General features: G+C 37.6%; 2 long non-coding RNA genes across 8 annotated transcripts; both read right to left on the bottom strand.

Moving 5' to 3' along the window:
- Positions 1-2,088: 2,088 nt before the first annotated feature.
- LOC111098003 lies at positions 2,089-4,301 on the bottom strand. Its single transcript, XR_005366349.1, has 3 exons — positions 4,133-4,301; positions 3,931-4,045; positions 2,089-2,601 (listed from the first exon to the last, which is right to left on the bottom strand). It is a non-coding gene; the product is annotated as an uncharacterized LOC111098003 (long non-coding RNA).
- A 27,043-nt stretch (positions 4,302-31,344) lies between these two features.
- LOC102153457 lies at positions 31,345-106,259 on the bottom strand. Of its 7 annotated transcripts, XR_005366605.1 has the most exons (11): positions 105,926-106,259; positions 104,260-104,417; positions 103,009-103,148; positions 92,827-92,880; positions 69,258-69,382; positions 56,835-56,904; positions 56,426-56,726; positions 54,715-54,894; positions 36,192-36,251; positions 35,869-35,997; positions 31,345-34,126 (listed from the first exon to the last, which is right to left on the bottom strand). It is a non-coding gene; the product is annotated as an uncharacterized LOC102153457 (long non-coding RNA). The 7 variants fall into 7 exon arrangements; XR_005366602.1 differs by lacking the exon at positions 104,260-104,417 and having other exon boundaries at positions 105,926-106,257; XR_005366604.1 differs by lacking the exons at positions 35,869-35,997; positions 104,260-104,417 and having other exon boundaries at positions 105,926-106,256.
- Positions 106,260-144,179: the final 37,920 nt, after the last annotated feature.

Here is a 144,179-nt window from a genome sequence, read left to right as displayed (position 1 = left end):
AAAATGAAGGAATGAATGCAATTGCTGTTTTTGTAGGTCAAAATTTCATATGGTTCTACTCCACAGGGGTATTAGAGGAATTAAATAATATATGAGTTGGAAATTAGATTGGCAACAGAAATTCAAGTGATGGTGGCCTGACAGTTAGGTATTCATTTCTCACAACATGATAAGCGTGGCATTTGGCAGCACAGGACTGGGGCTTCTACTAACATGTTTTTCATGTTTATTGTTGTGAAGTTGCTGTCACTCCTGCTAGTTGAACGAGAAGGAGGTAGCAACTCCTTTTTCAAAAATCTTTTGCGTACGTTCCTACTATGTCTCAGAGACTATTACTGCATCTCATGGCAACCACTTGCTGCAGTGGAAGCTAGAAAATTAGGGGATTTTTGGTTGGTCACATTTCCACTCCGAACAAAATTAGAGAATCCTTACTGAATGGGCACGAGAAATGTTTGCCAGCATGTGAAATGCTCAGTGTCTGCCACGGAATCATCCCTGAGTAAATTGTAGCTCTTATTGCTTATTTATCAACTAATACTATTTCTTTCTTGTGATTCTTTCAGTAACCAAAAAATGGAAGTCTACGGAGAGGTGAACTTTAACGGTTTTGTCTTCTATCCGTGAACTTCTGTGAAACAAATTCTATTTCTTCATTTAGCAAATCTTGATATCTTTCTTTTTTCATTTTAACATTCCAAAGTATTCAAGGTGTTCAATCTTGTCATCATTTCCTTTAAAAAAAAATGATCATACCCTTATTATGATCCAGACATCACATGAGGTACTAACATGCTTTCATTGTCAAACAAGATGCAGCCCATGTCATGTGACTATAGTAATCCTGTAATTTATTATCCAAACCAGGACCCTTTGACAGTGAAAGAGGGAATTAAAATAATTATCCACTGTTAACTGTTGTGACCTGGTGTGAAACCAATGCTCAGTCAAATCTGGAAGTAAAGTCACCCTCCTTAAGGAGTTCACCGTCTTGGGGAGAGACAGACTTATAAATAATTAATTATGATCCAGTGGGTTAAAATAACAGTATTGGCATATATCAGATGCTACAGAAACACAAGGGAGGAAGTAACTAATCCTCCCTGGGATGATAGGCTTTCTCAGTTTAGATTTCCTCTTTGTCTTGGGTCATTTTGTACACTTTTTGAGATGCCCACATTTGCTTGTCATGCTGGTGCAACCCTGGTGATAACTTGCACTATTTTTGAAGATGTGGATGCAGGTTTAGAAACCCCACACATGTGCATTGGCCAAACTAGAGCCCTGGGACCTCTAGCTCAGGCAATTGTTACCCAGAGCAGCCCAGAGACAGATAAATGTGAGAATATTAACATTCCAAAGGGCCATCTTGGATCAGAGAGATTCAGTGAATGAAAAGGAGCCATCAGATTCCTTCTTTGTCTTCCTTTCCCACAGACAGACAATCTTGAGACTCCCTAGTGTGTAAGTCTTCTCAGAGTACCTCTGTCTTGTTTGGGAAATCACCTACATCTGTTATAAGGGTAGACTAGTAATTCTTCCAACACTCCTATCCTTTCCCTCTGCTCCTGTCTCCTTCCCCAAGCCTCTTTGCTTTTGTTCCTTTCCTCTAGTATTGTACCAAAGCTAAAATAAGCTTCTCTATCTTATTCTTTCCATTCTGTCCCTCAGCAGGATAACCCATCTTCACTTTTAAGCCTGCCCAGTACCTGTTTCTCACAGAGGACCTTTGAGAAGTGGTACAAGTATTTCTAGTAAATGAACACATTCTCTTTGCATAATTGGGATAGAGAACTCACCATTCCCGCCCCCCCCCCCCCTTTCCATGGAAACACCAAGCCTGGATATAGGAGTCTCATAATGACATAGATGTACATGTAAAGGCTGCCCACCCAAATGGGTCTGCTCTTATCCTACAATTTTTGATTTTGCAAGCAGGAGAACCCCCAAAACTGGGAAGATATTCTTAAGTCAGTGCATGTTGTTCTGAAGTGTGGTTGATGAAGTTTTAGAATATAAGTAAGGTTTGGTGTGGTGAGGTCTGGAGCTGATGACCAAGAAAGAATTCTTGAGGCATCTTTGGTGCAAAATGGTAGTTTTATTAAAGTACCGGGACAGGACCCATGGGTAGGAAGAGCGGCTGCCCCAGGCCTGTGAGCGGTAGCTGATTATATACCTTGGGGTTGGGAGGGGTTTGGGGATAGTGTACTCTAAGGAATTTTGGAAGCAAGGTTTCTAGGACCTTGAGGAGGCTAGCTGTTGTTGGGAAAAGGTCACTTATTACCATCTAATAAAATCTTAGTCATGAGACTCATCAGATGTGTATCAGTGGCCCTTGTGCTTGGGGGATGATTGCCAACACCTATCTTGGGGGGTAAAGATAAAGGAAATTTCTAAAGGAATCTTTATATGTTAAAGTAGGCTCACAGGACCCTGAGGGTCAGGCTAAGATTGGCTTTTGCCCTTAGCAAAGTACGAACATCGAGGGAGATGAGTCTGTAGAAGAATGTCCTTCTGCCTGTTTCAAGGACTTGTCAATGTGCTGCTCCAGGTTTGTGCTTTGTCCTCAGCTAGTCCTCTGTTCCCTCATCATGGTCAGCTCTGGAAGAAGCAAATTCAGGAAGTACCCTTTGACTATTGAAATGTTAATAATGGAGATAGTTTAGTGTCCCCCCACCCCCAGCTCAGCCATAACATTCTTCTTGTTCATAACAAACAGTAGTACTGGCTGAAATGTATTTCAGGGATTGGTAATAATGTAGGACAGCAAGATTATGAAAAGCAGATGTCTAGTGGCTATGTCGATTCAGTGAACATTTCTAAAAATTGTTTTACTCTGTTGGCAAAGATGTCATTACTAGTAATAAATAGCAAACATTCAACATGGGCAGATGATACAAAGGTTATGCAATATTTCATTGCTTTATAGGACATGAAATATATGCTATTTATAGAACTTCAAATGATTTCCATTTTTTAAAAAACAGGATATGGCTTTGAATTATAAGGTTTGATTCCTTGTTTAATGTGTTGTTGAAAGAATCTGTTAAATTTCGAGTTGTAAATCTATTTCCTTTTCTATGAAATATGAATATAGTAGCCCCAAAGCATTTTAAAATTTTAATCGGGAACAATATCATTGGTATAATGTAATCCTCCAAAAACCAGTATGTTGTAGACTTAACACAGGCAAAATTTCTTATCAAATATTTGAGAAGCAGGGAGTTGGTTGATTTTTCTAATGGAGCTAAGCTTTTTTCAGTAGATTCTAAACTCGTGACAACCTGTCTGAAAAAGAGGGAGAAAAAAAATAAAGAGAAGAAATCTTAACGGAAAGAATCAGAAAATTACTTTGAAACTCTAGCTGAGTGAAGAGACAAAGAAATGTAGGAAAGGAAACTGGGTATTTGCTTTTAATTATGCCTGGATCTTCTTCTTTCTCATTTGGTGTACCTTTTAGATTAGTCACTTAGCTGAACTCTTTTCCTGGTCTTCAGATCTATTTCATTGCTCACCACAAATTTCAAGGTGATTTTAATATGATTTTATATATCTGACATTTCAGGGGTTAACGGTCTCCTCAATTAAATTCCTGAAAGAAGAAAAGAGTCCTTTCAGGGGGCACCTGGGTGGCTCAGTGGTTGAGCATCTGCCTTTGGCTCAGAGCATGATCCTGGGGTCTTGGAATCGAGTCCTGGATCAGGCTCCCCACAAGGAACGTGCTTCTCCCTCTGCCTATATCTCTGCCTCTCTCTCTATATATCTCTCCTAAATAAATAAAAATATTAAAAAGAAAAAATAGAGTCCTTTCAGGTAAAATTTGATTTCATTTAAGTGAAACAACTCAGTTTACCTTTTTTTTTTTTAAAGGGAAATCTTTGATTCTACAAGGTTCCAGGACTATAGAAACAAAGGTAATAGAAAAATTACCTTCTCTGTGGTTTCTTCCCAATATCCTCTGCCAGAAGTATTTCTATTTTCAGGTGTAATCTAGGATTTGCCCTAGGCTTAGAGTTTCTGTTTTTCATTTACAGTGGTTTACAAGCTAGAAAAAAAGTAGTTCGGGTTCTTTAATGTATAATTTTCATAATGGGAAGGTTTTTTTCCCCCACAAAATATTTGGGAAACTTACCCTAAGAAGGTAGGTGTGGCTTTCCTAAACAGAATTTAGAAGACTTTGGGTCATCAGTGGGTAGAGAAAAAGAATGTATTTGAAATTCTTTCTAGAATTTTCAGTTTCCTTCTCAAGGACATAGAAGCATCACTGATTCTAAGGCAGTACCTGGCACATAAGGGATTCTTCATAAATGCCATATGCCTAGCATAGATACTCAGGAAATATTTATTGAACATATGTCCAATGAATAATAGACGATGAGCAAACATTTAGTAAGTGAATGCCTACAGCTTATTTCTTGCCGCTGTCTCCTAGAGATCTAGTCTCTTGATCAGGGAAAAGAGGGAACTAGACATTCCTGTGGAGGACATTCTTTCTTACTGAAGTAAGGAGTCTCTGATGAACTTTAGTGGGTCCTTCTGTACATGCCCATGATGCTCTGTCTTTGTCTTTATCAAGGCATTTTAGCTTCTGTCTTTGCTGGAATATACAAGGAGGAATAACTTGGAATGAGATATAACCATAAAACCTGGATGGTATAGCGACTCCTCTCTCTTAAAGGCTATTTAATTTTTTTAAAGATTTTTTTATTCCTTAGGGAAAAAGAGAGAGAGGGAGAGAGAACACGTGCATAGGGTACAGTTAGCAGGAGAGGGAGAAACAGACCCCTTGCTGAGCAGGGAGCCCAGTGTAGGGCTCTGTCCCAGGACCCCGGGGATCATGATCAGAGCTTACCAAGTGTCATATAGTCATAAACTTTGAATCTATTTTTCTCCCTTGAAAAGTGTACATGCTTTTACACTTAGCTAAAGACCTCATGAGTGTATTTCATAATTTATGTAGCTTCCTATATTTTTCATGGAGGTATAACCATTTCACTGGTACAGTTTGGTAAGTGGATAGGGGATGAGGAGAGGCAAGGGATTGAATTCACTCTGAATCTCCATTTCCAGAACTTCTTGAGGGTGTTTTTATCCTCTGAGTATCTAAAAGCCTGTAACACATTAAGCACTGATAAAATATTTGTTGGATTAATATTAAAAAAAAACAAATTGAAAAGGATTAAAGAAAGAATTTTCTTAATTGAAGACAAGGCCATGTGGCAGCTTTGACCATATTTTTCTACATGCTTGTCTTTGTGAATGAAACCTGATTGATAATTTCCCAGCTTTCTCCATAATTTTACCTGTGAAGACAGAACCAGAATACCCAGGAATATTACAGTGATTATTAATATTTGCTTAAGTCTTTCCACGAAGTATGACATAGGCAATATAGTGGAAATACATGGACGTACTTTTGGTTGGGAAATAGAAAACTGATTCTGCTTTCATGATTTCCCGTGCTGCTGAACTAACCTGTTTTTCTTCTCTCACTGTGAAAATTTTGGGAGTTTGCTTATCAGGGTCAGGTTAAAAGGAAAAGGCATTGCCAGGTTTTTATGCAGGCTAAAAAAAAAAATCATGAAACACTGATGTATTTTTCCACTGCGAGTGGAAAAGTGAATGCAAAACAGAGAAATTCAGTAACTAACATGATAAAGTGGTGAAAACATGAAAAACACCAGATTGGAAAAAATAGCTGAGCTGATGTTTTCAGCTCCCTTAACAACCGAGTAGGCAAGTTGATTAATGGTGCAGATTGCAGGCAATTCAGTGGCCACCTGAATGGAGATAAGCAGATTATAATCACCTGACAAATTGTGGGCCAAACGCTCTGCTTGTGAAATGGGAACAAGAGACATTAGACACCCTGGCTGAACCAAAGCACCCATTAACCTCAAATTAGACACATAGAGAAAGCAGTTTTAAAAACCTCTGTGACACAATCTGGTTAAAATATAGTCCTGATCCACTGCATTATCAGAAGGTAAATTAAGAATATAAATTGACTTATAAATCTGAAACCCCAAGCTGGAAAACATGGATTCTCGTCAAATTGTTGCCTTCTTCCCCAGAAACAGGCAAAGGACTACACTCGTAATTATGAATCGCTAGTTGCATAGTCTGTGGTTGTTGTTGGGTTTGTTCCATTTTTATATTCCCACCCATTCATCAGAAGCTAAGGAGACCTATAAATCATTTTCTCTAACTACCAAATTACATCATGTATCAATTGTAGTCTTGAAATAAAAATAAGATAAATGATTTGACATGAATCGTGGCCCGATGAACCAAGAACAAAGATCGGATACATGGTAGATCTAAAAATGCCAGCCTTGTTTAAAAGGCACATTTACCAGACTCTTCCGATTTGCCATTTCCTTCATATTGGCGGTCTGAAAGAACTACAGATTACTGAATGGAGAAGTTAAATCCAAATTAAATTGCATATTTCTTGTAAAACAAGAATAAAAGTGCTGGGTAACAGTAATACTATTCTTTTTACAGTCTTTTAGTCTTTCATGAAGGAAGTACCCAATCTTGCCTGTACAGAGTACATTACAGTTATTATTGATCTTCTGTTTGAGGCAGGCTCCTCACAAGGTTGCTCAGCACCATGGGATGAATGACACATTTGACTGAGTGACCAAGGACTTTTAGTAAAAGCCTGTGTTTTGTCTGAGTAAGCCCAGAAAAGAACACGTTACTATAAATACCTTTTAGAAGAAAGGTTATTTACCCACTTAGGGTTTATTATAATTGAATGGGCAATAAAAAATGATTGGGAGAGCTTTAAAAATATGAAAGTAAAACATAATGATAAAGCTAATTTACAGCGTCAAACACAAGAACGACATCTTTAATCCCGGTTTGTGCAAAGGGCTCAATAGTTCTCCAATGAAAGTATGACTTTCTAGAAGACCAACCTGGGTCACTGAGGGCTAAACCAGAGTTGTCATTTTATCATTCCCTTAATATTTGAGTACATGACTGATAAATACATTTGCCACTACCTCCTGCTTCTGTACCCTCACACCGTTAATGATACTGCTAGGAGCTTATGACCTTGTTTCTCACTGAGCCTCAGAATTTTCCCCCAGACGCTTCTCCAGTTTAAGCAGAATCAGCGTACACTTGAGGGATCAACCCCTGGTCATTTATTGTGATCTAGAGCCACAATTTTTTATGCCTCCATTTTTTCATCTGGTACAAGATTTAGAGAGGTTGTCATAAAATAAAATATCACAGGCAAAGTGCATGTATTCGGGGGATGCTTGGGTGGCTCAGTGGCTGAGCTCTGCCTTCGGCTCAGGGCATGATCCCAGGGTCCTGGGATCGAGTCCTGCATTGGGCTCCCCGCATGGAGCCTGCTTCTTTCTGTACTTATGTCTCTGCCTCTCTCTCTCTCTCTCTCTGTGTGTGTGTGTGTGTGTGTGTGTCTCATAAATAAATAAATAAATAAATAAATAAATAAATAAATAAATAAGTAAAATATTTTTTAAAATGCATGTATTCAGGATTTGATCAGGAACTAAGCACCCACTCCATGTGCTCCGGGTATGAAGGGCTTTAATATAACAGTTGCAGGGTTATATTGGAAGAGCCAGGGAAGCAAAGATCAGAAGAGCCACCTCTGATCTCAGTTATAAAGTTTTTTTTAATGTAAAGTTATATATAGAGAGGTTTTTTTATAAAGTTATAAAGCAGTTGGTTCTCAACAGCTCCCTGGTAAGCTCCTGTGAGTCCCATCACTGTCTGTATGTCTGGTTGCGGGTGTCTCAGGAAAGGATGCCCATCCTTCCCTCTCCTGCTCTCTGATTTGAATTTGAATAGGAAGATCAGTGTGGTAGAAGAGGCACTGAATTTCAAGTCAAATAGGACTCTTTTACTATATTGATTTTACTACTCACTACCTCAATAGCTTTGAACAACTGGCATTATCTTTCTAAGTTTCATTTTTCCATTGATTATACTTTTCTGAGGACTAAATGAGATAGTAAATGGAATGCATCTTGATTTTGCTGTGTAAATATGGCCCATTGCTTTTCCATATAGTTGACAATATCATGGTACTTAACATTTACAAAGGCTATTCAAATACTCTATTAGTTTATGGTACTATTCAAATAAACATTTCAGAAAATACTTGGTCACAGAGGTCACTACTACCGTTATTTCTCTTTTGTTTATTCTTCCATTCACTCCACAAGAATCAGCTGAATTTCTTTATGAGGCTTAGGTCAAAGAGGCTATACTGTCATGTGGTGACAAATAAAAGAGGGGCTATTGCAAATCAACTTGCCACCTTTTCCCTGGCTTCTAACTTCTGAAAAGGCAATATTTGAACAGACTTGAATGAAACAAAAACCATGAGGAAATTTATGTGGATCCATTTCCAATCGAGGAGAACAAGTGCAAAGATCCTTAGTGAGTATGAATGTGGAGTGCTTACAGCATCATGACCAGAAATATGAAATATTTAGGATGTTTACTCTAGATATTTATATTCTCTTTGGATAATACATAAATAAATATATACTTTTGTAATTCTTATTATTGGATAAAGCTTACTTTTATATGCTAGAGCTTAGTTTTACCTTTTAAAAATAGTTCTCATTTTAAGTGTCGATAGTTCAATTAACTGATGGATTTTTATCAATTTCAGCTTAACATTTTCTTTTTCACCCAGTAATTTTTCACTTTACTTCTTCTTGCTAAAGTACATTCTTTACAGCCTCTTTAGTTAACTCTTGTTCTCCTTGCTGTTTTTGTTCTGTTTATTTTTTTCTTAAGTGATAGGTTAGCTAGGTATAAAATCTGAAGTTAGTAGTTATTTTCTCTCAGCATTTGGAAGATAGCATTGAATATTATTATATTGTTTTCTTGCTTCAGCTATCACTGCATAAAGATTTTCCCAGTTTAAGGATTATTCTTGGTAGATGCATAGTCTTTTCTCTTTGGCAGTTTAACACTTTTCTTTTTTCACTAATAATCTTCAATTTTGCAGTACATTTCTAGATTTGGAACTTACTGGTATGTATCTTTTTTGGTATTCAGAATACATCCTCCTTCCTTTTCATTTAGAAATCAATTTTGACTTCCAATAGAGCCTCTCAGATTATCCTCCACCTCTTAATGGACCTTCATTTTATTTATCTCTCTGTGATGCACTTGAAGTGAATTCATCAGTTCTTAAAATTCTCTAGTTCTGGGGAGCCTGGGTGGCTTAGTTGGTTAAACATCCGACTTCATTTCAGGTCATGATTTTAGGGTCCTGGGATCAGGCCCTGAATCAGGCTCTTCACTTAGCATGAAGATTCTTTCTCTCTTTCTCTGCCTCTAACCTTTTTTCTCTCTCTCTGTCTCTCTGAAATAAAATCTAAAAAAATTATTTATCTAGTTTTGGTTTTGTGATGATTCAGCATTTATACAATTTATTGAGACTTTTAAGATCATGTTTTTATTCTGAAGGCTTCTAAGAAGCTTTTTACATAGCCACTTTTTTTGTTCTTTATTTCTCCGCATTTTATTGTGTAATTTCTTTTCCATTTTGAAAAAGATGACCGGAGCATAATAAGTATCCTCATTTTAAAGACTGCCAATTGAAATCCCCCAAATTAATTTTACTTGTAATAAGTCAGTGTTCTAGTTGTTGATTTTCTTGGTTGTCAGCAGTGGTTTTCTTTGGCCTCTTTTTGTGATAGGTTTGGAGAGAGTCCTTCCTTCAGTTTCTGGCTTTAGATATTAAGATTGGCTTCTGCCTGCCATTTCACCTAAAGTATTTCCAGCCCTGTTAACCTTGAAGGAGCCACAGTTCTGTCTAACCTGTCCAAGAATACAGTAGGCACTGGGTTTCAGCTCTTCTATTCCTTTGTATTTCTGTACTTGTAGTACATGGAGATATTTATATTGTTCTTTGAGCTGTGTTATTTCTAATTGATTTTATCTGCCATTGCCTTACTTTTTGGAAAAGAGGTTATGTGCTTAAGTGTGAATTTTCAGAGCCATCTTAATGAGACATCTTATTAAAACTTATTTAAATGTCCTATGTTTCCATAATTCATCTTTTTCTTTAGAGATTTTAATAATTTATGTGCTTAGGCTTCCTGTTGAATATATAAGTGAGCTATGCATATTCTGGCACAAGCTTGACTTTAACTCCTTTAGTTCAATAAGAAATACACATGTAGGAATTAAAATTTGTTTATCATGCTTTGTTCCCCCAAAGATTTTAAGTATCATTCAAATATGACTTAAGCTCCATTTCTTTCTTAGAATTTTTCAAATTGCCTCAATTAGTTAAATGCCCAAGTCTTGATTTTTGTCTTAGGTTGTAATCTCAAGGTCTTGGGATCAAGCTCTGTGTCAGGTTCCATGCTCAACCCAGTCTGTTTCTCCTACTTCCTCTGCTCTTCCCCTAGCTCTCTTTCTCTCTCAAATTAACTAAGTAAATTAAAAATTTACTTAATTAAATTAAAAAAAATAATTCAGATATTAGCTATTCTTCTTGGCAGAAAATTAAAAAATATAATTCAGATATTAGCTATTCTTCTTGGCAGAAAATGTAGTATAGTTTTTGGGTTCTGTAAAAAATAACTTTATTTAAAATCCAAAGCCACACTCCAGAGCTCTCCTGCCCCAGACAATTATTTTCTCGTTCATCACTGAAGCTTCAGTCCTTTCCACACCAAAATAACCCATTAAATTGATAATTGGAGTGTCTGTACTTGTAACCTGACTACACTGAAGTCTGCCAATCTTCTCTTTCACCAGCACTGAAGGATTCACCACCATGAATCATGTAATCAGCCAAACATGGCTATAGTATCTGAGTTTGAAGACCTATTTAGGAAAAAATTATTTTCAAAGCAAACCAGGAATTTTTCATACTTAAATTGGGGCATGTAAAGAGGTACTACTTGGGACCTCTTAGTTATTCCCATGTCAGTGTCCTGAAAGAAGCAGATAACACAAACACCTTTAATTTGTGCTAACAAGATGTCTACCTCATTTGGAACAAATCCTCTGCTTTATTTTTTTTTCTATCCTAAATTATTTCAGCTGTTCACAATTTTAAAAAGATAAAAGGTTTTAAAGGCATTGGTATTATTTGGGAGTAAAAAATGGCTACATCAGCAGTTGATTGTGTAGCTGACTTTGACAAGCAAATGCATTGATCTAAAGAGAGGGATGAGTAGATCCTTGAAGTTAATGTGTAATTTAAATTTTTTTTTAAATTGCTGAAAGTCATGATAAATGGAAACATAAGATCTTAATGAGAGAGAGTCAGAGAATATTACCTTGAATTTCTTATAATAAACATTCATCTCAGAACTTTTGGCTTCATTCTTTGGTGTGTAAAATGATTGTGTTGAATATTTTGCCTTTTGAATATGTATTTACGATTCATGAGGGCTTAGGATTTATTATAGGAAACCTAGCTCAAGGCCCTGGATTATATAGAATTTTTTATTTTTTCAGGATGCCTGGGTGGCTCAGCGGTTAAGTATCTGCCTTTAGCTCAGAGTGATCCTGGAGTGCCAGGATCGAGTCCCACATTGGGCTCCCTGCATGGAGCCTGCTTCACTCTCTGCCTATGTCTCTGCCTCTCTCTCTGTGTCTCTCATGAAGAAATAAATAAAACCTTTTAAAAAAAGAATTTTTCATATCTAATTGGTTTGAGTATCTTCAATGTTGAATGAGAGTAGGATCTGCAGTAGAGCAAAACTCTAGGAATCTTGTAGTGTGCATCCATAGACCGTTTCTGACAGTCTGACAGTCCATCATTTATAGGACGAGGGATCCTCATCACTCGACTCAGCAGGCCATAGGAAGCTGCCTGGCTGATAGCATTTCTGTTATCTCTTTTAATAAAAACTTAATTTCCTTTCTTCCTTCTTACACTGTCAGATATCAGCCTGTTATTTATTTTCCTGACAGCTACCGGTCAGCTCGCAAGCACCCAAGACTTGCTGTCCTGAATCTCCCATTTCTTCTCTCCGCCTTCCCATCCTTCTGTCCTGGCCAAGCCATGGGAGGATGTGAGTCTAGGGCTGCTCCCTGGCAGGGCCAGCAGAGTTTCCATAAACATATCACAGCTTGGCACAAAGAAAATGCTGAAGGAGCAGCCACAGCATGTACAGCCAAAAGCACTTGTGGAAATCCTAGGAATGTTAACCAAAAGAATTGCCCCGAGTCCCCAAACACTTTTCTCCCAGAACACTTCACATACTGTGTGGCTGGACAAACAGCTCTTTCAGCTGCGTGGGGCTTTCAGCCTAGGGTTTGAAGCCTGACAGGATGTGGCAGCCCTGACTCTGGATAATGTAGTGCGATGCAACAAAATGCATCAAATTAGAAAATGGAAACTTTTCTTTCCCCGAACTGTAATTTAGCTGTCACTTGGCTTTAAAGCAGCTGAAAACAATTTTTTGGAAGTGAATGTTTATTTCCTGAAGTTTTGTGAATAATTATAGGCCATTCTCTACATGTTCGACATTCCACCCGCCTTTCCCATAACGCTGTTGGCAATGGAGGCTCCTAGCAATGCATATGGCGGTCCTTTGCATTGAGGGGCTGCCATTAAATGTGTGGCACCTTTGATCTGAGGCATGTGGCATGCTTTACCTACAACTCTCTCATCAAACCCAACACGCTCTGTCAACATGTCTATGTATGTAGGTGTGTGTGGGTGTGTGTCTGTGTGTGTGTGTCTGTGTGTGTTCCCAAGTTCATTTTCTCAGCACTGTGAGAAGGATCTACTGGGAAAATTCATGATTTTACATCTGTCTTACCACAGGAAGAGAAGGGCAATATAATGAATTTTTTATGAGCCATGTTTCCAAGTGTTCACTGTGAGAAACCTTTGCCTTTCTGGGGGAAGCTTTTGACCCCACGCGGTGAGGGAGTTTGTAACCCATTGCTATTGTTAGAATAATTATAGTCTAAGATGTTCCTGTCAGCACCCAAGTTAGCTCAAGAAGGTTATATATTTTGAAATTCTTGTACCTTGTCCTCTTAAAATCCATGCTTTGCAAAATCAGGTGCTTGAAGGCCAATGAGGTGGTCATAAAGCAGCTTTTATGTTCCCGAAAGGAAAGACTTAGAGGTATATGTTTGTATCAAGATTTGCAGAGACAAGGGATATATACATTTAATAGAATTATTGAAAGGACATTTATCAGGGTTTCCTGATACAGGAATTCAGTTGAATATTATTTCTGTTGAGTATTAAATTAATATTGGGAAATGAGATTATTATAATTAATAAAACTATTCTTACCTTGGCATTGCATGGCATTTCAGGGAAGGTACACTTTATCAGGATTTTTCATATAATTTCTCTTTTCGCTCATACTTTTCAGGGAAAATGATGTTGTTGTTTTTATTTTCCAGAGGAGGAAACTAGGATTCAGAGAAAATTCCTAGATCTTAAGCTGAACCTGAATATGAGATTTCTAGGATGCTCCTCTTAAAATGCTAAGTTGGCCTCACAGCAAACAACTTTTGCGTATCACCAAATGTTGCATTTGATTCCTGGTGTCGATTTTCTGAACCAGCTATGGTACTTTCCTATTTTCTATTTTGCCATCCCAGGACAGTAAAGATTTGTTGCTCTATGGTGTGTTATTTAGGAACATTTTCTACAGTTCCTAATGATCTCAAGATAAATTTGGTTCCAAACTTCCTGTGCCATAGATATAGAATCAGAACTATTGACAATGAAAATGTGTTGTTTTGTACAACAGTGTGAGACTGCAGATAGTGTGCAGAATTAGCACAGCTGTGCACTGGCTTAAATTTACCAGTACCACATTTAAGCTGGTGAAGTGAACACGTACATATAAGAAAATCACTCTTGGAAGAAAATGCATCCTTACTTTTATTTACTTAACTGTGAATGAGAACAGGGTTTTTAGTTTGTATCGGTCATTTTACTTTTGAATCTGTGGCATGTAAGTTATTGTCTCCAAGACATACATTTGTTCTCTATGTATAACACACACACATATGCACACACATATACATACATACAGCAAATTCTAGTATCTGTACATGAAAACAAACTTCTGACCATTGTTCAAACATATTTACAAAGGAGCAATGGACAGCTGTTTTTCATCCAAATTAGTCTCATAGGACCTACCCCTCAAGTTTTCGGGGAAGTATTTTTCTATGATGCTTCATTTTATGGAACTCATTGCTTTGGAGAAAAATGGAAATTGGGGAGTAGGGGTCAGTGTAAGAGGCAGATTTTTCTATTTAACAGATATTCAGAATATAAGTAGAAGGTGGTGAAAGCAGATCTATGAGCTGTCTCCCCTTATTATCGGCACCCGGATGATTTCACACAGATTAGTGTGGACACCCGAGCTGTCATACGCTAACTACTTCACAGTCACAGAGTGGGTTGCTGTTGGCCACTCTGGTTTGAAGCCATAACTGTGCTCCAGCTCACATCTCATATCCAAACTTCAGACTTGCATATCTAATTGCTTATTCAGTGTCTGTTTAGATACCTAATAGAAATTTTTAATTGAGATGTCCCAAATGGAACGATTAACCTTTCCCCTGCTATTGAGTCTACCTGCAGTGTTCTCGATCTTCATTAAATGGCCCCTGTAAACTTCCACCTGTTCAAGCCAAAACCCTTGAAATTATCCTCCTATCCTTCCATTTCTCCAACCCCAAGTCTCATCCGTCAGAACATTTTCTTGGTTCTACTCCCTAGGTGTACCTAGAATCTATTCTATAAATCTATGATCTCAATAGCCTTATACCATCTGGGCTTCAAGCCACTCCCATCTCTCACCTTTATTATTACAAAATCCTGCTCATTGGTCCCCCTGCTTTGATTTTTGTCTCACATAAAGCAGAGTGAATCTTTTATTTAATTATTTTAAAGATTTATTTATTTATTTTAGAGAGAAAGAGATCAATAGAATGCAAGCTGGGAAGGGCAGAGGAAGAGGCCCAAGCAGACTCCACGCTAAGTGCAGAGCCTGTGGCGGGGCTTTATCCCACCACCCTCAGATTGTGATTTGAGCTGAAATCAAGAGTTGGACGCTTAACCCATAGAACCACCCAGGCACCCCAGCAGAGTGAATTTTTAAGATGAAAGTCACATTATGTCATTCCTCTGCTAAGAACCCTGCATTAGCATTGGTTTTCCCTTTCACATGACTGAAACTTCATTTCTTTCCATAAAATTTCATTTCTTTAATTCCCTAAAAAACCTACATGATGATATTCCACCTAACTCTGCCCCCCACTCCTTATCAGTTCTCTGATCTCTTCCTCTGTTCTTTTCCCCTTTGCTCACTCTGCTCTAGCCACATTGGCCTTGACCTCGACATGTCAGGCATGAGTACATACCAGGGGCTTCGCACTGGTTTTCCTCTCTGCCTAGAACACACTCATAACAGCATGACTCACTCTCACCTATTTCAGGTCTTTCCAAACTTACCTTCACAATGAGGCTACCCTGACCTAAAATTTCCTGCCACCAACTCTCCAGGACCATTGATCCTGTTCTTTTGTCTTCTTGCCTCTATAATCTTCTGTTATATTTTCTAATGATTTATTACGTTTATCACGTATAGTCTTTCTCATTTTATTTCAAGACAAGCTCCCCAGGAGGAAGACTCTTGCTCTACTTTGTGCACTGATATATTCTACTCATCTAGGGCAGTGTTTGCATGTGGTAGGTGCTGAATAAATGTTAGTTGAATGAAAGAGGGAATAAAAACTAGTGTGGGTTGGACCTGTGTTACTTGCAGTTTGCAAATTCCTGACTAATATGTTCTCTCACTAGTTTGGTCACTACTTTCTACACCACTCCTCCCCACTGGCCAACATGAATTGTTCATAGCATAAGTGAATGCCAATTCACTGCTACATATTTTATAATTGTGCAATATGGTAGAGTTCTAAATTAAAAGATAGAGTCCTCAACCAAAAAGAGGACAGGTGGGGGATCCCTGGGTGGCGCAGTGGTTTAGCGCCTGCCTTTGGCCCAGGGTGCGGTCCTGGAGACCCGGGATCGAATCCCACGTCGGGCTCCCGGTGCATGGAGCCTGCTTCTCCCTCTGCCTATATCTCTGCCTCTCTCTCTCTCTGTGTGACTATCAATAAAAATAAAAAATAATTTAAAAAAAAAAAAAAAAAAAGAGGACAGGTGGTTGACAACAACAAACAAAGCAATAGCTCATGCGCTGTGCTGTTCCGTGCAATATTTTAATTTCTGTAAGGGTTCAGAGGCAAAAGACATCAGTAATGGACTAGTTATACAAGGTTTCCTAGAATAGAAAAGGATTTTAAAATTGAATAACCTAGTACATTATAGAACCGTTTTTATAAGGCTCTGTCTTGTGTTGTATTTATTTACTTTGTTATTATACGAAAGTTTGATATTCTGCAAAAGGAATTTGTGACATTAGCTTCCAAACTGGCTGATAAAGGCCTCTCACCAAAAAGGAAGACTTGTTCACAGATTTCACATTCTGCTAAACTTACTTACCTCTAGAATCAGCTGTTGGGAAGAAGTAGAAGAGTATATATGATTTTCATTCTGCACTAAATCAACCAAATTGAAACTCAGGGATATTATATGGCAAGGAATGCAGGAACTTGAGGCATGTCAAGTTTTCCTGGGAGGGAAGCAGTTTAGTCAGGCAAGCACAAAAGCCAGATAATCACCATATTCATGACTTTGAGTTCATCTCCACTGGTATCGATTGGCAAGCGCTTTCAAAGAGAAAGTAGTGAATGTCACTCCCACAGAAAAGCTTAGATCTATTAGCTAGTTAATTGAAAGGCTTCAACACATACCCGGCTTCAGATGACCGAAGGACAAAACTAGTTTAAATTTATTAAAGATGGAAATGGAAGAGAGTCAAGATCATCCCCCATTGCCTCTGTTTTATGACTTTTACCTTTTAAGTATTCCACCCTATTTTTTGCAACTCTTATCTGGTGTATATGCTGGTAACATTTTTGTAGTTCCCTGTGCTTTAGTGATAGAATGAAAATGGGCCTGAATAGTAGTTGCTATTAGTTTACACAAGGATGCAACCATGAACAACCACTCAACTCAACCCTGTATACCAGTAGTAATCACATACTGCAATTTAAGGTTTCATGGCTACTTAATGTAAAGTTTAGTATCTTGGCATATTTAATTATGTATCAAGTGACTCGACCTACCACAGCCAATGGCTATAATTTATTGACATAATAAAGATAGAATGTAACTATGGATTTGATAGAGCAACAAGAATACTTCTTGACCAAAGCATAGACTACACATCCATTCATTTATTTATTCACTCAACAAATTTTATGCCAGCCCTTCTAATGCTACAAGTAATGATACAGTACGTGGGGATGGAAAATATAGGGGGAACTCAAAAGTAAAGGTGAGGAATTAAACATTCTATGTCTTAATGCAGGGAATGTTAATGAAATGAACAGAGAGGTAGCACAAAGGAGCAGTAAAGAACCTAAAGAGAAGGAGGGAGTCTGGATTCAGGGCAGAAAATGGAAAAAGCCAGGCTGGTGGTGAAACAGGGAAGGAGAGGGAAGAGAAATCATGATAGGAGACAGCTCTGAAACATAAATAGGTCATAGTAATGATTGCATGAGAAGGGCGGGGAGGAATTCTTTTCTGCAAAGTGCAGAAAACAGAACCCTGGTTTCAGGGTATGTCAGGGGAAATGGAGGCAGTAGACATGGTCTGCTTATTTGAAAAGTTCAGCAGCAAAAGGGAAAAAAAATTACAGCAGTAGCTGTAGAGGGCACCTGGGTCAAGAGAACATTTTCTAGGGGAGGAGAGAACTATACATGTTTGAAGGCATAGGGGGACAGCTGTGGGGAGGGTTTGAAGGTGCCTGAGAGGGTGGGTGGACAGAAATGGAGAATTAGGATCTTGATGGGACTGGGAAGAGAGGAGCAGCATGGCACAAAGAGGGGCTCTGAGCTTGAGAGGATTTCTTTCTTGTGGAGACAGGGATAAGAAGTGACAAAGTCATGTCTCTGAGTCACTGTAACTAAATGTGCCACAGATGATGGCTTGATCTTACCAGTGATGTAAATGCAGTATCTGAGGGGGCTGATAACTCCCTTCTCTTTTACTACCACGTCTTAGGCCCACTCACAATTAAAATGTGTTTCTTCTTCCCTGGTTTGATTTCCACTGAATTTCTTTATTTTTTCTAAAGATTTTTAAAATTCGTTTGAGAGAGCATGTGCAAGACAGTGACATGAATAGGGCGAGGGGAAGAGGGAAAGGAGGGAGAGAAGCAGACTCCCCACTGAGCCAGGAGCCCAACATGGGACTCTATCCCAGGACCCTGAGATCATGACCTGAGCTATAGGCAGATGCTTAACTAACTGAGCCATGCAGGTGCCCCAGAATTTCTCTCATTTTTATCAAAATTTCTTCTCATCAGCTGTCTTTTCTTCCTCTTCATTTTTATATGCTTGCCCTGCCAGCCACATCAGTGTCCCCCATGCTGCCCATATATCCCTGGGGTCACCTCTCCCTATCCTGTGTTACTTTGTTTCCTTCTCTTCTGGGAAAGGAATCATCCATGCCTTTGGAAAAGTACCACTAGAAATTAATGTATTTTGATTCTTGCCTGTGTTGTCATCCTTTCTTGATTTTCAGTTTGGTTCTTCCTTGGAGCATGATGTGTTTGAGGATTAATAATAGCACTTTTCCTTCCTTTAACCGTGCTGTTTTTCCACTTTCAAATGTGAGTCATTTTTAAGCCAATGGTCTCCAGAGTGGAGGCACATGGCCCAGGGGGTGAGCACAATGAAATACAGAAAGGAAGTATCATAATGTCCCTCTTTTCTATTTAAAAAATATGAAGGAAATTGACTTTTACTTCTTACCTAGTTTGTATATTACACTATCTTATATCAGACATGCTATACACATGTTCAGTGTTGTGTAGCATATTGCAGTTTATGTGTGCCAGATTTAGTTAGTCTGTGCCTTTTACCACGCACTTCAATGAAAGACCATTCTTCATTAAAAAGTGCAAGTGACTTTAAAAGGTTATGGCAGAAAAACCATGGAGTAAAGGTTATACTCGTAATGCAAGCACAGGCAAACAACTAGACATTGGCAGAGTTGTCACTATTACTTTTCAAGCAAGCTCAACATCAGCCAATATTCATTTAAGAAAAAAACAAACAAACTGTAAAAAGATCTGACACGTACTTAGGCAACAAAATTGAAATTATTAAGAAGACTTTCAAATATCATTTTATGCATATCAGTGTTAGAAGTGGTTATAATCTCAAGTGTATATCCTGCTTTTTGGTACCACTTAATAATGATACTACATGCATATAATTTATAAATAAATAAATATGCATGTATTGGAGGATTTTTGTTCAACATCATTTTACTAATAGGAATGTACCATAAGTTTGGAGACCTCTGATCTAGTGCATTTTTTATTGGAGAATATGAATAGTTTTTTTTTTTCATGAAATGACAAAACATTAAGGTCTCTATAACATTAAAATGTAGCTTTGAGAACAGAAGATTTTCAGGGCTTTTACAAATATACTTGTTTCTCCTTAAGTCACTATACAGCAAAAGTCAAAAGTTTCTTTATTGACCAAGATTTGTAAAATGCCCTACGGATGTGGACACTCTACTGAACTGCCACATAGCACAGGCACTGATGTTTAGGTTGGGTTACTATTTGCTCTGCATATCATAGTATGTCCAAGTAGCCAGTGCAGAATGTGGGCCTTGAGTGAGGGAATGATGAACACTCTTTGGAAACTTAATTTCACTCCTGCCATGTTTTGAATGTCGTAATTCTAAAGTAGCATTTTTAGCTGCTTCAATAATAGATATGCTTATTTGGAACTTCAGTTTTCTCCTTGGAACACTATCAAAAGGAGTCTTCTCAATGGTCTTGCTATGCTGGGTGACAAGCACTCTAATAATCCTGTCCTCAAATCCTTACCAAGACCATCCGGCACACTTCATTTTCTGGGATTACATGATGTTTTCCCATGAGCTATCACTGAGACATAATCGCAAATGCAATTTGATGGACTACCATTGATTCAAATAGACTATTACATCTAATTGGAATCCTGCAAACTGTCTTTCCCTCCAAGATTTTAGAAACTCCATGAGGATTCCCATGTGTACATATCATTATAGTTTAAAATTAAAGTGAACCAGTTTGGTATTTTATTAGTGTTTTGTTTAGAAACTTAGAAGCTAGATCCCTGAATTATTAGCTCATTCACATCTACTTGGTGATGAATACTATACAACTGAAAAGACTAGTATAATTTTTAACTATAAAAATAACTTTTAAAATAGAAGATGTCTGTGGCAATGACTGCTTCAATTTATGTAGTTCTTTTTTAAAAGTTTTCAAGGTACTTTAGAGACTTATTAATTCTCACATTTCTCCCTGGAGTGGATAATGAACAGATTAAGAAAATTGAAGCAATGAAGTCACATGGTACTCCCAAGCTTCATTAGTAAGCGATGAAGAAACAAAGAATATAGTCAAGAATCACCTTGTGAAAGAGTTCCACTAGACCAAAAAGCTTTCTAAACAGTACAGTTAGAGTGTTTAAAATGATGATGTTTTAATAAATTATCTACCTAATAAAACTAATGTCAACTAGCCTATGTACTGTCAAACCATCTTTGTGTGGATTGCATGATTTTTAAAAACAGATGTCTGGTGAGGTAGTAATATGATATCTCTAAATGATGATTCTGAGACACATCCTCTTAGGATAAATATTTACTTAAACAGCTAAGATAAACCTCTTGAGACAATCTAGACTTTTACATTCAGAATATTGTTGGGCTTGTAGGAGAGCTCAGAGAACAAACAGTCTCTCTGCCCAGGAGCTCCAGGCTCTAGTTATCAAAAATTGATGTGGGCTGAAGAGCTAAGAGAAGTGCTCTAAGGCACAGAGTCTCTTCATAAGTGTAAGTCCATCTGCTTTGTAAAGAACAGAAAAGGTGGAAGAAAGATTGCAAAATATCTCTTGAGGTACCCAAAGAAGTTGGTGGTAAGACAAGAAAGGAAAGAGACTCTACAGAGCAATCCCAAAAATCTTGCAACTGGGTAGTAAAATATGGTGATATATAAAACAATTCAGAAAGCTGGTGGCTTGGATGTGAAACGTGGACATACCTCTGGAGTATTTTCAATGCTCAGATCTCAGTTCCTCCTGATGAAGGGACTGTAATCCCACCCTCAAAATATTTCAAGTGAATGGCGAACTGGGTTAAACTAAAGCAGCAACAAAGTCCAGACACAACACAGATACACACACACACACACACACACATACACACACACACCTCACCTCCAGTAGGTTGACAGAGAAAGGAGCCTGCACCTCTGAAAGTAAAAATTATTTTAGACTCTTCTGTCCTCTTATATGAAAAGTCTGCTGCATACTTCAAGGTTACAAGACACACAATTAGGCAAGAAAATGGCATCCATGGTCAAGAGAGGAAATAGTCAATAGAAAAAGGTTCAGAGATGGACCAAATGTTGGAGTCATCAGAAAGTGCTTTCAAATATACATGATAGAAAAGATAAAAGATATAGTGGAAATGGTGCACCACATTCATGAAGAAATAGGGAATGTTGGCAGATGTACAAAAAAAGTTTTTAAAATCAAACTAAATGGAAAAGCTAGAAATGAAAAATGTAACATCAGGGAAAATTCATTAGATACACCTGAGAAAAGATTGCACACAGTAGAGGAAGATTTCAATAAATTTGAAATAGTCAATATAAAATACCTAAGTTGAAAAAAAAAGAGTTAAAAGAAAAGCAAGGACCATCTAAGATCAGTGGGAAAATAACAAATAGTTCAAGAAGAGGAAAAGGACAATGGTGCAGAAGTAATATTTGATGAAATAATAGTTAAGAACTTTGTAAAATTGATGAAAGATCCAAGCCACTTGCAAATCTAAGGAGGATGAATAAAAAGAAAACCACACTGTAGTCAGTTACTAAAAAACAAACAGAAAAAGCAGCGCTTCAAAGTAGCTGGAGAAAAAAGACACATGTATATAAGTGAACAGCAATAGAGAGGATAGTTATGTTCTTTCTAGTTATAGTGGAAGCCATAAGACTAATGAAAGACGTCTTAAAAATGCCGAAAGAACAAAATAGAACTGTCAACCTAGCATTTTATATCTAGCAAAAATATCCTTTAAAAAAGGAAAACAACAGAATTACATTTTCAAATGGAAGAAAGCTGAAATTATTTATTTCCAGGGGACCTTTACCACTGAAATGCAGAAAGAAATTCTTCAGGGTGAACCAGATAATATCAAATGGAACTCAAGAAATTTTTTTAAAAATCCTTTTATGTTACAGTTATATATATTTGTTTTTTAAAAGACCACGTGTTTAATGCAAAAACAGTACCAATGTATCATGAGGTTTTTAACGTATATCAAAGTAAAGTAGAAGACAAATATAGAAAAAGTAAAATAGAAAAAGTAATGGTGGAGGGGTACATGGAATAATACTATACATTTTTTATACTATTTATGAATGAGTATACTATTATTTGAAAGAAATAAAAATGTACATTATATTCAGATCCTCTATTAAAATTTTGAATAAAATGTTTAACTTAATTAATATACAAAACAAAATAGAATTCTCAGTAATACCCACTTCTTCCCCAACAGGGCAGGAAAGAAGTTACAGAGATACAAAGTACAAATGGAGTAAATAAAAAATTAACACCCAGGGTGCCTGGGTATGTTGAGTGTCCACCTTTGGCTCAGGTCATGATTGAGCCCCACATCAGACTCCCTATTCAGCGGGGATCCTGCTTCTCCCTCCACACCTCTCCCACTTGTGTGCTTTATCTATCTCTCTCTCAAATAAATAAAATCTTTAAAAAGTAGAATAAAAACAAAAAAAGCCACACCAATTGGGGAAAATAAAGCACATTAATAATGCTATCAAATATAAATTGACCAAATGCTTCACTTAAAAGGCAAAGATTTGTAGACAAGATTAAAAAGTAAGACCCAACTAAAAACTATCTACAGAAAACACAGGTTAAAAGTAAAATGGAAAGAATATATATATATATATATATATATATATATATATATATATAATGTATCCATTAAATATAAAAAAATAATAGTTATATTAACATCAGAAAAAGAAAATTACTAGAGATAAAGATATTCCATATTAGCAGAAGATGAATTTGTCAAGACATAAGTTTTCAGGATAAAAATCAGTATATTTCTATATAATTGGTATAAATTGATATATATTGATTCTGTAAAATTGATAAGATGGCAGTAACAATTACATTTATAGTAACATCAAAAAACATCAAATATGTAAAATATACAAAATATGGAAAAGGTCTATTCATTGAAATTAGAAGACATGGATGAATGAAATTAAAGACTTAAGGGCACTTGGGTGGCTCAGTTGCATAAGCATCTGCCTTTGGCTCAGGTCATGATCCTGGCTTCCTGGGATGGAGGCCTGCATTGGGCTCCCGGCTCAGTGGAAAGTCTGTTCTAGCTCTCCCTCTGCCCCTCTCCTCTGTTCTGCTGTCTCTGTCTCTCACTCAGTCTCTCTCAAATAAATAAATAAAATCTTAAGAAAAAAAAAGAAGAAGACTTACTTAAATGGAAAGATACAAAATGTTCTTGGTTAGGTAGAAACAACATACTCATTTTCTATAAATTGATATATAGATTGAAAGCAGTATCATAATTCCAGCAGATGAATTTTGTTGGAAGAAATTAATAAATTGGTTCTAAAATTCACGTGAGATGCAAAGGATCTAAGATAGCCAAACAACACTGAGAAGATAATTCCAGAAACTTATCTAATTTTAAGATTTTATAAAGCTATGACAATCAAGACTGTGTGCTTTGGCACAATGTTAGACAATAGTTCAGTGGAGAAGACCTGGAATTCCAGAAACAGACAAGCACACATATGGCAAGTTGGGTTTTGATTGAGATACCAAGTCAATCCTAAAGGGATATCCAAGTCATGTTGAACAGATGTTGCTGGGATAATTAGAAATGAACAGCAATCCAATTCTCATTCTTTATATGAGCATTAATTTGAAATGGTCATGGGTACGAACATGAAGCTCAGAATCATAAGATTCTTTGAAGTAAGAGAATATCTTCATTGCCTTGAGATAGAGTATTAATCATAAAGACAAAATTAATAGATTGGGCCTCTTCACAATTAAGAATATTTGCTCATCAAAAGATACTATGGAAAATGCATAGGGAAGCCACAGACTGGGGAAAAAATTATTGCAGCAAAATTATCTGAATGGATACCTAGAATAGCTAACAGGCACCTGCAAATCAATGATAGAAAGACAAATATCCCCACCTCCCAAATAAGTGAGAGCAAAGCTTAGGGACTTGATGAAAGAATATGTGAATAGTCACAAAGCTCATGAACAAGGTGCTTACTGTCATCAGTCATCAAGCCTATGCCATTAAAACCATAATAAGTTACCACACAAAGGATCAACAAAGGCTTCTAGAAGGATAGGGCAGTGGGTGAGTGTGGCTCTAATATCTTAAATTTTGATCACATTTTTCAGTTAACTTCAGAATCTGATCCAAAGAGGTCAGTTGTTAAAAAGAAACCACAGGCCACTTAGGCTACAGTCCCAAGTCAGCAAAGGGGAGTTTAATACCTCATCCGATTGCCCTTTTAACATCCCCTTGAAATTTAGTCTTAATGATCAGAAAGCAATTTTATGGTGGGCGCCAATGAGTCTGCCACATGGGCCCTCCTCTACTCCCAAAGGAAGATGAGGTAATCTGCTTTCTAAGATCCTCTACCCCCGCACCCTACCCCAGGGAAATCGACCTTGCCTCAAACAATCCTTTCCTTTTGCTACTGACTTTCTTGTTCCACTCCACTTGTAAAAACCTTCCATCCTTCCACTTTGTATAATGCAATGGAGCTTTCCTCTTGGTAGATGGAATGCTTGCTGTCCAGGTCATGAATCATTTAATAAATCCAATTAGAGATCTTCAAAACATACACACACAATGGTATGCTATTCATAGTCACAAGAATGACCAGAATGAAAAAAGAGATGGACATCTCCAAATGTTGGTCATTAAAGCTAAATTATTTTTTTTTTGTTTTAATCTTTAGGTTCATTAGAAAATATATTGCTCATCTCTGGACTCAGTCAGATTTTTTAGAATTCCTCCTTCATCAACCTCAGAGTTTCTTATCACTGATAAACAGGCCCAGTAAAAAATTACTGGAATTGTTGAGATCATGCCTATACACAAAAGGAAACCACCTCAGCAACAGCAACAAAATATTCTCATTTTATCTGGAGGTTCAAATACGTATACTTTGTCAAATATGAAAACTGAAATTTAAAACCTCACAGAATACTAATTTTACTAGAAGTCATTTAAAATTCTGATCTATTTGTGGAAAAAAAATTATCCATGTACTTTAACTGATAATCAGCCCACAACATACAAGGAAAAGGAATGACTGAGTAAAATGGGAAAGAGAGGAAAAATAGTATTAATTTCCTATGGTTTCAAAGAAGAAAATCAGAAAAAATTAAAAATCATTACGAACATAGCGTTTTCATGATTAAGATAAAGATGGAATGAAAGGAGATAAGAAACAAAGGGAAGTCTTTGTTTTTCATTTATTCAGAATAATTGCATTTCTCGTAATGTGTCCCATTCTCATCATTTGAGGGCAGGACCTCTTAATCTGATCCCTAAATTCATATAGACAGTGAATCAAATCAGGATTGGGAAGTTCCTCTCATCTTGCTACTTACAAATAATCTACTACTTGACAAATAATCTGTGTGAGAAATATGAAGTATTTATTAACACAGAGCTATTCAGAGTTATTGATGAAAAGGAAAGATCCATCATATAATTCCCAGGGCACTGAAGGAGATTCTACTTTATTGATTCAGTAGTTAATAGAATCAGTCATTTATATGACCTGTTAAAAATGATTTATATTTGAATGATGAATTTTATTTGGCCACTTTGAATTTTTTGAAGTAGGGAAGGAAAACAATTTGCTAAAATGAATAGTTTGTTCATTTCTTTTTTTTTAAACTTGGAGTTCAATTCACATGACAAGAATGAATTGAGGAGTAGTTAGAACACAGTCATGGAAAAGAAACAAGTGAGTCTTTAGCAAACCATCTTCTTGGCTCGAAATAAAGTGGGGTAACCAGCTGTTGTATTTTGCTTTGATGGTAGCATTCCCTCTTCTTTCCATGCCTTTGTTGTTTTCCATTGTAATAAGTAAATACAAAAACTCAACAGGGTCCCAAGTCCCACAAATACAGTATCATAGTATTCCCTCACCTAAGTGGTTTTATCTGTTTGGTTTCTTGTATTTGAAAAAACAAGGTCATTTTTGGTAGATCTCTCTTACTTCTAAATAAGCATCTATATTTGGGTTCTCAGAACCTCCATAATGTGCTCGAGTGTTCTAAAACAAAATTTAAGAGCATTCCCATTGTGGCTAAGCAGACCTACATCTGCCTTTGACAGCTACGTGATCTTGGGCAAATCATTTAACTTCCTAGCTCTTTATTTCCTGTGTTTGTAGAGTATTGCACACAGTGGTCATTGTGGTTGGCCTCCAAACATCATTCCACTTCTGATGATTTGTCTAAGATATTTGTTGCCATGCAAGCTCCTTTCCAGTATTTGTTTCACACATGGACAAGCCCGTGCTACTTGGAGTTTTATTTAGAACAATCGTAATTATAAACAAGACACAGAAGAGTGGCTAGTTCTATTATTGTATGTGGACAAGGAATTACTCAATTGCTGGTGGCAGATATCTCCTGACCATGAGGGTGGTCAAGCTTTAGGATGAAGCCAACACATCCAGGGAGGATGAACACACTGAAAGCTCTTTGATGATGCTCTTGAGGATCTGATAAACCTGAAGCCTTCTATTTAGGCTTCTGCTCATTACATAGTCCGTTTGACTTGCAACAAAAAGTTCAGTAATAAGGGCAGAAACAATAGACCGACTTCATAGAGTTTTTTATAAAACTTGAAAGAAATAATGCATATAAAGCACTTAGCTTTATATAGTGCCTAGGTACATGGAAAGTTCTCAGTTAAATGTAGTTGTTGCTGCTGTTCTAGTGAAAAAACCTGGGAAGATGTGAACTTCTTTTTGTTTGCAGGGAGGGGGTCTCAGAAAAGGAACAAGGTTTGAGCAAGATCTAATCTCTCAGCAACTCTTCCCACTTGTAGTAAGACTTTCTCATGTACCCTCTAACCTCACATTTTAATTCCTAACCTTTTCTCCTCTGTTTGGGTATCTACTGATTTCTATGAGGTTTTCTTCTTCCTAGAGTTTTTATTCTGTTAAATGCCTTCATATGAAATGAAAAGAGTTAGTGATGAGGAAGTCAACTAATGGCTTTTCTTGTTTGCTCCATGTTTCCAAAGAATTACAAGACGATCCTCTCATCCAGGGAATGCAGACCAGGGGTGTGGCTCATAGCTTCTTTGCTTCCTTGTGACAGGAAGGAATGACATCTTTTTGCTTCAGCAGTACAGAAAGTCACATTCCTGGGTACTTATAGAGTATCTACAGGCAAAGTTTGTTTTTGAAAGTGATAGGAAGACTGGGAGCATCAAGGTGGCTTTTCTGAAGGTAAAAAGGCTAACCCCTGAGTCGTGAGAGGAAAGGGGTGCTGTGACTACAAAGATGGCATGAATTGCATTTCTGTGGTCTGAGGGGTAGAGACCATTGACTGGTCTCAGGAGTTGTGCAGTTCTGCTGTTATGTAAGTGGTGGGGATTCCTGCCCTCATTCACATCTCTCTGACCAACATATGTCATGGCCTGGGGAGCTGGGATCAAGTCCTTGTGCCTGAGCCTGTCATGACACCAGTGGAGTCCCTTGCTTTTATGAGAATCACCGAAGCCCAAACAATGAGCAACTCATTAGCAACCAACAAAAAGTGCCATCAGAGGCCTCTTCACAATTTTCCTGAACCACACAAGCCCTGGAAGTCCCGGTGTTTGACTAGGAAGGATATGGAAGCAATAAAATATTAACCTTTGTGTGAACCTTGGCCATTGAAGCTTGGAGGTAGATATGATTTATTTTAGAAATAGGAAGCGATGTTACATTTTATGTACCTAGAATAGCAGAGGCAAATTCCCTTGTGATTCAGACTCCTAAGATGCATGGTTTGCCAAGCTAACTCATGTTTTATGCTCTGATACCTCCAGGCTTAGGCCTTTGCATTTCTGGAAAACTCCAAATACCAATTTTTATCATTATTAACTTCCTTTGTTATAATGAGCCCCTGACTATTAAAATACTCAAAAGGAAAATATTTATTTTTCTGTCCTTTTTTCTGTTTTCATTTTTCTCTCAACTTATGAACTGGAGTTTAGGGTCAGATATTAGAAAGACAAACCAGTTTTCTGCATGTTATGTAGTAAAACAGTTATTACACCATTAGTAACAGATTCCATCCAGAGCATCTCTCTACCTGACAAAGTGTTTGAAAGAGGAAACACTTAGTGAAAGCTTTAAGAACAAAATGCATTTCAGCTAAGGCAACGTGGTATACAGCGCATCAAAATACAGAGATTAAAGCATCAATTTTTCTCTATCACAAAACTGTTCTACTTGTCATTTTAAGAAACTAGCCTATCAAGCATATTCTTTGATCACTTATAATAGATTCTTTCTGACTGGTTGTCAACCTGGAAATTAAAATGCCTAGTTGAGAAAGCACAACAAGAACTTTGGTTAAAAAAAAAAAAAGATTAATCATTTGTTCCAAATACTAAAGCCTTCTTTGCTAGGATAAAACAATCTAATATCATTAGGAACTCTTTTTTAGAAATCACATATCACATCTAACATTAAATTAAGGTAAACTAATTATGTTTAATACCTATGATGCGTTTTTTTATCTCTCAATTTGGTCCTTGACCATCCATGCAGTAGATTTTGTAAGGGTATTAAATGACTAGTAAGAGATCCATCCTTTAAGAGCTAAGTCATTTACATATTTGATTTTTATTGTTAAAAATTATTATATTTTCTATCTTTTGACATGTTAAAGGAAGGACACAAAATCAACAAACACAGCTGGGCATTTATTACATATAGTCCTTCATTGGCAGTAAGCCTTAAGTAATTTAAAAAAAAAATTGACTTTCTCCCTTCTAGTTCATGCAAGGAGTTTTTTTATTTTTTTAATTCAACAAATTTTTATTCAAACAAATTGTTTTTTATTAATTTATTGAATAAAAATTTGTGCCAGACATTAGGCACTTAGGACAATAGAACAAAGATTCCTGCCCACATGGAGCTTATTTGTTGTGTGTGTGCCAGATGGAATTTTTTTTTATTCCAGTAGAGTTAACATGTGCTCTATTAGCTTTGAGTATGCAATGTAGTGATTCAACACTTCTATCCATTATTCAGAGCTCATCCACATCGAAATTTGGATTTAAAGAAATGGCCTTATGGGGAAAGGAAAAAATCAGTAACATATTCCTAAGGGTTTACTTATAATAATTAAAAAGTAAAACACATGTTAGCTAGTTAATATAATCATCTCCTATATAAATCTGTTTGACATAACTGCATGCATGTTACCTATCACGTCTCTTTTCATTTCATGATTTTAACCTAGTTCAAATGATTCACATCACAGTCCTAACTTAGACACCTGATTCATCAGTGATAGAGACAAATTGAAATTCCTGATGTGAGTATGTGAACATAAAGCATCAAAGTGGTCATTAAAAATAAGGTAGCTATCTATTTGAACAAGAACACAAAAAGACAAGATCAGTCATTGCAGGACATAACCAGATCCATCACTTTCCTTGCCATGGACCAGATAGCGCATTTTCTATTTTATATCTCTACCATGTGTTTTGCTGTGTGTCTCCTTACTAATCAATAAAGAATTTATTTTAACTTATTTATATTGGATATTAAAACAAATGCAGCTAATACAACACCTGACATCTAGTCTTCCCAGACTGGGAAAGGTCAAAGAAGAGGTTTTTTTTTTTTTTTTAAATTTATGTAGTCATGTTTTCCAAACTCTGCTCTCCAAAGCACTAGTTCTCAAGATAAGTGTTGTGTGTTAAGAAATGACATGGTCAAAGATGTTTGAGGAACTATAATGTATGTAATCCTATGGAAATCATATTGTAGTATCAAGAAAAGTTCCAAGTAGAGAAATGAAAATTTTTACAAATAAAATGACACTGGATTGGATTAAGTCTGTGTGTGTATATGTGTGTGTAGCTGAGGGGGTGTATCTTAGACACTGCCTTAGATCTGTTAGCAATCTTAACCAAGTCTTATAGCCACATACTTGATCTATACCCCAGGCAGTGTTTCACTTTGAGAATCTTTTCAGAATAGGAATGAGAAATAGTTTTATTTTTCAAATCAGCAATTCCTCATCCCTCTCTGGTCCCTTGAAATTTTGCTCAATGATCTGCTATCTCATACACCTTTGCAATTAAAGAAGCCATCTGACCCTTTTCACATTCTACCTAAAAATTGTCTTACTGTGATCTCGAAGATAGTTAGCTTACTTTCTTTCTTCCACCTTCCCACCAGAATCAGTTTTCCACTTGTTTCACTACTAAGTCATCTGGGGCACCATTTTTCCAACTTTCAATAAACATTTTGTCAATGTTTTTCCAGCCTTTGCTAGCAGTTTCCTTGCCATTTTTATAACCATCACTGACAATTTAATTACTGTTATTTCTGCTCCTGCTAATGTTTGCTCTCTGACCATAGGGAGCCATCTTTGGGTGCCTGGAGTGTGGTGGTATTCTCAGCATAGTTCTAGCTTTGCATCTTGCCTGGCCATCTAATGGCTATTCCAGTTCCTTGTGCTTTCTTTCCTTGTCACGAATCCATAGAATGAATCCCATCTATCTATCTATCTATCTATCTATCTATCTACCCTTCCTTCCTTCCTGGTACATGGACTACATAATTTATTACCATAAGTTATTGACACCTTTGAAAATGAAAGTAGACACTATAAATATTCTTGGATAACTGGCAAAAAGTGAGACCCTCCTGAGCAGAATGAGATGCATGCCTACCACATTTTTAGGTAATCTGGGTTTCTGTCTCCTATGTAAACATTATAAATAGCTGGAAAGGACATTATGAAGATATATATGTAATAAAAACTATATATATATATATATATATACACATATATATATATATACATAAAATACATATATTACTTCAGTAAATAAGGCTTCCTGATACGTGGACATAGTTTAGAGCTAATCAAATTGTGAAAAACAGCCCTAGCTCTGAATCTTGAATATCTGGTTGTAGATCTGGTTAGGGTTCCCTATACATTTTAAGAAAGTCTTGTATAATATTGTGCCTTGGTATTTGTCAAAAGTTTTGTTTGTATGTCGTTAGGAAAATCAGGCTTTCACCCTTTTTAGATACTATGTTTAATTATGAAATCCAGAGTTGATAATACAGTATGAACAAATTAAGCTCAGTGATATTAGATAATAATGCATCATTTATATATTAATGAATGTACTCAAGGGGAACCTGGATCAGTTAACTGTTTGACTCTTGATTTTGTCTCAGGTCATGATCTCAGGGTTCTGGGGTCAAGCCCTGCATTGGGCCCCCTGCCAAGTGGGGAGTCTGCTTGTCTCACTCTCCTGCTGCCCCTACCCGCACACCATCTCTCTCTCTATCTCTCTCTCTCTCTCTCTCTCTCTCTCTCTTTCAAATAAATAAAAAATCTTTATAAACAAACAAACTCAAGAAAATTTTATCATTTGGTCAGTCTGGCTGACTTCCTACCAGAAATCTAAAAAGGCAAGAGTAGAAGATTGTTCCATGCAGAAAGAAAGGCATGATTCAATCCAAACCTCATTCTATCAGCATTCAGATGGCTCAGCAGAATATGAGAATTTCCTCTGTTTAGAGTAAAATAAGCCAGCAGAGAGTGAATTCTATCTTCCCAGGCCTTCCATGTGTGTGCTAGGTGCTCTGGAGCATATTAGTTTTTCAGAAACTCTAGAAACTCAGGTGGTTATTGAAGGACCTTAACTTACTGAAAATGTTCCTAAAATTGCTAAATCTCTGATGTATGGGGAATTAGTCTGCATTTCAGTGTTTTATTCTATGCCATTTGAGTATAGTAGCTTCTATCATTTGCCTGTGGCGCTAGGAAACCTGTTTCATGATTTCCTTCTATCAGCGTTTTTGGGTTTGGATCAGTAAATGTGCCAGTTGTCTTTATCTGCTGCAGGAAGCAATTTTGGTGGACAAAACAAACTATTCTTTTAAGAGACTAGTTTCTATCCTAGGAGGTGACCTTGGACCCTGGGGAAAAAATAAATATGAAAGACCCTAGATTTAGCTACAAGTTGCATTATCTAAAAACAGAGTTACTCCTGCAGGGTGGTTGAGAATCCAGGCCTTGATAGTCAAGTACAGTCTGTAAAATCAGACTTTACATATAGAACCCTTTGAATTTCATCCTTTGGTATTTCTTTAAGGTTCTTAGCCACACACAATGTGTGGTCAACGTGTAGAGTTTTGGAAATGGGTACCAACATGAGCACATACATCACCTAACTATTTGGGGAACATTTAGCTCAGTGACCAAGTTATATGTAAAATATTGTGTTGGATATAAGTCAGGGGACGTGGGGAACTTCAGAGAGGTGAAATACAGGCAAGTAATGTTAAAGTAGCTTTCCTCTCCAAAAATGACTGTTGGTGTTTGACTATGTGATCTCAAGGTGTCGGCTATATCTGAACTTCTAAACTTTGAATGCATAGGGTAGTATGCTTTCTGAAAATACAGAATTCAAGTCAAACCATTTCATATATATTTTATCTCTGCAAGATATAAATCAGTATTTTCTTTACATTTCCTCCCTAGAAATGTACTATGCATGCCAACACACTCTGCCATTAAGAAATGTAATTATTTGCTCTATTATTTTTTCCTCTAGAAACTCATTTTCTTTTTCCAGTTAACAATGCAGAATTGCTGTGGGAGAGGCCCTAGCTCTGGGGTAGATCTGTTGCATAATTTGAATAAAACGGATGTTGTAGACAGACAGGTGGATGTGTGCTCGTCTGACTTCCCTCCAGGGGTTGGGGGTTCCTTGTGAGCCCTTTCGCTGGACACATTTCATTTTCCTGAGTTTATTCAGGAGTCAATGTTGGCTTATATGGATTCCCTACTAAGGTGGAGCTGTATCCTTTGGGTTTACTCTGTATGAGTTACAGTATTTCAGGCTTTGCTTTTTGCTGTGAACAAGATTGCAGGGGCAGTCTCCAAGGACCCTGAAGTCCTGGAAGGATTTGATAGGGGTTTCAAGTTAAACTTGCATGTTAACATACAAATCAGAGGGGCTTTTTGCTGTATGATGAACATGAAGATGATTCTTTCCAGACAGATCATTGTCTATTAAACTGTGAAAATGATTTGGGTCTGCAAGCCCAGAGTCAAAGGGGAATCAGAGCAGTCTCCATAATCATCACTAACATTCCCCCACTTCCAGTTATATATCTGTGCTACATACACACACACACACACACACACACACACACACACACACACACAACTTGATATGCAGCCTCGTGCTTGACATAATCTCAAAAGCCAAGAGGGATTCAGAGAGCCAACCTGTCTAACATCATAGCACAGTGAGTTGTTGAGCTGGGATTCAAGTCCAGGTCTCGCTGATTGAAAAGTCCAGATTTTTCCATTACTCCACGCTCTCTCTCTCAGGACATCATGAAAAGGGAATTGTGAAGTCATCTAAGAAATCGTTTACCCCAAATCCTCACTTCACTTCGAAGTAATGGAAAATGGAAGCTTTGCCCAAGTGTCGCAGAGAGCAAAGTCTAAACTCAGAAATGCTAAGCCTCCGTGTAGTATCCTTTCACTTAGTGTGAGACGCATGCAGAATTTCCAGAGAAATCGACTTTTTCTTGCACAATAATTATTTTCCAAGTTGCTCTGTCATCCGCAGTTGCTTTAACACATCGCAGTTCTGTTCCAACATTAACAGGAAATACAACCACATGCAATTAAAATTATTATCACTCTTGGTGTATGCTGTTAGAAACCCACCCACTGTTATGCACGCACCATTGATGATTTTGCCCTTGGGATGATGGGGAGAACATTCACATTGGAGACTCTTGAGAGAGTCATAGGGAGGCCTCAAGCAAAATCCTCTTGGTGTTGGTGAGGGAGAGAGGCTGGGGGAAGCTCCCTGTGGGCTTCCCTCAAGGGAGGAGTTACTGCTTTGGTTTACCCTTTGATTTTCTGCACCTGTCTCGTGCCCTTGTCACCACATCACCTGTCTTACCTTTAAACTAACTTTGCTTGTTTTTATCTCTGCACAGCCACATCTAAGCCAAACAAAACACAAGTGCACACGTACATAAAGGGGGGAAAACACTGAATAAAAAAAGATAAAGATAAACCATAGGGAAATACAAACACAGTTGATGGCCTGGCTCGAAATCTCAGTGCCATATGATTGCTGATCCTGTTTCCTTGTAGTGGAGAATTTACCCACAGAAAAGCCTCATATTAGAGATGTTCCTTGGACTTGCTTCTAGCTTTCTGGCCTCTCTTTTCAGTAGCCCAGAAACAGCTAGCAGCCTTACTAATAGGATCTCAGGCTTTCATATTCATTCATTCTTTCACTCATTCACTCAATCATTTATTTCTACCAGCTATGGTTAAGACATGTTCCTTTCACATTAAAAAAAATAAATCCTCTAGTAAGGGGCACCTGGGTGGCTCAGTGGTTGGGCATCTGTCTTCTTCTCAGGTCATGATCCCAGGGTCCTGGAATTGAGTCCCATGCCAGGCTCCCCGTAGTAGCCTGCTTCTCCCTCTGCCTGTGTCCCTCTCTCTGTGTGTGTCTCTCACAAATAAATTTAAAAAAAAATCCTCTAGTGTTCTAAAGCAATCTAAAAACACTGTTTTAAGAAGGATGCCTAAGCCTCACCAACCCCTCATGGTTCTACTGCTCCATCTGTGGGTATCACACACGCTGAATCTTATCATGTCCTTTATTAGGTCCTGTCTTTCAGAGGACATTTCATCTTTTTTATATTGGCTTCTTTCTTAAAAAAAAAAAGGAATCCTCACACCTTTATATTACCTAAAGGAGAAGGTCTTCATAAACTTTATTAATAAATGGTATTTATTACCACAGATAATGGGCTACATGCTCCATTCATTTATGACTGAGTCCTTATTGCATTGACAGACTATCTCTTGCTCAGGAGGACTCTTAAAAAGAAAGATTAACCCCCATCCCTACCCCCACCCCTGCACCACCTTGCTGGTTGAGTAATTATTTTAAAAAAATAAAAATCCACACCTCTGCAAGCGGGCACACACTCGCCTCAAGTCCCCATGACACTCGTCCCGAAAGGGCTCCTAAGCCCCTGTCTGCCCTGGATCCTGCCAACTCCAGCCCTCGCCTCCACATTTCCCTTTCTCCTGCCTGTCATTTTCTCCAGACTCTTATTATCTACAATATGAAATGCTGTGCGCTGATAGATATTGGCAGAACCTGGTTAAAATTCATTTCACATAGCTTGCTCTTACTTCAAAGGAACAAAGGTTTTCTTTTCTTTTTTTGCTTTCTTTCTTTCCTTTTTTTTTTTTAATCCTAAGAACAGAAAACCAAGTTATCTTTGTGGTGTTAAGCATGAAACTGGGTCTTTGTTTGAAAAGCAACATCTGATGTTTCCTCTCTTTTCAACTCACACAACTGGGCCCTTCTGTATTACGCATCCTCAGTCCCCCGGCTTTGGGATTTTTGTCATGTCAGGAGCTGCTGACAGCTGGCAGACTGCTGTGTGAAGAGGGATACTTCTCCTCGCCAAATTCCTGAGCCTACGAGGCAAAGAAAAGGCCTCTGTCTAAAACAAGGGGAGTATGTTTGCCTCGATTCTCTACTGCTTTCATGCAGCTGGTATTTGTCGCAGGGGAGGGTGGCTCTGTGCATCTTAGAGCGGAGCATGATCTGGTCCCTACCTCAGACCCCTCCCAGCCCTCTGCTCCACCGGGCTGCCCTGGAAATCACTAACCTCTTGCGCTTCCCACGTCCCGACAAATTTCCAGTCAATTCTACCTCCCAGGAGTTCAGCCTATAAATAATAATCGAAAATGTGATCTTTGATTAAAACATAAAAGCCCCAACATTTAGCAGCTGAAACATTTAAGCCATGTGTTTTGTACTGATTGATAGGCGTGGGTTGGACAGAGAAACCGGAATGAAGATGATAAAACAAGTCATTGTTTTGGGCAGGATGCTGGGCAGAGTTTTCTGCCTTTTGTTAGCGCGGCGTGCTGCATTAATGTGGGTCAGTAGTTGGGACACCACTAATGTCTAGCACATCAGAAGTGTTGACTCGCTTATCACCATCTGTCATTTAAAGAGATCTTATATGAACTCCGCTGCTGTCAACCTCATAAAAGACTTAATTTTTATACTTAGATTCTGGATAGACCACAGAAGGAGACATTCCCAAAGCATTTTTGATTGAACCCTTTTTTTTTATTTTTTATTTTTTTTTGCCTTCCTACAGGAAAAAAGATGGCATTCCGCCCAGATACACTGGTGTTTTGAACATAATGTCCAAGCCACTCTGTAATAGAGCCAGGGCTGGACATTCTTCAAGACAGCACGATTCAGTGTTGATCACTTTCTTTACATTTTGATTCTATGCAAAGCCGCCTGTGAAATCCTTGAAGCCAAATAAACAAAATAAATAACAGGCTGCACTTAACGTGCTTACAGAATTATAGGGTTTTGAGAGATGGCATGGTATCCTGCTAGAAGCCATAAAAATACCCCAGCTGTTTCATAGTGTGGAAGAAATATATTGGTTTTACATTTTATAATTTCAAACTCTGTTGTCAACAGGCAACTTATGTTACTTTATATTCCACTCATCACAACCCACCGTAATTCCTCATGGCAGAGCAAAGTAAAATATATTCCTCTGTGCTGACACTACTTATTGTTTTTTGTCTCCTATAAATGATTTGTGGCCCTGCTTTGAATTTGGGTAAGGAAGTGCATTTCCAGAAGCTTTTATAAGAAACAGCACATTCTGTAGCATAGGACAGTCAGTCTCTAAGGAAACAGGAAAAGGCTATTTGGCTCTTTCTCACGGGGCATTTATGTTTTCTCCCCTTTCTTTCTGGCAGGGTCTGTTAGGCCTCTCTTGTCAGAGAAATTCATCAAGCCGCTGTTGAATCTATTAATCCCTTGGTTTAGAGCCCATCGGCCCACGTCTTCCCCAGGTAATCATTGTAAGCCCTCTACAGCAGCCTCGAAAGGTCCAGGTCAGAAAATCTCTTCCATTTTCATTTCATTGTTGATTCAGAGGCTATCAAGTGATAATCGTCAAGGGCTCAAGAAGAGGAGGTGACACCATTGTCCGGGCACCTCACAATGATGAGGAGCTCTGTCCGTTGGTTTTGAACACCTTACCCACACATTGGCTTACCCCCAAGTCATAAGAGAGGCCACAAGTTTTTCTTGAGAGGAGATTTGTACTTGCCACATCAAGATACAGTATCTTCACGGAATTTTTTCTTTTTGGAGTCATAACCTGTTTTGATAGGGTGGTCCACCCGGGTCTTCTAGGTTTGTGCTAAAGGTGGGACTCGAGAATGGTGTTGTGAGCTGTGCCTCCTGGGGGGGAGGCAGAGGCTCTGTCCGCCTCAGAGGGCTACTCTGACAGTGCCCAGGGATCTTCTGTGATGAGGACAACCCTGCTTTCTCGAAATGATTTGAAGTTGAGCCAGCTCAGCGTAGGCCTACTTTATTGTAATTTCAGGCACTCCTGTTTCTCTAACAAAATAAAACCTTATGGCAAAGAGATAATAACACCAACAACCGCCCACATTAGTAATAAAAGCATGAATTACCATTAAAGTTTCCATCGGAAAAACATTTTTAAATGTCCTTAAAACACTTCCATGGATGGAATTACGGTTAAGACGGTTGAAATAATTGAGAATTGTGAAGAGTAACATGGATGTTTTAAGCTTTTTTGCAGATTAGTTAAATCTCCATCAGTCCTAATGACGTGGGTACTATTGTATGCCCATAGTTTGCAGGTAAAGAGGTAAGACCCAGAGAGGTCAAGTAACTTGCTGGGGGTTATCCAGCTAGTAGTAGCAGAGTGAGTGAGAATTTAAACCCATGCCCAGGATCCAGTGACCACTCTAACCATCGTGCACGCTCCTCCCAAATGGTTATTGTGACAATTTCAATGTCTCCTTATTTTTTGTCATGTCTTTATTTTTTATAGTAAACTCCTGAGTGTAATACCAAACAAAGTATCTTCCTGAAGTTAAGGGGTGCTTGTCTTTGCAACAGAACAAAAGTGGCCATTCCCTCTCAATGTGTGGGAAGTCACCTGGTATTTATCTACCAGGGGAGGTGAGGCAGCAGAAACGTCAAAGAAACGACAGAGAGACCATGACATTTAGCAAGGGCTCCCATTCATCGTGACTTTATTAAACACTCCGTCAACATTGCTTTTAAAATCTGCCTACAAAGGTTTGGTCTGTATGTGTCTAACTAAGGAAAATGACTCTGATTTTTTTTACCCAGCAGTAGATTCTGGAATGTGGTTTCGAACCCAGATCCATATGCCTGAAGAGGCTTACAGGGCCCTCTGTCCCCGGAGCTCCACATTGCCAGCAGCGAGATGGGACCCCAGATACTCCCCCACCCAATAATCCCAGGTTCACTTTGCAGAAAGGTTGCAGGCTTGAGAATTTGGTTTAAAATGCAATGAAGAAGGGTTGTACTATATATGGCAGCCTTCAATCTCCAGGGTGGGGAGGTATGTAGTCATTTTCTCGAGGGAACATGTTCACATTTATTTCATTAATCTGAAATAAGCAACTCATATTTTCACACAACCTCATTTCCATTCATCCAGCTGCATGGAAGCCGGTTTCTGTGCTTGGCTTCTTCATTGTTCAAGGGAGATTTCATCAACTAATTGAAAAGAACACATCTCTGTCCTCCACAGAGCTAAATACATACAACAATTTCACCACCAATGCCAGACACATTATCAGTGTCCTGATCTTTGGCCTTTGATACTTTCAAGAGATGTCCCAGGGGAAATCTTTCCCTGGAATGTTAATCTGTTGCTTCTCTGACCTTCTACACATGTACCACATTATTATTACAACCCACATGCTTCTCTTTTCATGCTGTCATTTTGACAATAGAACCATCGGGCAATTCATCTTTAGACCAGAGAGCTGTAACAAAGTGCATACCAGTAAGTGAAATCAGATTGGCTAATGGTATTGTTTAAATGCAATAACATTTCTCTCCTGAAATCCACCCAGATTTCAAATGATATGTCATTCCTGAGGGGGATGCTCGGCAACAATTAGCTACTGGTGATTCATCACAGGGTCTCACTGTGGGGATCTCTCTTTCACTTTTTTCTGAACATGCTTAGGAAACATAAATTAGTCCCTGAATTGGAGCGGTGTGGATTTATCAGTCAGGTTTTCTGCCTTTACCTTCTTTCTTCTTTCATCTGGCAGATGTTTATTTCATCTCCAGATTTATTGAAAGCAGTGTGGGGATCTGAGAGCATTTAGCAATACTGAAAAGCCATTTCTTTTAAATTCTCCCCAAATGTCAAATGTCACCTCCTCAGAGAGGCCTTCTTTTGACCACCCCCCATACAATAAACCTCACTCCTATTAGTATCTATCCTCTTTGTCCGGCTGGCTGGCTGGCTTGCTTGCTTTTGCAACACCTAGCATCAGCTGTCATAGGATATACTTATTCATTGGTTGGCTATTGCCCATCGTCAGAATGTGAGTTCGGTGAGCACGAGAGTGTGGCTGTTCCACCCACTGCAGTCTTCATTAGCACTAGGATTGTGCCTGGCTCCTCGTAGGGGCTCCAAAGATTAGTATCTGTCAAGTGATAAAGAATCTTCCACCCTAGAGTAGACAGGAGGATGCTTTGGAGGCATATGAGCTGTGAATCTCACTGATACCCAGTAGGCATTTTTTTTCTGTTCCAATGTGATAATGAAGGCAGAGGAGAGACTACTGCACACAAATTACTGCTTGTTTGTAGCCCAGCCTTATCATCTGAAGCATTTGAAAAATATACTGTGGGAAGGCTCTAGTCTGTTTTGTTTTATGGATTCTTTTGTGGTACTAACCATCGTTTTCAAACACAAAGTAACCAAGGTTTATTTGCAAACATTAGTCATGGTTGACGGCAGGAAATTCTGAAGCTCGTATGAATAGAGCTTTTATCTATATACCTGAGCCAAAGAATCATCACTGAAGAATCTTCTAAGGTTGGTGGAGAATATGTGTGGGTGGGTGGGTGTGCGCACATGCGCACAACTGTACCTTCAAGCCCCTCCCTCATTACTGTCCACAGGACTGTAAATTGACCTGCTCTGCTCTGCTTCTGTCCATTTGCAGACAACCAGTAAAAGCCAACAGGGTGAGCCCTACTTACGTAGACTCATGGTAGATTAGGTATTGTTGCAGGGTGCCTCGGTGGCCTGAAAGGGTTCGTTCTCCTCCCCTAATGAGCAAACTTACAAGGAACAGGTTTTGAAGAAGTGCTAGGGAATGCTTCAGGATGTACTTAGATGAGAAGAGTATAAATGATTCATCTTCCTTGGATCCTCCATAGACTGTGGTTCTTTTCTTTCCCTACTGAGAAAATGACCACTCTTCCTTTGTGGATGTGATAATTGCTACCCTGGCATAGTAACAATTAAGGAGAGTTGCCATGGGAATCTGTGCAATCCTGAGTGGTGGAGGAAGTGGGCCGGTGAAGGAGTCACTCACAGGTGCAATTTTTGCTATCTGATAATAATATTTAAAATAATTTTCCATTTCTCTGTCTACCTGTCTACCTACCCACCTATCTGTTCTTCTCTTCCTCTGTATCTCCCAGAACACTCTCTATACTCTCTTCCAAATATTGGCTTGGATTGCTAGTCAGGATTAGTGTCAGATTCTTATTCTCATGGACTGGAAGCAGTTAGAAACAAAGGAAGGTAAAGAATGTCAGGAGAAGTAGAAAGGAGACCGGGGTGGACGAATTGTATTTAAAAAATATAATCTTCTAAAACCCAGGATAAAAGGCTTGGGGGAGAAAAGATGATGTGAAACCACAGTTAGTGAGAGATCAAGCAGCTTCAAACAGCACTCTTTTGGTTGGTGAGACAGGTGTCCAGGTTGGTAGGGGAAAGGAAGCAAATCACATGACTAGATTGAAATCATCAGTCTCAAGAAAGGAAAGGTGGATGCTGACGATGACAGGAATTCTGGGCCCTTCCGGTACTCCTGGAGGAAAGCTCACACATATTTTGGCTTTCTCACGGTGGACTGCAAGGGTAACACTGGTTTCTCTGAATGCTGAATTAAGTGATGCGGTTGTTGCTTTCAAAGCATGTCAGTGGGAGCAAGAGATGAACACACGGGAGCCCAGAACCTCAGCCACAAAGATTTTTCTTTGTGAGCAGGAGCTTGTTGCGCCCTTTCAAATCCAGCTCAAAATATGTACTTTGCAAGGTTATTGCTTTTCATCTTTATCGTTCGCTCCCTCTAAAGAAATTGGTAAAAGCGTAATGACAAATCCCGGAGCTGCTTAAACCTGCAGAGAAAGCTTCTAATTTCTAATTCATCTCAACGGAGATTGAATTGTTCAGATCGGCATTTCATTTAAGGAAGATAGAAATGAGAGAAGGTTAGTCTGAAATAGCTCTTCCACAGGGATGAACGGAGATTCGTCAAGTTTTAGCTCGCACCATCAACTTTCAGGTGACGTGTCCACTTTTGAATAACACTGGGCAAAACACAGGAGATGAAAACAATTTTGAGAGCAGATAGGGCAGCCTTTAAAATTTGGAGCTTCTGAGATGCCTGGGGGCTCAGTGGGTTGAGCCTCAGACTTGATTTCTGGATGTCGGGGCTGTGAAATTGAGCCCCACATGGGCTCCACGTGGATCTTCCCTCTCCCTCTACCTCTCTCCCTGCTCTCTCGTCCTCTGTCTCTGTCTCTCTCAAATAAATAAGTAAAATCTTTAAATAAAAATTAAAATTAAGAGATAAAATTTGGAGCTTTTGTTTGAGCAGCTGAGGAGGTTGGGAAGATAGAAGTGAGGTCAGAGTGCAATTAAAAAAAAACCTGAAAATGCTCTGAAATATTAATTTATTTAGTACATATTAGTTGAGCATCTATGGCACATCAAGGATAGTTCTAGATTCCAGTCACAGCTATGGTGATCAGCCACTTGGTGGTCATCCAGGCAACTGTTTACCATATATGGGCAGTTCAGGCACCTGTCCAAGCCAAGTTGGATCTCTTTACATGGACCCTAGATCTCACCACCCCCACCCTCCACCATGCTCTTAAGGGACTCTATCAGTTTCCTATGGCTGCTGTAACTCATTACTACAACCCACATATTTTTCTTACAGTTGTGCAGGTCAGAGGTCTGCAATGGACCTTATGGGACTTGAACTGAAGGGCCCACAAAGCTCTGTCCCTCCTGGAGACTGCAGAAGGCGGGCTGCTCACATTCCTTAGCTTCTGGCTGCATCAGTCTCATCTCTGCTTCTGTCGTCCCATCTGCTCTGACTCTGAACCTTCTACCCCCTTCTTCTAGGGACCCTTGTGATTATATGGCATTCACCCCATGATCTAAGATAACCTTCCCACTTAGGTTCCTTAACTTAATCCTATCTGTAAAATCTCATTTGCCACACAAGATGACATATTCACAGGTCACAAGGATCGGAGCATGAACAATCTTGAGGGGCTACTATTCTGACTCCTCCGGAGACTAAACATTGTTACTTATTTTTCTATTTATGATCCGATATTCAGGCTCATCCATCTCTTGCTTGCAGTGCCCCTTTTGACACTCTCATAACAGCCTTCAACTCTCCACACAATTATTTCCTCATAGAAACTGCTCTTTGTAAGGTCACCTAGATTCCTCCCACTGCAATATTAACCCGATGCATTTTAGGGCTTCTCTTTCTTCATTGTAAGAGTAACACATTGATGACCATTCCTACCCTCTTTTTAATAACAACAAGGCTGCTCTCATTATTTATTATTTACTAAGCTCCAGGCACTAAACTGAACACTTTATAAATGTTAATTCCCTTGATCTTTTCCATGGTCCCATGAGTTCAGCATTATTTTCCACACTATCAGTGATAATACAGAGACTTAGCACCGCAGGTCCCACCTAGAACTTTCGAGCTTCCATGTCCTAACTCCCACTTCTCTGCCAAATGATAAATCTAGACAACTGAGTGGCTCCTGGGTGTCTTCATGGGTTGTCCCAATTCTCTTCTCAACCTTAACCCACAGAGATACCACCAATCAACTGTGACCAGAAATGTGGCAGTCACCTCAGATTTCTCCTTCTCTTCTACATCCAAGAAGCATCCAAGCCCTGTTGATTCCATGTCCTAAATGTCCTTGAACCCAGCTCCTCATCTCCACTTTGATGGCTACCACCTTAGTTTTGGTTTATCTTGACTCCTGTCTTCTTGTGTCTCTTACTGAGCTAGCTTCTAAGTAACTTTGTACCCTGATGGTTCCCCATGCATTCTCTTCCAGTTTTTGCAAATTTTTTCTGCACCTGGTCTCCATAATAATCTTAGGAAAATAGAATTCTCATGCTGTCATTTCCATACTTAAAAGTCTGTAATTGTTCTCATATGTTGTCAAGTCTTGCCTTCTCCTATCTTGGTACCTCTTCTCCACTTGTTTTTTCTCCTCCACACGTCTCACCACCTCTTTCCCCTCCCTCAGTAAACACTGGACTAAATTAATCAACTTAGAAATCAAACAAATGAACATTTGGATAACTTTTTTCACACTCGGTAAAAAATAAAAAAAAAAACAATTGCAAGATGAATTTTTTTCATAATTGGAAATTTTGATATAACAATCCTAGGAAAGGTCTGGCAAGCATACAAGCACTTAAATGGTTGAAGGGAGTGTGACTTGGTTTTCTTTTCCTGAAAATAATTATGTTAATATATAATAAGAGCCTTAAAGATGTACAATTGACCTTGTGTTTCCATTTCTGTGGATTTATGCTAAGAAAATAATCAGGCAGTATGTATGCAATTAAAGACTGTATTCTTGAATATAAATCTTCATGTTCAAGAATATTTCAGCATTATTCATTAGGAGAAATAGAGAGACATGTCCAATAATAACCTAATGATTTAAAAATTAAGATCTGTAATAGGCTGGAAATATACCCATTAGAAATCATGTTTTCTAAAATATACCATAAGAAAATATTCACAAGTATTTTAGAATATACCATAAGAAAATATTCATAAATATTCACAAATATTCACAAATATTTTTAAATAGAAAAAGCAGAATTTTCTAGGAAACAAGGCAAATACACCAAATAGGTCAATGTGTTAACATAGTTGTTTGTAGATTTGTGATGGCTTAAAGTACATTTTTTATACTTTAAATTTTCTTTACAGGAGATAGAGATAGGGGATAGATGAATAGAATATGGAGGGGTTTTAGAGCAGCAAAAATACTATCTGTATGAAACTCTAATGGTGGTTGCTTATCCTTATGCATTTATCCAAACCCAAAGGATGTACAGTGAAAGTGAACCCTAATGTAGACTCCAGACTTTGAGGTGATTGTAATGTGTCACTGTAGGTTCATCATTCATCATGGATATTCAGCTGTGATGGGGAAGAGGGGTGTTCTATGTGTAGAAGGCTATGCATGTGTACAGATGGGGGGTCTGTTGGAAATCTCCATACCTTCCTCTCATTTTTGCTGTGAACCTAAAGCTACTCTTATAAAGATGAGTCTTTTCAAGAATTTTTTCTTTATACTTGACAGCATTTGAGTATGACCTCTGGATACAAATGGTCTAGATTCAGATTCCTATCCTAATTTCACTTCTTACTATGGTGACCATGAGCAAGTCACGTAACTTCCCTACAACTCCATTTTCCCATCTGTGAATTGGGAAACATAGAAAGATGGATAATAGCAATAATAAAAGATGTTGAATGTTGATGTAATATAATCATAAAGATCATAGTGTAGTGTCTAACACAGCCTGAGCACTCATTGGACTTCTAGCATTGCCACTCATGGGTTGTGAGACCACAAAAAAAGTTATGTAGCTGCTGTGAATCTTGGCAAGTCCTTCTGGAGTGAATGCAAAATGCACAGTGCAAAGCACAGTCCTCTCACTTGGTCAATAAATGGTAAGATATGAATAACAGTGCAGGGGCTTAGAGCTTGGATTTTGACATCAAAAGTTGACACAGTGGGGGTCAAATCCTAGCTTTACTTCTTACTGTGAAAAAGGCAAATCAAGAAAGAAAAAAGAAAAAAAGAGAAAGAATGAATGAATGCAGGGTGTTTTGGCCTCAGTTTCTTGTCCTGAATGGGTGCAGGATCTCTTTTAGAAGGTGACCGTGAGGATAAAATGTATATTATATAAATGTATAGGGTTCTTAACCTGGTCCCTGAGTAAGTCAGTCCTTAAAAACTATGGTTAGCTTTCAAATGACTGAATGAAACCAAGTTAACTTGATGTAAAATTTTCATGATATTTCTCAGTGGATTATAAATGACAGAAAGGATTCATAATTGATGATGAATTGGAGGTTAGCCAAACAACAAAAAATGTCCTAGAATAAAAGCAAGGAAATCAATCTATAAGCCTATAGAAGTTACTAGTAAAGTGTTGGGAGGAGGGGCAGGTACAGTCAAAAGCATGATTCACTAGAACTAAAGGAGCAGATTATTTAATAAAAAAACATACCTAGTAAGTGGCCATTCAAGGTCAACACTGCTTTTAAATACTTTCCATTTATGGATTGCCTCCTACAATAAAGATGCTGCAAAGCTCATCAAATGGATCTTGTTGTCTCAAGGTTGACATAAGACTTGGGCTTCCTCTGGAGAGATTAATAAATTGACACTTCTTATATCATATTTCCTTTAAATAGTTGTGCCTCCTTGTTTTAGGGAAGGTAGGAGAAACTGATTTTTTTCCATTAACAAAAACTGTATATAAAAAACAATCACTCAACTGATTTCACTGGCTTCACAGAAAAGTGACCAAAAGAAAAACAAGTCCAAAAAAAAAAAAAAAAAAAAAAAAGAAGAAGAAGAAGAAGAAAGAAAAAAGAACCCAAAATATATTTCCCCATTTTCTATAGTTCTCTCAATTTTTTTTCTTGCAATTTTCTAGATGAGACAATATCTTGGGAGGCAAATTAAGGGATTTGACATTTAGATAATTAGACTAAATCACTTATTTTTGGTAAGCAAAACAACATGCATTATTGATTTTTGAACTCAGCTGACAGCAAGCTCATGTGAGATTCACAAAAGTACTCAACCCAGACGGGTTGACACCAGTGAGGAGTTAAACCAATTTACATTTAGCCAATTTATTCCAGTGATATTTCAGTTCCCCTTCTCGATCTACATCCTCAGTGGATACCCAGCGTGCCTTCCCATTAATTTGGCTTTGAATTCTACTCCAAAATCTGTGGGTTGTTGAAACAGGATGAAAAAACATTCCAGGGATGTGACTCTTCTAGGGGAAGTAATTCTGAAGATAACACTTCACAGGAAATTCCTGCCATTGGATGATCAAACTGTGCTGTGGGTTAATTGGCAGGAAGGCATTGGAGAGGCAGTGACTTTTATGGTATGCACAGTAATTAGGCTAGATCGGTTACCCCTCCACTGAGCACTGAGATGGAATCCACTGAATCCATGATGTTTTCTTTCTTTCTCCCAAAGCTGAGTAGCTGAGTGGAAAATCTTCCCAAAATGGAGAAAGGACATTCTTCATTCTTCTGATCATGCACACTTAGATCGGCAGTGTTTCCTTGGACCACTTTGTGTTGCAGAGGTAGTTGGGGATAAGAATGAGAGGGGGTTTTTTGTTGTTTTTTGTTAAGATTTATTTATTATATATAGAAAGAGAATGTGAGTGAGCAGAGGGAGGGGCAGAAGGAGAGAGAGAATCTTCTTCATGCAGACTGCCCACTGAGCATGGAGTCCTATGCAGGGCTCGACCTGGAGATTATGAACTGAGCTGAAATTAGGAGTTGGATGCTTAACTGACTGAGCCACCCAGGTGCCCCAAGAATGAAATGTTTGGCATGAATTTCAGTGATGAAAGATTATCAAGATGGAATATGCTAAACTTGGAAGAAAAATACATCACTAGATAGATTTTCCCCATACACTCTTCCAAATATTTAATAAAAATTAGAACTTATTCTCCAAGGCTTCAGTGCCTATTCCTCTTCATGAATGTGCACCCCTCATGGTTTCAGTTACCAGTTTATGCATAGGGAGAAAAATCAGGTTCGGAAGATTTCATGCTAATCTGTCGCAAACAGTAGAATACCTTCTTGAAATTGGGAAAGAAAGTGAAAGGAAGTGACAACACTATAAAACATGTTTCCTAGTTCCCTGAACACTTGAACCTCAGTGTGCTCTGAGCTAAGGTTAGTCCTCCACAGTATGTTGTTGCTCAGGAAGATTCATCATTCAGAAGGAAAAAAAAAAAAAAAAAGATGCTACCACTAGTTACACAAAAGAGGGAATGGGCACTGGCAAGCCAACTCAATTAAACACATCTTAACACCAGTGGATCCCAGCCATGTTGATTTTCCACAGTCCAGTCAGATTCAGTTTTAAAATATACATTTCTAGGGGATCCCTGGGTGGCTCAGGAATTTAGCGCCTGCCTTCGGCCCAGGGCGTGATCCTGGAGTCCCGGGATTGAGTCCCACATCGGGCTCCCTGCATGGAGCCTGTTTCTCCCTCTGTCTGTGTCTCTGCCTCTGTCTCTCTCTCTCTCTCTCTCTTTCTCTCTCTTTCTCTCTATCTCTCTGTCTCATGAATAAATAAATAAAATCTTTAAAAAATAATAATAAAATAATAAAAAAATATACATTTCTAGAACACCTTTCTGCCTTTCAAAACAGTATGTGAGCTAATATCATCTCGATTTACTTTTAATTGGTAGCCAGCCCTCTCACCCTGTGACCTGGATTGGGGAAACAGTTGACAGAGGGAGTATCAGGACCTGCAATTAACATTTCAGTGTCTTGATAACACTGGCATCGGGAGCCTCGAGCAGTATCTGTTCTTTCTTTGTGAACTAAGTCTAGATTTTTTTGAGTGATTTTTCTTTCATTCTTTACTTTTTCATACGTTCAGGACTGGGGCAAGGTACTGTGAATATGAAACATACAGGATCTCTTTTCTAGCAAGCTTCTTCCAGGGATAAGAGGAGAAAAATTGTGTCCCCAGAGACTACATTCTAGGAGATAATTCCTTTCCAGACAGAAAAGATGAATAAGATAGAGCCTTTGGGTCATCTCCTATGGTTTTCTGATTTTTCCTCCAGTCTGAACAACTAAGGCTCTCTTGCCAGTAAGCAGAATTTTCTCTTTTCTTTCTTTGCTAAATGATGCTGCTGTAGAATGCGGTTTCTTAGTATCTTGCATAGCACTTTGCACGCTGTTCCATCCCACACAGTGCTGCCATTTTGTTGACATCCTGGTACCCATGTCTCTCTCACACCACCACCACTACCCCTCCTTGGTTCTGCCTCTGCTCTGGGAAGAGATTTGGGGTCCAACCAGAGTGTCTCATTGCTCAGTCCTGGGTCAGATCCCCTGAGCTGATGCTCAGGGCTCTGTAGTTCACACTTTATAAGAAGAGTCCTCTTTCCACTGGACCGAGTAGACCCCAAACCCTCCCCAAAGACCTTGGGTAAGAGAGTTAGTTTAAAGGTATCTGTTTGAACATGATTTCTGTGACTCTAGGTCTCTTAACAAAATAGAGTGGGGCATGGTTCACTCATTCTAAATAACTCATAATGACTCATCTCTTTGTTTCTCAACTCCATATTTTAATTCCTGAAGGAGGGGAAGGATTTTCATTTTAGCATCATAAAATTATTACGGGAAAATTATAGTCCTTGAAACCAAACATTTCTGTGGTAAATTATATTTTTAAAGTAGCCACAGAATAGCTCTCCTTGCACATGGTCTTCTAAAACCATAGAGAGGTGGAGCCTAACTACCCTCTCCTTCAAATGCATTAGGTTGTGACTTACTTATGACCAATAGAATGGATGAAAGTAAAGCAATGATTTCTGAGGTTGGGTCATAGAAGACAGTGGCACTTCTGCCTTGTTTTCCTGAATACTAATTCTTGAAAGTTTCATGCAACATGGAAGCAATCTGACAACCCTGAGGTTTCATTCTGTTAGGGAATCCAACAGCCTGTGCAGAAAAACCCCATGGGGAAGGCCCTGAGCCTACTCAAGGAGAGGGGGATGCCAGACCTCAGCTCCTAGTTCCAGTTGGAATTTGGCTATAACCACAAGAACAGCTACCATGGCAGAACTGCCCAATGTAACCCTTTGAGAGTTTCTGATCCACAGAAATCATAAGAAGATTATTGCTATCATTTTAAGACACCAAGTTATAGAATGATTCATTATGTGGCGGTAGCTTAGTAGAATAAGGCCACTAGTCAGATCAGACTGTGATAAAAAAAAAAAAAACCCAGCACAGTTTGGATGGCTTAAATGGCACAAATTTATTTTCTCAAAGTTTTGGAGGCTGAAAGTCCAAGATCAAGTTTCTGGCCAATTTGATGCCAGGTGAGGGCTCTCTTCCTGGCTTGTGGATGGCCACATTCTCACTCTGTCCTCACCATGGCCTTTTCTCAGTATGTGTGCATGGTGGGAGAGGGGGAGACTAGGAGGCAGACAAGGGAGGGGGAGAAAGAGAGAGAAAGAAAAACGCTTATGAGTTCATTAATTAACCTTAATTACTTCCTTAGAGATAGCTTTTCCAAATACAGCCACCCTGGGAGCTGGAGCTTCAACATATGAATTTGCAGGGGAAACCCACATTCAGCTCATAACAATGTCTAAGTTCAGATTACACTTCTACCACTGTAAAATACACTCAAACTGAGCAATTGGACACTGGTAGAAGAGAACATGCTAAGTAGTCTTTTGCCACTTCTCAGCTCAGCCAGAAAAAAAGAGTTTTTTTTCCCTTTCCTAAGCAGGGAGAAAAAGGACAGTCTGCTCTTCTGAGGTGGGAGAACTCGCGGTTTCAAAGCACAGGGGGAAAAAAAGAAAACTATATAGGACAAAGAGTTCTTTTCTCTTTTCAAAGTATGAGAACATGTGTGTGTGTGTGTGTGTGTGTGTGTGTGTGTTGGTAGGGTATGTGTGCATAGGAGGTGTGTGTGTGTGGTGTATGTGATTGAAAAGGAAACTCACAAATACGTGCAATACATGTTTTTGAGACATAGGTGTAATTATGTTCTACCCCTTTCCTCTGAAAAAAATCGGTTCACACATTTAGTGTCTGATGGACAGAATTGGGAGGTCAGAGAGTTTTGTGTCTGAGATAAGAATTAACCAATATCTTTTTACAGAACAATTAAATGCTGGACCTGTTAAACCATAACACGTCATAACACATTGTATTTTTTTCTTTGGTTACTAATCCATATCATTAAAAAGACAAAACAGGGTGAGGGAGATATGAGGAAACTTTGGGGGTGATGGATATGTTTATTATAAACATATTAGCTTAATAATAAATATTATTTGATGATGATATCACAGGTATAGGCATATGTCCAAATTAATTGTGTATGTTAAGTGTGCAGGGTTTGTTTGTTTGTTTTTTGTTTTTTTTTTTTTTTTTGGTATAGCAGTTAAACATCAATAAGGCTGCTAAGGAAGAAGCAGACCAGTATTTCAAAAATAGCTTTCTTATTTCATGTACACATTGAATCCTTTCTCTCTCGCTCTTTTTTTAAGATTTTATTTATTTACTCATGAGAGACACAGAGAGAGAGAAGCAGGCTCCATGCAGGGAGCCCGACGTGGGATCCGACCCCGGGTCTCCAGGATCAGGCCCTGGACCGAAGGCGGCGCTAAACCGCTGAGCCACCTGGGCTGCCCTGCATCCTTTCTCATCAGGATGATTTTTTTTGTTTCTCATTTTTTCTTTAATTCTGTGGAGTGAAAGCATCTTACAAAGTGATACAGAGGACTGCCTAATCGTGGTGTATACAGATGTAGCTACTCACTGAAGTGACTATAATTTATGCATACCAGAAAACTTCACAAACTTAAATAATCCAGTGAAGGAAAGTAGCTGATAATCAGTGTGGTTGCTCACTTAGTAAGTCAAGGTCAGGAGATCTCTTTAACATCTGAATATCCAAGTTCCCATCTGTCAGATGGAAAAATGTTATCTACTCCCTTCATTCCTTCCAGGAAGAGTTTAATAAGTTGCACAAAGAACTTTTTGACCAATAGACTATGCAAGTAAAATGTTTTAGGGTTACTCAATGACCAACCAATAGATGGTTGAGACCTTCATGTGGTGTTCAGGGGAAATTACTCCAGTGAACTGGCATTATCCATGTTTAAGCATTCTTTCTGGTACCCACGGTCAAATGGAGGATGAAGAAGAAAAACTTTAAAATGAAGCAGTAGTTAGGAGAATGAAAAGATGAGACAAAGAATAGAAAATATTTTTTTAAAAAACATTTAATAAAAGACTGTTATGCAAAATATACAAAAAACTCTTACTGCTGAATAGTAAGAAAGTTCAGAGTCCCATTTAAAAGTGAGCAGAAGTTGACTTCGTTAAGCATCTGTCTTGGACTCAGGTTGTGATTCTAGGGTCCTGGGATAGAGCACTGCATCAGACTCCCTGCTCCATGGGGAGTCTACTTCTTCCTCTCTCCCTCTCCTGCCCCACCCCCTGCTTATGTTCTATGTCTCTCAAATAAATAAATAAAATCTTAAAAAAATAATAAATGTAAGCAGAAGATCTGAGCAGACGCCTCACCAACAGTAATACATAAATGGGAAAGAGTAAATGAAAAGATGCTCATTATGCTGTTACTTGGGAATTAGAAATTAAAACAATAATGAGATACCATGATGTATCTATTAAAATGGTTAAAATTCAAAACATTAGAAATATTGACACCACCAAAGGCTGGTGACAATGTACAGCAACAGAAACTCATATTTATATTGGTGGGAGTGCAACATAGGATGGCTACTCTGGAAGATAATTTGACAGTTTCTTACAAAGGTAAACATACCATTTAATCCATCAGTCATTTCCTTGGTATTTCCACAAAAAGTTGAAAACTTAACCTCCACACAAAAACCTATACTAAAATGTTTATAGAAGCTTTATTCAAAATTGCCAAAACTTGGACACAACAAGATGTGCTTTGTTAGGTCAATAGGTTACACATCAATGCAATAGAATATTATTTAGCTCTATAAGGAAGTAAGCTATCAAGGTATGAAAAGACAGGGAGGAAATGTAAATGCATATTGCTCAGTAAAGTAAGTGAATATGAAAGGGTCACAAACTGTGTGCTGCCAACTGTATGACATTCTGGAAAGGATATAACTATGGAGACAATAAAATGACCAGTGGTTGCCAGGGGTTGCTGGGAAAGAGGGGTGAATGGACATAGCACAGAGTATTTTTATGGCAATGAAGCAGTTCTGTATGATACTACAATGGTGGATATATGTCATTATATATTTGTCAAAAGCCACAGAATGCACAATCTCAAGAGTGGACTGTAGTATAAACTATGGACTTTGAGTGATAATGATGTGATAGTCGGACAGGCTGTGCATGGAAGGAGAGAGAGAGTAAATGAAAAACCTTTGTACTTTCTACTCACTTTTTCTGTGAACTTATAACTGCTTTTATAATAGTCTCTTTATTAAAATGAAGATGAAGCAACACTGACATGATTCCTAATTGCCTTGTTCATTCCTATGGCTGACTTCATGGAAACAGGATGTATGACTATCATTATCAGCCTCACTTGAAAACAAAAGAAGGAAGCATCATTTCATGATCATGAGGTGTTCTCATTTCCTCTCCCCAAAAAGTGCATTCTAAATTTAAATGTTTCCAACTAGTTTAAAAGGCTCACATCACCCTTTCTCTAAACTAGATATTCAAAACACTTTCCCTGATTAAGCCCTTGAATATAGAGCTGCTGCTATATTACACAGAAGTAATCACGGTGGAGGAGTGCCTGGGTAGTACAGTTGATGAAGCATCAGACTCTTGGTTTTGTGATCTCAGGGTTGTGAGATTGAGCCACACGTCAGGCTCTGTGCTCAGTGCAGAGTCTGCTTGGAGTTTCTCTCCCCCTCAGCACCTCCCGCCTCATAAATAATTAATTAATTAATTAATTAATTAATTTTAAAAAAGAATAGTGGTAGAGTGAGGCAAGGAAGAATGAAGGTCGACCCATGAATTAATAGGTTTGCCAGCAGATTGCCACTTTGATCCAAACTGTTCACTTTAGAATAAACTGAGACTCACAGAGTCTTCAGTCATGATGGCACAGTTTGCTTCAACATATTATTCAGCCATGAAATGAAATGAAATCTTGCCATTTGCAACAACACGAATGGATCTAGAGGGTATGATGCTAAGTGAAATAAGTCAGTCAGAGGAAGACAAATACCATATGATTTCAATCATGTGGAAGTTAAGGAACAAAACAAATGAACAATTTAAAAGAGAGAAACAGCCAGACTCTCGGGATGCCTGGGTGGCTCAGCTGATAGAGCGGTGACTCTAGATCTCAGCTCAGGTCATGATCTCAGGGTTGTGGCATTGAGGCCCATGTCAGGCTCTACCCTGGGTGTGGAGCCTACTTAAGATTCTCTCTCTGCCCCTCTCCACCTGCTCACATGCACACTCACTCTCTCTTGTTCTCTCTTGCTCTCTCTTTCTCTCTCTCTCAAAAACAAAACCAAAAAGACCCCAGACTCTTAAATATAGAAAACAAATTCATGGTTGCCAGAGAGGATAGGGGGATAGGAGAGAAATCAGTGAAGAGGATTAAGAGGAGTACACTTACCATGATGAGCACTGAGTAGTGTGTAGAATCGTTGAATCACTATATTGTACACTTAAAATTAATGTAACACTGTATGTTAACTATACTTGAATAAAAAATAATAAAATTCTTAAAAGCTGAAGCCTATTTTATGAAAGGATGTTCCAGCGAGAACTCTTTGTCCTCCAACACATTTGTTTATTTGGGGTAGAGGTAGGAAGGAGGGAATGCTCAGAGAAAATGAGCTTTTAAATATGGAAGATCATATATAAGAGCATATCAAAAGACATCCATATGTATATCAATATGCAGTTGGAAATATTTATATGACTGTGTGTATCTCTGTGACTTCATTGTCTCCATGCCATTCCCTTTTTAAAATTTAAAGCATTTGAGGAAAATTACTTTAAAAAGGGAAAAGTCTACTTACTATAGAGATTCATGTTATGTGTTGATATCTGTCATCTATCTGTTTAGTGGGAGTGTTTACATGCAGAATTAAGTCCTAGAAGAGAGTCATAAATTCTTCGATTGCATTCTCATTTTATAGGGAGGTTTGAGGGCAGAAATGTGTTCAGTCCCATACTTACCGAGTTCTTTGTTCTGATATACACACACGTATCCATCCATCCATTTGGGATGGGCCATGTGATACCGGCTTTGGGCTTTGCTGAGCTCTTCAGGGCATCCCCATATGACCTTTGTGTAGTTGTGGGAATTCTTGAAAATTTCAAAAGGAATGGCTCCTTAGGCTACAACCTCCATTAGTTCTGAGAGAGAATACAAAGTGGGTTATCCTCAGATCTGAACTCTACCTCTCCTGGTTTGGTAACCAATCTTGAATATGAATTAAATACCAGATAGTGTGACGAGTACATTACTGAACAGAAACTGAAACCTCACAAGAAGCCTCAAGACTGAGCCTTGGCTTGACGTAGGCTTTCCCTCTCAGGTCACCCCAGAAGGTCCTCTGGGCTAGGACCAAGATCTGATCCATTGGTAGGACTAGCTGTTGTCGGTCCAGCTTCCCTACCCCGCTTCTACCTTCTTCAACAGTATGTGCCAAAATGAACTGACCATTTTGCTGCAGAATTCAGGAAAACCCCGGGAGGTGCATGATCAAGAGATGTTGAACTGGCTCAATTTCACTCACTAGCCAGTAACCTCTGAAGCACAAAGCAAATGGCTAGTAACAGTCCGTCTCAAAATTTGATACCACACTGCTTCTTGCAGTGGCCGCTGTGAGCATTTTTGTTCTGTGGTCCTGTCACTGGCTTTCACATGAATGGGAAAATAATGAGGAAGAAAAATAATCTAATGTCGGGTGGCAAGTCTCAGAACAAGGCCATGGAGAATAAGAAATGGCACACCCCCGCCTCAGAGGGCTTGTCTGTAGGGGGGCAGGCTAGCATGTTCTCTTTTAAGGGCAAAGATAAGGGGCCAGCTGTTGAGAAGAGAGAAAAAAAAAACAGAGAATTGAAGAAAAGGTTTCAAATTTAAAAAGACCAATTGAAAGAAGGTCTGATAGGCTATTGGAGAAATCCATGAACTGCAGAGTAAGGAAGATAGGTCCACAGCTTTCTTGCTCTGTTTCCAGTTTTTCTTTTTTTTTCATCAGCAAGAAATCATTTCTTCTCCCGAAACACTTCTGCACTAAAATCAAGTTTTCATTCTCATTGGCCATGGGGATACCAACATCTTTGATCTTCAACTTACTGAAGCAGCTGCCTACTGTTCTACTTCAAAGCACGTTTTTATGACTTAAGGGCATTTTAATAAAGAGTTCTTCCAAACCCAGTTGCGTATCATCTGGAATAGTAAGGAGCCCTGTAGCTCATCAGGTGATACAATACTGGAATCATAAGGAAACTTCTGCGAGAAAAAAAAAAAAAAAAAAAAAAAAAAACCCTAAATGTTAGAATGGCTTTTGAAACATTTATACTGGCTTTGTAAAGGGACATGCTCCTATAGTGGGTCCCTTCTGCTTATCCACACGTCTGCTGTTTAGAAATCATAGTTACACCCTCAAAATAGGATGGCGTGGGTTTGAAAGGCTTCTATTCTAAAGAATGTGTGAAAATACAACTCAGAAAAATCTCCTTTATGTATATCTAACATGCAAAATGTCTGTAGTGTGGTGAGAAGCTGTTTAGGTCAAAAAAGAATCTCTTCTGTTATGGAATCGTTTGCAAACAAACAAGTCATCAAACCTGTCCATTTGAAAGGAGATAATTTTGCCATAAGGATAGAAATTGCCCATTACTTCTTGACCTGGGCGGAGAAATGAAGACATTTCCTTACCTGTGAAAGACAGAAGCTCTCTCACTGTGTTCATCTTAACCATCGGCTTATGAAGGAAGCAAAAGTTCTATGGAGTCTTGAAAGAAGCAAAGAGAGAAAGTTTTCTGGCTAGGGAAGCTCACAGTAGCCGGATGATTCAAGTCTCACTTGTGAAGCATTTAAGCCAAGTTGGGAAATCTGGCAAGAGGCACACAATTCCGCACACGTAGGTGGAAAAGTTGTAGCTTTTCAGAAGATTGAGGGTTCATTATTTGGCATGTTGGGCCAAATATTCAAGACAAATGAAGTGGTTGTTGGTGCCCTGGGGTGAAACAGACCATGCACATGACAAGCACAAGTGAGAAATCTGGGCCATGAAGTTCCCCTTTCAGTTAGTTTCACTAAATGTTACAATTTTTGTCAAACTCACTTTTGCTCCTTTGCTCTGTGTGCCCTCCCACACGCATCTTACGCACCACCTCTCCTTTCTTCCTGCCAAGCTGTCAGAAAGCACACAGAAGACGTCATGGTAGCTCAACCCAAAATGTCGTCTCTTCAGAGCAAGGACATTGTCTCATGTGACCACAACATCGCGGTCATGGATAAGCTCCGCATGGATCAAGTAATTGTACAGGTTAAACAGACCAGATCTAAAATTCTCGAATTGTTCTAGAAATATTTCTTTTGCTGATTTCCCCCTACAACTCAGGATCTAATCAAGGATAACTCACGGCATTCCCCTGTCACATCTCTTGGGGCTCTCTTAATCTCCAATAGTTGACTTGCTGCTTTTTTCTTTCATGCCATTGCGATTTTTTTAAGAATCTGGGCCAGTTGTTTGTCATAGGCTGTGTGTCTCAGCCTGAATTTGTGGATTTCTTTCCTGTTTTAATTAATATTACATATTTTGGGCAAAAAATTACATGAGTGAGTTAATATTCTTATTGCTTTATACCTGGAGGCTCATTTATCCCATTATTGGTGAAGCTACATTTGAGCCCTTAATTAAGCTAGAACTCTATCTTATAAAGGTACTTTTCATTCCTTTATAAGAATCAAGAATAATCTGGGGTATAAAACTTGGAGACCATGAAAATTTCTGCCCTACTAAGATAGACAGGATAATATCACCTCTATCCCCACATCCTGTAGATGTCCACAGCCTGTAGATGTCCATGGAACTTGTGAATTTGTTAGGTTAAAGGATAGGTAAAGGGAATGAAGGTAGCAGTTGGAATTAAGGTTGTTAACCAGCTGACCAGAATATAGGGAAGTTAGCCTGGGTTATCTAGGTGGGTCCAATAGAATCAGGGGATCCCTGGGTGGCGCAATGGTTTGGCGCCTGCCTTTGGCCCAGGGCGTGATCCTGGAGACCGGGATCGAATCCCACGTCGGGCTCCCGGTGCATGGAGCCTGCTTCTCCCTCTGCCTGTGTCTCTGCCTCTCTCTCTCTCTCTCTCTCTCTATCATAAATAAATAAAAATTAAAAAAAAAAAAGATTGTTAACCAGCTGACCTGAATATAGGAAAGTTAGCCTGGGTTATCTAGGTGGGTCCAATATAATCACAAGTGACTTGGAAAGTAGAGGATAGCTAACAGAGTCAGAGGGACATGTGTTGAAGGTAGAATGATCAGGGTTGTAAAATGTGCTTGCTTTGAAGGTGGAGAAAAAGGGCCACAAGCCCAACAATGCAGGCATCTTCTAGAAGCTGGACAGGGTGAGGAACCACATTCATGCCTATGGCTTCCAGAAAGGAACCCAAACCTGCTGATACTATGATGTTGGCACAGCAAGTCCACTTTGAGGCTTCTAACCCCCACATCTGTAAGTTCACAAATTTGTCTTATTTTAAGCTCCTAAATTTTTGGTAGTATGTTACAAAAAAGCAGTAGAAAACTAACACACCCCCTAAAATTGGGTCTGTTCATTTTAGCATTTCTTGATGATCCTTGCCTGAATCATTTCTTATTTGGGGACTTGTAAGTGGTGGTGTTTACTGTGTTGCTTTTTCCTTACTTTTATTGACTGGCATTCTGCTGAAAGAAGAGCAGAAGCCTTCTTGTTTGTTCTTCTCTCTCCCTCTTTGTCTCTTGAATACCGTTATGAACTCATTAGATCTCTTTTTCAAATTCAGTTCCATAATGTAGTACTTTCATTATGTTTCTGATCCTTTGCTTGTCCCAGATTGGACCAATAGTAGCCACTTCTATGCCCACTTGGCATACCCTCAGTAGTTTTTGAGCACTTTCTGCTTTCTAGAATGTAATATTTAGGGTTTACTTAATCATTTTTTTTTACCACCCCAAACCTGAAAGCCACCATTTTCCCAAGGAGCCTCGAATCATTTAATGGGAAAAGAAGGGATGGCTTTGATTGTGACTTTGATGCCTCAGTTTACTCTTTGGTTTTTAGTGTGTGCTGGAACATCTCTCCATAGTTTCCAAGGCCTCTGTTGGAAATTTTTCTGTGAACCATTAATGTATTTTGCCCATTTTATATCAGTGTGAGATTTTTTTCATTGTAAGTTATTGTAGTAATTAGCCTTTTACTTGATAAACACATTTTAGTTGTATTCTCCCAAATTTATATTCATTCTTTGACATTATTTTGCAATGCGAACTTCCTTTATGTGAATTTATTCCTTTTTTTTTTTATTGCTACTGGGTTTTGAATCCGAGTTACAGAAGGCTTCTCCACATCATGGTTGTAAAGAAATTAACCCATGTTTTATTCTAGTATATTTGGATCTCCTATCTGTTTGGTATAAGGTCTGAGTCCAAAATTAATGTTCAGCAGTTGTCTCAGGAACATTTGTTGTCAACCCCACCTTTTCGCCCCAGCCACTTGGTATGCCTTATTTATCACTCACTGAATTTCTACGTTTTGAGGTTCATTTTTGGACTTCCTATTCTGTTCTGTTGGTCATTCTACACATGCACCAATACCACACTATTTTAGTTAGAGTTTTGATAATGTCTTAAATCCTAAGGCTAGGCAACCTTTCAATGGTTTTTTTTTTTTTTTTTTTGAGTTTCCTAGCTATGTTCTCATTTTATATGAATGTTAGAAGTACCTATTCTAGCTCCCAGAAAACTTTTTGGTATGTTTTCTGGGACTGCATTAAATTTATATATTATCTTAGGGATGTTTAAAACTTGACCTACCTGCTATTGTGAATATGCTTAATGTAGAAAGAATGTTTTGCTACTTTTCCCATCACTGTGCATCTTTCTCAGTGGTTTTCAGTCAGCTAAGCATATTGGAAATACCTGGCAAGCCTCATTGTCAGGGCTCAACTGTCTCCCACACTGGCTTGGTATCTCTAGATGACATAGCACAGGATCAGTGTAAATGAAGTTCCTCAGGTGATGGCAATGCACAATAAAAGCTGAGAACCCTGATTTATTGGGGGTTGGAGGGAGCTGAGAACCCTGATTTATTGGGGGTTGGAGGGAGCTGAGAACCCTGATTTATTGGGGGTTGGAGGGAGTAGGATCCTTGGGAGCCTGGATATGAAGGCAAAGGAAGGGAGAAAAAGTGTTTTAAAGACCCTCGTATTAGTGATTTGCTTCTATTTGGTATTTACTATTTACAGGTATATGTATTGTATATAATGGTATTTACTATATACAAGCATATACTTGCAAAAGCTAAAAGGTCTTTGTCACATTTAGTGCTTTTTGGTCTGAATTCTAGCTTGTTTGCTCTCAGAATTGCTGTCACTAGTGTCTTTTGTTTATTCCAAGTTTTTATTTCAATTCCAGATTGTTAACATAAACTGTAGTGTTAGTTTCAAGTGTAGGATTTAGTGATTCATTGCTTACATAAAACATCCGGTGCTCAACACAAAAAGTATCCTCGTGGTATACATTTCCTCAACCCTTTATTTCTAGCTTTCATGATTTATGTGCTTTAAACAGTTTTTTGCATTTAGTATGTAACAGGGTTTTGTTGGGTGACTGAATTTTTAAAGTAGGTAAAATAAGCCCATTTCATATTATATGAAATAGAATATGTCCTATATGATCCCATCTATATACCTTATTACATAGAGTATTATATAGAAGTGTACTGCAGGCTGGAGACAGAGCTCCCAAGTTCTTTGCAAGCTCGTGATCCCCTGAGGATGCAGAAAAGGGAGTATGGATCGCTGTGTGGTAATTAATGCAGCAGCGTAAGAGAATGCTAGAGGAACCCCAAGTGGAGACTGTTTGTGTCTTGCAGGGAGGGGAGTCCTCTTTGAAGTCTAAACTCCAGCTGGTTATGAAAATTAGTGCTGGGACAGATTTTGAAAATGATGAGACAAGGCAAAGCTAAATGAATAACACCTACCAACCATTGCCCCGTAGGAAATTTGAAGTGAGTTTTCTGGTCTAGTGCCTAAATCAGTGGTTACCATGACAGTGGCACCACAGCTAAATGGGGTACAGCTGGTGGGAAGATATTGGCTCCAGCTGACTCTAGTATTCCAAGCATTCAGGATGATCAATGAGAAGTAGAAGATCTTTCTGTAATAAACTACTGATCTTTACTTTGCATCATGAATGTGTAGATTACTTAAATGATGTGTTTGGTCCCAGCTTCATCCTACCAAGCTGTGTTTACTACTTTTCTTTTTCTCTGTGCTCTATTTTCTTTGCCTCTTTTTCCAGAGCACCCTTGTTTATTAGGAAGAATTGGTTTGTTGTTTGTTTTTGTTTTTTGTTTTTTTTTGTGATACTGGTTACATTTATGGTAATAATTTGTGTGTTAGTCCTCTTTCCCTTATTTAGATACCTATGCTTTGTTTTAAAAGACTTCCACCTGTTGGATAATCAGTGAGCATATCTAACTTCTCTTAGTGTACTTTTCCTTTATTGAATTACTTTTTATTGAATTATTTCTACTAGGGCAGAATACATAACCTATATGCCCTGTTCTTCCATGTGGACCACGCACATTTCCTTTAACTTTAAATCTGTGATTAAACATATTTAATGCTTATTATTAAGCTGGTGCCCTCACAGATCTTGAGGAATTGTTCATGGGGACCGTGTTCCCCAGGTGTTAGCACATTCCCATTGTTTGTCTGAAGAGGCTAGCTGGATTAAGAGTCCTGGCTCACACTTTGTCTTTAAAGTTTCTTTCAGGGCAGCTCAGGTGGCTCAGCGGTTTAGCGCTGCCTTCAGCCCCGGGACCTGGGATCAAATCCCACATCGGACTCCCTGCATGGAGCCTGCTTCTCCCTCTGCTTGTGTCTCTGCCTCTCTCTCTCTCTCTCTGTGTGTGTCTCTCATGAATAAATAAAATCTTAAACAATAATAAAGTTTCTTTCAAATGTTGCTCTCCATTGTCTTTATATATTTCTGTGTAAAAGTCTGATGCCAACCTGATTTTTCTTTATTTGGAGTAACTTAGTTTTGTTTTTGTTTTTTACTTGGAGGCTCAGGGGATGTTTTTTCCCCCGTATCCTTAATATCTAACAGTTTTACTAGGATATATCTTAGAACCGATGAGCTTGGGTTATATACTTTAGGTTTATAGTGGAGTCTTGGCATATCTAACATCATCGTTTTCTTTCTAGAAAGTTTTCTTAGATGGCATCTTTAAAGACTTAAATATGCCATTGCATTGCTTTGCTTTTCTTCAAACTCTCTAGTTATGTGATTGGTCTTCTATCTTTTATCCGTGTCTTTTATCTCTTTATTTTCCATCTCATGGCTATTTTACCTTTTTCTTCGATGTCATATATATATATGTTTTAGTTGAATCTGATTTGTCATACTTCTACAAATGATTGTGTGAGAATGTTTATTTCAGGTTGTGCTGTTAGGTTTTCACCCGCTTTATCTTTATTGGAGAATTTTTTTCAGCTAACCTCTTCAGATTTTTTTCTCTATTAATAATACCTTTGTGGATGTTGTTTGCCAGTGCATGCTCATTTTGAAATGGCTTCTCTTTCTGTATGAGCAATAATGGGATATGTAGGCAGGGGTAAGCATACGTTTGGCCGACCCCATTTCTAGTTTGCAGGTGCCCTCTCCTCTGTTCATTGCATTGCAGTCTTGAAAAACAATAGTGCTTGATTTTGGTGGAGAGGGGTTACTTTATGTCTCCTGATTTTACTATTATTTTTAAAATTTCAATAGATCCTGTATTTTTTAAGATTTTATTTATTTATTCATGCGAGACACAGAGAAACAGAGACATAGGCAAAGGGAGAACAGGCTCCTTGCAGGGAGCCTGATGCAGAACTCGATCCCAGGACCCCAGGATCACACCCTAGGCCAAAGGCAGATGACCAACCACTGAGCCACTCAAGGTGCCCCTAGACTCTTTAATTTCCAATACTTGCTTCCTTCTTCCTCTTCACCCCTAATCCTAGAAAAAAACCTTTCCAATTCCTATTCCCCAGAATAGTATTTTCTTGAGATTCTGATCCATGCTCCTGCATTGCCAAATCTCTACCTGTGGATTCTTTAGCAGCCAGTGCACAGAACCACTGTGTCTCAGCACTCTTTCAGTTTGACATTTACAGTGTGAGTCTCTCCTCTAAGGAGATGATTTTCATCCATTTTCTGTCCTTAGGCCTCTGATCCTGTCTTGCCCTCCTATAGTTGCCACCCCCTGTGCATTGAGCTCTGGAGCTTGGTCTGCTGCTTCAAAGTTTTGATTTGCCTTGTTGAACAGAGTTGGAAATCTATAGTAGTAGCTGATCCTACCCAGGCTGTAAGTGTGGGTTCTGAAAAACTTTGTGATACTTGTTGATCTGAATTTTTTTCCCATATAATAGATAAAAAGAGATGAATATAAATAACCACCATCTTTCTCTGGAAACTCAAATGTTTCTTAAAGATGCCTAAAGTTTGTATCTTAGCATTTTTTTTCTTAACATGAATGTCTTGGATTAATACAGCATATTTTTCTCATAGTACTTATATGTGGAGTTTTTGTTCAGTGATTCAGTGATGCTTTAAAATAAGCACAATTTCAAGTGAGAAAACCAAGCCTCAGAAAGGTTACATAGATTCTTCAATATCACACACCTACATATATTGGAATTCAAATTCTACAGGGGAGTGCTCTTCTAAAATGAAATAGACAGCTTTTTAAGCTGTGACTCTTGACTAGCACCAATCCCTCACACACATTGAAAATGCTTAATCAGAGTTAAGATGATCACCTCTTGAAGTTGTAGGAAAAGTTCCTGCGTTATGGGGATGTTTTCTAAGACAGTTGTGACATGAGAACTATATTTGGTCTCTGTCCCCAGTTCCTTACACAGAGCTTCTAAAAAGAATTACCTGAGTAATAGAGGTGATAGGAGGGTCATTCACAGAGTTCCTAAATCTCTTAGAATTTTTTGAATGATAGGATCATCTTGTGTTCTAATGAGGTGACTCCTGGTGGGCTCCTGGGTAGCTTCAGGGTGAAGGTGGGTCACCAGAAAGAATAAGCCATGACTAGAAGCTTGAAACTTTCAACCCCAGGAGGGGAGAGTGCCATGAGATGGAGTTAATAATTGATCATACTGGGGATCCCTGGGTGGCTCAGCAGTTTAGCGCCTGCCTTCAGCCCAGGGCGTGATCCTGGAGTCCCGGGATCGAGCCCTGCATGGGGCTTCCTGCATGGAGCCTCCTGCATGGAGCCTGCTTCTCCTTCTGCCTGTGTCTCTGCTTCTCTCTCTCTTTCTATATCTTTCATGAATAAATAAATAAAAATCTTTAAAAAAAAATAATTGATCATACCTATATGATGAAGCCTCCATAAAAATCCCTAAACTGGAGGCTTCAGAGAATTTGTGCTTTTGGTGAATACTTCCATGTGCCAGAAGAGTGGTATACCCCAACCTTGCAAGAACAGAAGTTCCTGTGCTTGGGACATTTCCAGACCTTATACCATGTACTTCTTCATTTGTCTATTCATCGGTATTTTTTATAATAAATTAGCTATAGTAAATATTTCCTTGAGTTTTTTGAACTGTTTCAGTAACTTATAAAACCTCAAGGTGGGGGTTGGTGGTTGGTGGTTATAGGACACCCTGGTTTTGTAGCCAAGTTGGACAGAAGTGTGGTTACCCTGGGGTCCCATTACTTGAGACTGTCTTCCAAAGTGAGGACAGTCTCGTGGGACTGAGCCTTTGAATCTGTGGAATTGGATTAATTGTAGGACACCCAGTTGATGTCCAGGGAGCTGGTTCCCAGCCATGGGTAAATCAAAATCACACTGAGATACTTTTTTAAAAGAGGGAGTCTAGAAACCTAATCTATAGACTCTTCTTCTGTAAGTCTAAGGCAAAGCCCATAAATTTGTGTCTTAAAATTGTTAATTATTCAGTCAACCTGCTGATGGCTCATATCTGACTCTGACACTCGGGTAGAGTGGTTCCTGAACTTAACAGCTCTTGCGCTTGTGGAGTTGACAGTTTCATGGGAGAGAAAAATAGTAATTTAGAAATCACACTGTTGATATGAAAATGAAATTACAAACTCTCAGGTCATTGATCTAAGGGGGAAAAAAAAGAGGAGAGTATAAGAAATTCATGTGATGTAGCCTGAGAGCCTAGAGAAGGCTTCATTGATAAAGGGACACTTAGCTGAGAAGTGGAATATGAGAGTGCTAGTTACTCAGCAAGACCACAGCATGTGCAAAGGTCCTGTGGCAGAATGAGAGTGGAGTGTTAGAAGAATGGGAGGAAGGGAAAGATGAGTATGGCTGATGATGAGACAGAGCCATGTAGGAGCCGTTACTAGTGTGTTGAGGATTTTGGCCTTGATCATAAAAGCAAAGGAAAATCACTGCAGGGTTATGTGCATTCCATGCAAATAAAGTGTGGATACTCTGATCAGAGTTGCATTGTTAAATGAAAATCCCAGCTTCTTTGTAAAAAGTAGAAGGGGTGTACACTGGAACAAATGTTAGAAATGGCTGAATTACAGACAAGGTTCATGTGGCATTAAAGGGAAAATGTTATGCCTAAGAACAATTTCAGATGTACAATAAAGACGATTGGTGATGGAATTGAGTGGAGGGTTAAGATTTGAAATGTTCTCACACATGCCTGTTTGGGGAGCTTGTGCAGTTGCATGGCTGGAAGTGTGATTCATTGGGATAGAGTCATTGAAATGAGCACCATGTAGTGAAGACATTTTGATTCATTCTCAAACATGTTGAGATTGGAGATGCATTTTGATATCAAAATGGATTTGCTGAATAAGCTCTGGTATATATTAGTCTGGAGGTCTGCGGACAGGCAAGACAGCATGGTTCCTACCATGGCAGGGCATCCCATTAAGAAAAAATGCCCCCAGAAAGAATCCTTGGATAATGGCTTTTGCAACTGAAGAGTATAGTTAAATATCAGGGTTATTGGCATCTATCCTGCTGGTGTCATCTATTCATTAAAGGGAACATAATTTTAAAGAACCCAGATAAGGCTGGAAGCCCTTGGAGTTGTGGTAAGCATGCTTGGCTATGTCTGTAGTTGTACTACAGTATTTTTTTTTTTTTTATAACGATGTAGCATGTACTCTCATGGGAGCTGAAATGACTTCAAAGAAACCTTCACCCATCTTCATTTCTGCAGAAGAGGAGGCAGGAGCCTGTGGAGTGAGTGAATAGGATGTGGAAGGTGGAGAAACAGCCCAATTAAATTGCAGTGGAATGATAGAAGTGAGTAAAATTTTGAAAAAAAAAAAAAAACTCGCAGTATCTCTGGTAAGCAAGTAAGTTTAAAAAGAATTAGAAAAATATGGGGGGAAAAGGCAGCTCATCAGCTCTGTTAGTTTTGCTCTCTGACCATTTCTCTATTTATTAATTGGTGATCAGTGATAAGACAGAACAATGTTCCATTTGCTCCGTGTCTCGAAAATTTCAGTGGCAAAAACAACATCAAATTCAGAGAAGCATCTTGAATCAGAAAGCTTAGGGGATCTGTTCCACAAGTTTCCTGGGCAATTGGCTTATAGGAAGGAATAAGAAGACTGTTTTATGGAGGTTCGTTGATGGCTCACAGGGACTGATGAGTTGCGAGACCCTTGTCACTTTACCAGGAGAAAAGAGTTGGCTGATGGCAAAGTGAAAGAAATGTGAAAGTTGATGACAACACCTGTTTGTAGGCCACAGATGTCCCAAATCTGTTTACTTTCTCATCTCACAACTTCAAATACTTATATTTTATGGTAGGCATACCTTTGATAATTATCCTCAAGTCTTATTGGGAAGTGACACAAATAAAGTGTATATATACATTTGCACAAATACAATGTACTTGCATACATTGTATACAATGTACAGAAGTGCATTATACAAATAAAATGAATATAAAATGGGACTGTGCTGGTTCCACTCTTAACCACACATGAAGCCAGAATCTGCTATTTGAATGATTACACCTGGCCTTCTCTGCTCGCACCCACTCACACCAGCCTCCTGCTACTCTGGGAAAAAGGATGTAAGGGAAATAAGCAAAGTAGTAGCTCAGCAAAGTCACCAGGAAGTGCCAGCCTACTCTCTCCCTGCTCCTCAGCGTAGCCCCAGGTAAACAGTGAGCCGCTCCAGTGCCACCTCGGTGCTTGTTTGCCTTGCACATCTAGGCTGGTGCCTCCACACACACACACACCTTGAGTTTCCTCCCTAATCCGCTTTTCTTCTGCACTGAGGGCACCTCTCGCCGTGTTCTCACTAATTATCTGTGACATGCAGTTGGCAACCCTGTTTGTGAGGCTTCGTCTATATTCTGTGTTAGGTTGGCCTTGCCCCTTGGGAGATGAGAAGATGTGTGTCTTTGAATCAAAAGATCAGAGCATGCAGTCAAGATGTACTCCTGTGATCCCTTAATATACTTTCAGCCAAGGCCCCTTTTATTGTCTCTCAGACACCATTTCCCAAATGCACTGCAGTGTCAGCCTCTTCTTCAAAGTGCCCTTACAGAGAGCACCTGATGGCTCTGGCTGGAAGAAAAAGCTAAGGACAGACTCAACCCTGCTGCTCTTCACTCAGGGCCCCAGAATGTGTCAGGAGGAAGCGCTGGTTTTCCCACTGAGATGGGGGTAAATGCAGAATGTTTGAATTTCAGAGTCATCCAGTGCTTCCTAAAGATGATAGTGTGTGTGTGTGTGTGTGTGTGTGTGTGTGTGTGTGTGTGTATTGCGGGGGGGGATTTCTGAGTGTAGCACTGATGGCACAGATGAGATCACACATAGAGAATTAAACATAGTGAAACTCAAATGTTCTCTTGCTTGGGAGTTGATGTATTTGATTAGGCGGCTGCCCTCCTGCTCTTCCTTGTAATCTTTGCAAAATTGAAAGGAAATTCTTGAGTCAAGAGTGGTACAGAAAACCCTTTGCAGGCCATACTGGACTCTCAGACTATAGTAGGAAGACCTCAGTTTTAGATTCCCTGGGATTGTAACTGCAGTATTACCTTGGGTTTTCACTGAGAATATGAAAACCAAGCATATGCTTTGAGAGCACCTTAGTCCCTATTACTCATGCCTCCTCCTGTGTTCTTGGTGCTCCGTGCATCCCAACACAGGTGGACTCCCTTTTGCTCCTTTCCTCACTCTGCTTTAGGGAAGGGCAGTTCTGGCAAGATGGTGAATTTGGGCCAAACACCTGAGCATGTTGGGCTCAATTCCCCCCTTCTTCCTCTTAGACATGAGCCAACCATTCGTTCATTCAACAGATAGTATCAAGAGCTTATGAATGTCAGATGGCTTTCTAGCCACTGGAATCGAAGCAAATAAAATAGGCAAATATGAATAAAATAGACAAAGAACCCCTACTCTAATAGGAGGTACAGAAAATAAACATAAGAAACAGAAGTGCTTTTAAAGTGGCAAGTGTTACCATGATGAGCCCTGAGCCATGTCTAGCATTGTTGAATCATTCTATCATACCCCTGGAACTAATAGAACACTGTAGGTTAACTCTCTTGCAATTAAGATTAAAAAATTAATACAACAAATAAAGTGGCAAGTGTTGGAGGAAAAACTGTGGAGCAGAGAGAAGAAATATCAAGGGTTGGGGGCCAGAATTTTAGAAGGGAGTCACAGGGGCTAAAGCAGAGAATTCCTGCAATAATTCCGATTATTGGCAATAATCGGCTGGAGCCCAGAATTCACCTAATTTGACTTGTGTTCTAATGAAATCACTGGTCTCCTGTCCTAAGACTCTTCTGAGGAAGGAGGAGGTTGTGACAAGAAGAGGTCATTGCAAAAGTCGAGAAGTGATGTGATGGTGCGAGCAGGGAAGGTGGTGAGGAGGAAAGGGCTACTGAGCATATTTGAAGTAGGCAAGTTTTGCCAACAGGTGATGCACAGTGTGAGGAAAGATAAGCATTAAGGATGGAGATGCACGTCAAAGATTTTGAAGTGAGTAACTAAAGGATGAATTTGCAATTAAGTGAGGTGGAAAGACTGAGGTCAGACATGTTTGGGATGGGGCCGGCAGTAAAAATTCTGAGTTTAGTTTTAGATAAGCTGAGTTTAAGAAGCTTGTTAGACATCTGGTGCAGAGAGTAATCAGGGGATTAGAGATGTGGTTTGGTGCTCAGAGGAGAAGCCCAAACCTGACATCAGCTCAGAAGTGGAATTCAAAGTCACAGGCCTGCCTGAGATCATCCTGGAATGTGAATGTTGTCAGAAAAATAAATGTGGCCCAAGGACTAATCCCTGGTCACTCCAACATTTAGAAGTGCAGACAAAAGGAAGGAGCAACAGTGGAGATCAGGAGAAGGAGGAAAACTAAGTGGGGTGTGTTATGTCCAAGTACAAGATCCAGTGCTCATCCTCTGGGGGATGTCTCCCACACTTGCCTGGGTCTACATGGGGAGACACATTGGCCACATTCTGTGTTCTCAACACTACTTACCTAGAAAGCTTGAATGAAGCCACGTCCTTGAATTTGATCCCATGTGCCACTTGAGTTTCTTCTAAAACTGTTCAGACCTGGGTGGGAGAGAATGGTGAGCTACATCAAGGGTCTCCTGGGGCCTCCTAAAAGAAAAACCAAAAATTTGGGTTGGCTAATTCTTTTTTTTAACTCTTGTTTTAAGCCAAGAATCAATGTTCAGGGTACAATATGATTTTCTTGTTTAACAAATAAAGGTAATCTATGTTAAAAACAAACCATAGTATTTTTGCCAATATTCAGTTTTAGTTTTCTTTTGACAAAGCAGTGAGCTGTTCTTCATCTTTGTTCTCCTGTAATTCAGCCTTTTTTGGGTAGTCATGTGCTCTTAGGCCTTGGTAACAAAGTGATCTTGTTTGAATGTTGACATTTTCTTTTTAGCAAGCATATCTGAGCATATTTACAAAGTCAGCTCATAGCCACAGCTGAAGTCACTTGGGACCAGTAATCAACATTGTTTGACAGGATCAAGTCTCATGTGTGGGTTTAGAATATGCCTACGTGTGAAAAGAAAGAAAAAAAAATGCAGAAGACATCCATACCGAAATGATTACATCTCAAAGCATTCCTTGCTAAACAGAGTCTCACATCTTTGCTATTCAGAGGGAAAGGAAAGAGAGAATCCCAAGAAAGCTTAAACCCAGTGCTGAGCCCAACAGGGGGCTAGCGATTATGAGCAGAAATCATGACCTGAGCCAAAACCAAGAGTCTGACGCTCAATCAAGTGAGCCACCCAGGTGCCCCATGACTTAATGTCTTTAAAAAAAAACAATCTAAAAGATAGGCAGAAGTCCCGAATAGACATTTTTCCAAAGAACACAATACAGATGGCCAACAGGGACATGAAGGATGCTAAATATTCGTAATTATCAGAGAAATGCAAATTAAAACCACAATGAGATATCACCTCCTACCTGTTAAATTTGCTATTTTTCTTAATAACTAGTGTTGGTGAGACTATGGAGTAAGAGGAACCCTCCTGTGCTTCTGGTGGGCATGTAATTTGGTGTAGCCACTATGGAAAACCAGTATGGAGGCTTCTCAAAAAATTAAAAGTAGCACTATTATATCCACTGATTCTACTTTAGGATGTTTATCAAGCAAATGAAAACACTAATATGAACACCTTTTTGCAACTGTATGTCCCTTGTAGCTTTATTTTCAGTAGACAAGATCCTGAGGCAACGAGTGTCTGTTGGTGAATGAATGGATAAAGAAGTTGTGCTATGTATATACTGTGTATGTGTATTATGTGGAATATCAATCATAAAAAAGAATGAAATCTTAGTATTTATGACAACTTGGATGGACCTAGAGGGCATCCTGCTAAATGAATTAAATCTGAGAGATGAAGACAAATACTGTATGATTTCACTTACATGTGGGCTCTAAAAAACAACCGAGGAATAAAAACAGAAACAGACTCACAGATACAAGAAACCATAGTTACCAGATGGGGGAGCTTGTATGGGCTCGGTGAAATAGGTGAATGGCACTGGGAGTAACAAATTTTCTGTTAAAAAGTAAGTCCAGGCGTCTGCCTGGGCAGCGCCTGAGCCCTTCCGCTCAGGGCGAGATTCTGGGTCTGGGGATGAGTCCCCCATTGAGCTCCCCCGGGGGAGCCTGCTTCTCACTCTATGTCTCTGCCTCTCTCTCTCTCTCTCTTTCTCTCTCTCTCTCTCTCTCTGTCTCTCATGAATAAATAAATAGAATCTTTTTTAAAAAATAAATAAATGAAAAGTAAGTCATGGGAATGTAATGTACAGCATAGGGAATACAGTCAATTATATTGTGATAACTTTGTATGGCGACAGATCGTAACTAGACTTCTTGTGGAGATGATTTCATATGTAAAAAAATATTGAATGACTGGGACGTACATGTAAAACTAATAGGATATCGTTTGTCAACTGTACTTCAAAAAATTATCCCTTTGAATGGTTTTTATTTTGATTTTCGTTGGATCTGTTATTAATATGGTGACCCTTGGTTTTATATTTCTTTGCATTTTCCTAATGCATTTTACCCATTTTCTGAGTTACTTCCTTCTAAATGTAAATATAACAGCATGAACCATACTTGGATTCTGGAATTCAATCAAGTATCTTTGGTTTTTCTTTCAAATATTTAAGGTCACTCATATTATATAATATGCTTATAAATTTTTATTTTGTTTTCTTTTTGGGGGATACTTTTTGATTGATTTCTTTTTTTCTCATAATTTTCTGTGACACATTGACATTTTTCTCTCTCCACCCTAGCCACTCTTTAATTGTATTGTTTTATTTATGTCTTTAAAAAATGAACACCATCTTTGTACAGTTAATGCTCTAAGTAGTGAAATAATGGCAGTTAATTTTCTAATTAAACTCTTTTTAGAGCAATTTTAGCTTTATCTCAAACTTGAAAGGAAGTACAGAGAGTTCTCTCTACTCCCTCTCCTTATATACATACAACCTTCCCGATTACCAGCATCCCTCACCAGACTGGTACATTTGTTACAGTCAGTGAACCTACACTGGCATGTAATTACCACCCAAAGTCTGTAGTAGTTTGTATGGGACTCTCGATATTGTACATCTTAGGAGTTTTGACAAATGTATCAATTATCGTAGTAACACACTGAATGATTTTTTTATTCTTCTGCTAACCAGTGAACTCTACTGTCTCCGAACTTTTGCCTTTTCCAGAATGTCATAGAGTTGTGATCATACACCTTGAAAAGCTTTTCCGGTTGGTTCTCTTCACACAGTAATAAGCATTTAAGTTTCCTCCACGTCTTTTCATAGCTTGATAGCTCATTTCTCTTTAGCACTGAAAAATACACTATTGTCTGGATGTATCTTAGTTTATTTACCCATTTACCTCCTGAAGGACATCCTGGTTGCTTCCAGGTTTTGGCAATTAAGAATAACACTGCTGTAAATACGTGAGGGCAGGTTTTTGTGTGGATGTAAGGTTTCAGTTCATTTGGGTAAATTCCAAAGAGTGTTACTACTAAATCATATGGTAAACGTGTGCCTAGTGTTCTAAGAAACCACCAAAATGGTTTCACAGTCTTCCAGAGTGGCTGTACAATTTTGCAGTCCAACCAGGAATGAATGAGAGTCTCTATTGCTCCCTATCCTTGCCAGCATTGGGTGTTGTCATTGTTTTGGATTTTGGCCAGTTTAACAGGTATGTAGAGTGGTATCTCATTGTTTTTGAAATTTGTAATTTCCTAACAACATATGATGAAAAAAATATTTTCATATGTTCATTTGGCATCTGTATATCTTCTTTGGTGTCTGTTCAGGTCTTTTGCCTCCTTTTTAAATTTTTGTTTTTGTTGTTGAGTTTTAAGAATCTTCGTATATTTTGTATAACAATCCTTTATCATATATGCCTCTAAAGATATTTTCTGTCATTCTATAGCCTCTCTTCACATTCTCTTGATACCATATTTAATGGAGCAGAAGTTTTTGATGAAATCTGTATTATTAGACATTTCTTTCATGGATTGTGCCTTTGGTGTTGTGTCTAGAAAGTTATAGCCATCCCCAAGGCCGCCAAGATCTTCTTCTATGGTAGCTCCCAGGAGTTTTATGGTTTTTTCATTTTATGTAGAGGTGCCTGATGCATTTTGAGTCATTTTTTGTAAATGGTGTAAGGTCTGTGTATGGATTCATTTCTTTGCACATGTATGTCCATTTGGCCCACCACTGTTTGTTGAAGAGTCTGCCTTTGCCCCATTGCATTGCATTTGCTCCTTTCTTAAAGAAAAATTGACTATTATTTATGTGGGTCTACTTCTAGGCTCTCGATTCTCTTCATTGATTTGTTTTTCCCTTCTTTCACCAGTACACACTGGAGTGCAAGAGGTGAGTAAAAGACACAATAAAAAAATAAGTGAAAATGAAAAATTGTATGAGAAAGTAAACTACTTCAAGACTAACTGTAGAGCTATACAACCAAGACAATGTCACTTTATACTAAGTCTTGAAGTAAGGTAGTGTCAGTCCTCCAATCTTGTGCTTCTCCTTCAATATTGTGTTCACTCTCGTGGGTCTTATGCCTCTACCTAGAAACTTTAGAATTAGTTTGTCATTATCCACAAAATAGCTTGATAGGGTTTTGATTGGGATTGAGTTGAATCTTCAAATCTAGTGGGAAAGAACCAACTACTTTGACCATATTGAGTCTATACATGAACATGGAATGTCTTTCTATGTAGTTCTTCTTTGACATTTTTCATCTGCATCGTCCTCATAGATGTCTTAGACATATTTTGTTGTATGTATACCTAAGTACTTCATTTGGGGGGTTGCTAAATTAATGGTAATGTATTTTTAACATCAAATTCCATTTGTTCATTGTGTTATATAGGAAAGCAATTGACTTCTGTATATTAACCTTGTAGCTTACAATCTTGCCATAGTAACTTAATAGTTACAGGAGATATCATATTGATTCTTTTCAGTTTCTCTACATAGACTATACTTAGTCATATACTACTAAAGACAGTTTTATTTTTTTTCCAGTATGTATACCTTTTGTACACTCTTCTTGTCTTACTAAATGAGCCAGGACTTACAGTACAAGGTTGAAAAGCAGTGCTGAGAGGGAACATCCTCACTTTGTTACTGATATTAGCAGGAGAGCTTTGAGTTTTTCATCATTAAGTACAGTGCTAGCTGTAGGTTATTTTGCTCTGTATCAAGTTGAAGGAATTCCCTTCTAATCCTTGTTCACAGAGAGTTTTTATCATGAATGGGTGTTTGATTTTGTCAAATGACTTTTCTGCATGTATTGATAGGATCATGTGGTTTTCTTTTCTTCTTCAGCCTGTTGATGAGTTGGATTATGTTAACTGATTTTGTAGTGTAAAAGCAGCCTTGCATACCTAGGATAAATCCTTCTTGATTGTGGTGTGTAATTGTCTTTTATTTGTTGTTGGATTCAATTTACAATTTTTTTTTGTTAGAGATTTTTACATTTATGTTCAAGAGAGTGGTCTGTAGCTTTTTGTTTTTGTCTTGTAATGCTTGTTGGATTTTGTACTAGGATAATGCTGGTCTCATAGAATGAGTTATGAAGCATTCCTTATGCTTCTGTCTTCTAAGAGAGATTGTAGAGGATAGCTATAATTCACTTGAAAAAATAGATATAGGCCTATTCAGATTGTCTGTTTCTTCTCATAAGTTTTTTTGCATTCAAGGAATTGGTCCATTTTGTTTATGTTACCAAATTTGTGGGCATACAGTTGTCCATAGTATTTCTTTATTACCTTATTAATCTCCGTGGATCTGTAGTGATGTCCCTTCTTTCTGATTTTAGAAATTTATGTCAGTTCTTTTTGTCTTAGTCTGGTTATAGGGCTATTAATTGTATTGATCTTTTCAGAGAACCAGCTTTGGTTTCATTGGTTTTTCTCTCTTGGTTTGCAATTTTCAATTTCATTAAATTCTGTCTCACTATTTTTTCTTTAGTTTGCATTTAATTTGTGCTTCTTTTATTTTCCTCCAATGGAAGCTTAGATTATTAATTTTAGACATTTCTTCTTTCCTAATATTTTCATTTAATATACAAATATTGAATTTTAAAAATATTTATATATTAAATTTTATTTATAAAATTTATAAATTTTCCTCTAATACTGTTTTCACTCCATCTCAGCAATTTTTGTTAAGTTCTATTTTATTTCCATTTAGTTCAAAATATTTTTAAAATTTCTCTTGAGAATTCTTCATGGACTATGTGTTATTCAGAAGTGTATTGTTAAATTTTGAAACATTTAGGATTTTCCAACTATCTTTCCATTGATTTTTTTAAAAATATTTTATTTATTTATTTGCAAGAAAGAGAAAAAGGGAGAGAGAGAGTGCACAGAGGGAGAGGGAGCAGACTCATCACTGAACAGAGAGCCCAACACAGGACTCAATCCCAAGACACTGAGATCATGACTGGAGCTGAAGACAAACATTCAACTAACTGAACCACCAAAGCACCCCTCCATTATTGATTTCTAATTTAATCCTACTGTGGTCTGAGGACAGACATTTGATGATTTCTATGCCTTTAAATTTATTAGGATATGTTGTATGGTCCAGTATATGGTCTGTGTTGGGGGATGTTCCGTAACAGCTTAAGAAAAATGCATATTCTGCTGTTGCTGAAGTAATCTATAGAAGTAAATTATATCCATCTGATTGATGGTGCTTTAAATTCAACTGTGTTCTTACTAATATTCTGTCTGACTGGTTTGTCCATTTCTGATAGAGGAGTGTTAAAATACGGAATCAAAAGAGTAGATTCATTTATTTTTCCTTGGAATTTTGTTGCTCTGATATTGGGTGCATATGCTTTAATGACTGTTGTGCTTTCTTTGAATATTGACTCCTTTATCATTATGGAATGTCATATTTATCCTTGTATCCCTGATAACTTTCCTTGAAAGTTCTGAAATCTGTTCTGAAATAGTACAATTACTCCTGCTTTCTTTTCATTTAGTGTATTAGAGTTTTCTCTGGGAACACAGAATAGGAGATGAATGGATAGATGGATGAGAAGTTTTACTCTAGGGACAGGCTCACATGATGATTATGGAATTTGAGAAATCTCATGATCTGCTGTCTAGAAGTGAGATACCCAAGGAAGCCAGTGGTGTAATTGAGTCTGAGATAAGGGACTAAGAACCATGAAAGCAGAAGAAGATGGATGTCTCAGCTCAAGCAGAGAGCTGATGAATTAACCTTTCCTCCCTCTACCTTTTTATTCTATTCAGGCCCTCAATAGGTTGGATGATACCTGCCCACATTGTGGGGAGCCATCTGCTTTACTCAGTTCACCAGTTCAAATGCTCATCTTTTCTATAAACAATGTCCCAGACACTCACAGAAATGTTTTGCCAACTATCTAGGCATCCTTTTATTCAGTCAAGTTGACATATAAAATTAATGATCTTAATTAGTGTTAGCATGTGTCTATACTTACTTTTAATCCCTGTGTCTATATTTTCCAGTTTTTCCTCTTTTCAGATTTGAAGTTCTCCATTATATACTCAAGCTCAGAGAGTCATTCCTCAACTGTGTCTAGTCTGCTATGAGCCCACTCAAAGTTCTACTAATTTTGATTGCTAGCAGGTTTTTTTGAATTTCCATTTTTCTCTTTATATTATCCATCTGTTCTTACATCTTTTCTACTTGTTCCATTAAAGCCATTTGTATATTAATCACAATTTTAAAAAGTTCCTTGATAATGCCAACATACCTGTAGTATCTGTCTCTGGTTCTGATGCTTTTATAGTCTCTTCAAACTGTGTTTTTGCCTTTTGGTATGACTTGTAATTTTTTTGTGAGAAGTAGACATGAGGTACTAGTGAAAAGGAACTACATTAGTAATGTAGTGAGAAGGTATGGGGAAGAGGATGCTTTCTGTAGTTCTGGGATTAGGTTTTCATTTCCCGGCAAAACCATGCTCCTAACTGTTTTTGTTTCCTGGACCATGCTCCTCACCTTTGCTTTTCATTTCCTTCTGCACTCCCATTAGGTGGAACCAGACAGCCAGTGGGGGCTGGTTTGGATATTTTCCTTCCTCCAGGTTGTTGACACTCTGGTAGGATAAATTCTGCTGAGGTAACAGAGTGCTCTGGCATATTTCAACATGCATCCTTTTTCTGCCCTCCTGCCAAAAGCATAACTGGATTTTCTCTGACATTCACCATGACAATCTGGTAGATTTCCCAGAGTTAGAACTTTAAAAAGTGGGGGATCCTCCATAACTGGTTCCCCTGGAGTTTTTATCACTAAGGCTTGTCCATACTGAAGCTCCAGCAATTCATCAATTACATGTCACATTTCCCTTCTCTGGTATTGTTTTCCTTGAAAGTTTCTACTCCAATTTGGGATTTTCTATATCCTCCTTTCTGTCTTCCCACTCTGTGGTGGTAGTTTGCCCTGTGATTTACCTTCTCTCATGCATCTAAGAAGCATTTTTGATATATCTATTTATAAACATTTCTGCTAGTTGTTAGAATAGAGTAGCAACATCTGAGCTCCTTTCCTGCTGGATGGGAAACCAGAAATCCCTGACAAGTGACCCTTTTCTTTGTAAATTAAAGAATTGGCACATTCAGACTTCCCTCCACCTCCTTTTACATATAGTTTGTTTTTTTTTTTCATTGAATTATTGTTTTAGTTATGATGGTTATTTTTCTTGACTGGAAGGAATTAGTTTGAAAATATATTTGCCTTGTTTTTGTTTTGACTTTTTTATTCTATTTATTTAAACAACAACAAACAGTTCACCCATAACCTCCCTCCTGACCAACCCTCAGCCACCAAGGAGAAGGGAAGGAGCCTCATAAGAAATATGAACTAAACAATGAGCAACTCAAATCATCATTAAAAAAAAATTACCTACTGCTGATGACAGCTGAGATAGAACCAGGTGTTGATTTTTTTCTGATTTTTTTTTTTAAATCCCTCTTGGACAAGTACTTCTTCTTGAGCTGAGTAAAAGGAGAGATGGCTGCACCCAGAAGATCACTTGGCCAATGCCCACAGCACATTTCACAGCTCCGTTTCAGAGAAAGGGACTTGAGCTGTTTCTGTTCCCACAAAGCTGCTCCGAGGGTAGTCAGCCAGCCTCAAGTGCCATGCTGGAGGTCCTGGGTGGGCTGCCTACCTTCCACGCAGAAGCCTTCCTCCAGGCACTGACCAGGCCTCCTTCAGAAGGGTTCTAGGTCTTTGAGACTCAGTCTGAGCTTTGAATGTGCAGGCTACTTCTCCAGCTGCCTGGTGAAGTACGTTTCTCCCTAGTATTGGCTTTAGGTGTGTCCGTTTCATTTCCTTTAATTCATTCTCTCTGTGGCTAAAATTCCTTATAGTTTTTTGTGGTTCCTGAGTTAAAGAGTGAGCATGTATTTTTTCACTCTCTGGCTTTTTCAGAATTTGCTTTGTATTTGTAATTGTATTTGGCTTCAGTGGAAAATGGTCTCTAAACCCACTCCTCCATTACCAGCCTTTCCAGAAGTTTTCAATTTCATCTTTAAAAACATGTTGCAGGGATCCCTGGGTGGCGCAGCGGTTTGGCGCCTGCCTTTGGCCCAGGGCGCGATCCTGGAGACCCGGGATCGAATCCCACGTCGGGCTCCCGGTGCATGGAACCTGCTTCTCCCTCTGCCTGTGTCTCTGCGCCTCTCTCTCTCTCTCTCTCTCTCTCTCTGTGACTATCATAAATAAATAAAAATTTAAAAAAATAAAAATAAATAAAAAAATAAAAACGTTGCAGGACAGCCAGGATGGCTTAGCTAAGGTTTAGCGCCGCCTTCAGCCCAGGGGGTGATCCTGGAGACCCGGGATGGAGGCCTGTGTCAGGCTCCCTGCATGGAGCCTGCTTCTCCCTCAGCCTATATCTCTGCCTCTCTCTTTTTTTCTCTCTCTCTCTGTCTCTCTGTGTCTCTCATGAATAAATAAATAAAATCTTAAAGAAAATGTTGCAGAAGAACCTTTGCTTTCATTAACACCATTTCATTTTTATCACCCTGAAAAAGATGGGTGAAATATGAAAGGATATTAGTATGAAGGCTAGTTGCAAATATCTAGAAGTGGGTATCTCCTATAGTGGGTCCTTTTTTGATAAGTGTGTATTGTCTATTGCCATTGGAGTGTACATAACTACAGATTAGGAAGGTGCACTCTAAAATCTGTGCTTACTGTCCAAGCAAGTACTACATAAAACAGGTGAATTAAGACATATACCCTGACAGCCTGTTCACTGAACCTTTATAATCCATGTATTTTAATTAACTAGCTTCTTTGGCTCACAGAAAGGTTTCACTGAATAAATTCTTTTTTTTTTCTTTACCCTTTTCTTTTTCTTTTATAAAATCAAATTTACCTAAACACTCCATTTAATGACTGTTAATTAAAAGTAAACAAGTACTTTCTAATTCCCTCTGGAATTTTAAATAGATTATCCAGAACACCATTTCTCCAAAATAGCTTACTAACCTTTAGAGGTTTTGTTGGGTTTTTTTTGTTTTTTTTTTTTGTTTGTTTGTTTTTTGTAACCTTTAGAGTTTTGTGTGAAAGACACTCAAGTGGAGGTGCCCAGGTGGCTCAGTCAGTTAGGTGTCTGCCTTTGGCTCAGGTCATGATCCCAGAGTCCTGGGATTGAACCCTGCATCAGGTTCCCTGCTCAGTGAGGAGTCTGCTTCTCCTTCTGACCCTCCCATTTCTTGTGCTCTCACTCACTTTCTCTCTCTCAAATAAATAGACAAAATCTGGAGGGAAAGAAGGATACCCAACTAGCTGCTTTATAAGCTTGTTGGAATTTTAAGATTATGAATTCTTTGCATAGCATTTCATCTTTTAGGGCATATTTATATGCATAATCCTGGACTATCCTAGTTGTTTCATTATTTATAGAAAGTTAGAATAACAGTAGGTAGTCTATGCTTGCTTTCTCTTGAAGAATGAATGACTTCTCTAACATTTTATGTTAATGTTACTTTTTAGTTCTCTCATTCTCTTCCATGTTTTCTGGGAAGCATGTGGTGGTAGGATGACTATGCATCTATGACCTCTGCCTCCTGTTGGTTATGTTACCTTATATAAAAAAAGGATATTTTGAAGATGCATTGAAGGCTAAAAATTGTTTGATTTTAAAATAAAGAGATTATTCTGGATTATGTGTACTTTTGGCTCAATTTAATCATCACATGGACTTTTAAAAGCAAAAGAGGGAAGTAAGGGGGAAAAAGGCCAGAGAGATTGGAGGGGTAAGGGGAATTCATTATGTCATCGTGGCTTTGGTGATGGATGGGCCAGATAGGAAGGAATGCAGGTAGCATCTAGGAGCAGACAGCAGACCCTGGCTGACAGCCAGCAAGAAAATGGGGACCTCAGACCTACAAGACCTCCAAAAAAGAACCTAACCTACCTGACATTATAGATTTGTGAGGCCCAGAACAGAGGATCAGGCCAGTCCCAACCAAACTTCTGATCTCCAGAAGATAGGGGATAATAAATCTTAGGCAGGATATGAAGATAATAAATGGGTTACTTGTTTTTCTGTCATTTGTTACAGCAGCAATAGGAAACCAAAACAGGTGCCATTCACACTCCAGAAACTTGGAATTTATGCCGGAGGACAAAGTGGGAAGGAGGTGGTGTGAAGAACTAATTGGCAATGTTAGTCCCTCTCAAAGAGAAGCATGCCCCCCACATTCATGTAAGGACCTTTCTGGGGTTGAGGTTCTATGCCAGGCAAACAGGAAGCCCAATGCACATCTCCCTTTGGGAGCAGAATAACTTGAAGTGGAAAAGGCAAGGTCCAGGCACAGCAATCAATGAGGCCATGGGGAGAGCCTTTGTCCACAATAGGCAAACACAGAGGGAAAAAAAATTTGGGGCCTTTGAAAATCTAGAGAAACCACTTTTGGAAAAAAAAATAATCCTTTTAATTTGATTCATTTCCTCACAAGTCAATAAAGTGCACATGCATTTAGGAGAATAAATTAGAAGGAAGAAATCGCCTGCAATCACAAAAGATTCCCTGGATAATAAAAATTGGACTGCAAATTTTAAAAAGTGATGAGTGTAGTGAATAGCTTGCAGGAGGGAAGGAAAATGAATTCATGCAGTAAAAAGGCAACCTGGCTTACAAAAGCCACAGAAGGAAAAGGGAATAAAATACAGAGAAAAGATAGGAAAGATCAAGAAAGTGCGTCTGTGTAATAAATGTACCATTTGGCTTGAAGTACTAAAGAAAAACTAGAAAATTTTATTGGTTAAAAAAATTAAAAGGCCTGAATATACATACTGCATGGATTTAACAATAACTATAGAAAAAATAATGAAGAAAGGTCAAGAAATATGATGCATATGTTTGGAGATTGAAAATGATTCTGTGCACATCTGAGGAGAAGGGGAAGTTATATCCAAAGAAAGGAAAGTACAAGGCTTCAAAATTTTCTTCTGCAACACCAAACACCAAAAGCCAATAGACGATTAGAGTATTGGAAGTGGCTTTTTTTTTTTTCCTAATTAAAATGTAATGCTTTGGAGAGAGAAAGCATTTGCAGTGGGGGTCAAGAGAACCATGAGAAAAAGAGATGGAAGGAATCACCTATTGCCAAAGTCTCAGAGACTATTATCCTTCTGAATATTTTCAATAAAATTCCCTTAGGCAGTAAGATTTGTTAAAATGTTCAATGAATATTTAAGGTCACGAGGAAGGAAATAAATCCGGTCATCATCCCACCACTCAGGGACAACTACCAATAACACTCTATTTGGGAAGTTACTTATATGTTTCTTCACAATAATTGAACTCACACAGTGCAGACTTTATTGTACTTGGATTTTTTCTGATTTAAAACTATGTTCTGCGAACTTTCCAAGTTAGTGTCAGGCTACACCTGCCCCTCAGCTTCAAATCCAGCATCCTACTTAGCAACCTGCTTTACAAAACAGGTCACGATCTGTGTAAACCACATTTCTTTTTTTTTTTTTTTTTTTTTTTTTTTTTACCTCGACTGCTAGGGAGACTCCTATCTAGTCTCTTTACTTGTTATGCTTCTCTTTAATTAACACTCCACTCAAAAAAGATATACTTGTTTAATAACTTAAACTGCCCCATGTTTAAAATCAATTTAAAACAGATTAGAGGATCCCTGGGTGGCGCAGCGGTTTGGCGCCTGCCTTTGGCCCAGGGCGCGATCCTGGAGACCCGGGATCGAATCCCACATCGGGCTCCCTGCATGGAGCCCGCTTCTCTCTCTGCCTGTGTCTCTGCCTCTCTCTCTCTCTCTGTGTGACTATCATGAATAAATAAATTAAAAAAATCTTTAAAAATAAAAAAAAAAAAACAGATTAGAAACACATGTACTAAGAAACAATTCTAAATCCCTTACTTTTAAAACTTTCTAAAGCCTTTAAAGCTGTGAATGTAAAGGTCCCTGGCCACCTTATTCAACCTTTTAACATCGCGACTCCCTCTTCGTGGGGTGTGCTTCAGTCCTGCAACATCTCATTAGCTTGCAAACTGTGCTAAGTTCTGGCTCCTCCTAGACTCCTTAGACATGCTGTTCCCACTGCCTGAACTGCTGTTCCTGCCACTCTTGTGACTGCATCTTTCTCATAAGGCCTTAACTTTGCTAAGAAAAGCTTTTGGACTTGCTGATGCTTGAGATCTGCAGCTTTGCTTTTACCCGCCATTACACCAGAATTTGTGATTCGATGTTTGTTTACTATCTTGTCTCTTCTACATTATATAAGCTCCATGTATATTTTATTTATTTATGCATAATCAGCCCCTGCTGCAGTATTTAATTTTACTGAGTGCTCAAAAGAATCCCTTTTGAAAAAAACTTGACCTTTTTTTTTCATATTACAGAGGCTTCAAAAATGTGATCTTTTTCTTTGCTGCTGTGTATTTCAACACAGGAATAAAAAACAACATATCTCATCATTCATTATTATTAAATACTTAGTCTTTTGCAAAGCTTTGCATAAACATGCTAATGTATTGAAACATTCTTTTTTTTTAAACTTTTTAACATTTTATTGTGGAAAACACAGTTAATAGGAGATGTACCCTCTTAAAGTTTTAAGTGTGCAGTACAGTATTGTTGACTCTTCATACAGTGTTGCTCTTCAGATCTCTAGGAATTAACTAAATTTAGCTGAAAATGTATGCCTGTTAACCAGCTACTGCCCGTTTCTTCTTTCCCCTCAACAACACCTGGCAACCACTTCAGTGAGCCTATTTTCAATACCTCCTAGAAGGAGGATTGTGCAGGACTTGACCTTCTGTGTCTGGCCTGTATGCCTTAGCAGAGTATCCTTGAGGTTTATCATGTTGTGGCATAATTTTTTTTCTTGAGAGGCAGAATAGTATCCCATTGTATATATATGCCATGCCACATTTTCTCTGATGTTTCTTATACCACATTTTATCTGTTGTGTACACTCAGGTGATTTTCACATCTTGGCTATTATGAATAGTGTTGCAGTTAATATGGGAGTGCTCATGTCTCTTCAAGGCACTAATCTGTGTTCCTTCAGATAAATACACAGAAGTGGGACTGTTGGGTCAGTCATATGGGAGTTCTGAATTTTTTATTTTTTGAGAAAAACTTCCATGCGCCATTCTGCATACCTATGAAAAGTGTGTGGGATTCCACTTTGTCCACATCCCTACCAATGTTAGCCATCTTAAGAGGTGCAAGATGAAACCTCATTGTGGTTGTGATTTATGTTTCCCTGATGGTTAATGGTGTTGAGCATTTTTCATAGAACTTTTGGCCATTTATAGGTCTTTTTTTGAAGAACGGTTTCTTCAGGTCTTTTGCACATTTTTAAATGAGGTTATTAGTTTTCTGCTATTCAGTTGTAGGAATTCCTTATATATTTTGGAGATTAATCTCTTACAAGATGAATGATTTGCAAATACATTTCTTTCATTCTCTAACTTGCTTTTTCACTATTTTGTTTCCCTTGCTATACAGAACTTTTTAGTTAGTAGTCCCACTTGTCTAATTTTGCCTTTGTTGTCTGATTTTGTTTTGTTTTTTTTTTTTTCTTTTGTTTTGCTGTTTTGGTGTCCTCTACTTGAAAGCACTGGCAAGACCACTGTCATGAGTCTCCTCCATTATGTTGATTTTTCAAGATTTTAACAGTTCCAGGTCATATGTTTAAGTCTTTAATCCATTTTGAATTGACTTTTGTATAAAAGCTTCATTCTTTTGCTGGTGGCTGTCTGATTTTCCCAGCACTATTTTGTCAAAGAGACTGTTCTTCCCTCATTGTGCATTTTTGGCACCCTTGTCAGAGCTCTGTTGACCATATATGCTTAGATTTATGTCTGGGCTCTCTTTTGCGGTCCATTGGTCTTTGTATCTTTATGCCAGTTCCAAATCGTTTTGATTACTGTAGCTTTGTAATAGAATTTGGAAGCAGGAAATGTGATGGCTCTAGCTTTGTAACATATGTTGAAAGGAACTCTGATGTCTCTAGGTTTGTTCTCCTTTTTCCAGATTGATTTGGCTACTCATGGTTTTTCTTTTTGTGACTTCCAGAATTTATTTTCCTGTTTTTGTGAAATATGGCATTAGGATTTTGATGGGGATTGTATTGAATCTGTAGATTATTTTCAATAGGAATATGAGTTCTTCCAATTCATAAACATGGGTTGTCTTTCCATTTGTGTCTTAATATTTTTGAAGATGTGGCTATGAAATTTATTACATTATAATATTTATAATGCATTTGGATTAAATTTGAAAATTATTTTCTGAATTCACATATTGCATCTAATTAACATATCAGGTTAACATATTGATTTTATTTTACTTCTATTTTAATCTTTCCTGGGTCTGAAAGTGCAATCCCATTCTCAGCCTGGTGTTGTTTCATTTTTGTTTTTCTTTTTATTTCCTTTACATTAACATACAGTGTTATATTAGTTTCACATGTACAATCTAGTGATTCAACAATTCTATACATTACTCTGCCCACCATAGTAAGTGACTCTTTAAATCCCCATCACATATTTCACTCATCCTCCCCCACCCACCTCCTCTCTGGTAACCACCAGTTTGTTCTCTGTAGTTAAGAATCTCTTCTTGGTCTGTCTCTCTCTCTTTATTCCCCTTTGCTTATTTATTTTGTTTCTTAAATTCCACATAAGAGTGAAATCATATGGTATTTGTCTTTATCTGACTGACTTAATTCACTTAACATTGTACTCTCTAGATCCATCCATGTTGTTGCAAATAGCAAGATGTCACTTTTTATGGGTAATATTCCATTGTGTATGTATATGACATCTTCTTTATCCATTCATCTGTTGATGGATACTTGGACTTCTTCCATAATTTGGCAATTTAGATAATGTGGCTATAAACATAGAGTGTACATATTCTTTTGAATCAGTGTTTTTTTATAGTTTGGGTAAATATCCTGTAGTACATTCCTGGATTGTAGAGAGGTTTTATTTTTAAGTTTTTGAGGAATCTCCATACAGTCCTCCACAATAACTGCAGCAGTTTTCATTCCCACTAACAGTTCACAAGGGTTTCCCTTTCTCCACATCCTCATCAACACTTGTTATTTCTTGTGTTGCTGGTTTTAGCCATTCTGACAGGTGTGAGGTGGGTATCTCATTGTATGATGTGCAATTTCCTGATAAGTAGTGATGCTGAACATCTTTTCATATGTCTGTTGGCCGTCTGGATGGATGACATCTTTGGAGAAATGTCTGTTAATTTCTTCTTCCCAATGTTTAATTGGATTTATTTATTTTTGGAGTGTTGAGTTGCGTAAGCACTTTATATATTTTGGATACTAACCCTTTCTTGGATACGTTTTTTGCAAATACCTTCCTCCACTCAGCAGGTTGTCTTTTAGTAGTAGTTTTGTTAATTGTTTTCCTTGCTGTGCTTTAGTTCATTTTTGCTTATATCTCCCTTGCCTCCAGAGACATATCTAGAAAAATGTTGCTATGACCAAAGTCAGAAAAATTACTGCCTGTGCTCTCTTCAAAGATTTTTAGGGTGTCAGGTCTGTCTTGTTTAATTTCACAAATCAATATTTTTGTAGTTGTCAGTCGGTAAGTCTTTGACCTCCTTGGTCAAGTTTGCTCCTAAGTATTTATTTACTAGAGCTATTGTAAATGTAATCATCTTCCTAATTTCCCTTTTAGACAATTCATTATTAGTGTATAAAAACATAACTTATTTTGGTATGTTGATTTTGTAACACTGCAACTTTACGGAATTTATTATTTCTCACAGTTTTTAGATAGAGTATCGAGGGTTTTCCATATGAAGATCATGTAATCTGCAAATGGACAATTTTACTTCTTCCACTGCAATTTGAGTATGCATTTTCCTTCTTTCTTTTGTTTTTCCTAATTTGTCTGGCTAGGACTTCCAGTACTATGTTGAATAGAAGTTATGGGACTGGGCATCTGAGCCTTGTTCCTGATCTGTGAGCAAATGTTTTAAGTTCTCATCATGAGTGCAATGTTAGTGGTAGGATATCTTATTATGTTGAGGTAGTTTTCATCTCTTCTGAGTTGGAGAGTTTTTATTATGAAAGGTGTTGGATTTTATCAAAATTCTTTTTTTTTTGCATCTCTTGAAATGACCATATTATTTCAGTCCTTCATTCTACTAATATGGAGTATCACATTAGATGATTTTTGTATGTTGAGCCATTTTTACATACTAGAGATAAATCCTGGTTGGCTGTGGTATATGATTCTTTTAGTCGGCTGTTGAATTTGATTTGCTATTATTTTGTTGAGGATTTTTGCATCTATATTCATCAAGGGCACTATCCTGTGTTTTTCTGTTCTTCTGGTATCTTTGTATGGATTTGGTCTCAGTTGCTGTTGGCCTCATAAAATGACATTGGAAGTGATAAATATTTTTGAAGAATTAGAGTAAAATTGATGTTAATTCCTCTTTGTTTGGTAAAATTTACCACGGAAGCCAGCTGGTCTTGGGTTAGTTGGTTTTTTGTTCTTTGTTTTTAATTTGAGAGGTTTGGGTTCAATCTCCATGTTAGTTATAGATCTATTCAGACTTATGATGCCTTCATGGTTTAGTCTTTATGGGTTGTATGTTTCTTGGGATCTACCTACTAAGTTATCCTGTTGGCTGGCATATAATTATTCATAGTTGTCTTTTATGATCTTTTTTTATTTCTAAGGCATTTGTTATAATGTCCCTCCTTTTATTTCTGACTGGGAGTTTTCGCTTACCCTGGCTAATGGTTTCTCATGTATTCAAATGTTTTCAACTTAAAACACAGTTAAGAATTGTTTCTCTGGGTAAATATTTGAAAGTGGGAACTGTGTAAAAGTATATAAACATTAAATAGAGAAATAGGGTGTATTTCAGGATGGCAAATTTGGTTATGTTGAGTTACCAGTTTTGCCAAATGATTAATTAGCTGAACTATATTTTGCAAGAATTCCAGTAGGGACCCTGCATTACCAATTAAGATATGGAAAGCCACAAAACACTGTTGCTTCTCTCCTAGCAATGAGAATACAAGCTGGATAGGTGGGCAAGATACAGTTTGGTTTTTTAAAAAAAATCAGAGCTTAAGGCACAAAGATAACTAAATGAACTAAATTTTAAAAGCATTGGGCTCATCCAGGGGAGAAAGACCTATGGATATTTTAAGTGTTGTTGGAGCAGTGGGAAGAGAAGAAAACCACCACAGCCAAAGGAATAAGCCTGTTGAAATTTTAATTAACTTTTAATGGTCTTGGGGGCAGACAAGACGGATTACAGTACTAAGGATTCTCAGTCATAAAACAAACCTACATCTAGGCCTATTTCGTAAAGGCCTAAATGAGTGCATGGGAAAGGTATGTTGAAGCTTGTAAGGGAAAAGGAGAGTTGAGAAAATTCTTCTAAATCAATTAGGGGATTCACTGCTATGGCTTGCTGGAGGCAGGGTATAAGGCAGGGGAAACAGAAGTCTCCACTGACCAGGCCCTTCTGATGTTCACAAGTACCCAGCAGTGGCCTGCCAAAGGTTGAGATTAGGGCAAAAGAAGGAATAAAATCTCTCAAAGGTACCCTGGACTTTCACTGATGGGTAAGGCAGTATGTTCCGAATGCTGGAGGCAGAGGAATAGGTTGAACAAAGTCTTTAAAAACCTAGAAAGCCGGTAAGGACTGGAGAGGAAAAAAGAAACTCCTTGGTGAACCACAAAGCTGTCAACCAGGTTGTAAAACAGAGAAAAAACTGGCATTTAGGATGTAAAACATTAAGAGATATCTAAAATCTGGCTAATGCCCAGATTGCAAGCATCGTTAAAGTGAAAATTTTAGTTTCACCTTCAAACCATTTGAGGTCATACTAAATTTATCTAAAACTATCACACAATCTCACCCAAATTCAACTGTAGGTTATATGAATTTATCTGTCTACATTAGCAGTATGACAAAAGAAGGGGGATGACCTTTTCTAGAGGTTGATAATATTTACTAACTAGTATATGATTAAAATTCAGCATTAACTGGATGAATCAGTTATCAAGTTATTTACAAGTATCTATAATAATATTTAAAGGCAAAGTTTGAAAGTAAAGCAGTAAAAAGACTATGCAAACTCAAAGCATAAAAAAGGTAGTGTTTAACAATTTAATTTAAACCTACTCACAGTGTAGGTTTCTAGACAAGAAGGATTATCAGAGGGACGCCTAGGTGGCACGGTGGTGGAGCATCTGCCTTAGCCTCAGGATGTGATCCCAGGGTCCTGGGATTGAATCCCACATTGGGTCCTCACAGGAAGCCTGCTTCTTCCTCTGCCTATATCTCTGCCTCTCTCTCTGTGTCTCTCATGAATAAATAAATGAAAATCTTTAAAGAAAAAAAGAGGATTATCAGAGATAATGAACATTCCATAATGATAAAAGCTCAGTTCACCAATAAAATGTGACCATCTTAGAGCTGAGGTTCAAAGTAACCTGAAACAAACAAAAAGACAGAAAAAATGGAGTAACCCGTGTCCAGTGTCCAATCATAGCTGTAGATCTTGCTCGCCCCTCTGAGTAACTGATAGAAGCACATGATTCCAGATATTATGTTTTTTTTTTTTTTTAAGTATAGTAAGGGGACTTTTTAAAAACATTACCATGCCAATAAATTTAACAGCTTAGGTGAAATGGACTTCTTCCTTGAAAAATACTTCTCAAAACTGACACAAGAAGAAAAAAATCTAAAAGGCTCTATATCTCATAAGGAAATGAAACACCTTCTCAAGAAGAAATCCTGTAATTGAAAAACAAGTAAATTCTGTTAAAATTTTAAAAAATAAAAATACTAAACTGCCCAACTTATTTTCAGAATTTAGAGAAACACAAAGCATTTCCCAACTCATGTTTGAGGACTGTACAACTTGAGCTGTAAAATCTTTTCTTTTTTTTTTTTTTTTAAGATTTGACTTATTCATGAGAGACAAAGAGAGGGAGAGAGAGAGAAGGAGAGAGAGGCAGAGACATAGGCAGAGGGTGAAGCAGACTCCATGAAGGGAGCTGGATGTGGGATTTGATCCTGGGACTCCAGGATCATGCCCTGAGCTGAAGGCAGGTGCTAAACCGCTGAGCCACCCAGACATCCCATTGAGCTGTAAAATCTAATGAAGACATTATGAAAAAATTATAGACTGGTATCCCTTATAAACATATACAAAAATTCTTAGCAAAATATGAGCAAATCAAATACAGTCATATGTAAAAAGGATAACACGTCATGACATTTATCCCAGCAAAGCATGAGAAAAATTTTCACATGAGAAAATCTGTCCATGCAATTCACCATGTTAAGAGCATAAAAAAGAAAAAATATATGATTAGAACATTTAATATAGATAGAGAAAAAATGATTTGAGCACGCAACCATAATTTTAAGATATATTCTTAGTAAACTAAGTATAGAATCAAACTTCTTAGAGTTTATAAAAGGTAACTAAAAGCCTTTTAGTTATGACAGTATACACATCTAGAAAAGCCTACAGCTAAATGCTGAAAAGCATTTTTAACTGAAAAGCCTACAGCTAAAATGATACTGAATAGTGAAAATACTGAATACTTCTTTTACTAAAATTGGAAGCAAAACAAAAATAGTCATTTTCATAATGTCAGTGTCACATGGAGATCTTGCCAATGCAATATGCCAAGAAAAGGGATAAATAGCATAAAGAAAGAAAATTGTTAGCATGACAGATACTATGATTGTGTATGTAAAGAACCCTATAAAATCAGACAACAAAAAGCCAGTAGAAATAGTCAATGAATTTATCAAGGGCACAGTATACAAGTAAATATACAAAATTCTATTTTATTTCTAAATTTTAGCAACAAACAATTGGATAATGCAATCGAGAAAACATTATAGCATCATAACATCACCTAGAAATGATCACTATATGTGCAATTTCTATATGTTGAATACTTACATAACATTGCTGAGAGAAATGAAAGAAGACCTAAATAAGTTGAGAAAAAAACATATGAAGTAGCAGACTAAATAGTAAGATGTTCATTATCCCAAAGTTGACATGTAGATTTACCACCAATCAAAATGCAAATTTTTAAAAGAAATTGATGAGTTGATACTAAAAACTAAAAGGAAATATAAAGGAGTTAGAGTCATCAAAATCTTATAGAAGAAATTTGCAGGATTTGTATTACTTGATTTCAAATTTACTATAAAATTTTAAGTAATCAAGACAGTAGAAATAAGGATGGAAATAAGGACAAATGAAACACTGTTGGGTCAAGAAAAAGACCCATTCATGTCCAGTCAAATGAACTTCAATCAAGGCACCAAGTCCATATAATAGAGAAAAGAAAATTTTTGAACAGTTGATGCTGCAACACCAGGATATATTTGTGAGAAAAAAAAAATGAATCTCAGTATCTCATAACAAAGCTTAACTCAAGATGGATCACAGGTCTATACATAAAAGCAAGAACTATAGGTTTTCTAGAAGAAAATGTAAAATGGTACCTATAAGACATTGGCATAGGTAAAAATTTCGTGGAAAACAAAAGCATTATGTGTATATACATGTATATTCACATGGTGGGAGGAGGCAGGGGCTTAAAATGTTCTTTCAATCAAATAATTTACTTCTAATAATTTCTGTTGAAGTTATCAAAGATGTTTGAAAATGCACATGTATTTCTTTCATATGTGAGGTGTAGATAAGAGTATGACAATTTGATAGCAGAATCTATCTGAAATTCAAATTGTTGAAACCAGGAGAATTATAAAAGTATACAGTATCTGGAGGATAAAATAAAATGTGAACTTTTAAGGTCCTGTCTTACCAATTAAAATGTGTCTTCCACAAAATCATATATTCAAATCTTAACCCCCAAGGTGACCCTATTTGCAGATAGGACCTTTAAAGAGATAATCAAGGTTAAACGAGATCATCAGGGTGAGACCCTAACCAGATAGAATTGATGTTCCTGTGAGGAGCAGAAGAGATATCAGGAATAGGTTTTTAAAAGAGAAAAGGCCATGTGGAAACATAGAGACGAGGTGGTCATCTACAAGCCAAGGAGAGAGGCCTCAGGAGAAACCAAACCTACCAACTCCTTGATGTGGGACTTTGAGTTTCCATACCTCGGAAAATAAATTTCTGTTGTTGAGGGAACTTAGGCTGTGGTATTTTGTTGGAGAAGCCGTGGAAAACTAATATATCATGTTTCTAGATGTATATACTGTCATAAGAAAATGTATTTGCTGTCAAATAGACAATATGGAAAGTCAAATTCTCTCTCTCGATCTCACACACACACATACACACAGGAGAAATTTACCCAGATTTGACATTGTTTGGTAGGGGTTCACTTTTATTGTCTTTCTTATAGTTATATTTAAATTCTTCAATGTATTTTTCAGTATTTATGAACAAATAAAACATCTAAAAATTTACTGGGTTCAAATTCTCAATTGTGGCAAATCTTAGAATACTCATGGAAGATTGAAACGTGATCCTCTTGATGTGATCATTGAACTTTTTACTACACAGCGACTTTGCCATAAATTACTTTTGGCTTCCTCAAATACATTTACTGCCACAAAGCAAGAGAGTACACTTACTGCCACAAAGCAATTTCTTATCTCTGCAAAATTTTTTAAAACAATAAAAGGTGAGATAATTATCGGAAAACATTGTAAAGATGAAAAAAATGTGAAAGCAACACTGTGATGCCAGAATAGCTATTCTAAACATTTGTGCTAGCTATGGCTTGCAGTTAAAATTTAAAAATAGCACTTAAATATGCGTGTTAATAACATCCAGAAGGCATTTCTTTCAAGCCTGTTTGGGCTGTTGAAGGGTTTAATTTAACCACAGCCTTCATTTATGTCTAGCAGTTAAGTTTTTTCTTTTAAGCTCAAAGGAACTGTGAGTTGTAACTATGATCTAATTGGTGAGGAATGAAGAATGTTTTTCATGTTTTATAGACAACATGAATCCTGATCATTTTACAGCAGTAAATTATGAAGCACTCCACTTGCTGTGTCTCCCCATGGAAGCCAGGGCCCAGCTCATTAAAGTATTAAAAAAAAAAAAAAAAAAAAAAAAAAGAAAGAAAGAAAGAAAGAAAAAAAAAAACAACCTTGGTGGGTTCCACTGCTCCTAGAAAGGCCCCCTGACAAGGTGCGTTATTTTTATTTTGCTAATGCACATTCACTAGGCAGTCCAGAGCAAGTGAGATTCTTTACGGTCCCCAACTAAATCAATTTATAACTACATCTACATGTCAGAGGGGACGTGCAAAGAACCTAAACTGCTGTATAGGAAGATAATTTATTATTGATTTTTTTTTCCAACTCTTTTTTAAAAGCCACTACAATTCACTGGTGCCTTGGTTCCTTTTTGTGGCAGAAGTGATCTATACAACACTGGTGGTGCATCACCTGTGGCAGAGGAAAAGGACATAGGAGCCAGGAGTGCCTGGCTTCTTGATGACTTAAAGAGAAATAAAGAATGACTATACCCACCTTTAAAAACAAGGATCAGAAATCAAGTGCCAGCTCCATCCTGTTGGGAAAGACCTTAAAAAAATAAGTGCAAATGATAGATTGTTTAAATATGCATGGTAAATTAGCTCTTACCTAATAAATTGGGTACTTCCCTTAATTTTTACTGGCAGAAAAATTACTGTAAATTTTATATTTTTCTTTTGGCCTCAAAGAGTTGAGTATCCAGTTGCAAGTAATTAGATAGCCATGCCCACAGCTCAGGACCAGAGGGAAGTTAGAAAAAGGTGACCCAAAATCTGTGTCCTGCAGACTTTGCTATGAGCCCTCACCCTATTGATTCTGGTCTCTTTACTCCAGTTCTGCAGCGAGTGCATGCTGGCGTGTGGAATTCCTAATTTCAGCACCAATTTCAACAAAACATGCTTCCTTTTCTGTGATTAGAATCGAAGCCATGTACTAAGAGGACTTCAGTTGTAAGCTTCACCTACCACAGGTTAGGTCACATCTACCCTTGACCTTGATCAAGTCAAATGCCAACAATCTCTATCATCCTACTACTGTTAGAATTTACAGTAATATGTAATATACATATAAATACATATATATACATACAGTCATAAAATACACAATGACACCATTACTGGAGATTGCTATAATCATCATTATTTTAAAACGATTGTGATATGATAAAAACAACAAAAAGCCTCAGAAACACATTGCAGTCTATTTGGGCAAAAAAATCTACCAGTTTCCCATAGTTCCCGCTCTCACACCCAATGTCAATGTCACTCTTAAACTTGGTAAACTTGTTAAAGGCTGACACTTTCTCCCACAAGGAAATTGTCTGTTTCCTCCCTTAAGTTGAAAAACTTTTAAATTCCAATGCTTTCACAGGTAAATGAGAATTAGGAGATGGAGACCCCTGGTGCAGTATATTTGGATACTGTTGAAATCGAAATATCTGAGTTTGAATCTTTGGATTCACCACTTCATAGGTTTTGTTTGGTTGGTTGTTTGGTGTTTATCTTGGCTATGCCACTTTATATTAGTTTCCTAACCTATGAAATGGTAACAGTAAAAAAAAGTCCACAATTCAGATGTTTTCAAAGAGTAAATAAGGTAAAGTATAGGAAATGTCATGGGAACCACACAGCACTATACAAATAGTAGTTACTAGTGTACTAGTATTTAATATTTTACTTAATAGATGGTCCTACTTTGGCTAACCAAACCTTCTGGAAAAATTATAACACACCTGTGAATAAAGACAGAGTGGGGGTGGTCTCTGTGTATCAAGGAAGATAACCATCAGCAATGTGCTTTTGGCTTATAGAGAAATGTGGGTACACCCAGAGTCTACTGAAAGAAGATGATGACTTGTATAATTAATCTGGTTTCTAAGAATAGTATTGGTAATATCGATCAAGAGAGCAAAGGTAGACTCAGGATTTTCATGACTTGCAAAAGTGATGGTTATCCCAGAGGATGGTGACAGAAGTAGTCTCCCACCTACTGACATTTATACCCATTTGATGGTCACTCCTACAAATATAGATCAAGTGTCTCTACTCCTTGCTCACCCCATCCCAAAACTTGTGCACCTCCCATCCCCTCTATGTTCAAGAAGATGACTGAAGCAATTATTAGGTTTTTTCTGTCTTTCTTCCAAATTTCTGCCAATAGCAATCAAATATGTAAGTCGTTTTCCCATTTAAAGAGCAGTTTGTCTATAAACCTCACTCCCCACTCCCTCCCACCTATCACTCCCTTCATTTGTCTCCTTACCTTGAAAATAAAATTTGAATTTTTGTGTGTGTGTTTGTGCTGGATGTCTCCATTTTTTTCTTTTCTTCTTTTTTTGAGATAAAATTGACATGTAATGTTTGGATATGGCTGTTTGGATATGGCTACAACATGATTCGATATCTGTATACATTGTAAAGTGATCACCACAGTAAGTCTTGTTAACATCTGTCATCATACTTAGTTAAAAATAAAAAATTTGGGGCAGCCCGGGTGGCTTAGCGGTTTAGCACAGCCTTTGGCAGGACGTGATCCTGGAGACCTGGGATCGAGTCCCACATTGGGCTCCCTGCATGGAGCCTGCTTCTCCCTCTGCCTGTGTCTCTGCCTCTCTCTCTCTCTGTATCTCTCATGAATAAATAAATAAAATCTTTAAAAAAATTTTTTTCTTGTGGTGAGGACTTATTCTATGATCTATTCTCCTAGCAATTTTCAAACATGCCATATAGAAAATTCTTTATTTTATAGATTTTATTTTTCGTTCTTTATTTTGCAATTGGAAGTTGTACCTGTTGACACCTGTGCCCATTTCACCTCTCCCCCCATCCTCTGGCAGCCACCAATTCTAATCTCTCTATTTCTGAGCTTGCTGTTTGTGCTTGTTTGCACTTCTACATATAAATGAGGTCCTATGGTAATTTGTCTTTGTCTTCACTTAGCATAATGTCCATAAGTCTGTAAATGTGGTCACAAAAGGCAAGGTTTTAGTCCTTTTTGTGAATGAAAAGAGTCTTTTGTATACCTACCTATACCGTATTTTTTTATCCATGCATCCATCAGTAGATGCTTAGACTGTTTCCATGTCTTAGCTATTATAAATAATGTTGGAATTAACATGGGGGTCAATATATTTTTGGTTTAGTGTTTTAATTTTCTTTGGACAAATACCCAGAAATGAAATTGGTGGATCTTATGGTAGTCCTGTTTTTAATTTTTGAGGAAACTCCATATTGTCTTCCATAGTGGCTGCACCAATTCACATTTCATCATTGCACATCAGTGCACCATCAGTGCAATAAGAATCCTTGCCAGCACTTGTTATTTCTAATCTTTTTGATACTAGCCATTCTGACAGATGCGAGGTGATCTCTCATTGTGATTTTGATTCGCATTTCCCTGAAGGTTAGTGACATTGAGCATCTTTCTATGTGCTTGTTGCCAGCTGTAGGTTGTCTTTGGAAAAAGGTCTATTAAGTTCCTCTGCCCATTTTTTCTAAATCATTTTTTTGCTATTGAGTTGTATGAATTTTTCATACATTTTGGGTATTAGTCCCTTATCAGATATATTATTTCTAAATATTTTCTACTATTCAATAGGTTGCCTCTTCATTTTGTTCATGGCTTCCTTCTCTATGCAGAAGATTTTTAGTTTGATAACATCCCACTTGCTTATTTTTGCTTTTGTTGCCTTTGTGTTTTGGAATCAGATCCAAAATCAGGTCATGGACAAGACAGACATCAAGGAGCTCACTGCCTATGCTTTTTTCCAGGAATGTTAACGTTTAAGTCTTAAGCTCAAGTGTTTCATCCATTTTGAATCAGTTTTTGTGTGTGGTATAAGATAGTGGTCCAGTTTCATTCTTTGGCCTGTGGCTGTCCAATTTTCCCAACACCATTTATTGAAGACTGTCCTTTCCTATTGTATATTCTTGACTCCTTTGTCATAAACTAGTTGACCACATACGAAGGATTTATTACTGGGATCTTGCTTCTATTCCATTGATCTATGTGTCTATTCTTAGCCCAGTATCATACGCTTTTGATTACTATTGCTTTGAAATAGTTTGGAATCATGAAGTGGGGTGCCTCCAGCTTTGCTGTTCTTTTTTTTTTTTAAGATTTATTTATTCATGAGAGACACAGACAGAGAGGCACGCAGGCAGAGGGAGAAGCAGGCTCCTTGCAGGGACCCTGATACGGGACTCGATCCCGGATCCTGGGATCACGACCTGAGCCAAAGGCAGGTGCCCAGCCGCTGAGCCACCCAGGCATCAAGCTTTGCTGCTCTTAAGATTGCTTTTGCTTTTCATGGTCTGTTGTGGTTCCACATACATTTTTGGATCATTTGTTCTAGTTCTGTGAAAAATGCCATTGGTATTTTAATAAGGATTGCATTGTATTTGTGGATTGCTGATAGATAATAGGAACATTATAACAATATCAATACCTCTAAGAGCACAAAATATCTTTGCATTTATTAGTTTCTTCATTTTTAAATCAATGTTATATATTTTTCAGTGTACAGGTCTTTCACCTTCTGGCTAAATTTATTCCTAGACATTTTATTATTCTTGATATACCTGCAAATGGGATTGTTTTCTTAATTTATTTTTCTGATATTCAATATTAGTGTACAGAAACACAACTTATGTATATTGATAGTGTATTTTATAACTTTAGTATATTTTTATAATAGTTCCAACAGATTTTTGGTGCAATCTTTGGAGTTTTCTGCATATAGTGTATCATCTGCAAATAGTGACAGATTTACTTCTCACTTCCCAGTTTGGTTGCCTTTTGTTTCTTTTCCATACCTAATTGCTCAGGTTAGCAGTTACCATACTGTATTTAATAAAAGTGACCAGAGTGGGCATCCTTGTCTTGTTTCTGTTCTTGAAGAAAAGGTTTCATCCTTTCAGCTTTAAGGATATTACATGTGAGCTTGTCACTTCTGATCTTTATTATGTTGAGGCGTATTTCCTCTGCATCTGCTTTGATGAGAATGTTTATCAAAATTGAATTTTGAATTTTGTCCAATGTTTATTCTGCATCTATTGAAACGATCATATGATTCTTAGCCTTCATTTTGTGAATGTGGTCCATCACAGTGATTGATTTAAGGATGTTGCACAATCCTTGCATTCCTGGAATAAATCCTACTTGATTATGGTGTAAGATCTTCTCAGTGTTTTTTTCAATTCACTTTGCCAATATTTTGGTGGGGATTTTTTCATCTATGTTCATCAGGAATGTTGGGATCTTTTTTTTTTTTTTTCTTTTGTGATGTCTTTACCGATTTTGGTATCAAAATAATTGTGGCCTTGTAAAATGAATTTGGAAGTGTTCTCTCCTTTTCTATATTTTGGGATGAGTGCTATTAATTCTTCTTTGAATGTTTGCTAGAATTTTCCAGTGAAGCCATCTGGTCCTGTTAACTTTGTTGGGAAATTTTATTATTACTAATTTCATCTCCTTATTACTAATTTCATCTCCTTATTACTAAATGGTCTATTTCTTTATGATTCAGTCTTGGGAGGTTATATATTTCTAGAAATTTATCCATTTCTTCTAGGTTATCCAGTTTGTTGATGTATAACTGTTCATACTAGTGTCTTATGATCCTTTACATTTCTGTGGTATGTGTTGTATTATCTCCATTCTCATTGATTATTTTACTTGAGTTTTGTTTTATTCTTGGTGAGTTTACTGAAAGACCAATTTTATCTTTCTAAATACACTTTTGGTTTCATTGGCTTTTTAGTCTCTCTTTCATTTATTTCTGCTCTGGTCTCTGTTATTTCCTTATTTCTACTACCTTTGGGTTTTTGGTGTTGTTAGTTTTATTACTTGAGGTGTTTGACATCTTTTTTCTTGATGTAGATATCACTGTAATTTTCCCTTTTAGATTTGCTCTTAACTGCATTGCATAAATTTTGTTATGTTCTATTTCCATTTTCATATGTTTGAGGGTATGTTTTATTTCTCTTTGAATCTCTTCCTTGTCATATTAGTTGTTCAGTAGCATGTGGTTTAATGTGTACATATTTGTGAATTTTCCAATTTTCTTCTTGTAAATGATATTTGATTTAATACCATTGTGGTTGAAGATGCTTGGTAGGATTCCAATCTTCTTTAATTAATTCTTGTTTTGTGTCCTAACATATGATCTATCTTTGAGATATTTCAGGTGCATTATGACGAATGTGTATTCTTTTAGATGGAATGTTCAGTATATGTCTGTTAAGTCCATCTGGTGTAATGTGTCGTTTAAGGCTTATATTTCTCTATTGAGTTTCTGTCTGGATGATTTATCCATTGATTTAAGGAGAGGTTTTTAAGTCCTCTATTATTGTATTATTGCTGTCTTATTTCTCCCTTTCATCTGTTAATGTTTGCTTTCTATATTTGGGGGGTCCTGTTTCAAGTGCCTAATTATTTGCAAATATTAAATCCTTTTGTTGGATTTGACCCCCTTATCATTATATAATGCCCTTCTCTGTCTCTTAATATAGTCTTTGTTTTAAAGCCCTTTTTTTTGTGTGTGTGTGATACCAATATTGCTACCCCAGCTATCTTTGGTTTCCATTTGCGTGGAACATCTTTTCCATGCCTCCACTTTCAGATGTGTGTCAATTGAGATCTGAATTTCAGATCTGAATTGAGTCTCTTGTAAGCAGCATGTAGGTGGGTCTTTTTTCTCATCCATTTGGCCACTCTGTTTTTTGACTGGAAGATTTAGTTAGTTAGTTAGTTAGTTGAGAGAGCATGAGTTGGGGGGAGAGGCAAAGGGAGAAGGAGAAGCAGGCTCCTCACTGTGCAAGGAGCCCAATGAGGGGCTTGATCCCAGGACTCTGAGATTATGACCTGAACTGAAGGCAGATGCTTAGTCCACTAAGCTACCCAGATGCCCTGGATTTAGTACATTTTAATAATTACTAATAACTATATAGTTATTGCCACTTTATTAATTGTCTTCTGGATGTTTGACACTTCACCTCTATTCCTTTCTTCTCTTCCTTTTTTTCTTTGTGGTTTGATAACTTTCTTTAGTGTATCTTTAGATTCCCTTCTCATTCTCTTTAGTGTATCTACTATAGGTTTTTGCTTTGTGGTTACTATGAGGCTTACATACAACCGCCAATTTAAGATATGTTAACATATTATCTTAAATTGGTAACACCTTAAGTTGGAACACAGTGTAAAGCTCTGTATGTTTACTCCGTTTCTTTTTACCTTCACAATAAGATGTGTAATATTTATTTATACTGGGTATATCCAATTTCTTTTATTCTAGTCTCTCTTAAGCCCACACTATAAATATTTTCCCCCATCAAGCCATAAAACTGCTCTTATTTTGCCAAAGATAACCATATTGCTAAATCTAACAAGCATTCTCAGTTTTCACGCCATGTGATTCCTTAACCAGCTAATCACACCCTCCTTGAAATGTTATTTCCTTGGGTTCAAGGATACACACTCTCTTTATTTTCCACATACTTCTTTGGCAGTTCCTTCCTAATCCATCTTGCTGGCTCCTATTCATTGTTTTGTTCTCTGCATGCTGTAGTGTTCTGGAGCTCAATCCTAGGCCTCCTCTTTATAATGTCACCCACTCTAATGTATTTAAATACCAACAAAATGCTGCTAACACCCTAATTTTTATCTCCAGCTTAAATTCACTCTCTCCTGAAATACAAGTGTGTATGGATTACTTGACATTCTCATTTTTTTTTTTGCATAGCTTAGTTATCATCCATTGAGTGGACAGAGGTGGTCTGCAAGCACATGCAATTAGTGAGACTTCAGTTCTCTCCCATTGGCAGTGCATTTAAAGTTCAGTCTTAAAGACCACCTTGATTTTATCCCCTGCTGGGTTCTTTTGCATTTCTCCATGTCTGCATTGAGATGTGGAAAGGGGATTGAAGAGATTTATAAATTTATATCATTTTGTCAAGTTACTGGGAATTTGCATGTTTGTGTCTGTTGAGATTCTAGAAGGTTGTGTGAGAGGGGAAGAATCTGGAGGCAAGAGTAGCATTTAAGAACATAACCCTCCCACCATCTCATGAAAAGGGAAATTCTTTCAGGGCTGAGCATATGAATGTTGTATCTTCTCATGTATGTAGCACAAAGGACTAAAATGTGAAGATAGATAGGTTCCCCATAAGCATTTATGTTCACATTGATGACAGTAATGATGAGAATAACGTGAAGAATCTCAGATACCATGTGCTAAGTTAAGAGAAGAACTTTATTGAGAAGAGCAGAGTAAGAAAGGAAAACAAATCTTTAATGTTGGAAATAAACAGTTTGAATTGATTCACACTAAACACACTCAAATTTGAGGGGCAATTTTTAAATTAGGGATCATGAAGAAATAAAAAATGCCAAGAATGGTTTTCAACCTTAACAAGAAATCTGTTCAGGAAAGCCTTAGAAAAACTGTATTTATATCTCACACTGGGCCACCAAAAGAAAATTTTCTCTAATTGCCGTTAGCAAACACATATTTTGAAGTTGACCTTTCTCACTGGACAGCATAAAGGGACATGTTCTTGCATTTCAGTTGTACCCCATGTGAAGCTTCATTTATATGTAACTGTTATATGTATATATGTTTTCAACAAACTTTTAATAAGTTCCTATTGTGAGGGTGCCTGGGTGGCTCAGTAGTTGAGCGTCTGCCTTAGGCTCAGGCCATGATCCCAGGGTCCTGGGACTGAGTCCTGCATCGGGTTCTCCACAGGGAGCCTGCTTCTCCCTCTGCTTATGTCTCTGTCTGTGTGTGTGTCTCATGAATAAATCAAATCTTTAAAAAAAAGATTTTTTTTTAAGTAGTTCCTACTATGTCTACAAGTCACTCACTTCCCTTTGCATTAACCACAGACTTCCACGTGGCTTTCTTAGATATCAAACGAGACATGCCCAAGTTGGTAAAAGCCATCAAATGAAATCTCTCTGAAATAAAAAATTTCACAGAGAACTACTATAGCCTTTCTAAAGATTTTAAGTATGCATTGGTACTTGCAAAGATAACTTTACAGGAACTGAAAAAGATTTGCAAAGCAACTATAAATTATTTTACTGTGTTAGTTTTAAATCTAATGACATTCTTAAGACTATGACCCTAATGTATTTCAGGGTACTTGTAGACAGTATTTCCCATAATTCACATGTTTTATTCTTTAGGCTATTTCCAAGGACCACTTTTTTACTAAAAACTCTTTTTTGAAATGTGCAAAAGGCATAGAGACTACTTTATTTCAGATTTTTAAATTGCAAAGAAACCACTTTGCTTTTGCTTGGTACCACAAGCAATTTAGGTCTCACTTCTCTAGTCCCCAGTGGTATATAAGCAATACAGCTACCCTTCAAAGACATATCAATAACCATCTTCTTGGCAAAGTTGTATTGAACACATCTTTCTTCTGCAACAAAATGCAATCTGTTTTTGATGAGTAGGTAGGATTGTGGACAGAAAGGTTAAAGTATCACTCAGTAACAAGTATTGGCCAAAAGGAAAAAAAAAAAGAAAGGGTATTTGAAACTCTGGTCTGAATACTCTAAATTGGATGAAAGCTATGGGACTAAGGGAGTGGTATCCAACCACATAATAAAAGCAATAGATGAGTATAATTATCCAAAGCACATAAGCAGTAACATGACATACAGGGAATGAGATATAAATTTAGGAAATCTTGATTAATATTGGCTCAGTATTACAAAGCATAACCATCAAGCATGAGCCAATGTAATTATGGTTTGCAAAACTGTAATTTACTCAAATTTGAAAAGGCAATGACACAGTATGACATAAAAATATGCAGATGCACTCACCGAAATAATCTTTTAGCACCTTAACCACTTATAAAGTGTATTTTAATTAATTTTGTGCATACCCATATACTTGTAATCTATCTGAGATTTTGGTATGTGTGAGTCTGAAATAAGTTCAGTTCCAGCTGAGCGAGATGTCTGCTGAATGTTAATGAGACAGATTGTCTATTCTAATGTGTGTGTTTTTGTATAAACTGATTATATTAAAGTATGTTGTAATTGAATTATTTTCTAGGCTATTATTTAGGAATATATTTTTTAGCAGACCAATAGCAATCTTGAAGTATTTAAAGTAACATGGTTTCAAAGAGAAAGAAGAGCCTATTACCAGTAAAGGTTACTTGTATAACAGGTAAAAATAAATTTCGAGGGGGATTTTGTATTTCTCCTTGGAGGTTGTTTGCTCTATGCTTTTCCATTGCAGCAAAATTGATTCAGATTCAAACCAGGCACTCTCTTCAATCTACCAAGCACCAAGCATTTTAAATTAGTTAAATCTGTGGTCACATAAAAAGCGATCATGTCATTAAAGTTCTTATTTTATTCACCTACCAAATTCTCCCACATGGGCAGTATTCTGAATTATAAAACCATCTGCATACATATAATTGAAGCCAGTTGTTTCCCCACAATTGGCTCCCTTAATATGTGAAAGTTGAGTTTGAAGCTAGTAAAATCAATTATATTTGCTTCTGGAGAGTCAACAGAGTTGTGGAGACCTTTCTAATTTACTTCTTAGAATAATGTTTCTAATGTATGCACTTCAAAACACATAAACATATGTAATATAAGAAAAACAGTAGCAGTAACGACAATAGGTGTTATTTAATGAATACTTACCATGTTGTAGGGACTTGGTAAGTACATTATAAATATTATTTCACTTAATCTTTAGAGCACCATTAATATCTGTTTTTACCATGAGAAAATAGGCTTAGAAAAGTTTGATGACATATCTGGTTAAAACAAGTAGATAGAGCCTGTTGGTGACAAAAAGAAAAAAAAAAGGCAAGCATATGTGAATTTTGGAAGAAATATTGATCAGCTAATAAGGAAACATTCTAGCCTCAATATATATCACGATCAGAGATTTTCCAACAGTATTCTACAAATACTTAAGATGTCCCACAAAGCGTCTGATTTAAACTTCTCTATATAACATAGTAATCCATATTAAACCTGTAAAAAAAGTAGTTCATGTCATAATGCATATTAACATAGGGGTTGCCTTGCACTTTGATTTTTAACTCAATTTTGGGAAAAAGCTTCAACGACCCTACCGGGAACATGTTTGGACTTGTTATAAGTGTGTTATTTATTGAGAGGTTTATAGCTCAGGACTGGCCCTTTTGAAATTTCAGTTCAAGGAATGGTTGTGCTAATAAAATGGAATATCACATCGACCATTCCCATTCTTCAGGCTACTCAATGCCTAAAAAGGTTCAAGTAAGATCTGCTTGTAGAACAAGTCCATACTATGTAATAGTCTGCAGGCAAGAATGTTTCAGATTTTAATCATCATGACATTACTTTTATATATTATTTATAGTTTGTACAACTTCTATATTATAATATATTACATAATATTTCTACCTAAAAACAATAGCTAATATCTTTGAAGCTCTAACATTTTACTGATAAGAAAGTGGGGTTTTACTGATTTTTTTTACTGATAAGAAAGTGGGTTTTAAGTCATTTGCCCAAGGCCAGTCTCTTAGAAGAGTTAATATTTGAAAACCAGCAGTATGATTGCAGAACCCCTCTGGCCCCTCCCATGACTCAAGGATAAGCAATGTGAGTACTTCTCAGTCTTAATGACTGCACTTTGAACAAAATTGTGCTCCTCTTCCACTTTGAAGCTACTGAATCAGTTTAATTGAAACATTATCTGTAGGCACATATGTAAAACATAGAAAAGAAATTTGATATGTTGATATGCTATGACTATAAATAATATTTATAGCCACAAACTAAAAGCTTGTATTCAGCATCCAAGAAGCCTCATTGTCTTGTTAATTGATTTTGGAGTGAGTAAACGTTTTAAATCTAACTCAGAACTCAGCATTATTTACTGTTAAATGGCATATTCACCTTTTTTAGACATTGAGCTTCACGTATGACTTCATTCAAGAAAATGATTCAGAGTTGAAAAAGTGTATCTCATAGAAAGTAAAGAGGTTTTGGAATCCAAAGAACTGGTATTGAGTCTTGGATTCCATGGTGTTGGCCATTTGCATAATTGCTCTCAACTGCAGGTTAGAATGGGAAAAAGAAAGGGGAGGAACTTTTATTCAGGGCTTATTGTAGGCTGTTTTCTTATTTAATGGGAGTGGTAACATCTACTTGAGAGGATTGTTGCATGAAATAAAGGGGAAGATGCAGGAGGGATGGGCCTTCTGCTCCAGTCCAGCAGCCCCAGAATCATTCACTCACAGTGGTTGGAATGCGAACCAAGGCAGCACACTGATTCCTAAAGGTGTGCTTGCTCTGCCAGTGATGTTCTAACTCATGATAAATAGAGCCAGTGAGATCAACTTGGGGTGAAATCTGGAGAGGTTTGGAGATCGAAGAAAAACCACAAGTCTGATCCTGGAAAAGTGGACCCTTTAAAAGTGTTGGCCTCATCTCTACCTTCCAGGGGCGTGGGGTGGGGGGGGGATAAGTTTTGTTCATTGGAGCCAAGTAAACAACCAATGATCTGAAAAGTTTTTTACAGAGAACAAAATAGCACAAAATATAACTGCCTTAAAATATTGGAAGCTACTCAAATAGAAGTAAAATAGGATTTCCAAAAGATACATATAGACAGATGGTTAGAAATTGGGTATAAAGACAGCTTTCAACTTAATACCTAAAATCATTATCTTACATTTAGTTTCCTCAAGAGTAGAATGCATTGGAAATAAACTCATTTCTAATGACATCGGGCTCTTAAGGTATTATTCAAATCTATAGAGTTACAAACATGTGAAAGACACCTGTAGAGAATCACAGTGTATTTTTGATGATTGGCAAAGGGTAAATGAGGTCTCTTAAATGCATTTTTCAAAAGGAAAATTGCTGATGTAGGAATAAAGGCCATTGCTCACTGGAAAGCAGAATTTTATTATGGTTTTGAACCTAGGACTTAGAGTCACTCAACTTGAAACCAGTCCGTGCTCTGCCAACACTTGTTTCTCATTAACTGAGATGGAAGGGAGTTAATGTTTACCATTTAGTGTCATTTTGCTCATCTGTTAAATAAGAATAAGGATAAAATAAGAAAATAAATGTAAAAACACTATAGTGTCTGGCAGAGAAAAAGCACAAAAATCATTGAAATTGGCACAGGATGAAGAAAGCAAAAAGGCTCTGATACTAGTCATTTTGGGAGTAACAAATAGAAAAGGACATTGTTTCTGTTATGTTTTCGAATTATCTTTTCTTCATTAGGCAGATGACATCACCCAAAACAGACAGACCATGTTTTCCAGGTAGGATATAGCTATCTTAAAATTCTCTTCCCTGACTGGGAATGAAATTTATATCAGGCACTCTTCTAACTGTTGCATAATCGAGGGCAAATAGATAACATTTTACAATGTATAATTGAGGCCATATTCTAAGTGATCTTTCATCTTTCCAGAAGAAGAAATGGAGACTTTTCTACATTTGACACCTGACAGCTTATTGAGGTTATACAATCTCCACCCCCTACACACATACACACAAAGAAATGAAACTGAATGTCACAAAGATAGAAATATAAAGGACTTACACTATTGGTAGCAACAAACTATAAGTTGTCATCTTTCATCTGTTTCTGACAGGGCCAACACGGTATTTTTAGACTTCTAAAAAGAATGCATATGAACTGCCAGCAGTTGTTTCAAATATCAAGTTCTACTGACCCCCAACTGTCAAAATAGCCTCACTCTATTTGGAACTCCTTTCTCCAATGTGACTAGTTAACACTGATGTTTTGACTTCTCATTTCTACTGTGCCTCTATCACCAGTAGGAGAGTCACTGGTATTGTTTACCCATCATCCCTCTTCCAGGAGTCGATTCACTCTGCATCTTTCCACATGGCTTTCACAGGGGTCTCTCTGTTAATTACAGCATCCACACATCCTTTTGGTTTGAGTCAGTCCTGTTCACAACTGCTACATCTTCAGCTTCAGCCATTTGTCCAGGATCTCCTACTTGTTTTGAGGCATCATGAGGAGTTGTATTAAAATAAGCCAAGATGGGTTTGGAGGACTCCACTAGATACATTGACTTCTGCCCTGACCACATCCAGCAGCCAGTGAGATGCCCAGGCAGTGAACCAACTTCTCAGCCCTGGGCATGTGACTAAATCACACAGATGATCAGAATGACAATTCTACAAAGGAAAAGAGAAATTCTTAACTGAGATCGTGAGAGCTCAAGCACCATAGGAGACTTAATTTTCAAGTGCTGTACCTACATTATACAATGTGTTGATTGGAGTAAAATATAATTTTTTGAACTTTAATTTTGAAAAAGCTTCAAACTTAGAAAAGTTGCTAAAATAAAACTGTCACACACACAAAAACCCATATACCCTTTCCTCACATTATTTTTCCCATTTTTGCCTCACCAATTTTCTTGTCCCTTCCCCTTCTTCTATCTTAACGCTTTTCAAAGTTTGTTCCTACATTGTAACCCTTCACCCTAAATATTATGTATTTCCTAAGATCAGTGATACTCTCTTGTATAACTCTCTACTGATATATAAATTTATATCTGTAGAATAATCCCCGGGCATGTTCCAAGTTTGTCAGTTTATCTAATAACCTTCTTGAGAGCGTTTTCCTCACCTAGTACAAAATCTGCTCTTCAGAGTCATATGTTACACTTTGTTGTCATTGGGCTTATCCCTTTAGTTTCCTTTAATGTGGAACATTGAACATTTTCACAGCTTTTCTTTGTTTTATGATATTGGGGTTTCTTTAGATTTTTTGTTATTTCTGTTGTTTTTTTAAGAATCTAGTCCCCCTCCCTTCTTTGATTTTAATCCAGTATTGGGAAGAGTATTTTAGTGGATTTGTTTTTAGATGAATAAATATATACTCTACACTAAAAAAGAATGGAATTAAGAAGGCCCATTATTTTAGGACATCCAAGTTTGGAAAAATCTTCAAGAGATCATAGCAGTATCTTTATGGAATTTTGTGTTTTAGAGTCATTTCTCAGGGTAAGGTACTTTGCATGTAGGAAAAAAAAAATAGGACCTCTAAAAGTATTGTATCTGAAGTATTTTTGGGCAGCCTAGGTGTCTCAGTGGTTTAGCACCGCCTTCAGCCCAGAGCATGATCCCGGAGACCCAGGATTGTGTCCCACATCAGGTTCCCTGCATGGAGCCTGCTTCTCCCTCTGCATGTGTCTCTGCCTCTCTCTCTCTCTCTCTCTCTCTCTCTCTCTCTCTCTCCTCTCTGTATATTCTCATGAATAAATAAATAAAATCTTTAAAAAAGAAGTATTTTTATTTGTCAACAAAAAAATTTAAATCAGAATATCTAAATCGATAACCACGATTTAGCAGAATTTTCTTTCTGTCCTTCAAGATCTATAGAGAGAATATTTTTAAAAATATTTTACTTATTTATGAGAGATGCAGAAAGAGTTAGAGGCAGAGGTGGTGCCTGACCCCTTAGGAAGGTTATTTAAACCAGTGGATTGCAGGATGGAAGTCCTTGAGGAAGCACTGCTGGCAAGAGAAGCGTGGTTATCTCTGATACCAAGAAGTCCCTGTCTCGCTCAGTTGGTCACAGGGAATGTTTCAAAGAGATGTCATCTCTCCTCCAAGGATCTCTGAAATGCTCACAGATTCTCAGGGTAGCTGAGCTGTGGTCTGAATCCAGACCTACTCAAATAGAGGGTTTAATAACAGTTGTAGAATTTCTCTAGTTAGCATCTCAGAGCAATAAAAGGTCATTGAAATCCTCAAGTCTCCTTCATCTCTTTATCTGTCAAATATTTACTGAGTACCTACTCTTATTTGGTCCTAAAACCCTATGTTATTTTTTTAACGTTCTGATAATTGACATAAGGAAGCAATTTTCTATTTTGCTTTATTGTAGATGGATTTAAATCATCTCATTCTTGTGGAAAGAAAATTTTCTTGGGATAGTTCTGAGTAAGATTTTTTTTTTAAAACAGTATAATTATAATAAAACCTATTTGTGGCTCAATAAACAGTATTTCAAAAACTACATAGTTATTGTCACGCCCATTTGGGGAGGCTATTTGATCATCCTATTGTTAATACAGTGTGACTCTGTCCATTGAATATAGTTAATCTTCCACAGGTGGTCATTTGGTCCAATTTGAATGAAGCAGAGGTCTTCCCTAGGAATATTGGAATCAGAACTTAAAGACAAAAATCCAATCTGTTTTTAGGTAGTGGGACTAGAATATTTTAGTGGCCTGTTACCTATCATAGGTATTGGAGAAGCAAGGGAATCAAGGGTATAGAACATGAAGCAGAAACTTAAGCAGAGAAGAACCCTCGCCCATGTTAAGGCTCATGGACCCAGGCAAGGGAAGAGGAAGTCATTTGTACTCAAAGGATTTCTGCTTCACACTATCAGTCCCCGGATAGTCCTCTGTACTCTTAGACAGTGGACTGATATTTCCCTTGTCCCTTGGTAATTCAAATACCTTCTGTGTCACAGGTTGTTGCTCACTTGGCAGGCCCATCACCTTCCCCCCCACCCCACCCCCATTCCTGTGGCTTTAGATGAAAACTGATAAAAACTCTGCCTATACATTTGCATTTCCACTTCTAAGATAAGTAGATACTTGAGTAGGGACTTGAGTATTTTTGGAAAGACAGCTCTTGAAAAGTCAGCAGCTTCTTCCTCCTCTCATTCAATGAGTATTTATTGAGCCCCCTACTGGGTGTCATGGTGCTTCTGGTTTGGAGATTAAACATTGAACAAAACAAACACCTCTGACCTCCGTTTAGCAGAGACCATAATTAAACATATAGCGTGTTACATGGTAACAAAGCCAATGAACAACAAGTCAAGAGAGGATAACATGAGCAATATCCTGAATAAGAGAAGAGGAAGAGCCAAGGCCCCGGCTTTGCCAGGCAGGAGTTCCTCAAGCCTGCATTGCTCCCAACAGCTGCTTTTTTTCCTGCAAAAAATAAAATCTTGCAATTTATGTTTTTGCTAAACAGACATACATATACATATAAACTCAGCAGAAAATTGCCTTCAGCAAAGAATTGCTATCATTTAGGCTGATGTTGATTGGAAAGTAAGATTCACCGTGCATCTTTCAAAACAGTGTCTGAAATGCTTGAGCTTTCAGAAGGATTGTCATCTTGGAACGTTTGTGTATTTAACATGATTAATCCATTGTAGGTTGTCTCGTTGTCTGGGGCTTTCTACTTGTTAACAGTGACTATCAAAAATATTATTATAAAATCAATCTCCACAGTGCAAGTGAGGATAACTCAAGATGGCTTCCATGTCTTAAAAACCCATGGTTAACATTGTAGAGACTGTACCTTTGAAGTTGTAACTATTTACTGGTCTTCATAAGCTGTATAAGCCTAATACAAAAAAATTTCTAATTACTGTGATTGGTGTGTGACCTTTCTAATGAAAAGTGGCTGGAAATCAACTCCGTGGCTGTCAAGTCAAACCAAGTCACAATTGTAGCTCTGTTTAGTTGACATTAAATATATTGTGACCTCTATTGAGTTTCTCTAATGGCACCTGGAGCTCTGCATTGCTTCCTGGAATTCCAAATATTTTTTTTAGTTTCTTATTTTATAAAAATTAGACCTTGGGGGCAGCCCAGGTGGCTCAGCGGTTTAGCGCCGCCTTCAGCCTAGGGTGTCATCCTGGAGACTTGGGATTGAGTCACACGTCAGGCTCCCTGCACAGAACCTGCTTCTCCCTCTGCCTGTGTCTCTGCCCCTCTCCCTCCCTCCCTCCCTCTCTCTCTCTCTTTCTCTGTGTGTGTGTGTGTCTCATGAATAAATAAATAAATAAAATCTTTTTTAAAAAGCCATTCTCTTAAAAAAAATTAGACCTTGGTTATGGAATATGATGAAGAACTGAGTGAATATTAAAAAAAAAAAAACTGGCCAATTTCCATAACCCTCCATACAGCAAATGGATTAGGACCAGAGGAAATCTAAAATCCCATGAACATTTTGCCTTAATTTTATAACTAGAGAATCCTGCCAGTCAAGACTTCCCTTTAACCCAGTGTGTGACCCAAGTACAAGAGAAATATTTCACTGAAATTTTGAAGAACCAAACATCCCTACCTCTCAGTCTTCCTACTGCTCTCCCCAATGCCATACATCCATGGCCAGAGTCCATCTGTTAAGGGACTTCACATACTTCAGTTTGCACTCTGTTGAGATCAACTCTCAATTGCTCTAGGATTCTTGATTTCTCCTTTATTAAACCCACAGTTAATACCTGCAACACTATTTTGACATATTCTAATTATTATATCCTTAGCTACTGGTTTGCAAGTTTATTCTTTTTTTTTCTTTTTTAACTTATTTAAATTCACTTAGTCAACATATAGTGTGTCATTAGTTTCAGATTTAGAGTTCAGTCATTCATGTGTTGCATATAACTAACTCAGTGCTCATTACATCGTATGCTCTCCTCAATGCCCATCACCCACCCTATCCACCTCCCCTCCAGCAACCTTCGGTTTGTTTCCTAAAGTTGAGTCTCTCTTATGATTTGTCTCCCTCTGATTTCACTTATTTGATTTTCCCCTCCCTTCACCTATGATCCTCTGTATTGTTTATTAAATTCCACATATGATTGAAACTCTATGGTAATGGTGTTTCTCTGATTGACTTATTTCACTCAGCATAATACCACCCAGTTCCATCCATGTCATTGCAAATAGTAAGATTTCATCCTTTTTGATAGCTGAGTATGATTCCATCATTTGTGTGTGTGTGTGTGTGTGTGTGTGTGTGTGTATGTGTATCTCCCAGTTTTTCTTTACCCATTGATCTGTCAGTAGCATCTGGGGTCTTTCTGTAATTTGGCTATTGTGGACATTGCTGCTATACACATTGGGGCACAAGTGGCCTTTCAGATCACGGTGTTTGTATCCCTTGGGTAAATACCTATAAGTGCAGTTTCTGGGTCATAGGGTAGCTCTATTTTTTTTTTTTTTTAATTTTTATTTATTTATGATAGTCACAGAGAGAGAGAGAGAGAGAGAGAGGCAGAGACACAGGCAGAGGGAGAAGCAGGCTCCATGCACCAGGAGCCCGATGTGGGACTCGATCCCGGGTCTCCAGGATCGCGCCCTGGGCCAAATGCAGGCGCCAAACCGCTGCGCCACCCAGGGATCCCGGGTAGCTCTATTTTTAACTTCTTGAGAAATCTCCATACTGTTTTCCAGAGTGGCTGTACCAGCTTGCATTCCCACCAACAGTATAAGAGGGTTCCCTTTTTTCTATATCCTTGCCAACACTTGTTGTTTCCTGAGTCATTAATTTTAGCCATTTTAATTGTTGTAAGGTGGTATCTCATTGTGGTTTTGATTTGTATTTCCCTGATTCACAAGTTTATTCTAAGTTCTTGGATGACACTCTCTGTCCTGTCAAGTTTTTTTTTTTTTTTTTTTTTTTTTTTTTTTTTTTGGTCCTGTCAAGTTTTGAGATGGATTACTAAATGGCCTAATGAAATGGTATTTCACAAGAACAGAGGAGAGTCATCAGTAATGAGCAAACATGTTCTAAAAGAAGTTACTAGCTTCTCTCATAGAGTCATTGCATGCCCTGTGTGGAAACAGTGCAATATACATTCACTGTCATATACATTTCATTGCTAATCATTATATCTTTATCAGGTATGTTTTTCACAAACTAGAAATTAGGGTTAGTAGATGAGGCACTTTTTTATTTTTTTATTTTTTATTTATTTTTTTTTAAAGAGAATAGGCTATTACCCCAAGGAGGGGGCCCAAGGAGCTGTGTCTGGAGAACATGGGTCAAGTGTCAGGACCTCACGTATCCCCAGGGTGCTGAGGACTATGACATTCAGTTCCCAGACAAATCCCACAGCTGGTTACCCACAAGGTGGAGCAGGCTCTGACTTTGTCAGATATCTGATTTTTTTTTTTTTCAAGTAGGCTCCTTGCCCAAGGTGGGACTTGAACTCATGACCATGAGATCAAGATTCTGACAGTTCAGGGCATTTTACCAACTGAGCCAGCCAGCATCCCGATGAGGCACTTTTTTAGAGTGGAAATACCAAAACCACTTGTAACAAGGTATATGTTGATTCTGAGATGATGTACCACAAGGCTCTATTATCCTCAGATTTACTTTTGCACACATGTCCCTGTGATGCAGATCACAAGAGTTTCAAGATCCTCTTTGGAGTGTTAGTACAGCTTTCTATGCTGTTTTCCCTGAGAGTGCTCACAGCTGTCTGTCATTGGTAAAGGTATTTCAAGGACGGCTTATACATTTCCTCGAGACATTTCATTTATTAGCAGTGACACTAGTGTCAAGATAAGGTAAATTTATATTTGAGAATCAAGAGTCTTACTCACGTTTTCGATTCATTCAACAAATATTTATTGAATACTCAGTATATGTTGTTATATTCCCATGTAATTAAATGCAAGTTACTTATATCAGTAAGGTTCTTATTTGCAACCAAGAGGACTAATTCGGACTTATTCTGGGGAAAAGAAAATTACTGAACTTTAAAAAATAGGTCACAGGCTGACTGAGAATATGGGCCAACCTAGCTCAGAACAGAGGGAAGCCATACAGCCAGTACCACAGCCAAACATGCTTCTAACCCAGTGCAATGAGAACACCACAACTGGCTACCATTCCCTACAACTTGCCGTAGCATGCTCCACCTGGGTAACGCCATCCCAGGGAATGGGTGTCAATGCCTTCAGCGACATCAACCAAAACATTTGGTCCTGTCCATCACTGTTTATGTCCTTAGTTTCAGAAGTAAAATGAAGGATCCTGTGTGTGAGTAACTAAATCCTGTCCAAATGAGTGTTGGGTATTTTGAAGCCTCTGTGTTTTGGAAAAAAGCAGTGTGCTAAAACCATCATTCATTGGGATGATCTTTCATTCCTATCATATGGTAATCCTAATGGTGCTAATAGGAAAATAGCATTCTGAAGCATAATTATCTGAGCTTCATAGGGACTTAATCTTCATAGTAAGACCACAGCCGGCATTTGGATGATCAGTGGTTACTTTTTTGTCTTCTTTGGGGTAATCTACCTACATATACGTATAGAATGACTCTGTAACCATAGATTAAACATTGAGAGTACTTCAATATTTTAGTCAGTAAACATCTGAGGCTTTATTTTTTAGTGTGATGCTCATAAAACCTGAGAAACAAAGAGCACAAAACTGACTAGTCACTAAAATTGTTCTCTTAAATCATGCCTGTTGAAAATAATATCCCATTTCTGTTTCCTCTTGAAGGAACTTTTCTATAAACTACTTTTTTCCAAAACATGATGATAATCAGCTTTCAAAAGCTGTGGTTTATAAAAAAAATTTTTCTCTGGGCAATTGAACAGACCCTCCATTTTTATTTCTTTGCTAAGCAGTTTGTGCTATTTCTTTAACTACCTCATTAACAAAAATCAAGTCTTTTCTCTTGAAGCTGATGCCATTTCTAGCAGTTTCTTCCCTGCTCACTGAGTTTCTTTCATTTCGAGGCAGCCAGACATCTTTTCCCCCATGCCTACTATTATCAAGTTCATTTAATATCAACTCTATTAATGGAAATTCCCACTAATGGGAAAGTTCTTTTCTCATACTCCAAACTATTTTTTATTAATTTAATGTAAATGTTAATCTAATATCATTTCACAAACTTTTTCTGTTTAATGTCAATTAAGAAGTCACTGGTTTGCTACTCAAAACAGCACTTAATGTCAATTATTGCAATCAGCCTTTCATTTGAAAACTGAATTTTTTAAGTGAAACTGATTTTAATATATCTTTAAATTTTCTCAGTTGAGCAGATTAGAGAAGATAATTTTTTAAACTTTTTATTATTTTAAGGAACTGTAAATGGCTACTGGAGTTTTCTGAGGAGAATCGTACATTAAAAAAATATTGTAAAACTGCTAGCATTAACTCAGGTGGCTGTTCAATGGATAATTCATTTATCATATTTCTATCAAATACAGTTTTTCCATTTTCTTAGTTCTGTTTTTGTCATGCTTTATCAGACTCTAGCCATCATTTATAGTTTGGTTTGATGGAAAAGTTAAAGTATCTTTGGCCTTTGATCATGGAAGCTAGTAATGGATATGTTGATTTGCATCAAGTTTGAAAACAAACTACAATTCTGTCACACACAGAGATGAAATAGTAGGCAGCATACCAAACCTATAGGATGGCAAATATCTAAAAATTAGAGTGGAAATGTAGTAGGGAACATATTTGTACCAAGAATGGAATATTTCTTCTCTTTTACCTATTGACCCCTCATTAACACCAAAATAAATATTAATGATTACTCTAACAGCTGATTAGCATAATCAATTTTGATGCTTGATCTTTCAAAGAGACATAATTTCATATTATATAGAGGTCATGTCTTTCTCATATATGAACTTCTTAGCCTTAATACAATGATATATACCAAATTTTAATTTTTCTTTAATATTATCTGACCTTTTTTTATTTGGTTATCATAGATAGCTTCAAACTCAAATCATGTTAAAAGTGGCTTTTGATTATTAGATTCAGTCATTGCTATTAAAGAGCTAGGAGGTGGTCAGATAGTCTCAGAAATTACATGTGATAGTTACTTTGCTTGCATTCAACGTTTGCCTATGATATTTCTAAATTCAAGTATTTTTTGTTCCTCAAAAGTATACATGAATCTCATATATCATAGCATTCAAAAACATGAAAGAATCCTGTAATTTTAGTGAGTCTTGACAAATGTCAGAGAACTGTCAAAACTGTTGACATCAGGGCAACCATTGGATGAGTGTTACCCTTTTAATGTCCTCCAAGTTATCCTTCTTAGTAAAAAAAGGAATTGCCATAAGTCATAGCAGCAAGGAATATTTTGAACTTACCAGTAAGTGGTCTTTTTAAAAAAATAATTGCAAAGGGAGGCAACCATGAAACTTAAGTGTTGGCTAAATCAACATGGAGTGTCTGCCTCATGACTGGTCCTCTTCCTCAGTCATCAGAAAATGAAGAGACAGAAAAAATGATGGGCTGAAAAGATACCTTGGCTTGCCAAAGTTATTGTTTTAAATCTTTATGGCCCTTTATAGGACTGATCAACATGATTATCAAACTAGAAGGAAAAGTGTGAAGATATGGATCCTAGTTCCAATTGCTTAACCTTTATGGGACTCAATTTCGTTCTTTGCAAAATGGAAAAAATATATTCATGTGAGTAATGGAAAATTTTAAAGCTGAGAAGTTCCAGTGAAGTAATGTAAGAGAATGTGATTGTAATATTAAGAACTGCACACATGGAATAGTAGATGGTATCAAAGCCCAATGCGAGATGGGAAATTATAAACCTGTATAAATTTATAAGTATTCAAGGACACCTACAATACGTTATGTATTAAAAATGGACATGATATTGATAGAACATCAATTATTATACCCATTCAGTACAACATACTGATTCCATAAATATACTCGACCAAGTTCAAAATTCCAATTCAGTGTCATCAAGCTCTTTATTGGTGATTCATTAGGCAGTTTAGGAAGAGAATTAGGTTTGGAGTCAGGTAATGCAATCAAATCTTACTTTGCTTCAAATTACCCATTTTGGCCTTGCAGGATTTCCTTCATCTTCTGGGATGCTGCTTCCTCATCTGTAAAATTAGGGAATTTCAATTACATAATCTCTGAAATCCTTTTTAATGCCACCATTGGAAGATTTTTAGGACTTTCTGTTGAATTTGACCAATTCAAACTAATTCATAGATATTGATGCATTTAATTCAGAAATACGGCTTTCTTTAAACGTTCTGTCACTTACCTAACCTGGAGGACTGGGATAAAAAGGGTAAAACCAGCTTGGAGCCTTTGTATCAGTCATTTTCCTTGAAAATTGCTATAGTTTTCCTGTCATGGAAAACACAGTTTCAGGGCTCAGATGGTGAGAATATTTTAGCTGAAAGTGTTAGACAGATTTGTACTGGGACATGTGTCACAGCCAGAGACTAATTTGGATTATTAATTTTATCTCTTTCAACATAATTAGATCCCCTTTTCTATGGTGGGGTTGTAGGAGGCTATAAGCCAAAATGATTAGACTCTCAAGGTCAGTCTAACAACTTTGGATGAGAGAATTGCAAGACATGGTCTCTCTCTGGTGGACCGAAGCTGGGTCATCGAGAAGCTGTATGGACTTGGGTGGAGAAAGCATGATACAAGTTTGAGTTATAGTCAGATTGAAGCAGGTGCAGTTCGCATTAATTGCCTCAGGGAAATATCAGTCCCATGTGTATTCTAATACTTTAATTCTGAGGGGAAGGGTCCTAAAACTTAGACAGTGTTAACCCTTAAAACAAAGGATGAACATTTGGAATTGGTGTTTATTTGTTCTCCTTTCTTTGTACACACCAATAGAGAGGCCTTTGTTCCTGTTTAAGTTTCTGATACTAAAAAATAAAAATATTGGTTATTACCTTCTGGTAACTAAGGAAAACTAATATAGACTTGATATAAATTATCAGAAGCCATCACTCAATAGTTATAGAGTAGGATGCTTTCATTTATATTATCCATACAGTTTATAGCACTATTAGTTAGTATTCTTGGTATGATTTTATGAGGTTACTTAGATAACAAAGTTATGAACTCTTGTCATGTCTTCCTGAAAATCCCAGCTCAATATTAACTGGCTGAGTACATAGAGGAAGAATTATTTTGGTTTGATGGCCCAAGTTAATAAAGCAGCTAAAATTAGATAGAAAAACTTCATGAAATTCTCTTGGGATACTATCTGGACTATCTAATTTTCCCTTTGGTTATTTTAAAACAACCTTTATGATCATCTAGAATGGGATCTATTATTAAAATATCAAATGCTCTTGGTTCATTCTAAGTTTAGTCCACATAGAAACATTTCATTTCTGCTGGGCCCAGAGTATATATAACGAGAAAGCTCCTTTTGAAAAATGAGTAACTCAAAGTCAGAGAATATCTAGGTGCAGGAATATGATAAAAAAGAATAAACAAAAAAAAAAAAAAGAATAAACAGGGCAGCCTGGGTGACTCAGTAGTTTAAACGCCACCTTCAGCCCAGGGCGTGATCCTGGAGACCAGGGATCGAGTCCCACGTAGGGCTCCCTGCAAGGACCTCCTTTCCCTCTGCCTGTGTCACTGCCTCTCTCTCTCTCTGTGTCTTTCATGAATAAATAAATAAAATCTTTAAAAGATGAAGAAAAAGAATAAACAAGTGTGGAAGAAGCAGGAAAAGAAAAAAGAACCTAAAAACTTAGAGAAATGCCAAGTTATTTTGGAAATCCTATCCAGGCTGCCCAGCCCTTTTGTCATTCACTCCAAAACACATAGCTTACTGTGTGCGGTTGTTACAAAATAAATGAAGCCTATATAACCACCATTGGCTTGTCTTATGAACTACAACAATATGGCAGTTAGAGAGGTCTTGGTTCTTGACCTTGGCTGAGCCCTTTGTCAGTATGTGATATTGGATTAAGCAAAGATTATGGAATCAGTTTCCTCATCTCCAATAGATGGATTACACCATTTTATCTCAGAGATTGGCATGAACATCACTAAGTAGAATGCATGACACAGCAACAGACATAGTTACTCAATAAATGATAGTTTCCTCTTGCTTCTTTCATCCCAATTCTCTCCTCACATCACCTATCAAAAGAGTAATAAGGATTATCCATTAAACAATAAGATGTCCTTTTAGCTTTCAGTTTATTACAGAGTAACAAATACATTACCACTGTGAAAATAACAGTACAGAATGACATAGAATAAAATGTCTTCCTACCCCATTCCTGATTCCAAAATCATCACCACTCCAGAAGTAACCATATTTAGCATGATTAAATATTCCTCTACCTTTTCTTGGCCCTGTATATACATATAATACATAAATTTAGTGTTGCACATAAATGAAATTATAGTATATACTTTTCCTGCAACTTTTAAAATTTAACAATATTTTAACAATTTCTTGAAGATCTTTCCAACTTTTAAATATAGATCTATGCCAACATCATGCTTAGTAGTCTGAATTCTGTATATTCCAATAGTTTATTTGATCATTACCCTATTAATAAATATTTAGTTATTCCCAATGGTCCACTGTGATAAATGAACAATGGTGCATGAACACCTATATACACCTCTGTACTCATAATTAAACACTGCCTTAGAACAGATATTTAGAAATAATAATACTGCCAGAATGGAATGTCCACTGTACATTTTATTTTATTTATTTTTAAAGATTTTATTTATTTATTCATAGAGTGGGGGGCAGAGTCACAGGCAGAGGGAAGAGCAGGCTCCATGCGGAGAGCTGGACTCCAGGATCACACCCTGAGTTGCAGGCGGTGCTAAACCGCTGCGCCACCAGGGCTGCCCTCCACTGTACATTTTATTAGAAAGGACCTAAAAAGTGTTAGGCACATTTATTCTCCATGCTACCATGCCATTTCTCCTCAAATTCCGTTGGTATATTGCAAACAATATGGCCAACTATGGTAAGATCTTAGAAAAATATTCTTACAGAGGAATTAGTACACACTTGGGAATAATAATATAATTAGACACAAATAGCAAGAGTCTGAATGATATTATTGGACTTCAAGAATAAAGCTCTTTACTATCTAGGTTTTAAAAAATAATAATAAGGTAGCAGGATGGGCAGGCTTGCCAGCAGTATTCAATGCCAGTAGTCACAGGTGAAGATTTCTATGGGAAACAATATATGTTTCCAGAATGTTAAAATAAATCACAGTTGTCTGGGTGGCAACCAGGAATTATCTGACCCTTTTATGTACCCACTCTCCCATTCATATCTTTTTTTTTTAATTTTATTTATTTATGATAGTCACACAGAGAGAGAGAGAGAGAGGCAGAGACACAGGCAGAGGGAGAAGCAGGCTCCATGCACCGGGAGCCTGACGTGGGATTCGATCCCGGGTCTCCAGGATCGCGCCCTGGGCCAAAGGCAGGCGCCAAACCGCTGCGCCACCCAGGGATCCCCCATTCATATCTTAAAGTATGAAGGCTGGGAATGCTATTTTCTGCTATCCTAGCCGGTAGAGTTCCAGATTGGACTCCACCAGTGAGAGGGACTTGCATAAAATTTAGAAGGCAGAGCAGATGCAGAAGCCACCCTGGCTTGGTGCTGGCAGCAGGCAAGCCCATGGGTTCTGCTGGCCTGTGGCAACTTCCAGGCATCCTCTTGCAGAGTACTTGTGTGCGTGCGGGAGGCCATTGAGGTCATTGGTGATGACCTTCTCAGGTTTTTGTCCTTCCTGATTTCCTAAATGTCAGATTCCTTGACTTGCACTGATCTCTTTTAGCAGTTTAGTCAACATCTAACTCCTATCAAAATCACTCCTTCTTGAAACACCTGGACTGATTGTCTCAATTCCCTGGTGAACCCTGATTGAATACATATAAAATGGGCATTGCAGTAGATGTACAACCTCAAGAAATAACCATCCAAGAGACCTTCTTTTAAAAAGTAATTGAATACAAAAGTTTTTCCTAAACAAATAAAAAGAACTTAAGAATACAGAAATGGATATATACAAGTAAACAAATATGCCATCTAGACTTTAAAACCTAAGGAAATATGATTACAGAATACAATGTAAATGTTATAACCCTTAACAACTACCAAAAACCAGGAGATCAAGAGGAAAACATGAAAGGGGAATTTTTTGATGCCCTAATGTTTGATGTCAACATCTTTTATAGCCGGCTCTGGATCAATGATCAATATTGCCTAAAGCTTAAGAATCTGATTTGTTCCCCCCCTCCTTTTTTTTTTTGGACAGAGAGAATGTATGTACAAGCAAGGAGGGAGGGGCCGAGGGAGAGAGAGGAGCGGATCTTAAACAGGTTCCATGCCCAGCACGAGCCCAAAGCTGGGCTCAATCTCACAACCCTGAGATCATGACCTGAGCGGAAATCAAGAGCCAGACTTTTAACTGAGTGAACCACCCAGGTGCCCCAAGAATTGGACTTTGAAAAAGAACTCCCATCTGTTTAGGTTTTTCATAATCTTTTTTTTCCTTGAAGTGAAACATGTATTGTGATACAGCAATTCATATTTCTTTTTTTCATTAAGTTAGAAAAATTAATCTCATGTTTTTCAAGAAAAATTTCATAAAATTCTATCTCTTCATATATCCTTTTGTTTGTATATATCCATGGTCATCAAATTACTCCATTTGTAATATTTGGATTATTGTATTTGGGTTTATATAAAATTTTTAATTTATATAATTTTCTCTACTGTTGAATAAGTCATTTAAAAAGTCACTGTTTTCATATAGAAACAAAAAGTAGTAATTAGTTTTAGTTTTTTTTTTTTTTGCCCCTTCCAGATATAGTACATACTGCTTTGGATATGTCAACAATCTTTTTTTTAAGTAATTGTAACATTATTCACTTCTAAAAAATTGATAAAATTAGTTTCATTCAGATTTGAATTATTTTTCTTTTATGTAATAGAATATATTTAATAGGGCAACTCCAGAGAGTTTATAAGGAAAAAATGAGCAAGAAAATGAAAGTTAAATCAATAACAGAGCATACCAATGCAAGAGAAGGGGTTGATTCTAATTATTAACTATGAATTAGTTATGGCTAATAACTTATTAAACAGTTTTTATTCCAATTAATTTACAAGTGTTGATAGAGTTTAAAACAAAATGAATAAAATGTTTAAATGATTATCTTGATTTAAAATATAGTGTGGAGCCCAGTGATGTGGAATCCGATTATTTGCAGCTCTAAGAAAAAAAGGTCATTAAATCTTGGACGATTGACATACTTACTCCAATGTAATATCTTTAAATGAAATAAATAAAACACTTCTTTGTCTCAGCAACTCCAAATTTTGAAAATCAAAGCACACCCCAAACAGTATTCTTTTTCTCAAAACATTTATCCTGGTATACCTTGTCAATAAATATTTATAGAGTTTAGTGACTCATTGACATACATTAATCTCCCAGAGACATGTTCCTGGGAGTCACAGTGATGAATATATATTTTACTCTTAGCTGCTGACTCAATCCAGTAAGGAAAATCTGGACATTGCTAATCAGCTATAAATAGGATAAAAAGTATTAGAAATTAGTTCACAGGTCTACCACTCCAAACTTTTTCCCAAAGAAAATGGATGGAGAAGATGCTCTGTTTTGCTCTGTGTGACTCCACCTGTCAGATCATTGCTGATAGATCAGACATGGGGGCCTGTGGCATTGTTTAGCATAGAAATCCTCTTCACTGTAAAAAATCTAAAATAGAGGTTTCATTTGAGCTTTGATTAATTTTTTAATTCCTAAGTGCCAAATGCTCTGCAAGGAACTGGTGACACAGTGCCTAATCCAAACACACACAGAATCCACCCTCCTGAACTTTACAGTTTAGCAAGAGAAATAAATAGTAGTCAGGTGTACTACATATATGTCAAAATGTCTCTTTGTCACAACAGATTATAAGGAGGATGGAGTCGTAGTGAGAGGCACAATGGGGCAAACGTGACTTCTTGTAGCAAGTGACACTTGAGCTGATAGGTGAAAGAGAGAAGCAGCTGAGCAGTTGAAATGACACAGGTGTGGATATTAGTCAAAGCCAAGAACGTGGGGATCCCTGGGTGGCGCAGCGGTTTGGCGCCTGCCTTTGGCCCAGGGCGCGATCCTGGAGACCCGAGATCGAGTCCCACATCGGGCTCCTGGTGCATGGAGCCTGCTTCTCCCTCTGCCTGTGTCTCTGCCTCTCTCTCTCTCTCTCTGTGACTATCATAAATAAATAAAAATTAAAAAAAAAAAAAGCCAAGAACCTGGCTGAATGACATCACCTGGGGGACAACAGAGCAGGAAATGAGGAGAGACCAACCAGGACTGAAGTTCATGAAACCACGACGTTTAATGATGGGGACGATTTTGAATCTGCAAGTGAATCCACAAAGCAGCAGCAGCCAGTGATATTGATGGAACCTCAGGAAAATGATTAAATCCATCTTAGCCTTTCTCTTGAGGAGAGTGGATAGTTGTTGCAACAGTTAGAGGCCAAAATACATAGAGTTAGAGATATGCCACTCCCAGGCTGGAAAACCATGCCTCCACATCAGCTCCACAGTAGAGGGGAGTCCAGAGAGGCTTCTGTGGGTAATGATTTAAAGATACGGATAACATCTCCCAAAGATGAGGGCAACAAATGTATTATACGTTCACTGGGGATATAAGGTATTTTAAATAATGTCCTATTTCTTGAATAGTATTGCCATCTCATGACATCTGGATATGTAACAGTTGAAATTATTTCTTGTTTTCCTTACTTTCCTGTGTATCCTTTCAGTAGATACCTTTCCATTTGACGTTACCCAAAATAGCTATTTTCCAGCAACATGAAAGAACCCAACTAGCACACATAGAAAGAACATGCTTAATAGAATGAAGTTCTAGCTCTCAACATGGTGCAGGACTATAGGAGGTGGTTCTTGCTCTCAAGTCTGTTGTCTAGTTGAATTGTAAAAAATCCACTTAGAAAAGCTGTTGAGAGAACCTTCTAAGAGTACATAATCTTAATGTGGATCAGACACTAGGGCTACTGGATTATATCACATGGTCTCAATAGATGGTCATGAATATGGGACATACCTTCACATGTGGGCTAGATACCCAAAGGTAGAAGCTGGAGGCAACAGAGAGGGACTGAGCTTGTGGCATTCATGGCAGGACAGTACATCGGTCCCTAAAATTACGTTCATTCAAATACTCTGTCCGAAACCTCAGGCTGTGTAACTCTCACAAAGATAATTCAAATTTAATGAAACAAATCGTAAGCTTCAGTAGTGCCACTACTGAATTCAGTAGAATTGTGTTTTTCACATCTCCGAGTTCTGAAATCAATGTGAATCGACGGTACACAAGACAAAAGTATGTTTACCTTTTTTCACCTATGGTTTTGTTGTAAGGTCAACCCTACTGTCTATTTTTTTACTTGGACATCACTTTCATCAGTAGATAGTAGGAGAACTGAACTTTGGACGCTTTTGCTTTTTGATGGTTCTGCTTTACCAAGTGACTATCACCCCTGGTGTTGAATATACCTTTTAGATGGATGAAAATATGTAATCATTGTGTCCTCTTATTAGGCAGCTTTGCTGTCATCTAGTCTGACCCATTTCTCTTTATGTAACCTGACATGAACTTGTAAGACCACATAGGATTTGCAGTCTGTAAAGTGCAAGTTATTAATAGACTTTTGTGGTTACCCAGTACACATATGTACTATGATTTCCTCTCTCTTGTGTGTCTTTTTTTTTTAATTTTTTTTTTTATTTATTTATGATAGTCACAGAGAGAGAGAGAGAGAGAGGCAGAGACATAGGCAGAGGGAGAAGCAGGCTCCATGCACTGGGAGCCCGACATGGGATTCAATCCAGGTCTCCAGGATCGCGCCCTGGGCCAAAGGCAGGTGCCAAACCGCTGCGCCACCCAGGGATCCCTCTCTTGTGTGTCTTAAAGGTTTTCCTTTCTCTTAGGTCACTTTCATCTATATACAAATGTATTGTAATATCTCCCCCCTTAAAAATAATCCTACCCAGGCCCCTCTCTAGGTATTGCCCCATCTAGAACTCCTAGTTCTAGATACGTGCTAGATCCTTTTCTCCCTTCTGTCTTATCCTCATCACTCTACTGATGGAGCTCCAGCTGAGATCCTTAATACCCTTCACAGCCTAACCCAGTGGTCTTGTCTCTCTTCCATTCTTACTTTCTATATCAGCAGAATTGACAGGATGCATTAAAACCTCCTTGAAGCATTTCCATTTGACTTCTGAAACAACTCTCTTACTTGATTATCCTCCCTAGCTTACCAGCTACCTTACTTGGTTTTCTTTGCCTGTTCTACCCCACCTTTCAACTCGCTAAGTCTCTGAATTTGCCAAGCTCAGCAATCAAAATTCTCCTCTGTCTACATGTGCTTCTTTGGTGAGCTTATCCAATTTTATGGATTTAAGTGCTATATTGATACATATCTGGATGACTTTAAATTTGTATCTCCATCCTGGATCTCTTCCCTCCATTCCAGGCTCATGTATCAAATTCTCTCATTGACAGCTCCAGTTGGATATCTTATTGGTATCTCAAACTTGGGTCCATTTATCAAGCTCTTATCTGAGCCCCTTCCATCCTTACCTCTTGCTCCCCTGAAGTCACCCCCGTTTCTGTAAATGGCAAATGCATTTTTCCAATTTTACCAGCCAGAAGTCTTGTAGTCATCCTTATTCCTACACTGTGTTGAATCTGACAGTAAATTTTTAGGCTCTTTCACAATATATCTAAACGTTGACTGCTTCTCCCCTCCTCCATTTTCAACACTGTGGTCCAAGCCACCGTAATCTCTTCCTCAGATGGTTGCAGAACCCCTAACGACTCTTCCCACCCCACCTCCATCCTCTTAGTTGGTTCTGCACACAGAAGACATAGTCATGCTCTAAAAACCTTTGTCAGACCACAGTACTCCTTTCATAGTGCTCAAAGCACTGACAGTGGCCTTCAAGGTGTTCCATGATCTCTCTCAAGCTTACTCACAGATTATATGAGAGCCTACCACCTTTCTGCTGTCATTCCTACTGCTTTTCCTCTAGCCCAGCCACACTGCCTTCCCTGCTTTTCTGAGTACCCCAGGGCCTTTGTGCTTGCTGTTTTCTCTGCTTGCAGTGCTCTTCCTCTTTATATCTACATGGCCTCCATGTGGTCCCTTACTCCATAAAGATAGCTGCTCAAATGTTACTGTACTTATGGGACTTTTTCTGAGTCCTTATACAAAACAGTGTCTTCCCCTTCTCCATTTTTCTTAGTGGCACTAACCTTTGTCAAATGTGTGCATGTTTATCTGTCTTCTCCCACTAGAATGTAAGCTCCATGAGTATATAGACTTCATCTGTTGTGTTACTCGCATATCCCTAGGGCTGGAAAATTATACCTAGTAGGTGCCCAATGTTAAATGAATAAGTTAATGAATTGAGTGGCAAAGCATACCATATGAAGTATTCTTCCCCACTCCCTCCTTCCCTCCCTTCCACTGCACTGTGGTTTGCTAGTGAGGTAGTGAGGTAGGGGAAGCTACTCTTGTCCTCCTCGAGTATTTTTCTGTATGCCTCCTTCCACACCTCACAGAGATTTTATCCCAAGTTGTTATGCAATCATTCTTTGTGAACTAGGCTTCATTTAGCTCCTAAACGTAGTGGCGCATTCATTCTCTCTCACTGAAGGTGATAAAACCCTATGTGTTTTACATTATTTATGTCCAAAGGACACTTAAGTGGGTTTAGCTTAAATGGTAGGAAAAAGAATGTGTGTGTATGTGTGAAGGTGTGTGTGTGATGAAGTGTGTTTAATATTTTTATCAGAATGTTACCTTTGACCTGGACTAACCCTGATGTCTGAGGCCATTCTTCTGTTTAGTAAAACTAATTTATATTACATATGTTTTTCAATTTTTTTTATTTGTTAAGAAATTCTAAAACAAGGGATCTCGTCAGGTACCATGCTTAACCCACACGAGCAGAAGAGAGATCACCAAACTGTCAAAGAAAGGTGGTATGAAGTAGCATGATTTACAGAATATTATTTTGAGAAAGAGGAAGGTGGTGCATCTCAGTAGATCTGTTTTTTTAAGTGAGAGTATAGGCCATCCCATATCCCATGTTGATTTCGGCATCAGAGTACTAGATTGATTGAGTGCGACCTATTTACAATTTATAATGAAATGTAATTGTGGCTTTTCTGTTAATTTTCAACTGGCAAGTAGTAATCTTACCACTGACATCAATGGAGGAAAAAAAGGTGTCTCTGCTTGGCAGGAAGCATTTATGGCTGTATATAATGCAGATAAGTTTGTTTGAGAATGTAGACAGCTTTCTAGACAATCACTAGAGATAGAACCTTAATTTAACCCCGAGCCTGAAGCATTTCCTCTGGGATACGGATGACTGATAACATGGCAGAGGGCAGAGAAAGTATAGATTTACTGAAAAATAGATGCTGCAAGCAGGGGGTGTTAAATTTCTTCCTCTAAATCATTGTTTAAAAGGACAAGCTTAGATTTCTGCTTCAGAATAAAAACCCTAAGTGTGGAAAGAGAAATTTTTTAAATCACTGGTAGTTGGCATTTTCGACATATCATTTCAAAACCACAGTGATGTACTTACCTCTAGCTCATCTTGCAATAAGATGGCATTACTACACTCACTTTTAATATCCTCTACACAGGATACCTTGGTGATTTCTAATTTAAAGAAAATGAGTCCTTTACCGACAGCTTGATAATCTCTCCTGTGGGAACAACAGAAAAAAAGTCCCTTGTTCACAGTACTCATGAGCATCCTATAATAACTAGCTTCTTTAAATGGTAGACTATATAGATCTTTATTAACAAAGATTACATATTATGTGCCTCTATATCCCAATCTTCAAGAATAACCTTTTAACAACATGAATAAATAAGCCATAATAGGTTTCTTGCCCTTTACAAAGAAAAATATCAAGAACTTCTTTCTGTAAGGGCAGAGGTTAAGTAACTCCTTTATTTACTAAAGATAAAGTTAATTGTGTGAAACCTAATTCTACCGGGCTAGAAAAAAGAATTTGTCTTTTAACTAACTCTTGGCCCTCACAGTGATTTTTTTTTGAATATTGCAATTCTTCAAATGAAGTTTACCATCACCATCTCCTATAGTTTTAACTAATTTGTGATTGCAAGAAAAAGCCACACACACACACACACACACACACACACACACAAATCCCAATAACACAAACAAACAAAAACCACTGAATATATTCCATGTAAAATGGCTCACCAAGAACAGTCAATAACTGTTCTTTACAGGGCGTGCTCAGAGTAGCAGTTTCAGTATACATTAATAGTAAACATTCCGTATTATCTATCCCTTTCATTGGGTTGAACTAACCAAGTGACATAGTTCTGCAGCTAATTATAAAATAGCCTACATTATAGAAGAATTAAAAACAGCAAATGAATCATCTGGAGAGCTGCCATGGTGGTTCTAAAATTCTACACACACTACATGTGAATTTTAATATATAATTTTAATTACACAATTCTTCCCACTGAACCCTTCTCATTACTTAGGCAGTGTGTGTGTGTTTCCTTTACCTTGATTACAAAGTCAAACCATTTTAGCTGAAATTAAAAATATCTGTGTATTTATAGAGAAAATAGAGGGCTGTGTTTTGATAAGGTCTCCGGAGGAGGAGGGCAAAATGTAACCCTGCAAGCAGGAAAGGCTGCCTGGTCTTCATATCAGACACCAGCTAACAAAATCCTAAGAGGGTTTGTTACATGAGCCAGTGGGCTGAAGCAACCTTTAACATGCAGGAAACTGGAGTTAATTAAACTGTTACCAGGATCCTATCTGTCATCCTAGCCGCCCGTTCTACCCCAAGTCCATTTACATTTTAGAATTGAAAAAATGTTCTCGGGACTGTTGATAAACCGTGTTTACTGTCTCTATTGATTTGCTACTTTTGCATAACCTTTATGTTTTAATTATCTTATAGTATTTCTTGAAGGCTCTTCTGTGGCACTTGCTATCTGATTAGACTTTACTGGCAATTACTAAACACGAGGAGTATACCTTTTAATGGATTAATCTGCTTCAAAGTTATGAGATAAGCACAGGAGTAAAACAGCTAAGGAAAAATGATGTTATGTTCCTGAAAGGCAATTTTCAAACCACGGTTGTGCTTACTGTGGAGGAGACATACTCCGATTATTGGCCTGCTTTATTCATTGGAATGCCGCAGCGGGGATTATTTTACATATAGCATTACAGAAAGAGCATGCACCAGGAGGCCATCAGTTGGATAATTAAGATACACATTTAACACCTAGTGAGTACATATTCTGTGAAAGACCTAGAGCCAGACCCTTTTTTTAATATAAGTATTTTTATTGAATGAAAACATTATTTATTATATCATAGATGAAAGTTGCACATGTGTTCATTCATTCCTACCTATCATTTATTAAGTGTTTACAAGGTATCAGGCACTGTGATGATAAATAATTGCACAGACCATCTCACAGTCACAGGGTAATCTTAGAGCATTTTACACAAGAAGAGACAGTGGCACAGAGAGGTTATATAATAAGCCTCAGGTCACATAGCCCTTAGGTTGATTTCTGGCTTGGGGTGTATGATTCCTGAACTCTACAGCCTAGTGCATGGGTGACACCCTATGGGATGTATTTCAATAATGGATACTGAATGCAATAAAAAGAAGGATGATCAGACCCTATTATGCTTTTAGCATATTCATATCTAAATACTGGCCCAGAGCTTTAATTTGAAGATGCCATTGTGACAAGTATTTCTAAAATTCAAAGTAACTCCAACCCAACTATAATATTAAAGAAAGTTCTCATGCACATACCCTATTTCAAGGAGCTCGACCATTCTGAATGGATTTTCATCAGGAGATATAATAAGGAAAACAGATAAAGAATTAAATAACATATCCTGTCTGTTCTGCAAAAGCAAACAACACACGATCCTGAATTCTCTGATTTACCACTAATGCCTTAAAGACAAATATTAATGTTAGGGTACATACAGTATTTCTTCACCCAGGGTTTGTTGTTGATCTGGTAACATTTTCCCCTGAATACCCTATAGGCAATCCAAAGTCTACCTTCCATTCCTTTATTTAGATGTGTTTTTGAGGGAAAAGGCAGACCATAATCTTTTGATTAAAGGAAGAGGAGTTAGAGCATTAAGGTTCTGGTCCCAGACAGGATCAGACACATGATTCTCACTCAGTCACATAACCTACTATACCCTCTCTCCTATCCATCTACTCATTCATCCCTCCCATATTTAGTAAACAAAGCAGAATAGCCTAGTATTTGTGAGCACAGAGTCTGAAACCCAGCTGTTAGGATTCTCAAAGCTCTGTTTTACTCCACATCATGTAGGCCATTTAACCACTCTGGGCTTAGTTTTCCATCTATAAAATGGGAATATATATATATATATTATATATATGTAATATATATAATATATATATATAAAAGATCATTTACAGTAAGGATTAAATAAATTAAGAAAACAATTTGGTGTAAGCAAAGAACTCAGAAGAGTGACCCTCACATGGTAAGCACAGGATACTTGTCACTATTGTCATAAAATTAAGTAATAGAACAGTGTCCAGGGGTACAATGGTAGCCCTTAGATAATACTCCATGCAAATAATCAGGTAACTTTCATCTATTTAGTGATTTTCTGAATAACTAATAAGAACAGTAACAAGACCTATTCCTTGATCCCCCACTCTCATATATTTTCTTTAATTTTCCCAAGTGATAATTGTACCCCAGAGGGAGAATGGCTGAAAATAAAGATGGTTCTGAGTGAGATGTTTGCCCAGAGCAGTTCATTTCCCAGGCCTTTCAAGGGTCCATTTGGACATGATGTGCATGTGTTCCCCTGCCTAATCAGTGTCATGGCAGCATGCAATCTTTCTGGCTACCCTTGGGGTAGTTCCCTGGGCCCATTCATGGTAACATTACACTTCGGCTGAAAACTTTGGCAAAACCTGCACACTCGCCCAGGAAAATGCCCATCACTTTTGCCATGCTCAAGGACTGCAGGCACAAAAGTGGCAATCATTTCATGAGCCCTCAATACAGGCTTGCCCCAAAAGATAAAAGAGACATTGATTTTTTTTTTAATCAACAGATCTCATTCTGCTATAACCATTGTGGTGAGAAGAAAATCATCTATAGGTACTCAAAAGTACAGAGGAAACTAAGAGGTAGTGTAGGGAAGGAAAGAAATATATTCCTCTACCCATCTCAGGATCTCTTAAATTAAGGGAAAAAAAGACAAATTATAGGATAAAAACAAATAAAGGTTTATTGGCATGTGTATCACATATACATATGGGAATACCCAATGATGAGTAGTAACTCAAAGGGCTGGTTAAAACTTCAGCCTATACAGCAATTTAACAAATCAACAAAGAAACAATAAATGTGGTAATACATTAGAAAGAGAAGTGGTAATACACAAGAAAAGGATTCTGAGCTTCTAGAGGCAACAAACTTTGGGAAGGCAAATATACAGAGGAAACTAATGGTAGATGAAGGCTTTGGCAAGGTTTGTTACATAGACTTCTCTGGTGCAATCTCCGGACTACTACAGGTCTAGCGTAGTCTCCAGTGACTATCTTCTGTCATTGCTGGTAGAGAGGGGAGTACGGGAGACACCTTTACAAATTTATGTGGTGGTTTTACACAAATAAAGGGAGGGCAGAAACCTCTTCTTTTAAAAAGAAAAGCTGCTGCTTTTCAGTTGCCAAAGCCCAAAATTATCTTCATGTCAAAAGTGGCATATTTTGGGGAAATGTCCCCAAATCCTTATGTCAAATTGGCATATTCTGCTCCTCTTTAATAGGCACCTTTTGCTTCATCCTTCAAAAGTGATTTTCTGTCTCCATTTCTGCAATATAGTGATCCAGGACAAATAAGAGGAATAAGAGAAATTTCATTGTGCTTCCGTGTCAGTTCAGCATATGTTTGGATTCAGTAGTGCACTCTCTTTAGCCCTCAACCTCCCCCAGGAATTCCAAAAGAAGGCCCAAATTCCTCCTCCTTGGAACTCTATGCCCAGCTTCATCCTGTGGAGTTACCATCACCTACAGAATATGAACCATGCTATCCATCTCCTCCCTTGGTGTTGAACCCCTTACTGGCCACAGTAGGACATGATGTAATCTGGTGCTAGCTATTTTGTATGTGTTAATCGGGGATTCTTGGGATGATTTCTATGGCAGATTAAAATGTTTTTTTCTGTCTTGTATGTTAGTAGTTATGTCCTTACTTATTTTAATATATTTAGAAACTCACTTAAGTGTGTTTCTCATATCAAAACTATAATTTCTTAGATATTTTTGCTTGGAAAAAGCCCAAGAAAACAAAAATAATTTAAAGTTATACAATGAAAAATAGGTGTCAGTAGTAAATGAAGATAGTACATAAATGTATGATGTTTGAAGCTGTTGTCCTACGTTGATTCTGCAGTCAACAAAAGATTATGCCTAAGACCATGGGTATTATTCTGCTTCTTTTATAACTGAAGAAATCAGTTAAGGAAAGGAAGAAGTAATTTCTAATAATGCCCACATATACACATTAAACATCTGTTTTATTAAAAATGTTTTAATGAATATTAGTGAAATGATACAAACAAATGGCTGATGTTTCTCCAACTTGTTTTGTTTGGTTAGGTTTTGTTTCTGTTTTAAAAGGGAATGATTTCTTGCAATGTTGGAAAGGCTCCATCAGCCCCACCAGTAGAGGTGGGTCACACAGGCCCCAGAATACTTTATAGTCCCCAGGCTAAGGGACCACATGGTAAAACCCAGCAGGAAAAATGGCCTGTAACAGACATGCAAAAACTAGAGGGTTTTCCCTCAATATTTAACCTGTATGGCTTGCCTTCTGCCTCAGCTTGACACTTAATTAAAATCTCTTATTTCCACAAGGGTGAAAAGAGGAAGACAATTTGGGTGGACTGGATAAATTTGCATTTGCCATCAATTTGAATTTCTTACTAGCAATTTGTTTCTAAGGATACTTTACATTGTAAAAGGGGGGGAAATCATCTCAAAGGAGATGCAAAATCACTAGCAGTTGAGGTATGGACAAAGATAGTAGTCACCAAGTTATGCTTTCCATTAATTTTTTAAAGGCAGCCTGGAAGAAGAGGGACATTCCCTTTAGATTACTTTGCCTAGTTGAGTTATTTTGAGTTAGGACTAAATAAGAGGGCACCAGTCAGAGCTGGGCTTGGAACAGCTCACTTCATAACGATTTTGTCAAGAGCTGGCCCCAGGTCTATATTCCTCAAATTGGACACAGCTCAGGGGCAGGGAGCCAGGCATGGCCATACAATAAAGCATGGTACCTCTTGTGAAGCTCAGATTACCATGTTAGTCATTTTAAACGATTTTTATATCAAAGTAAACATGAGCAGATACTGGAACTGAAAATAAATTACTCAAGATATTTTAAGATAAATCATCACATCTGAAAGAAATAGTAAACTTTTAACAGGTCTGTTCTGGCTAAACTTTCCTCCCCATCCTCCAAGTTCCCTGGGGGGGGCACACACCCCTTCTCTCCTCTCTGCTGGGTGGAAACATCTGAGGAGCCCTTTGACTGTCTCTAGTGCTTCTGACCATTCTCATCCATGTCGTTTCACCTTTCAGCGTAATGCACTTGGCCTTAAACTAGGGTTTGCAAAATGGGGATCCACAAAGACGTCCTAAGCATCTGCAAACACCTATATTTAAGAAACATTTCATTGGAGATTTCTCTCCACCCCATAACATAACTCAGATATCAGTCCTTTCTACTTCAACATGAATTTATTTCTCTTTTGCTCTTCAGGCTCACTTATATTGTCTACTTTATCCTTGGTCAAAGAATTGAAGACCTTGCCCCAATTTAAAGGATTTTGGCTTCCATAGGCAAGAGAGAGAACCCGCTGCTGTGTATCCCTCATTGCCCAAATATCCCCTTTGTTGGCACTCCCTCCCCCTAGACTCCAGAACATTATGCTGAAGGAAAGCTCATTGTTTAGTGGCAGGCTTAAATTTGGAATTCCAGCCTGCTCTACCTTTATCAATGCAAACTTCTTGACCCTCAGACTCTCCTCTCTGCCCATCTCTCACTCCTTAGGTTGAAAGACTATCCCGAATGAACTTGACTAGTTCTGGTTGGTGTCTCAGCATAACTCATGAGGCCCAGTGCCCATTAAATATTCATATTTTGTTCCTGGGGTGATCATTACTATGCCAGATTAGAACTTCTAATGCATTGAAATGTCAATATTTCTCAGCTTAATTCATCATGCACCCATTCAGGTAGGTGATCATATAGCCAGTCTGTAAATACACCAAGTTCTCCCCTCCCCTGCCAAGAGGCATGATTCCTTAGCAATGAGGAAATTAGGACATGCTCTCTTTTATTTTTAACTATAAACTGGAATTAGATGCTTGGCACAGTTTAATGGTTTTTAAAACATCTTTTTGTAATGGAATCTGTCTTCGTGTCTCTATCACCATGCCAACTGGAAGGACTTTACTGTTCCCTCTGATAGGAAAGTTGAAAACAATGACTAAAAAGAAACCATATTTATTGACATTTTGTTACTATAGTGGAGGGGAGCAAGAAACAGTTTGGATGTATTAACTAGCAAGTTGTGAATGCAGACATGTCAGACCTCGTTACATATTTGCTCTGGTAGAAGAATGATTACACAGAATGCTGGTGACTTGGCTGTCTTGGGCTCAAAGCTTAGAGGCAGAGCTGCACGCAACCATGTCGAGAGTCAGCACTGCTAGGAAATGCTGCTGCGGCTTGGTTACAAATCAGCCTTCTCTGGCAAACTTGCCCAGGACAGGATTTAACCAGCTCTTCTTCCAGGGTCTTTGTCCTTTTTGTTTACCTTATCCTCACTCATGCCTTTCCTTTCGATTTTTCCCCCCAAGTTCTGTCTTTCCCAAGGGATGTCTGTCAGCAGACCTTCTCTAGGTCAGCCTTGTTACATGGATCCGACACAAGCAAACTTCACCTCCCCTTCCACAGCCCTCCCCCTGCCCTGCTGGAAGTCTCCCTGTTGCCCCTGTTGTCACAAACCGAGCTGAGGGAGTACACCCTTCTGTGCTCAGAACTGAGAGCTAGAGGTGTGACCCTGACCACAAGGACTAGGAATGTGGGAGAGCCTGCCCCATGGACGGGGCATATGGCACTTGTCTGTCTTTCTTTCCTCCGCATCTACCCACTGTACCCTTTCCCAACGGCATGTTGTGTCTGTTGGACTTAACACTGTCAGTGACTAGGACAGGCCTCCAGAATTTAAATGCATTCACCATTGTCAGGGAAACTACAGGGCACAGAGAAGGATGAGACCCTCCTAACCTGTGTTCATCACCTTCCATTTCCCCAGCAGTAAAAGACACAGCATTTTCTAACAAAGATCATTTCTGAATACTGAGCTCAGCTGCCTTTTTACAGACCAACCATAGAACACAACAGACAAAATTCACATGGAGAATTTGTGGCTCTAAGTCCTGAGAAATTTGGGAAATTAAGAAGGCTCCCCGCCCGCCCCCCCCTTCTTTCAGAAAGCATGTGAAAGCATTCTTTTCCTACTAAATGGATTTAGTCTAACTGCCTAATTCATTATGCTAAAACCATGAAGCAATTTCCTGTTCAAAGCCCGGCTCACAGGCTCTCTGTTGTCAAGTATTTGAATTTCAGATTAGAAATGTGTTCATTTGGATAGCTTGAAAGGAAAGCTTTGTTGTCAGCTTGGCTTTATGTTCTGCCAGAAGCCAAATCCCTCCTCTTCAGCAGCCACCAGCAAAATACCAGACCTTGACTCTGGACTCCATGTCTTGAAACAAACACAAACATCTCTGGCCTCTGTGGTCAAAGCAGTGGTTAGAGGTTTACTTGCCCTAATAATACAATCTGCTCAGATGACTGTTACTGACACACAGAGGAAAGACTGAGGGTCTGCATCCTGCCCCACCCCCACTTTCATATCACCATCACTATCGCAAAGTAAAACCAAAAAAAAGGAAAAGAAAAAGAAAGAGGGAGGAGTTTTTCTGTCAGAAATTTCCTCTAGAGTAGTTTAGCTCTATTAGTAACTGAGCCATTTGTGACAGAGCGGGGACCTGAATGGGGGAGGCTGCATTTTTTTTCTCAACATGTGACTTGTCACTAGGGGTCATGTATGCTGGCAGCACCATCCCAGCCACTTGCCATTCCTCATGATGGTTTTCCCCTGTTGATTTTAGAAGAGCTTAGTCAGCTGCTCAGAAAGTCAGAAGTCATGCTTTTGAGCTGGAAAAAAACAAACAAACAAACAAAGATGAAGAGGAAAACAATGGTCTGATATACCTAGAAGGAACAAAAGAAACCTTGGCTGGCTAATAATCATGGAGCTTCTCACACTGGGTAGAAATTTAGGCCACCATTTCTTGTACAAATTTTTGCATTTTTGAATCATTGTCACCATTTGCTCTGATTCCACTGTGATTATCTCTAAATATTAGTAATTAGTAGATATTTCCTGAGACTTCTTGTATCTAGTTGGCAATGTAGTACTTACATCTGATACCACCATATAGCATTTTTGGTTGTCACTCATGTTAATGACTTACTGGTGCTGCATGTTTTACAGTTTACAAAGTGCTTTTGTTAACATTATCTCACTTTTATTCCCTGAGATGCATCTTTTTTTTTTTTTTACATGATTGACATGTCACATTATACCAGTTTCAGGTTTACAATATCATGGTTCAATATTTGTGTATATTGCAAAATGGTCATCACAACATATCTAATTCCCATCCATCACCTCAAATTTACAATTTTTTTGAGTGTGTTGAAAACTTTTAAGGTGTACTCTCTGGGCATCTTTCAAATACACACTATGTATTCATTACAAACACCATGCTATACCTTACATCCCGGTTACTTCCATGTCTACATTTTTATTGAATTACAGTTGACACACAATGTTAAATTAGTTTGAGGTGTACAGCATAGTGCTTTGACAACTCTGTGTTATGCTGTGTTCACCACAACTGTAGCTACCACCTGTCACCATACAACACCATTTGCAATGTCATTGACTGTTTTCCCTATGCTGTACATATCCTCCTCATGACTTATCAATTCCATAACTGGAAGCCTGGACCTCCCACTGTCCTTCATCTATTTTGTCCATTCCCTTCCACTCTACTCCCTACCAAACCATCAGTTTGTTCTTATATTTATAATGTTTGTGTATAAAATGTGTTTGTTCCTTTGTTTTTTACATTCCATATAGACATGAAACAATACTGTATTTTTCTTTCTCATTCTGACTTAATTCACTTAGTATAATACTCTCTAAGTCCATTCATATTGTTGCCAATAGCAAGATTTCATTCTTCTTTCATGGCTGAGTAATATTCCATTGTGTGTACACACACACACACACAACACTCTTCTTTTTCCAGTCATCTATCACTGGACACTTTAGTTGCTTCCATAATTTGGCTGTTGTAAATAACAGCTGCAACAAATATAGACTTATATATGTATATCTATGTATCTGTATGTGTACATATAAATATATATTTACATGTATAGACCATATATAACATATATGTAAGACATATGTAAGACATATGTAAATATATATTTTTTCAAGTAGGCTCTACGTCCAACATGGAGCTCAACTTGGGGCTTGAACTCAAAATCCTGAGATCAAGATGAGCTGAGATCAAGAGTCGGATGCTTAACCTACTGAGCCACCTATGTGCACCAAATTTTTTTCAATTAGGATATTCATTTGCTTTAGGTAAATACTCAGTAGTGGAATTGCTGTATCATATGGTATTTCTCTTTATAATTATTTAAGGAACCTCCATATTGTTTTCCAAAGTGGATGAACCAACTTACATTTCCACTGGGAAGAGGGTTCCTTTGTCTCCATATCTTGTCAACATTTACTATTTCTTGTCTTTTTTCTCACTAGCTATTCCAACAGGTATGGTGTGAGATCTCATTGCAGTTCTGATTTGCATTTCCCTGATTAGTGATATTGAGCCTCTTTTTATGCCTGTTGGCCATCTGTATGTTTTCTTTGGAAAAAAAAAATGTCTATTCTGGTCCTCTGATCATTTTAAATTGGATTATTTGTTTTTTGGTGTTGAGTTGTATGAGTTCTCTGTATATTTTGGGTATCAGCCCCTTATTTCGTATATTATTTGCCAATCTGCACCCATTCAGTAGGCTGCGTTTTATTTTGTCAATGCTTTTCTTTGCTGTGCAAAAGCTTTTTATTTTGGTGTGGTCCCAGTAGTTTATTTTTGCTTTTGTTTCCTTGCAAGAGGACATATCTAGAAAAATGTTGCTACAGCCAATATCTAAGAGATTACTGCTTAGATTTTCTTCTAGGTGTTTTATAATTTCAGGTCTCATATTTAGGTCCTTAGTCCATTTTTAGTTTATTTTTGTGTATGGTGAAAGAAAGTGGGTTCTCTCTCTCTCTCTCTCTCTTTTTTTTTTTTTTTTTTTTTCATGTAGCTGTCTAGTTTTCCCCAATACCATTTATTGTCTTTTCCTTCATTGTATACTCGTGGCTCTTTGTCATAAATTAATTGATCATATAGTATAGGTTTATTTGGGGGATCTCCATTCTATTCCATTGCTCTTTATGTCTGTTTTTGTACCAGTACCATCCTGTTTTAATTATCATAGCTTTGGAGGATATCTTGAAATCTGAGATTGTCACACCAGCAGCTTTATTCTTCTTTCTTAGAATTGCTTTGGCTATTCAGGGTCATTTGTGGTTCTAGACAAATTTTAGTATTATTCTAGTTCTGGGGAAAATAGTGTTGGTATTTTGATAGGGATTGCATTGCGTCTGTACATTGCTTTGGGTAGTATGCATATTTTAACAATATCTTCCAATTCATGAGTATAGTATATATTTCCATTTGTTTGTTTCATCTTCAATTTCTTTTATCACTGTTTTATTATTTTCAAAGTAATGTTCTTTTACCTCCTTGGCTAAGTTTATTCCTAGGTATTTTACTCTTTTTGGTGCATTTGTAAATGGAATTATTTTCTTAATTTCTGTTTCTCCTACTTTGTAATTAGTGTTTAGAGATGCAACAGATTTCTGTGTAAGATTTTCATATCATGTGACCCTAATGAATTCATGTATTACTTGTAATAGTTTTTTGGCAGAATCTTAGGGGCTTTCTTTGTCATCTACACATACTGATATTTTGACTTCTTCTTTACCAAATTGAATGCTTTTTATTTCTTCCCTAATGGCTGGGATAAGGACTTCCAGTACTATGTTGAATCAAACTGGTGAGAGTAGACATCCTTGTCCTGCTCCTGATCTTAAAGGAAAAGCAAATTGCTTTTTCACCATTGAGTATGATGTTCACTGTGGACTTGTCACATGTAGTCTTTATAATGTTGAAGTATCTTCTCTTCAAACCCACTTTGTTGAGAGTTTTTATCGTGAACAGATGTTGAATTTTGTCAGATACTTTTACTGTACCTAATGACATGACCATATAATTTTGATCCTTCCTTTTGTTAATGTAGTAATCTGTGTTGATTGATTTTTAGATAGGTGAACCATCGTTGCTTCCCTGGAATGACTTCTTTATTTCACAACTAGAAGGCTGTGCCTTTTGACCCACTTCACCTACTTCACTCATTCTGACAACCAGCAATCCATTCTATGACCTCAGTTTCTTTCTTTCTTTTTTATTGTCTTTAGTTTTTTAGATTCTACCTGTAAGTGAGATCCTGTGGTACTTGTCCTTCTCTATTTGATTTATTTCACTTACCATAATACCCTCAAGATCTCTCTATGTTGTCACATATGGCAAGATTACTTTCATTTTTACACTGAATAATACCCCACTGTGTACCTCTAACACATTTTTTTAATCCATCCATCAACAAGCATCCAATATGTGCTTCCATATCTTGGCTATTGTACATATGCTGCACTGATTATGGGAGGGCATGAGTTCATAGATCTTTTCAAGTTAGCATTTTTTCCTTTTCTCAGATAAATACACAAAAACAGAATTGTTCCTGATTTTAATTTTTTAGGGAACTGCCATCCGTTTTTCTTGAGGCCACAATCTATACTCCAAACAGCAGTGCACAAGGTTCCCTTTTTTCCATATCCTTCTCTGTATTTCTTCTCTTTTCGATGACCATCATTCTCACAGGTGTGAGATAGGTTTGATTTGCATTTTCTTGATTATTAGTGATGCTGACCATCTTTACCTGTACCTGTTCACCAAGTCTATGTCTTCTTTGGGAAAATGTCTATTCAGATCCTCTGCCCATTATTTTTAATTGGATTGTTAGAGATCTTTTTTTTTTTTTACTATTGAGTTGTAGGAGTTTTCCACATATTTTGGTTATTAACCCCTTTTTAGATATATAATTTCCACATATTTTCTCCCATTCAGTAGGTTTCCTTTCCTTTGTTGATGATCTCCTTTACTGTAAGGTTTTTAGTTTGATATTGTCTCTCTTGTTTATTTTGCTTTTGGTGTCAAATCCAAAAATCATCGAGAGCCATGTCAAAGAGGTTCTTCCCTGTTTTCTTCTATGCATTTTATAGTTTAAGATTGCAGTCTTTATGACTGCAAATTTGTATTTGTGAGAAATGTCAGATAGGTATCCAGTTCTCCCAGCACCATTTTTTGAAGAGGCTTTCTTTTCCCTTTGAGTATCTGGGCACTTTTGATAAATATCAATTGACCGTATATGTGAGAGTTTTTATTTTGTATCTCAGTACTTTCCTATTGCTTTATGTGTCTATTCTTGTGATAATATCATAATATTAATACACCTTTGTGATAGAGTTTGAAATCAGGAAATGCCTCCAGTGCTATTTTACTTCCACAGGGTTGCTTTGACTACTCGGGGGGTTTGTACTTCCATACAAATTTAGTAGGATTTTTTTCTAGTTCCCTAAGTGAGGCCATGGAACTTTCATAGAGAGTGCATTAAAGCTATAAATGGCTTGGTATAGTATAGACATTTTAACAATATTAAAGTTTTCTAATCCATGAACGAGCAATATGGTACCATTTGTTTCTGTTTTCTTCAATCAGTATTTTGTAGTTCTGAGTCTACAGGGTCTTACACCTCTTTGGTTAGATTTATTCCCAGATATTCTATTGGTTTTGATGCCAGTATAAATGGGATTGTTTTCTTTATTTCTGTTTCCAAAGGTTCATTGTTAGTGTATGAAAACACAACCAACTTTTATTTATTAGTTTTGTATTTGGTAACTTTACTGATGCATTTAATAGTTGTTTTTAACAGGTTTTTGTTTTTGTTTTTGTTTTTGGTGGAGGCCTTAGGGTTTTCCTATATAATATCATGCCATCATTTCCCTTCTTTTTCTCTGATTTGTATACCTTGGTTTTTCTTGCATGATTGTTCTGGCTTCTAGCACTTTGTTGGGTAGGAGTGGTTAGAGTGGGCATCCTTGTACTTAATTCTAATCTTACTAGAAAACTTTTCAGCCTTTCACCATTGAGTATGATGTTAGCTGTGGCTTGTCACATATGACCTTTATTATGTTGAGGTACCTCCTTTCTATATCTAGCTTGTAGAGAATTTTTATCAGGAATGGAGGTTGAATTTTGTCAAATGTTTTTTCTGCATACATATGATGATCATAAAATTTTCAGCCTTCATTTTGTTAATGTGGTGTATCACATTGATTGATTTGCAGAGATTTACCATCCTTGCATCCCTGGATTAAATCCCACTTAATTGTGGTGCATGATCCTCTAATATTTCTGAATTCGGTTTGCTAATATTGAGTATTTTTGCACGTATGTTCATTAGGAATATTGGCCTATTATTTTCTTTCTTAAAGTATTCTTGTCTGGTTTTGGTCAGGGTAATGCCTCATAAAACGAGTTTGGGATTGTTCCCTCATTCTCTATTTTTGGAAGAGATTGAGAAGGAATGGTATTAATTCTTTTCTGTTTAGTACAGCTCATCATCTTGTCCTGTACTTTTCTTAATTGGGAGGGTTTCGGTTACTAATTCAATCTCCTAAAGATTTAATTCGTCTGTTTCCTACATCTTCATACTTCATTCTTGGTAAGTTTTATGTTTCTAAAAAATTTTCCATTTCTTCTAGGCTGTCCAATTTGTTGGTGTGTAATTGTTCGTAGTAGTCTCTTATGATACTTCCCTTCCTGTTTCTATGGTTTCAGTTTTAACAACTCCTCTGTCATTTCTTATTTTATTTATTTGAGACATCTTTTTTTTCGTGGTGAGTTTAGCTAAGGTTTATCCATTTTATCTGCTAAAAAAGTAGTTCTTAGTTTCATGGACCTTTCCTATTGTCTTCTTGGCTTCTAATTTCATTTGTTTCTACTGTAATCTTTGTTATTTCCTCTCTCCCACAGATTTTGAGTTTTGTTTGTTCCTCTTTTTTCTACTTTTTGAGGGGTAAATTTGGGTTGTTTGAGATTATTTTTCTATCTTGATGTAGGCATTTACTGCTATGAACTTCCTTCTTTGACCTGCTTTTGCTATATTCCATTCATTTTGGTTTGTGTGTATTCATTTTGATTTGTGCAAGTTATTTTTTCTCTTTTTATTGGTACTTTTTATCCATTGTTCAGGAGCATCTTGTTTTTCTCAACCTATTTGAGACTTTACCAGTTTTCTTCTTGCAATTTGTTTTTAGTTTCATAGCAATGTGTTTGGAAAAGATGGTTGGTGTGGTTTCCATGTTCTTAAATTTATTGACATTTATTCTGTGGCCTGACATATGGTCTGTCCTGGAAAATATTCCCTGTACACTTGAGAAAAATCTGTATTCCGTTGCCTCTGAATGGAATGTTTTGTGAATATCTATTAAGTCTGTCTAGTCTGATGTTTCATTTAAGGCCAATGTTTCCCTACCCCTCTTCTATCTAGATGATCTATTCAGTGGTGAAGGTGGGGTATTAAGATTCCCTACCGAGTTGGTATTCCTGTCTATTTCTCCCTTTAGGTCTGTTAATATTTTTTGGATATACTTAGGTGCCCCTGTGTTGCATGCATAAATATTAGCAAATGTTATATCCTCGATTTGATTTTGATTGATCCTTTTATCATATGTAATAGAGTTTTTTGGTCTCTTGTTAGACAAATAGACTTTAAGACAAAAATTTTAAGTATAGCTAGTTTACTGTTGTTTTCCATTTGTATAGAATATCTTTTTCCATCCTTTTACTTTCAGTCACTCCTTACACGTAAAATGAGTCTCTTGTAGGCAGCATATAGATGGCTTTTAAAAATCTCTTTAGCCAGTCTTTTGATAGAGAAATTAGCCCATTGACATTTAAGTATGAGAGATACTCATTGCCATTTTATTAATTGTTTTCTGGGTGATTTATAGTTACTCTGTTCCTTTCTTCTTGTTCTATTCCTTTGTGATTCAATGGTTTTTTTGAATGGTCTGCTTAGATACCTCTTTATCTTCCGTGTATCTACTATAGGTTTTTTTCTCTGTGGTTACCATGAGACTTACATAAAACAAGTTAAATTTATATATTGGTTTTATGTTAAAAACTGATTTTGAACTCATTCTAAAGTTCCACATTTTTATACCCACTAATTTATGTTTTAGATGCCACAATTTAAATGTTCTTCTATATCCCTTGTCACAATTAGTGTGGTTATAGTTATTTTAGTACTTTGTTTCTTAACCTTTGTCCTCGTTTTAGAAGTGATTAATGCACCACTTTTACAATATTATATAATGCTCAGTGTTAATATACATTTACCTGGATCTGTGTGACTTATACTTTCATATGGTTTCCTCTTATTAATTAGCACCCTCTCATTTTAGCTTTATTAATGCAAAGTCTCTTTACCATTTCTTGTAGATGAATTCCTTTAGCATTTTCTTGTCTGGTAAATTCACTATCTCTTCCTTAATTTTGAGTGACAACTTTGCCAGGTAGAATATTCTTGGTGGAATTTTTTTCTTTTAGCACTAAAATGTATCATGTTCCTTCCTCTCCTCCAAAGCTTCCACTAAAAGTCTTCTGATAGTCTTATGGAGGTTCTCCTATACATAACAAGTTGCTCTTTCCCTGATGCTTTTAAGATTCTTTCCTTATCTTTACATTTTTATGCTTTTTTTATACTGTGTCTTGGTGTGGGTCTCTTTGTATTCATATCATTTGAAACTTTAGATCGCTTGCATCTGGAGGTTTCTTCCTTCTCCGGGTTAAGGAAGTTCTCAGCCATTATTTCTTCAAATAATTTTCTGCTCCTTTCTTTTTCTCTTCTCCATCTGTGGCCTTTTTTATGTGAATGTTGATCAACTTGATTTTGTCCCGTAGGTCCCTTAAGCTATCTTCATCTTTTTTTCTGTTTTTTTCTCTGCTGCCATAATTTGGTGATTTCACTGCCCTTTCTTCAAGGTCACTGATCTGTTCTGCTTCATCTAGTCTACTCTTAAACCCCTTTAGTGTCTTTTTCAGTTCAGTTATTTTATTCTTCAGCTCACTGACTTGTATCTGATGCTTTCTTTTCTATCTCATTATTGAAATTTTAGGTCTGTTTATCTCTTATTCACCCAAGTTCAAGAAGCTACTTTGGAACATTGTTTTTAGGAATATTATCTTGAACTCTATCAGGTAAATGACTTGCCTTTACTTCATTAAGGTTTTCTCCTGAGGTTTTATCTTGTTCTTTCATTTGAAACATATTTCTGTTTCTTCATTTTGCTTGACTCTGTTTATTTCTGTGCACTAGAAAAAGAGCCACTGCTTCTAGTTTTGAGGGAGCAGTGTCAAGTAGGTGAGGAATGTAAAGGTTTAACCCTGCCCTAGCTCTTGGTTGGCTTTCAAATCTTTGGGATTGTCCCAGGAGCTGATTTTATTTTTCATGTCCCTCAGTAGTTGAAGGTGTACCATGACCTGCCAGTGTCCAAAGGGGAGAATCTCAGTCAACACCTGGTTGAAAACTAAACCTTCAACAGCAACTCTTAAAGAATACAGATATACATAGTCCTGAGGAACTGCAGGCGGTGCAACCCCCATTGGCAACTAGAATATGGCAATCTAAAGGTATCCTCAAACGGCAGGTACAAATACTGGGGTACCAGACAAGTGTACAAG

Source organism: Canis lupus, chromosome 11, assembly GCF_011100685.1.
Source record: "Canis lupus familiaris isolate Mischka breed German Shepherd chromosome 11, alternate assembly UU_Cfam_GSD_1.0, whole genome shotgun sequence".
Classification (NCBI taxonomy): Eukaryota; Metazoa; Chordata; class Mammalia; order Carnivora; family Canidae; genus Canis; species Canis lupus.
This window is presented reverse-complemented; position numbering and strand designations above follow the sequence as displayed.